At 47.9% G+C, this 103,149-nt stretch overlaps 1 protein-coding gene across 7 annotated transcripts; it reads right to left on the bottom strand.

Annotated features, from left to right (window-relative positions):
* Positions 1–25,859: 25,859 nt before the first annotated feature.
* On the bottom strand, positions 25,860–95,855 carry LPIN1 (lipin 1). Of its 7 annotated transcripts, XM_012648904.1 has the most exons (23): positions 87,761–87,785; positions 87,535–87,604; positions 82,243–82,338; positions 76,695–76,895; positions 75,361–75,456; positions 71,950–72,257; positions 70,381–70,506; positions 68,314–68,421; positions 64,901–65,030; positions 62,316–62,649; positions 61,132–61,225; positions 60,345–60,535; positions 58,798–58,891; positions 57,956–58,025; positions 54,479–54,571; positions 51,451–51,530; positions 45,158–45,284; positions 43,618–43,766; positions 43,116–43,202; positions 35,696–35,848; positions 30,235–30,349; positions 29,324–29,427; positions 25,860–26,289 (listed from the first exon to the last, which is right to left on the bottom strand). In XM_012648904.1, exons 4-23 carry the CDS (start codon positions 76,884–76,886, stop codon positions 26,130–26,132), a joined length of 2,811 nt encoding a protein of 936 aa, XP_012504358.1. In that variant the 5' UTR covers positions 76,887–76,895; positions 82,243–82,338; positions 87,535–87,604; positions 87,761–87,785; the 3' UTR covers positions 25,860–26,129. The 7 variants fall into 7 exon arrangements, with proteins under 7 accessions (XP_012504358.1, XP_012504363.1, XP_012504359.1 ...); XM_012648909.1 differs by lacking the exons at positions 82,243–82,338; positions 87,535–87,604; positions 87,761–87,785 and adding an exon at positions 95,796–95,855; XM_012648905.1 differs by lacking the exons at positions 82,243–82,338; positions 87,535–87,604; positions 87,761–87,785 and adding an exon at positions 94,449–94,469.
* Between the last annotated feature and the right edge of the window lie 7,294 nt (positions 95,856–103,149).

The raw sequence follows: 103,149 nt of genomic DNA, 5'->3' as shown, positions 1-103,149 counted from the left end.
TTACTGAAGAAAATCCGCACAGCGAAGCGCATCGCTTCACTCTCACGTCGTGACCAAAGCTCAGACGGGCATCGGCGCTGCCCCGCAGTCCCGCCGCATCGTCCCCCAGCACGCCTGCCCGATGCTTTTCTCATCGCCTCGAACTTCCCGAAACCGGCCACTGCCATCAGGGAAGCTGCGCAGAGAAACACTTGCATGGTCCCTGTCCTCCCTGCGCGCGGCCAAGAGTCCCTGCTCTTACCAAGGCGGCCCCTCACCGGTGTCCTGAAAGTTATCCCCATCCTTCTCCGGGACGCCCCCTTTCTCCTGGCCATTCCTGCCCCCAAACCACAAGCTCTCGCACCCCCGTCTGCAGCGGGAGGCAGCGACGGGGAATCTGGACACAGGTCGCGGGCTGTACCCGTGTGCTTCTGTCAGCTTTTCTATGACCTTCGATTTTTCAAAATAAAAAGGGGAAGCAAATAAAAATGGAAAGAATGTTACACAATGTTGTTGTGGGTTTCAGATTGGATCCTCTTTGACATGTGTGAGCAACTCCAGTAAAAGATGAAAATGTTTATTAAAAAATTCCTTTCATCTCCTCCGCGCACTTTACTCTTCCTCGTGGCAGAACTCCTCTCCGCGGCCCACGGCGTCCGCATCCTCCTCACCTGCATCCTGCTGAAACTGTTCCCCCACGACTCTAACGACTTCCAGACTCCAAGCCTAACAGGCTCGTCCTCTGTCACCTACCCAAAACGGGGTTCAACGGGCTCTTCTCTTGGTCTTCCCTAATTCTGCTTCTCTTCCGCCACCATCTGGCTAGTTCAACCCAAGAACGCAGGAGACATCCCTGATTTCTCCCTTTCCTTTTTTTTTTTTTTTTTTTGTTGATACAGAGTCTCACTGTGTTGCCCAGGCTAGAGTGAGTGCCGTGGCATCAGCCTAGCTCACAGCAACCTCAAACTCCTGGGCTCAAGCAATCCTTCTGCCTCAGCCTCCCGAGTAGCTGGGACTACAGGCATGCACCACCATGCCCGGCTAATTTTTTCTGTATATTTTTACTTGTCCAATTAATTTCTTTCTAATTTTAGTAGAGATGGGGTCTCGCTCTTGCTCAGGCTGGTTTCGAACTCCTGAGCTCAAACAATCCACCCGCCTTGGCCTCCCAGAGAGCTAGGATTACAAGCGTGAGCCACCGTGCCCCGCCTCTCCCTTTCCTTTAAGCCTCACATAGAAATTATCGAAAACTCTTCTCTTCCCCATTGTACCTCCACAATATTTTTTAAACCCACCCATCAATCTCGGTCTCCACAGAGGCACCTCTGGGGCAAGGAGTCACCCTCTTCCCTGGACTTTGCAACAGCCGTCCAGCCAGCCTGCCTGCTCCTGCCACTGCCCTCTGCCGTCCATCCTTCCACGTCTCCCCTCCTTAAAATACTTCCGTGGCTTCCCCGTGCTCTTAAAATAAAATCCACCTGTGCCGGTCACCATGGCTCAGCAGACCCCGGGGAAGTTGCCCCATGCCTCCTTCTTCACCTTGGAGCCACACACCCTCCCTCTGCTGCTGTCGCGCTAGCCGTCCTCCACCACTCCGGACACACCTGGCCCTGTCCAGCTCCCAGGGCTCATCCCCGATGCCCAGCTCACATGCAGACTGTCCCCATCACCTGCCTACAGCCGCCCTCCTCCCCCACCTAGGCCCTCAATAACTCTGCCTCACACCCCCGTTTGCTTCTTCCAGAGCAATCTCCTGCGGACCTTGTCACTGCCTGTACTTCCAGCCACAAGGGAAGCACCCAGATGACAGAGACAGGGAGACGGACGAATGAGCCCCAGCCGAGCAGAGGCCACGGAAGCAGGGCCTGAACACTTACCTGGTGGCGTCAGGGCCGACGCACAGGCCAGCCCTTGGAAGGCTTCGGCCCAGAACGGCTCGGGCCATTCGGAGCAGGGGAGCGGGTTTGGGAGAGGGGCTTCCGTCCCGACTGCCGCGACCTGAGGTTCCCCAACACCCAGCTCCAACCCTTGCCCTGGGAAGCACGTGCCTCTCAGCATTTAGGTCAGATGGTGAGATAAAGATCTCTGTCTCGAAGGTGTGCCGCCACCCCCACAAACAGGACAAGAGTTTTCTTCATTTTTTGGTTTTGTTTTCCTTAAAACTCTCTGATAAACCTGATCACTAACAGGGGCTCCAGGACCTGCATTTGACCCCCGTTGCCCGCTCTGGCTTCATCTCCCACCATCGCTGGCACCTGCCCTGCAGGCCCGCAAACCAGGGGCACCTGTGTGCCGCCCTGTCAGCCTTTCGCATAGACTCGTCTCCAACCAGGATCATCTCCCTTTGTCTCTCCCGCCTCCCTAGCACTAAGCCCTTCCTCCGCAGAGCCGAGGCTGCCCCTTCCTGTTTCCCCTCGAGCCTCTTAGAGGCCAGCTTACCCCACCAGGTGGTTTTGTAGGAGCCTAACACTGAAGCTGACGTGTGTTAGCCGTGTATCACTTGCTCTGTGTCACCGCATGGAAAGGCTATGGCCAGGGACAGGACAGCTGAGTCGAATGCCACAGTCGGGAGCACCCGGAACGGGGTGGGAAGGTGGTGTGCGGAAGTGGGGAGAGAATGGGGTTTGGAGTCAGGCAGACCCGTGTTCACACCTCTGCTCTGCTGCTTCCTAACAAGGCGGCCTCAGCAAGCCCCCTCCCTCACCCCAAAGCAAGATCAGGATCCTGTGTTACCGTTCATGTGACAGTTAAGTGAGATCGTGCGTAAAGTACTTGGCACACAGTCCAGGTTCCATAATGGTTCATTTCCTTTTCTGGAAATTTCCCCCTCCCTGGCCTCCCTAACACTGTGCTCTGAGATGGCCCTGCCCGGGTCTCTCCCCGAAATCGCTGTTCTCCTGTCCCCCCCTAAATACAGCTTCCAAAGCCGCACACTCGTTCCAGTTGAGAAGATCCTTTGTCAGCCTCTCTGCCTCCGTCTCCTGCTTTCGGCTCTGATCTGCAGCTCTCAACCTCTCGGGGGATGCGTTTTGGAATAAGACCACCCCAGCCTCCCCTGGACTATGCCTGCCCACCTGCCAGAAAATAATGACTGTCACTGTTCCTGCTCTCGCCTAGCTCTCCTAACTTGGTGTTGGAACCACCAGAGACACCTGGGTTCGAGTCCAGCTCTGCCAGGCACAAGCTTTGTGATCTCAGACACACCTGTGAAATGCGCCTTCACGGGTAGTGTTCATCCATTCGCTGAACTTGAACTCAAAGCACTGGCTGACGGCTGAATGTGCTTTACAACCTACAGACCAACCACATGGTAACTTTGTTATTCTGAAAACAGGAAGGTGTTTTCTCCACGGGTTTTCTTGTATCGATGAAAATTAGAGTTCTTGGCCCAAATCACAGTCCTCGTCCTGTTGTATTATGCCCTGTGGTTTATCTATATGCTGGTGTGTCTTTGCCACTCAACTGTGGGTTTCTTGAGGGCAGAGATGGATTCCATCTCCGTCTTCCCCGGTGTAAGCACGGTCCCTGGCACAGAGAAAATGCTCAGAATCCACCTGTCACTGGAGTCAGTGGCTGGCTGAATGGATGACTCCAGCGTAACCCAATCACTCGCCCACCCCCTCCGGGCCCCCTTGTCCATCTGCATGATGGAGACCATAGCATATGACCTCACGAGCCGAGTGGGGTGAGGGTTCCCTTCATCGGCCTCTACTACGCTTTCTTTCTGGAATCCTCCCCCAGTTAGCTGCCCCACCTCCTGCCCAAGGCCCAGTGGATTTCATACTCCGTACGGCACCTCTGCCCCAGGTGTAGTCTATGCGATGAACTCTAGTCTCGGGGCGTGCACCTGTCTTCGTATCAAAGCCTAACCAGATGTTTCATCATGTAAATTCACGTGATTTGCCCAGAGGCTCACCTGTCCAGGAATGGCCACATTCCAAGAAAACTCATCACTTGGGAGCGGAGGGCTGGGAGGGCAGGATGCTAAAAATTGGGGGTGGCGACAATTCAGACACTGTGACCCCTGGCAGGGTGCAGGTTCTTCCAGGCCACCCTCAAATCCTCCCGCAAAAGGAACGTGGTGGAGAACAGGCTTCGATGTCATTGATCCACCCAAACATCCACTGGGATGCAAGTCAAGCTCTTCCCCTGTCTCGCCACCAAGTGACAGCATGAAAGTTAATTTACCCCCTTGGGCCTCAGTTTCCTCATCTGTAAAATGGTGACAATAATTCCCATTTTAAGGCATTACTGCGAGGATTCCAATAATTATATATATTAGAATAATTAGGTAGAATAACTGGATAAATAGAATAATTAGAAATAGAAACCCATCATACCATGAAGATATTATTTAGCTGCATGGCTAAGTATCCAGTAAATGAAACTAAGCTCGGTAGCCTGATGCTACGGCTCCGGGTGTGATTGTGGTCAGGGGGTCTATTTTCTGGGCTCTGGACCTTTCATCTGGAATTAGAATCGGCTCCTCCTAGCAACCCTGCTGTGTGTGTAATTCAGAACCACAGATGTGAGGCCGTCTAGCTCGCCACCTGGCACTCCCCTGGCCCAAGGTCATTTCCTGCTGCCTTGCGCCCCTGAGTCAGGAGCTGGGTGAGCAGGAGCTTAGTCCAATAGGCTCCTCCTGACAGCACCCAGGAGCCAAGGAGCCGCCCAAAACTCATGCTGGGATTCCACTGGAGCCCCAAAGCGATTTTAAGAAATGACCCAACAAACCTCAAGTTGCCGTCTGCTGACGTTCACCACAACTACTGTGTGCTGGTCCCTGCGCCACGTGCTGGGCCTGAGATATGTGTTTCCTGGCTGAGCCGTAGGCCAGCCCCGGAAAGCAGACCTTCCCATGGGTGAGGTACAAACCTGTCAACAGGAGCCGGGCATGCCTCCCACGGAAACAGAGCGCCCCTTCTCGGCCGCAGGCACACTTCCAGGGAGAGCTGGGCACGCAGCCGCAGCTGGAGGCCCGCCGGGCCGCGCACACTGCCCGATTGTGTCCGGAACCGAGGGGAGAAACAGTGCCCGCTCTGAGACGCACAAAGCCGCCGTCAGCCTCCCTCTCCAGGTGCTGCGGGAGGGAGCCTTTCCAGGGGCCTTTCGGGGACAGCCAGGAACTGTTCCTAGCGCAGCCACCACAGGGGCGTCAGGACCTTCCCACGGGTCTCCTTTCACTTTCACTGAAATAAATTAGCAAATGGAATCTGGGTAACATGATAATAGGTGATGCTTGAAAGGAACTTCTATAGCCGTGTATCTGAGTTTCATTCTCCTTGTGGGAACCCCTCTCTCCCATTGTCGGCCCAGATGTCACCAGTAATAGGCACAATCTGTCCTCTTCATAGATCAGAGCAGAGAATCACAGATTTAAAATTCACTTTAACCGGTGGTTCTCAAACTTTAGATGCTATTGGGACACCCTCCCCTTCCTCCTCAGCTTGGTAAAACACGGAGGGCTGTTCCCACGTCCCGAATTTCCCACCCAATAGGTGCGAGCGGGGCCTGAGAAACGCGCGTCTGGGGAGTTCCCAGGTGATGGCCCAGAGACCGTCTGGGAGAACCACTGACCAGGCCAATCTTTCGCGTAATGGTGAGACACAGGAGCCCAGAGAGGGGAAAGGACTTCCCTCGGTGACTCTGGGCGTGAGAGGCAGGTCTCCTGACACTCAAGGCAGTCTCAGCCCGCGGCACGGACGGAGCCTGGCTGTCGGGGAGACCTCATGGCTCAGTGTGGCTGCCACAGAGGGACCCACAGGGCCTGGGGCAAGGCGCCCTTTGAGACCGTGCATTACCATGTGGAAAACAGGGAATGACCAAAGGGGAGGGAGAGCGTGAGGAAGGCCACCTCGAGGGCACTGGGGAGAAGACTGCAGGGCCGGGGACTGGAAGCCCAGAGCCAAGGAAGGGGCTGTTCTGGTGACCCAGCACGAGAGACCCCGAGCCAGAGCAGGGGGACAGGGCAGACTGCGGACATGGGCCGGAAACACGAGCGCCTGTCACATGACAGCGCCCAACACGTGTGTTATAGTTGCTCTGCAAACCCGAAATCAGGACTTGCCAAAGACCTCACACCGCCCTCATCACACACGGTCTGGAAGCCACTTCCGTGCTGTCTGCAGAGTGCTTCAGGCTGTGAGAGGGAGGCCACCCTGCTCACACGTGGCTCTTCCCAGCGAATTCACGTTGTCATCTCAGAAACATGGGCACCTGCTCCAGCGGCTGCAGCACTTGCGGCGGCATCACTACCGCCCTGGTCAGTTACACCCATGGCCTTTTAAGTCATAATAAATAACACAGCATAAAGCACCTATCACCACGCCTGACACAGAATAGACGCTCCATAAACCATATCACAACAGCGGTCACTCCCTCAGCCTGGCCCAAGGATGGCACCTCTCCCCCACGGTTCTTATCCTGGGCCAGATGCTGCCTTGGCATTTATTAATTATATATTGCAGAGCATGGCACAAACAGAAAGCCAGCAGCAACTTCTCTAATCAGATGAAGACTCCTGAAAATGCTTTCTGAGCTTTTTCCATACATCTGACAGGGGCAGACGCGTTCAGATAGAGGACAGGTTATAGTTGGCACCTTAACTCTTTCTCCACGCAGTTGAGTGTTTGCAGGAGCCTTTTAAATGAAGTCAGCTTTAAACCTAGAGGTTTGTGTGTCTGCTGCATTCAGACCTGGCCACCACTGAGCCACCGAGGCTCGGTCTGCCCTCACAGTTACGGTCAGGATGAAGGAAGCTGTATAGGTGTTGGAGTTTAAAATGTCTAAAATGAGACTAAAGGAGCTGTCTCTCTGAGAATTCAGGGGTTAATGAATGGGATGCAACCTTTGTCTTGAGGGACATTTCCTAACAGTGAGAAGGTGGTGAACAGGTAAGACCAGGAGCACTGAACTTGGTAGACAAGACAGGTAGACAGTCAGCTCCCCAAATGTCTCCAGGTGGGCTAGCCTGGGGAAGAGACATCGCTGAGCTGAAAATGTGCCCACATAACCCGTTGGAGAGGACACAAGAACACAGTAAAATCAAGTTCATGCATAAGCATAGTCTGTAGTAGAAACTATTCCTCATTCAATTTATGCACATTATATTCATTAAATAATAATAGCAAATACTTGGATGATACTTAGTAGGTGCCAGGTACTGTTCCAAGTGTTCATAAATATTAACTCATTTAATCTGCACCACAGTCCACGGGTATCCTCTCCATTCTAAAGATGAAGGAACTGAGGCACAAGGAGGTTAAGTCACTTGCCCAAGGACACAGGTAATTGGCCCAGGCAGTCCGGCTCCCGAGTCTTCTTGCTCTGAACCCTCCTTACACTCCCTGGGGCTTCCCTCCTGGGACTCATGCCATGGCAGCCACACTAAATCATCAACACTGACCATTACTCTGCCTCCTCCACCACCCCCACTACCAGTTTACAAGCTCCTTGAAGTCTGTGACTTGCTCACTCTGTAGTCATTGGCTGTGCATTAGCTTAGCACATGTCTGGTATAACAGGCTTTCAGCAAATATTGAATACACAAACGCATGAATGAAGAGACTTGTTGGGAACAAGTCATATCAGTTTAAAAAAATATGAAGGAAGGAGATCTACTATTGATCGAACATGTACTCTGTGTCAGGAAGTGTATATATACAGTCATGCATCACTTAACAACAGGGATAGGTTCTAAGAAATGCATCATTATGCCATTTTGTCATTGTGCAAACATCATAGAGTGCACTTACATAGACCTAGATGGGGTAGCCTACTACACACTGGGCTACATGGTGTAGCCTATTGCTCCTGGGCTACAAACCTGTGCAGTAGGTAACTGTACTCAATACTGTAGGCAACTGTACCACAATGGTATTTGTGTATCTAAACACACCTAAACATAGAAAAGATATTGTAAAAATAGAGTATTATAATCTTATGAGAACACCACCATACGTGTCGTTGATCAAGATGTCGTTATGTGGAGCATGACTGCATTATCATTTTTAATCTGCAAAACAGCCAGTGAAAAATATCAGCTTTATTTTACAGATAAGGAAACTAAGACTCAGGTTGAATAATATGACTAAAGCCATTATCGAGTATTCACCAATGTCAGAAAAAAATAGTGAAAGACTTTGAAATGGGGAAAATAGATTAGTGGGTGTTTTTCTAGAGCATCTTTCCAGGCTATCTGCACTTTCTGAACATCTTTGTGCTATTTTACTACTATATAAGTTGTAGAAAACCGATAGTAATGCAAATAATTCTCGTCTATGGAAATGCAAATGAATTTTGGTCCTAGGAGATACAATTGATTATTGTCTTGTGGACATCAACTTGTTTTGCAGTTATTTGTCAATTCATTTCTAATTCCTGATTGCCTGCATTTGTGTGTTCTTTGAATTCTCCATTGAATTTGTTTTTACATTTTACTCATTTCCTCATTAATTAATGAGTTAAACAAAATCCTTGGCATATATTCATTATATATTTTCATGAAGTCATTATTTTACCTTTATTTTAATTTTAACACCAATTAGGATTCAAACCAAAGTTTGTTCCTTCTTTCCAATTAATTAAACACACACACACATCCCACTGCTGATCCTAAGTTCTCTTATCATTAAGCTCTCTGTCAAAAGCAAACTAACCTTGGTTAAAACTTAAAAGCTACCCAAAGTTAAATAGGTTATTTAAAAATTGTATTTTTCAATATTGTCTAATAAGGACTGAATTAGTAAGGTTCAACTTGAGGAACATGTCGGGTCAGCCACTAGTGACAGCCCTGGATTCTATGACAGCATGTATCCCAGACTGCTTTGCTCCCAATACTCTCTGTTCTTGCCTCCCTCCATCAACGGGCATGAGCCACGTATTTCCGTCTGTTTCTCCAAAACTGCACTCTGGCCCGGAGCAAACTGACACATGGTCAGGGCTACATAATGTAGGCTGGACTGAATGAGATGAACTGAACTGAACCTGTGCTCAGCCTCCTGCATCTCTCCAGGAACACTTGCCTTCCCACAATGCCAGGCCCCCGTAAATGGTCTTCCAGAGATACTACACTGAGAAATCTGGAGAAATCCCAGAGTTTTTTCCCTCAAAGGTGACCAGAAGCTGTTCAAGGCAGGAAGAACAGCGTACACATAAACTAAGTGCGATCCTGTGGCTTAATGGGACCAGTTCTAGAGTCAGACAGCTCCCAACTTAAGTCCTAGCTACATCATTCAATACAGTTCTGAGCTTCAGCTTTACCATCTGTGATGATTAATTTGATGCATCAACTTGGCAAGACTGTGGTGCTCAGAGGTTTGGTTGAAAGTCTAGATGTTGCTGCAAAGGTATTTTTTAGATGTGATTAACATTTAAATTGGTAGATTTTGAGACTAGCAGTCCCCTCCACAATGTCACTCAATCAGTTGAAGACCTTAAGAGGACCCTTGAAGAAGAAGGAATTCTGCCTCCAGACCACCGTTGGGGTTGGGCTACAACAACAGCTCCTCCCTGGGGCTCCAGCCTGCCTCTTGCCCTGCACGTCTCAGGCTTGCCCCCGACAACTGCATGTACCAATTCCTTCAAATCTCTCTCCCTCTCCAGATAAAAGAGTATTAAATGAGAGTCAGGGGTGGTGGGCTGTACAGAATTGGGCTTTCTGGAATGTTGTGAAGCAAAAAGAAATTTATTTTCTTAGACCCAGTGAGAACTACCTTGCCTGACTAGCGCCCTGTGGATAAATGAAGGGCCAGAAGACACTATAATGAAACACGAGATGTCTTTACCCGCTCTCTGCTCCGTGTAACCATCTCACTTCCAAAAGGTGTCTACGTCTTCGGCTAAATAAATAGGAAACTTAAACCTCAGAGTGGATATTTGTCTGGGATACAGCGAGTACATCTATAATTCATCTGGAATGTTGTTCAATTAAAAAAAATTAAAGATGACTTACTAAATTTCATATATTTTGAGGACTACTTTACCAACCCAGAAAGATCAGTTAGTGAGTAGGTTGTTGGAATAGCATGTGGATGTTTAACTTCACCCATAGACACGCCCCCAGGCTATGCTATTGGATCAAATGCAGACCCAAATCAACAGGGTGGCTGCTAGCCCCAGAGTCTAGGATGCACTGCCTGGACTTTACTTTATTTAACTGTGGAAGTGTGTCTGTGAATTTAGCTGTTCCCTGAGGGTAGGATACCAGCTGTGAAACCACTCCCTCAACTTCTACTGCTATTTCATGTGTATCCCCAAAGGCTCTGAATTGAGCAAGAATGGGAAATTTAATTAAATTAACTCCAAGGTCACAGTGCCCCTGTTCTGAAAATTCACCCCTATTCTATTTCACACTGCAATAAGTTCAGCCACATGATTTAATATAGCCCCAGAGAGATCGTACAGTGCACCCAAATATGTTAATATAATACATTGAAGAAAGATCCCAAATATGGACGCTGTAAATTCTTTCCCATTTCTTAATTTCCACATAGGAATTAAACTTCAAATAAATTGGAGTCCAAAATAATTCTCTTTCCAAGTTTCTCATTCTGCTTGGTGTTAGAGAGAGGGGTCCCTGGTGGAAGTAGATTTCAGGCGGATTTCTTCTGAAGCTCTGCTTCCCAAGCTACTTTCCAATAGAAGGGATATAAGTCTTTTAGCACCCGCGAAGGATCAGAAATCTAATGCCAAGTCTCTCATGGGATCCCTTTTTCCAAAAAACCAATAAGAACCACAAGGTATCTCACTACCACCCCGTCGCCCACAAAAGTGAGAAAACCTAAGCAAATCCCGAGCCCCTAGAAAAGTTACCACAAAGCAAAATTATGGTGGCAGGACCAATAGTACAGTTCAGATACAGTAACAGACATTTTGGGACTTTGGGGGAAAAGGAAAATAAGTGGAAAATATATGAAAAAGTGAAATGTTTATGATTTCAGGCTCACCAAAATACCAGCACATCTGGCCAGGTGCTTGGTGTATTTTTTCTATAAATAGAAATTTAACGGAAAGACTTCATCTTTGAGGTTTATGGTGATAGCTGCAAACTGACGGCCCTCTGGACACTGGCTGCAAACTTGAGAAATTTGAAGTCTCTGCATCTTATTAGAGGCTTCCTTCTGCCTCTTAAAATCTCTTCATTTCTGGTTTCCCAGGTGTTCCTGGCAGCCCAGTCCTGAATCAAGTCACGGATCTGTCTCCACTCTCTGCTGCCAGTGGAGCACGCCACATTTATTTTTAGCTTTTTGTTTCCTGATAATTCCATTTTGGTTTTTCCTCTCCATGACTCAAGAAGATGGAATATCCCTTGTAAAACAACCTCTTCCCTCCGGCCCACAAAGGTCTTTATCTTTTTATAGATAAAATCCACCATTATGCTGCTGTGGTTGAAGCCACAATGACAACCAGCGTCATTGTAAACACTTCCGAGCCAAGGTGACCCCACATGAAGGGTGTAGATTTAGGCTCAGATTCAATTGGTCTGGGTTGGCACTCAGACACCAGTAATTTTTAAAATCCACCCTCCTCCCCCAATTAATCTAATATACCGAGGTGGAGAATCCCCGCTGTGAGACCCGGAAGGTTCTCTGTTCTTAACGTCTCCCTCCCAGGTCAGCCGCAGCTGTTGTTCCGATGGGGTACACAAGTGCTGCATCCCACACAGGGTGAGTGAGACTCGTCGTCCCCCAGAGAGGGGTCTGTTAAGGCTCTGCCCCCACCCCAAGAATCTCCTTCCCTTCATGTAAAACTCATAAGGTGTATTCCCAAAGATTCCCAGCCAGAATGTGCCAGAAATAACAATTACTCCTCCATTCCTCAGTTGTAACTCTTATAAACATAAAGAACCAACAGCCATGGATATACGTATATACTGCAGAATGATCAAATCGAGTTCATTAACACACCCTTCACCATACATACCAATTTTTGTGATGAGAACATTTAAAAGCTACTCTCGGCCGGGCTCAGTGGCTCACGCCTGTAATCCTAGCTCTCTGGGAGGCCGAGGCGGGCGGATTGTTTGAGCTCAGGAGTTCAAGACCAGCCTGAGCAAGAGCGAGACCCCGCCTCTACTAAAATTAGAAAGAAATTAATCGGCCAACTAAAAATATATAGAAAAAATTAGCTGGGCATGGTGGCGCATGTCTGTAGTCCCAGCTACTCGGGAGGCTGAGGCAGGAGGATCGCTTGAGCCCAGGAGTTTGAGGTTGCTGTGAGCTAGGCTGATGCCACGGCACTCACTCTAGCCAGGGCAACAGAGTTGAGACTGTGTCTCAAAAAAAATAAAAAAATAAAAAATAAATAAAAACTACTCTCTTGGCAATTTGGAAGTATACATTATGACATTCCACAAAGTGTACGAATATCAAAGCATCACGTGGTATATACAATTTTTCACGTGTTAACTAAAAATAAACAAATTTTTAAAAAGAACTAGCAGGCATATAAGAACCATTTATCAGTTTTATTCATCTGGACAAGTCGTCAACAACCTCTGCCCTCCCTGGAAAAACACAAGAAGAGCCGGGGTGGAGATCACGCTTGGCGCTGAGGCTGATCCAGGCTCTGCGCCTACCTCTCTGCGGGTGTGAAGATGACCAGGCGGTCCCTCAGCACTCAGCCGGGCGTGGGCTGGGACGTCAAGAGAGGGTAGGATCGGAGACCCGCCGGGCCCACAGGTGTGTTGAGAGCTGCGCTTCAGGGACCCCAGGGGTCCGAGACTTGCTCCTCAGCAGCCCGGCACAGGTGGGGCCGTGGTGAGCCGAGAGCATCTCAGCAAGCAGATGAGCCCCTCCTCTCCCAGTGGCCTCATGCCACCATGCAAAGGCAGCAAAGGCAGCAAAGGCCAGGCCGCCATGGAAGGGGGGAGGGCAGGAAGCAGCCTGGAGGGACTGCTGCCATTCTGGAACTCTCCCTAGCGGGGCTTCGGAGAGTCTGCACCTCGCCAGTCCACCTTGTTTGTTTGTAACGATAAAGCACGTCCAGACTGGACACATACCTGCTGCTCGCTGGCCATCGGCAGGTGTTCCTCGGGGCCAGCTGCTCCACCCGTCTCAGGCTGACTCCTGGTCTTCCCGCCACGCCCCTGGCTGGCGCTGTTTCTGGGCTCCGCAGTACGTCCTCTGTGCACATGACTGTCTGTGTCGGAGACGTGGACGTGACCCTGGACTCCTCCTCCAGCCTCCTCAGTTCCCCTCCTTCACGCCCACGTTGCTGCCTCAGTTTAGACCCTCAGCCTCTCCGGTCTCAGCCGCCGGCCCGCCCCCTGCGACCCACCCCACTGCTGCCGGAGTGATCCCTCCAACACGCCACCCAGTGCTCAGCTCCCCTCCTCCATCCTTTTGAGGCCACCAAGTGTGAGGAGATGGCTAGACCATGTGGCTGACCTCGCTGCGGTGCGGCCCCGCCCCTCTCAGTGGGGTCTCTGCTCACTTCACAGCCCATCCTGTGCCCACGTCACTGCTCCTCTGTCACTCCCTCTGCCCACGCCCCCCAGGAGGCCTTCCCCACCCTGACAACACCCACCACTTAACCCCCAACCCCTGCTGCACCTGCCCCACCTCTGTGCACAACCGCACGTCTGCCTCCTGCAGGACACTGGCGCCCGGGCCACGCAGGAGCCTTCGGTGTATTTTTCCTCCAAATGCTTTCCTTATTGTCAAGTGTAACTCCAGAGCCCAAAACACCCTCAGACAGACACATGGCGATTGTGTCTTCTACACTCACTCCAGGCGCTCTGCAAATGGGCCACCAGATGGAATAAAAGGGACTGTCCTTGGAGAACTCGATGAGTGAGGAACACAAGCCCGTCCGAAAACGTTAGAGCGGAACAGAGAACAGGCAGGACCGTGTTCATTCCTCTTCCTCCTTTCCCACTTCTCCTCCCTATCCTCCTTTTTTTTCTCCTTTCCTCCCTTTTCCCTTGATTTTGGGGGCTTGCTTTGTACACTTTTTAATCTATTGGATTTTGGAAACCAAAATAATACATTCGCACAGTTCTAAAAGCTCATTGCCAGGAGACACGGAATAAAATCCACACGGTCCAGCCCCGCCTCGCCCTCCACACACAGCCCCTGCTCCCCGGAGACAGCCCTCTTCCAGGCTTTTGTCTGTTTATTCTGATATTTACTTTTAGATTTCTAAATAATATGAACAGACTGTAGTATTTTGATTAATCAAATTTAGACATTACTTATTGACTTCTTATGCAGATGAAATTTTATCTTTCATATATGCTCTTTTCCCATCCCCAACCCCCCGGTAGAGAAATATAATATTTTTTCTTTCCATAATTTTTGGCTTTTCCTAGAGTTAAAATGCTCCATGTTTTTGTGTCTCATTATTTTTCTCAAATTACTTCTGACTCCTCCCCTATCCCCCCAACAAAAAAATGCCATCAGAGAAAAAAATCTTCTCCACAGCCTTTTCCACATTGTTACTTAGTATGTCTCTCCTGTTCTTCCCTCCCTCCTCATGTCCCCGTCTGCATGGGGCCTGCTCTGACCCCTGACGAGCCGTCATTCTGGAAGTTTTCTCCTTAATTGGAGGCTCCGTGTCCCAGACCCCAATGGGTGCAGTATTCTGCCCCTCTGAAGATGATAGTTACAGTGTTCGTAAAAGTTTCTTCTGTTTTCTGAATTATCTCGATAATAATAATAATCCCCCCCTCCGCCCCTCGATTCTGCTTGTTTGCTTTGGTTTCTATTGGGGACTTCCCTCAAATGTCTGGTAATGCTTCCTGTTTATGTGTAAGAGAGAAGCCCTGAAAGCTTGTGTGGGGGCAGTGTCTGGGGGGCTGTGAGTGTACAGGTGTGTGTCTGCATCCCGGTGTGTATGGGTGTGGGGGAGGGTGGGGGGCAGGCGTGTGCACCAGTGGGCTTTGCTGCAGGCCGTCTACACGCTCTTCAAACACCAGCGCCTGCAGTCTCCTCTCTGGGTAGCTCCCTCGCCCCAGGGAAGGCTGCCCGGCCTCCGGGAAGGTGTGGGGCTGGTGGTGGGCCTGGCTGCTGCCATCCTGCAGGTGGACAAAGGAAGATGTCGAGGATCCTCCCTGTCCCTGCGCAGGTGTCCCCAACACCTAGCTTGAGTCTGGCACCTCACCCTGTCTCTCCTCTCCCGCTCAAGGACGATGTTCCTGTAATCAGCCACTCCACCTGTCTCTCAGCTTACAAACATGCTGAAATATGTCCCATCAGAGTAAAACGGGCCTCGACCCATAACCCTCTCCACCACCACCCATTTCTCTGCTTCCCTTTCTGGCCAAACTCCTTGCAGGAGGTGCCCATCCAGTCGCCCTCTGGATCTGCGAGTCCTGAATCCATGGATTCAACCAACCGCTGGTCAAAGGTATTGAAAAAAAATATATAATAATGTGTCTGTACTGAACATGTATAGACATTTTGTCTTGTCATTTTTCCCTGAACAATACATTATAATAACTGTTTACACAGCATTTACACTGTATTAGGTATTATAAGCAAACTAGAGGCGATTTAAAGTATACAAGAGGCTGTGCACACGTCATGTGCAAATACCGCACCACTTTGTACCAGGGACTTGAGCATGATGCATTTTGGTACCTCGGGAGGTCCAGGAACGAATCCCCGTCTGACACCAAGCGACAAATGGACTTGCCTTCCCTTCTGCTTCCCTTTCCTTCCCTCTTGCACCCACTCCACACAGACCTCAGCCCCCGCTCCCGTGCACCCCCTCAACTAGGCAATGCCTTCGGTGACCTCTGGATGACAGAGCCAAGGAGCTCAGTCTCCATCTTACTTGGTCCGACAGTCAGGGAGGGACTTGGGTGACCACCATTGGTCCCTCCCTCGCCTTCAGACATCTGCTTCGCTCTCCTTGGGGTCTCCCATCCCGCGGGCTCCCCAGACCCCGTCAGAGTCTCTCACGTCTCTGCTACCCAGAACGGCTTGAGAGCCTCTGGACTCGGTCCTCAGACCTCAGACCTCAGTTCTTCCCTCTTCCCTTCACTCTCTCCCTGGACTCACCCAGCCACCCAGCTTTAATGACCGTCTGCATACTGATGACTCCCAAATGTTACCTTCGGTCCTGACTTCTCCCTGAAATTCAGATTTGTATATCCAACTGTCCATTCGATGTCTCTTCTTGGATGTCTCATAGTTCTCCAAATGTAACATGTCCAAAGAAAACTCTTGATTTTCTCCCCAAATCCTGCTCCTCTCACAATTTCCCGTTGCACTGGTCTCTAAGGCCCTGCTGCCTCTGCCACACCCTGGCCACACCCACCCCTCCCCCACCCCCACTCCCAGCTCAAGTGTCACCTAGCAGAGAGGCCGACCCTGTCACTCTATGGAAGTGGCGCCCTTCCTTCTCCACTTTCCTCTTTCTTCTGTTTGCTTTGAATTTGTAGCCCCTATAACTACTTAACAGCCTAGATCCCTCATGTAGAATACAAGCACCTTGAGGACAGGGATTCTATTTGTTTCATTGACTGCTTCATTCACTAATCCCCAGCACCTCCAGAACTATTCTTAGCATGCAGAAAGTATCTGAAAATACTTATCGAATAGCGAATGAAAGTCATACAAGATGTTTGTTGGACTCATGACATTTCACACCTAAAGTTAGGCTCACCAGATATACGGCAAGGGAATTGTGCTTTGCACATATTTGTACACCCAGGTCCTAGCACAAACACACTCACACACATGCACAGTTAACTAGTCAGTATCTGTTACTGGCAGAAGGAAGAGTGATTACAGATGATTAAATATATTCCAAAGGAAGTCATAAGACCCCACCTCCCACAGCTTATGGCTGCGCCTCTCCTAAGGCACCGACTTCTGTCCATCTCAGACTGCAGTTGTGCTTGCCTGACCTCACCCCCCTTGGGCTATGAGCTCCAGGGCAACAGAAACACTCTTTGGTTTGTTCCATTGCCTCACAGTGCTTTGTATGGAGCTACTGCAGAGCGAATATTCCACAAGTACTATCAAGTGAAAACCTACACGCCAATTAACATAACTCCAACCAACTGAGAAACAGATTTGTACTGAGTGCCGTGATGAGACAGGTGTCTCAGACAGAAAACGCAGCTTGTGCCTGAGAGAGGAAGAGCGAGGAGGTGGGGGAGGGAGGGGCTGGGACCTGGCAGCTCCCTGCTCACACCCTGTGCTCCGTCAACCCTCTGCCAGGGCACCTGGAAGGGAAAGATTTGAAGTAAGTAATTAAAAATTCTTCAGAATCCAAACAACTAACAAACCCAATTAAGAGATGATTTCTGGAGCCCCACAGAATAAGTCAAAAATCAGTATAATTGAATCAAAGGAAATAAAAACTCTTAGTGTTCTTTTGTATGAATCCCAACCGTATAAAAAATAGCAATCTACATATAATCTTTGTGCTGCCATAAGTCTCCAACCTGCTGGGAACGCCCTTCCCTTGAATCCAAAACACCATTATCTACACCCTGTCACATGAAGTCAGGAATTTCAGTTTCCTCCCCATTATTTATAGTGTTCTCAGATGTGGTGGCATGTCCCAGTGAGTGTGTCCCCTCTAGATCTGGCCTGCTGCCCAGACCAATCCTGTTGGCCATGTCCAGCCGCCACATCACCACTCCCGAAGATGGCTGTCCTCTCCACATGCCACCCTCCTCACCCCAGGCTTCTCCCTTTGTGCCCCAAAACTCTAACACAACTCCAACTCCAACTGAATGTAGGACACGGTTGTTAATAAACTTTACTAAAGATTTTAGGATATCATAAAGAAACAGAAAAAGAAAATATAAAACTCAGAATGAATACTACCTCTCCTGAAGCACACTGGCTGTAGACATCACAGAAGGCCTGGATGGCTGCCTGCCTCGCGAACTCTCCAATCTCAATCTCCTTCCTCATCTGTCCTCTCACTCCCTGTATCAGTTAGGTAATGCTAGCTGTTGTCACAAATACACCTCTAGATCTCAGAGGTTCACCACCCTGAAGTTTATTTCTCACCCTCACCAAGTCCATTTTGGTATTTGGCAGGCTGTCTTCCACACAGTGATTTGGGGACCCAGGTTCCTTCCATCTTGTGGCTCTGCCCTTAGAGACCTTTGCTTCCAGTTGATGCAGGGATCCCCGACCTATGGTGAGTTGCATAATTATTTCATTATATATTACAATGCAATAATAATAGAAATAAAGTGCACAATAAATGTAAGGTGCTTGAATCATCCCAAAACCATCTCCCCCTTCCATGGTCCATGAAAAGTTATCTTCCATGATAATGGTCCCTGGTACCAAAAGGTTGGGGACCACTGAGTCAAGGGCTAGAGATAAGGAATGTGAAAAAGGGACACCTGCTTTTTAACTACTTTAGCCCAGAAGTGATACAGGTCACTGCTCCTCATACTCCCATTGGCAAGATGTAGTGGCACGGCCCCACCTAATGCGGGATGGGTTTGGGAAACATAGTCCCAGTGGGAAGCTGCTTTTGAGCAACTAATATACAATATGGAAGGAAAGCAGAACTCTTTAGAGGACAATCAGCCACCTCTGCCTCACACCCTGAGGCTCAGGGTCTCTGAATTCCTCCCTGTCCCCCACATACACAAAAATCCCCAAACGAACGAACACTTCCACCAGGATGTCATACATCAGGAATTCAGCAGCTGAAGGTGAGTGGCATTCCTTTGTGTTATTATTCTGTTGTGACAAAGGTGAGTTACTCAGTCTTGTGCCCCAATTGCTCACAGTCTGGTGTGGCCAGTTTCGTGGTACCCTGGCAAATCTTCCGGTTCAACCAGGAGATGGGGTACTCGGCAGGAACTTCAGTTACATGCGCTGCATCTCCCCACCCGAGCACAGCTGGCTCCTTGCAGATATTTCTGAATCACAAGGGCAAGCTCTGCATGGTGAGAGGAGCAGGGTCTGGTTTGCATTTGTTCCTGGTCAAAACAGGAAGTGCTTACTCCATTTTTCAAAATATGTTAGCTTTTTTAAAAAGCAAATGCACCGTGGCGCACACAGTGATTCAACTCTAAGGAACACATGGAAGCTGCTTCAAGTCTTTCCTGCAGCTTTTCCCTGCTCTGTGTCCTCTTCGCTGGGCTGGATGTGGGCGCCTCTCTGGTGAGCGTCGTCCTGCAGGCTGGCTTGTGCAGTGGGCACTCGAGGTGGCCATCGCTCCAGTACTTCCCCACGTAACCTCCATCATCCCCGCGGCCACCCACATGACTGCCACTCCTGGTGGGTGCAGGGCTCGACTGCAGGCAACGAGATAGAGCCTGGCATCCCCACATTAGGCTGGGTTTGGAAACCTGAGTCCTAACTCTGCCTTGTACTAGTTGGAGGACCTTAGACAAACCTCTCTGAATTTCAATTTGTTCCTCAATAAAATGAAGTTAATGACTGTAAAAAGTGATTTGAAAAACAACAATAATAAAACGTACATGCTAAGATCCCCTCTCCTGTCTTTTCCCCAGGCATTTAGTGACTTGGGACAGACATTAAGGATTTTGATGCTACTCAGCTGCCCTGCCCCATACCCCCATTCCTGGGAATGAGAGATACCCAGACCAGTGTCCCCCATCCCAAGAGAAAGCTGCCTGCCATCCCAGGGCGCCCCAAAACCAAACAAAGATTCTCACCTGAACATTGACCCGCCTGCTCCCAAGGCATACAAAACCACAAGAAGTTTTAAAACAGCTGTGGCTTTTTAGAAATAGAAATGCCCACCCACTTCCCTTAGACCCTTGGACCCTCCACATGGTGTTAAAGGGTGGCAGCAGCTCCCTGCTGGAGGTTTCTTCGGCTGTTTCTCCCGCCTCCCCACGGAAGGAGCAGCTTTCTCCTCGGTGGGACCGCCGAGCCTTTGCCCAAGTGCAGCGCCGCTACAGCGCCGGCTGCTTTTGTTCCAGTGTGATCTACTTGGGAAGCCACCACCTTCATGGAGTTGGAGAGGGGAGGAATTCTCTAGCTTTGGAAGTGAAAGGAGATACTAAGAAGCCCTAATCGGGCTTCGGGCCTAAAAAGCTACACCCTGTGCAATTTGCCAGGGAGCCCGCTCTTTGGGGTGCTAGGTCTGCGTGAGCTCTAAGGACCCATGAGTGCCCGTCTGACGCAGGTGACGCTCCGTCGGTCAGAGTCCTGGAGGAGGGGCAGGGCGACGGGCATCCCAACCCCAGTCCCAGAGTGTGTTGCAGCTCCAGGCAAGCTAAATGATCACGTAACGTCCAAACCCAGGTTTCTTGACACTTCAAAAAGAGAAAATCAGGACAATGAAGTGCCTGGGCCCTGGCTGAACTCAAAAGTCCCACTGTCCAAGTCAGTGCCACATTCGTCCTGTGGGACAATTGACTGAAGGGACCCCAACCTTGGTGTAAACTTTGTAACAGTTCATCAGCCGTCAATGTAGATGTAAATATGGAATAAGAGCTTTTTCACTACTGTATTTTGTAGAAGTCAGTGTTAATGATGATGATTTAAATGATGGTCCATTGTGCTCAAAAATCTAAAGAATCAAGTTGACAGGTGAAACATACAACATGAATACATCTACTGTAAACCCAAATCCAACATCATTCCACCAGCTTCAATACATCGTTTTTTTTTACCACGTATCATTAATGTTAATATGAACTCTGTTAGCCCTATAGTTTTATCTGCACTTAATTTTAAATGCATTTTGGTTTTATAACTGTACAAAAGCTATGGTTTAATGTTTGTACATATTTAAATAAATTATATAAAAATAATTTAGTTCACCACTGTAACGTTTTGAAGATGATGCCCTAGATTATTTAAATTTGAGAAAAAATATTGTATAGTATTTGCCCACTTTACACAAACTCACTAATCCTGAGAAATTCATCTGTTCGGGTACCATAAACTGCTTTCTGTGGAAGGTCCAGATGAAAAACATTTTATTGTATAAGAAATTATCCCTGTCATCATCAGCCTTTGTGTGCCAAATGAAAGCAAGGACACAAACTTTGGTCCAGAACCAAGTATCCTTCAATACATCAGAGGTTAACCCACCTCACTCGACCAACAAACACCGATTATTTTTTAGGATCTCCCTGAAATATGAATCAAGACAAAGAACAAAAGCAAAACCATCGAGCCACGCTGGAAGGAAAAATATGAGGTCCCCAAATGAACGTGTTACTTGGAAATATAAACCATTTCTTCTTAGCTTGGCTCTGTCAACCATCTCGGAAAAGGATGTTTTTACAATCAGAGCAGAAATATGACTGGCGGGCTCCTACATTTACATTTCTTTGTTGCAAAATGAATGCGACTTGTTCAGATTCCAGCAGAGGAGAAAGCAGCAGCAGTAGCGGTTACTTTCCAAAGTGAAACTTAAAACCACAATCTCCGGTGCACAAAAGGCAGAATGAGTCACAGGAAGAGGCCACTTGCTTGCAAAACTCATTAAAAGCAATGCAGGGCTGAATGGACTTCCTGCACCAATGAAAAGAGGGCTGGCACCAGGACAGGCACCTCGAGGCTCTGATGATTTGGGGGAGGAAGGGAGCCATTAGCAATCTGGGCACGGCCCAGGTCTGCTCCCTCACACGCACCCCACCCCCACACACACACCCCAGACTGCGGGGGCCCGGACCCTCTCACATCTGAGATCCCTGGGAAGGTGGCTTAGTCCGGCAGCTGTGTATTAAAGGATCACGACGACACCTTGTGACTCAAGTGAGCACCTGTATTGAGTTTCCAAGCTCCTTTTCAGGAGTGGCTGAGGCACCAGGATCTTTCCAGAGGCTTCCCTCCTGCGGCAGGTCTGTGTGAGCTCTAAGGCCAGATGAAAGTCAGAGGGGAGCTGCAGCCACACAAAAGAGGCTACCTGGGAGCAGGATCGGGGGCTCCCCTCTATCATCTAGAACGTGCTCCTCGGACTCAAGCGTGCATCAGAATCCAGATTGCTGGGCCCCACGCCCAGTGTGGCTCAGCAGGTCTGGGGGGAGGGCCCGGGAGCTGCAGGCTGGGAGGCTACACTTCGAGAACCACAGATTCAAATGGTTTTTAAATGCAGACGAACAGCCAAAGACTGCTCCCTCTTCCAAGCCAGTTAGTGGTGTTTGACCTCGGGCTGTGCTAACTGGAAGCACTTTGGTACCAAAACTGTCCCCCCTTGAGAAACGACCCCTTCTCCCCACAAGTCCAGTCCACAACCTGCCTGGTCTCCAGGCCCTGCACTACAGGGACAGTAGCCTTTGTCACAGCAGAGACTTTTTTAAAGGCTGTGCTGCCAAACCCAAACCAATTGTGCCCCCAGGTGGCCATTTGGGCCTGTTGACTTCCAGGGTCAGCTTCTGTCTGCTCAGAGGCTGGTTTCTTTCAGGTACCAAGCCCCCTGCCTGGCTTGCAATAGAAGTGACACTGATCGCCACCTTTGATGCAGCAGGAGCTGAAAAAGGGGTCAGAAACAGAAAGGCAGAAAACCCAGTGGCATTTTAACCACCTTCTCTTAGATTAAGGCAGGGGCGGAGCACAGTGTGGCTCCCCCGGGGTCTGAAGATGTGCAGAGGGAGGCGGAGATGAGAGGGGCGGGTCTGCTCTGGGAGCAGCGGGGTCGGCACCCACGCACTCCTGCTAGGATGAGGAAATGGAGATTCGGGCAGCTTGTTTTTAACTTTTTCAATGGGGCCGACTTAGCTTTCCTCCTCGGCAGTTCTCCTGTTTCTGGACTGTACTAGGGCCGCATGCGGTACCTTTCCCTGGAAAGGGCACTCGGAGGCCCAAAGCTGATGGCCCATGGCCCCGTCGTCAACGTTCCTCGGCCTCTGACACAACCGTTGGGGGTGTGTTTGAAAACCAAACTACAAAGCATTTTAAATATTCAGGTGATTACAGCCGTGATACTGGGGAAATCCAAGCTACCGAACTCACCTTCCCTGCACACGCGTGAGGGCTGCCCGCAGAGCCACGACAGCGTATGGGAGTCGACAGGCCACAGACGGTCCAGACAAATTTTTATTTTACAGATTTAAAAAGCCTACACAGTGAAGTCAGAGTTGGAACAAATCGACACAATGAGAGGGTTTGTGTTGTTTTGTTCGGATGCGCAAGCATTAATTCTACAGACGCCCAAAGATCAACTGTTTGGATTTGGGCTTCGTGAGGAACTCAGTCGAGTATCTTGAGCAGCTATGTGATAAGGATTTAGAGACCAATACTCTTTCATTTATTTCAGAAACACTTAGGCTGCGCCTGTCGACAGTGTGCAAAATCAACAGGAATTATGACAGTTTTCAGCTTAGATGATTGAGCTAGTCAAGGATTCTGATTGATTTGGTCAAAATAAAAAATAAATCTGGGGTACACCACAGAGAAGAAGTCGAGGGTACAAAAAATGAGGGCAGCAGATGTGAGGCAAGAATCATCCAACCCCGATTCCTTCCAGGCCAGGCCTGAGGGGCACTTCCTGGACACCCTCTGATTGAAACCTCCCCGCTCCACGATCATCCCCCGCCAGGGCAGGGGACCCTTCTCCTCTCTCCATCCTTCCCACCCCTTCCAAGTGCACAGAGAGGGCTGGTATTTTACCCACTTGAATCTAAAACATCAAAATAGTGAACAGTTTATAGCTGGAAGGATTTTTTTTTTCAGTAGAGAATAAATACGCTTGATAACACACACTAGAAAATCAACAACTTAATAACTTATCAAAAACTACTTAGAATTCACATGCCTGATTTTCACAGAAGTCTTTCATCAGTCTCATTTATTACAGTATTTTCTAGCTTTGCTTCCACTTCAATGTAATGAAGCAGTACAGTGATTTTTATCATTGCACCAGCATATACAAATACAGATCAAACGCTGTAAATAAAATATACTCAAAGTGGTGATCCAAACCTAAAATTGAAAGGGGAATTCTCTTTGAAGGTGTAATCATTTTTCTCCAATGTACCAGGTGTATTATTTTTCTCTATGCCAAGAATATATATTGTTCTTTATCACATATGATGAATGTCTGATGACTTGTCCCAATGGTGTGATTCATTTCCAAAGGGCGACTGTGAAATATGTGGTCCAAATATAGCATTCCAGCAGGTGACCTCAGCATCACTGGGTTATAGCTGTGTACACACAGGTAAACCAACTCACATATGCATGAGTGCAGCCCACATACGAATCTCATTTTCAGAAGCCAAAAGGCGGGTGTTAACATTACAGCCTTGCCGGGGCTCACTCGGAACCTTACACAGTTCTGAGAGTACGACTTTCTGGAAGGCATGCCTCTGTTTCAGGCTGCAGCGATGTGGAAGTTTAGGATGCATCAAAATTAGAGTCCAAAGCCGCATGCTCTCACACCTCCACCTGGAGAGCATACTGCAGAGGCTCGTCCCGACGACAGGCGAATTGCACGAAGGAGGCACCACCAGGTCTCGCAGCCAAGGTTCCTCCTGGGTGCGAGGAAGAAACTGGGCAAACCTTTGCAGGCCCAGGAGCTTATACTTAGTTCACGATAGCTGAAATTCACTCAAAAATACCCTCATGAAAGAAAGAATTAATGTAGCCTCTAATGATTCTAGTGAACAAGCCCAGAGGAGTTATTAATAGTTAAGGCAGGGCTATTTTTAAATTATTTTTAATACCTCTGAAAGGGAATCCGCACATGCACGTCTGTGATTCTAGGTAAATCTGTGATCCACGACACGTATGTCTGCCCTTCTCCGTGTGCCCACAGGAACCGTTCAGAAAGGCATTGCTGCCAACAGAGTCCACCAGCTACAACGAAGGCAACAGCTCTGTGGATTTTCTTTCACAGAAAGAGTAAAATTTCATTCAACTGTTCCATTTTTTGCCTCCTATGACTCTAACAATGAACTTTACATAGGAAAGTGCTTCAATCATCGGAGTAAAACATTCTTTAAAAAAATAAGACGTCAAAAATTAAAGCAAAATCTTTTACCAAAATAATTCTTTCACTTTTCAAATTGTTTTCTCCACAAACCAATCTAATAAGCAAGTAAAAGAATCGTCCTCTATTGGCTTAACGAGTGTCACTCAAATTACTGCTTTTTCACTTGCCCTTAATTTGAGTGGAAAAAGCTAAGGAAAATAAATTACTTATAAATGCCAAAGGAAGGTCAGTCTATGACATACACAGAATAAGGCTCGTTGGATAGTCTGACATATAATCCTTTTAATATATTAGTGACAGTTGTATAGAAAGAATATGAATAAAATGTTTGTGGCAGTAACTTACTCAGAGTAAAGCAATAAATAATGTCTACAAAGAATATAATTCAACTTCTCGAAACTATTTTCTTAAAACCAACGAGTTCTTTTGAGACCTCGCGATAAAAGTCGACATCATTGTCATTTGGCATAAGCTCGTTCAAGCTCCCATCGACTCATTCGAAATACTGCCTTAGTAATATTCACTATCAGTTTAATTTAAGGCATTGCCAAAGTTACCAAGAGCTAGATACAGCGCATTCTAAATAAAATGTCGGCCACAGATGCATTAAGGCATAAATATTCCAGCCTTGAGCCACAAAAAATGGGGAAAATATGCCACTTAAATAGGCTACCTTTAGCCAAAGGAGTTAAAGAAGAACTTATCACCTAAAAATGAGATTAGTCGGCAAATACTGCAAGGGAACATCACAAGGCCACGGCCAAGGCCCAAACCCAGGGAGGTCTGGATCCCCTTCTGAAACCCTGGATTCAGGTCACATGACCCTTCACAGCCCTCCCCACTGTGTGCGGAAGCAGGTAGGGCAAACATGGCTACGACGGAAATGTGCCCCCTCCTCTGCCAAGAACCGTGCGCTCCTCCATTGATGCTGTGACCAGTGGGGACAGCCCTTCGGACCCTCTGCCTGGTTTCGCAGGCCCGTATTGCACGTGAACCGATAACTAGTTGCTGGGGCAGGCCAGGATGCAGCATGGTGACTGGCGTCAAGCCACAGGCGAGGAACGCCTTCCACACCACGAACGCGCCCGACTCCTCGCCTAGGAAGTGCACTCTCCACAGTTCCCTTAGAAATGTCACTCCCTGGTCGGGGCAGGGTAGGGATGCGTCTCAATCCTTTCTGCCCTGAAACAAATGACCGCACGCCAGGCCCGAGCTGCAGCCGCACGGCGCCCAGAACCTATCCTTTAATGGTGACGCCGGCTTCGCCAGCTCCGCGCTGCTGTCGAGAGGCCGCTCGCGGCGCTTTATGTGGAGGCAGAATGAACGTCCGGGTTCTCAAAAGGCGGCAGTGGCTCTCTCCAAAAGGTGAAATTACTGAAAGTATCCGAACAGGGGAAGTCTGAAGAATGGCTTCTTTTCAGCAGTGGGAAAACGTGGTCAACCACTTCACAGAGCCTCACGTACCTGGCAGGGAAACAGGTGTGTCATTGCCACTGAACAGGGTGTGCCTAGGAGATGGGAGGAATCTACCACCCCAGGGGGCGGACCACCTGCCTAACACGACTGAGGCAATTCTAGATAATGTCTAACTGCTTGATCGGAAATCAGAGCCGAGAATGAAGAGTATGCAAAGGAGGGTCGGAGAGGGCCACGTGGAAGGGGAGGGCGGGACTGGACTTCCCTTGAAGGACAGAAGGGGGCAGAGGACGGCAGGAAGAAGTCAGCACGGCCAAGGGACAGCCGCCTGCTGTAGGCGGCACATGTGGGGCCTCGGGGAGGAGAGGAATGGTAGGCGAGGCTCGTTTCTGGGGCACCGGACAGAGATCACGTCATTGTACACTGACAGACAGTGGGCCCTGGGGGCAAGGAGACACAGATTTGACCTTCACCTCTGCCATTTAATAGCTGTGTGATCTTGGGCTAATGAATTAACCTCTCTAAGCCACAATTTCCTCCACTGTGAAGGGAGGAAAATGAAAACTGTGCCACAGTGTTAATATGAGAATTAAATAAAATAATGCACACAATAAAACAGTGTATACTGAATACTCAATAAATGTATTTGACAACAAATTATTAACATGTTTTAGGGAAAAACGCCCTAGTTGTAATGAGGGTCCAGAGATGTAGGATCTACTCCTGTCTTACTTGCTGTGCAAACTTGGGCAAGTCTTTTGCCCTCTCTGGGCTCAGGTCCTTCATCTTTATGGTATGTGGAGTTGGACTAGAGCAGGGTTTCTCAATGCTCCCTACAACATTCTCTCACTCCGTTATCTACATACTCCCGAGAATATGTTGCGTGTTAGTTTCTGGGGCCTATACTCCAAAAAGTAAGCTGCTATCCTGCATATGTATGTTCAGACCTCCAGGCACCTCCAAAGAGAGACCCCGACACGTGCAGCTTTCTCTAGATTCCTCCTGGACCATCACCAGGTCCCTCTCTAGTTCCAATCTGCAAGAGCTGAAAGAGGCTTTCAAAACCCAAACTCTAGGAATTAGCATGTTCTGAGGCATAAAATAACTTACTAAATAAGGATGAGTGTGTGTATTTAATACAGGACCTCCAAAGGATTTATGAGAAACAGCGTGCTTGCACAAAATGAGAAAAATGTCTTTCAATATAAAACCAAGAATTATGTCTTTCCTGGGGATTAAAACAAACAAACCAATTTTTAAAATACCTCCCGGCTTTAAGGCCTATTTATCTGTGGTTTGTGGCTGCGGCGGGAGGCAGCAAGCAGTTCCCTGCCAGGCCGCGGTGGGTGCGAGAACCAAACCCGCTCTCACGTGCCATGAGCGGTGGGTAAAGCCCCATCTGCATGGCTCCCTCGGAGTGGGCAGAGCTCAGGCACTGACGCACACAAACTCCAGGGACAAAGCTCTGAGCTTCTGCCCCTGGGCAGTCCCTCCGTCTCAAGACGCTTCAGACAACTGTCCTGGGTTCCGAGTGACAAGCACCTACTGGGCTTAGAAATAGTTGTACCCAGTTCAGTGTCAGAGAAATGTGTGCTTCCCAAGGGAGGAGAGTTACTCTCACGGGAACAAACCCATCCCTAGTCCAGGTGTCAGGTGACAATGTTCTTTGGCAATATGTAAATGAGCTCCCAGGCAGAGGTCTGCCCTGTAACCCCAGGGTCTCAGCAAACACAGTGACCTCAGAGGCCTCTCAGGAAAACCCTCTTAGGTGCTGGAATGCCTCTTTCCACAGAAGTCATGACAAGACCTGCCACTTTGCCACTTCTGGGCAGCGTCCCATTGGTTGAAAGTCCTTTTTGTTCCTAAAAAGAAATCCACTAGATGCTCTTCAGACTAAGGACAGCCTTCCACGTGAGAACGCAATGCATGGAAACGAGGGAGGGGCGGCCGTTGAGAACAAGGGAGGAGGCAGAAACTGCAAGGGAAGGGCCAAGGAAGGAATCGAGTCCTGCTGCTTTCCTGCCGGTCGGGACGCGGCCTGACCCTGACTCACCTCCCGCAGGATGGTGGGATGCTCACCGTCTCTCCCCACACAGCTTGAGGACTCCTTGGCCACTGGCAGGGCTGTGGGGTGAGGAGGTTTATGGGGCAGCCCCGGCGCTCCCATTAGCCCACAGCCGCCCTCTTGATGCTGGCTTAGAATCTCACTGGTATAAGCCTCATCTCGAAAGTGAAAATCTGCCCTGGAGGAACTTAGGTCTCTCATCTGTCTAAAACCACAGGAGGTGCCTGGAGGAGACCAATCCTTAGGCACCCACTAGATCCAAACTCCCCCAGTCTAACTCCTCCAGCTAAATAGGATCCCAGCAGGCTCCCTGGGGTCACTCAGGCCAAAGACTCGTTCCAGGTCTTCATAGACCAGACCAGAAGAATTGCAGCCTCTGAAATGGACGAGGCAAAGAGACAATGGTCCACCTGGGCTGACGTCGTCACGCAGTGCCAACCCCCCAGCACGCAGAACGAGGAAGTGCTCTCCATGCTGGGAAGTCGGGAACCCAAAGTAGGACGTGAGTCTACAGCAACCCAGGGAGCCTCATTAAAAAGCAGTAATCCAGTGTAGCCCACTGATTCAGGATCACTGGGCTCTGACCAAAAAAAATGAGGGGGATTCTTAACAACTACACAGCAACGTTTCTGGTAAGAAATATTTGGTGTGTGAAGAGATGTATATTCCTCATCTTTAAATACAGCTTCACATGTTTCAATTTGGTTACATTTCTAATTCACATTCTAGCTTTCAAACCTAACTTGGCAAATCTAAACTACTAGTTTTCGAATTCATTCCATTCCATTCTGTAGCAGAATCTAACCACTTGTTGAAATTTTAAACCCAGAGGGGATCTGATTTAATTCCAATTCTCTAAAAATTAAGTTTTAAACAAAATACAAGGAGCTAAAATACATTTTTCCTCATAGGAATTAAAGATTAAAATATAAACAGCAAAGGACAAAAAAAAATGGTATATTGTAAACTGTAAAGCACCATTTCAAGGCAAGCACATAAAATGTGCACAATACTCACGACGAGATGTTGGTCTTAGCATGTTCCTGTACTAGTTCTCCTTTAGGATTGACGGTAAATATTCTATTCAAAGACACTCCTACTTGCTTGTATGAATACACATCCTGTATTTGGTAAAGATAATTTAAAGTTTTAATTAGAAAAAAGAATTGATTGTAAAAACAAGTACATGATATTTCTGATTTGATGTAATATTATCAAATTTTCACGAACCAGAGCTACACCTCAAAGTGGTCTAGCAAAGGAGTACCCTTGGCTGGGAAACTATTCAATTAGGTTTCCTCTCTGGGCCTCAACTCCCTCATCTGTTCAGGGACTGAGTTAAGGAGTAGACAACCTATCCTGTCCCCTGCAATTCTAACATTCCTTAAGGTTATTCTCTGACCCACTTTCCCATATAATGAAAATCTGTCATGACTTTCAAAAGTAGCAGGATTTTCTGAGTAAGCATTTAGTACCCAACTATATTCTCCGGGATACTGAACTTTCCAGTAAATTTGGGCAGTGCCTGCAAAATCTCAAAGCATTTCTTCTACCATATGAGACAATATTGTACTCTTAAAACTTGAGAGGCTAAATTCGCTGCTATGGTTAGGACTGGCTTTGTGGTTCCCTTCTGGGAGACTGGATCCAATCATATGAAGTGTTCTTGTTTTACTCATTTAACAAGTCATTTGGAATATGGAGCTTCAACTCCCACATTTCAAGCTTCCACCCACTGGTCAACCCTCAAAGGACGGCAGAGGCTACAAAATAATTTTCCATCTCCTTGTCTTCAGCTGTGTGCAAGTGGCTATTTACCAGACTACTCCTCACAGGACAAGAGTCTGGCTTTCCATGCAGTTCTAGGCCAGGGTTTTCAGAAAAGGCAGCGATTTCACCAGTTCTTATGTTCCCAACCTACTACTCACAGCCGGTCGGTTTCCAAAAGCAGCATAAAAGGGCTCTGTATTTGGGAAAAACAGGTTCTTGATGTCTGTCAAACACTGGACTTTAAACTTTTCCGGTTTCTTTTCAATCACTTCTCTGTTAAAACAAACAAATTATAGATTAGCACGATAAGCTTCGTTAGCATCAGACTATTTTTAACTGTCAAAGCTGCAGTGACACCAAGAACACTTCCATATCTTCAAAAGTTAAATACGTTGAAGTCAGTTGAGCCCTCCCAGAAAAGCACTAGACACAAAGAAAATCTGTGCTTTCAGGTTTCCCCACAAAGAAAGCTCTAAGGACGAATCATTTCACCAGAGTTCTGCCAGTCCTCCACGGAGCAAAGAGAGAACATCTCCAAACTCATTTTATGAGGCTAGCATAACCTCAAAAATAGAACCTAAAGAAGAAAAGTAGGAGCCAAGTGTAGGCCAATCTCATTTGTGAATATAAGTGCAAAAATTCTAAATATGTACACATATGCAAACTGCAGCAATGTGTAAAAGCTGGGTTCATTCCAGGAATGCAAGAGTAACTTCATATTTTAAATCAATTAATGTAATATAACACATTATCAATTTAAAAGAGAAAAAACATGATCATCTCAATAAATACAAAAAGGGCATTTGATACAATTCAACATCTAATCAGGATGAAAACTCTTAACTCAGGAATAGAAGTGAATACTCAAAAACCTAGAATGAACATCCTAGTAACAGTGAAACAACGGTGGTTTCTCTCATTGTTCCAATTCAACACTGCACTTGCTGGTCCAAGCCAATGCAATAATGTAAGAAAAATATATAAAAGTTATAAGGATTAGAAAAAAAGGATTAGGGGGGAAATGGTCATTATTCACAAAAAACAACTCTCCACATAAAAAAAAAAGAACCTGCAGATAAGTTATCAGAATTAATTAAGAATTTAATAAGGTTAATAAGTCAATGTACTAAAAAAAATCAATGTATAAGAATCAATTACATTTTCATGTATCAAAAACAGACAGAAAAGGTAATTGTGTAAATATTATTTTAAATAGAATTTTATAATATCAAATGTCTAGGAATAAACCCAACAGAAGATGTGCCAGACCTTTATGGCTAAAATCATAAAACTTCATTGAAATATATTAGGAAAGACCTAGATAAATGAAGAAATAGAATATTCTTGAATTGGAAGACTTGATATTATCTTGAGATGTCAATTCTCCCTAAAGGGATTTGCAAATTTACTCAAACTCACAACAGATTTTTGTATGTTTTTGTGGAACCGGATTCTAGCCAGGACACTTCCGATGGGAAGGCAAGGAGTCCCCGAAGCTCTGGTAGCTGAGCCACCACGGTGCTGGTCAATTTGTCTAGCCCTTTGCCCGGGGAACAAAACAGACAGCCCAGAACAGAACCACACACTTGATTTACAACCATCATGATGTCTCAAAGCAGCAAGGAAAGGTCAGTCTTTTCAGTAAATGATGCTGAGACAAATCAATGTCCATATAGGAAACAAACAGAATTAATTTGGTGCCCGACTTCTCTCTACCCGAATACATCAATTCCTGGAAGATTATAAAATAGACCTACGTGTGAATGGCAACACCTTTAGATAAATACAGGAGACTGTCTTTATGCCCACAGGTCAGGGAAGACTTTGCTAATGCACAAGAAGCACGAACTACAGAAGAAATGATACGTTCAACTACGTGAAACTAAATGTATGGTCATCGAAAGCTGTAAACTTGGAAAAGACATTTACAGCACTCATAACAAAGGCTAAGTATATAGAATATACAACACACTCTTCCAAATCAAAAAGAAGCCCAAATGGCCAATAAACATATGAAAAGAGACGTTTCACACCCACCAGACTAGCAAAAATGTAAAAGTCTGACAACATGTTGGCAAAAGAGTAGAGCGAATGAAACACTCATAAACTGCAGCTGGGTGCAAACTGGTTCGACGACTGGAGAACAGTGTGGAGTGGCCTGTTAATAATGAAGCTGAGTGTGTGAATACCCTGCCGGCCCAGCAACTCCCCTCCTAAGGATGTACCTTAGAGCAACTGCCGCACATGTGCCCCAGACAACACACGCAGGAAGTGCTGCTTTTAATAGCAAAACGCCGTAAACGACTCAAGTATTCATTAACAGTAGAATGGATAAATAAACTGTGGTAGAGTCATACAACCAGATACTACGCAGAAGCAAAGTGAGGGAATTACAGCCACACCCAACGAGGGCAACGTTAAGAGTGAGCGGAAAAAGCAAGCCCCGGAAGAAAACAAGATCCCATCTACACAAAGTTCACAACTGTGCACAATTAAACATACGGGTTAAGACCGTAAACATGTGTGATGAAACTATTAAGAAAAGCAAGGAATGATTAACATGGAATTCAGGGACAGTGTTTACTCCTGGGTGTGGGGAGTGAGCACAGCAGGGACTTCACGTGTGATGGTGATTCTGTCTGCTCTAACGGGGTGGCAGGAACCCTGGTGGTCACTACTGCGTTATCCTTTATACCCTGCTTAGACTTCACAAATATTCTTTTGTACCCACTCTAAAGTGTCATTTAGATGATGATGATGATGATGATGATGATGATGATGGAGCACCAAACTGAGTGTCAGACCCAAGGGTTGGTCCTGGCTCTACACTGCTTCTGTGGGTTCCAGGGTCCTCGTTAACACTAATTGAGGGTCTTTCATTCTATGTTTCAGTATCTTATAGATACATGAATGACCGCACGAGATGTCTCACACTTCAATCCACTGGGGGAAATCACCCAAATTCAACTTCTGGTTTCAATCTTTCAATCTCTCTCTCTCTCTCTCCCTCTCTCTCTCTCACACACACACACACACACACACACACACACACACTCTCTCTCTCTCTCTCTCTCTCTCTCTCTCTCTTTGGAGGATGTCCACGTGCGTACTTATGGGGGTAACCGGTGCACAGTAAGGAAGCACCTTCTTGCCTGATGCCGCCCAATGCTCTGACGGTGCCCGACTACTCACTGGGTAGTGTGGGTACCTAGGGAGTAAGTAGCGAGGGCTGCTGAGAATTGCTGTGCTGACCTGTATATACTGTGCCTTGGCAAATCCTACCTCTTTGATGATCTGAATTTGCAAACAGTTACTAGTTACTCACCTCACCCTAGAGGTAATTTTACTCTGGCGAACAAGTGTCATTTGTCCAATTTTCACAGCAGCTCAGAAACCCCAAAGAAAATGACATAGTTACTTGTAGAATAATTTCTTCTTTCCCAGAGCTAGAGGCCAGCCTCTGTTGTTGCCTAACTCACTCCAGAAGTCCAACTCTGCCCAGTCACCCAAAGGGAAGGGAATTAGCAAAGGCTCTGTGTCCAACCTCACCCACCAGCCCAACTCACCAGCAAGACACCCCGCAGCAGACTGGAGCCAGACTTATTAAGAACGCACATTGTACTAAGAGAGGGCTTATGAAAACGAGCTGAGTAGCTCTGTCTCCACAGCCAAACAGGGTACGTATAAAAGAATCACACGACTCAACACCAATTTCTACCTTAATAGGAGCAGCTAGCTCCTGAACTGAGAGCAGGTGTGTGAAACAGATCCTCTCAACTCCTTCTTTCAGACGTACTTCCTAGAATCACAGCACCGTGGGGCTGAAAAGGACCCCTGAGATCATCTGATCCAACCTCCTCGTTCGGCACTTGGGGACAGAGCCTCAGAGGAGGGGCACCGACTCCCCAGTCACGAGCAGCCTCGTTAGCCGCCAAGCAGCGCCAAGGCTCACGGCGCCTGCTCCCACTGCAGGGCGCTCCCTGCCCTCCCCTGCTGAGAGCTTATTTTTGCCGACTGTGCGACATGCACACCCACCCACTACATGCCTTTTCCTTCGTTTTAATTTAAATCTAGGCAGCAGAGCCAGACCTGCACCCAGCTAAAGAGTCTTGCTAAGGAAGGTCATCTGTGCTCACGGCACGCTTAGCCATTAATTCTAGAAAGTCTGCAGGGCCGCCCACACATGCAATGGCTTTGCCTTGGCGGTGGCTGTGGCAAGGGCCAGGCTGGTGGCTCCATGCCACAGAAGCACCTCCATCTCCCAAGAGGATGTACAAATTATGAGGATTCGTTTTTTTAAAAAAATTCATCGTAGGGAAAAAGCAATATATTTTGGACAATTATCTTTAAATAAGAAAATGAAAGGGATCACTTTAAACTTATTTTTAGTGGTAGGATATCAGAGTAATAATGTCAACTTTTTACTTAGCCTAGCAAGGCCTTAGTACCTAACATGCTACTGAGCAGCCTACTGCAAATTGTCAGCATGGCTCACAGACACAGTTTCACTAAACTATCAGGATTTCTACTGTGATCTATGGTGCCATGAGAGCTCTTGGGACTTGAAATATATTAGGTTTTGCCTGAATTTTCTCCCTAGAATGTGCAAGTTTCAATTCAAGATCTTTTACTTGAAAAAGGAAAAAAAGTACTGCTCACATGAAACAGAGCTGTGATGGAAAAGGTATCTATAGAGCTAAAGAGAAACACTCAAGAATCAACATGGCATCTGGGGTTCCTCTAGGTTTTTCTACTGTTTGCACAGTTAGCAGCAGCAAGCAGCTAATCTGGTCCCCAAATGCAGGCAAAATGATGCCACAGCCTCTCTTCAGGTCTCAAAGACCAAGCATGGGATAGTTACCATCAGCATTTAGCAGGGGCCGGCGTCCTGTGTTTGACCACAAGAGATCACGCTTTGAGAGAAGTCTGGGAAACTGTCCTGGCTGCAAACTATAGGAGTCCAGAGTTTTCCTTCCCTGTCTCCATGGGGCCAGAGTCAGTATGGCTTAGCTGCCTTAAATACAGCCCAGAAAGTGAAGGGACGACGGTGATCAGAAACTGGCCAGTGGACTGTTAGAGGACCTTTAAAATACACAGTATTTCTAGAACCCTGAGAGAGAGGACCACAAGTGTGACAGAGCCCGAGTCCAGGTGGACGGTGGAGGTTGGTAGAGGGGCCACTTAGCCCAGACTAGGTTCCCCAATGAGGTGAGATACAAGCTGCTGCTCCAAAGGCCACTGAGACTCAGCCACGCCACTCAGGGAAAGGGGGAGCAGGAGAGCCACCCCAAAACAGGAACAGCATGTGCAAAGGCTCCAGGTAGAGAACACCAGCTCAGTGGCAGAGACTGAGTCATGGGGAGCGGGGAAAGACAGGACTGGAGACAGGGAGGGGCAGGGTTTGGGGAGCCCCTAAGCGCCGCTCGTGCCCCCAGTGAATCTGGACTTTATCCCCAGGGTGCAGGAGCCAGTGGAGCGTCCTGCCAGGGGTAACAGGCGAGGCCTGCACCTTGGAATGATTTTTCTGGTGCCTGCTACAGAGGGTGGGTGCTGGGTGGAGAAGGCCAGCGAGGTGGCCTGCGGCTAGGAGGACAGCGGCCTGAGCGGCTGGGGCGGTACCTGTGCAGGGCGGAGAACAGGCTGCTGGGGCTGAGCAGCAGTGGGCCCTGCGGCAGCACCGTGCCCCGCTCGTTGACCCAGTGCAGGTAGCCCCGCGTCATGTCCGCCATGCCGATGGCGCGGGCAGAGCAGTAGAGAAACTTGTAGCCGTTTCTGGAAAAGAGACAAAACATTCAGTCAGTGGCGTCACAAGAGACAGAAGCTTTCTGCATTCGCAAGCCCCGACCCCCATCTGTTTCGTGCAGAACGGCACGCTGCAAGTTCCTCCGCACGTGAAGGTCCACGGGCCACAAACTTCGGTTTGCAATTGAGAAACAAGCCCAAGTGCGTTTCACTGTGGTTCACGAGGCGTTTCCACATTCCCCACTTTAATCCTTAGGAGGACATGGTTGGGGGGATGGTGCTTTCCCCTGGTTTTGCTGCTAGAGAAACTGAGGTTGAGAAGCATCAAACCAGCCAACTCTGTCCCTGCTCCCGGCTAGGGCCACCGACCCGTGACAGGTCCACGGCTGCCTGCAATTCATACCCTTGCTCCAGTGCTGAGCCCAGCCTCCCCTCAAACTCCCTCACTCACCCCCACCAAATCCCCCCTGTATTCTGGATAATTCCCACCAGCACAAAAATATGCCATAACCTTGCTCATCTCACCCTATAAACAAACCAAACTACCACAAACACCCCCAGTCTCTCTCCAGCTAAGACCCCCTTCTCTGGTACCCTCTGCAGCAAAGTTCCTCCACAGAGCTGTGCACGGGCACTGGCCCCACCGCTTCACCCACTTCCTCCCAGCCCACTCCAAGCAGGCTCCCAGTCCCCTCCGTCCCCGTCCCCGTGAAGGTCACCTGGATGCCCATCTCGCCAAATCCTGGCGCCACCTCTCCATCCTCGCAGGAAAAGACTTCCCAGTGGCGTCGGCCTCAGGGCTCATTCCTCCCTCCAGAGCACCTTCGTCACTCGGCGCCCAGGACCCACAGTCTCCAGGCTGGCTCCTCCTCACGGCCATCCCCAGAAAGACGCATCATCGCTTTGGCCGCTTCTGTCTGCTCCACCCAGCTCAAAACGAACAAGCACCCCGGGGTCTCGGCCCTCATTTCTTCTCACCACCCGCACTCCCCAGGCCGCCCGCTCGGCGCCACCCCACACTACTGCCCTGCCCACACCGCCGCGGCCTCTTGGCCTCCATGACGGCAACAGCCTTGAATCCTCTCCCTGCTTCTATCCCATCACACGGCACCCTAAGAAAACAAAACTCAATCCGCTCACACTCAAACCGTCCCCGCAAGGTCTGCCATCTCTTGCAGACATAATCCACACCCTCCTTTGCCACGGCCTGCAAGGCCAAGAAGACCTGGCCCCTCCCTCCTTCTGCGACCCCCCTGCCAGGGCTGCCCAACGCCTCATTCCTGGCAGGCCGCAGAGCCGGCCTAGCATCCCTGCAACCCTCCACGCTCACTCCTGCGCAGGCACTTGCCTGTGCTGTTCCTCCTGCTGGAACACCGCTCCCCTCGTCTCCAGGGCCCGCTGGCTTGCCTCATTTAGGTCTCTGCTCAAATCCACCTCCCCGAGGGCCCTCCCTGTGACCACACCCATGTCATGAAACACACACCCTCACTCCTCACCCTGGCACCAGCCCCTGGCTCAGCCCTCTTTCTCCTCGAGGTACTTATCACTGACACTGTGTTACAGTCCTTGTGTCCGTGTTGCTCGTTTATCCATAAACCCCACGAGAACCACCCCCGCCCCCCTGCCAAAACAGTGCTGGGCATACAGTGGACACTTGGTGACTATCTGCTGAATGAGCAAATAAACTACCCACTTACTGTTCTGCCATGAATATTTTATGGTGGCCAAAGGACTTGTCTCTAGAATTGCTTAATAATATGGTCTTTAAAACCAAGAAACAGGAAAGTTTTAAGAAAAAAGGCATCTGGAAATATCAGCTTGTTTGGAATACAAGAATCCACCTTTGTATTTTAGCTGTCTAATTAATGCAATCTTTTAAAGAAACTCTATTTCTATGTATAGTTCTTCACATCGAAGTCCTAAATGCTACCACCTGCAGGGGTCTGAGATGCTAAATTTACTCGAAACTTGATTTTCAAACACATTTCGTAGCATGATCATGACACTGAGCTGCTGTCAGCGTGTGAGCATTCTGCTGCAAGGGCTGTTACTAAACTTAGCTGGAAACCCAGCTTGAGGATGTCGTAACGGGGGAAATGCTTGTTGGTGGCAGCAGGATTACCCTTCCAGAGCCTTCCTTCCCGCCTTCAATGAAAGCTGTCTGAAATGCCAACAAGTGTCCCACCAAATGCTCAGGCGGCAACCAAGTCTCGATGGTGCCCTTGCGGGTAACACCCCTCACTCAGACACGCCCTACAGGCCAGCCCTGCCCAAGTCCCTACTCAGTCTGTAGGTTCCCGCCATCATCCTTCCAGTGCATGCTCACTGAGCGCTCCTGTGCCAAGCCGCACGCGGGGCTGGGGGTGCCCATGGGCATGGCACGGCCCTGCCCTGCAGGGGCAGACAGTACTGTGGGAAAAGCCAAAATCACCAAGCAGGACAGGTGACAGAGCAGAGGCGGGACTCGGGTAGGAAGGGCAGGTGAACAGAGGCGCAATATACACACGAGGATGGCCCCGTTCCTCCGATATTCTCGGCAACTGCAGCAGGGCTCTGGGGACACCACAGAGCAAAACAGAAAGAACCACCGTGCCCAGGCTCGGTGCGCACAGTCCTCCTCCCCTCCGTCCCAGTCTCCACAACTCTCTCAAAATACTGACCTAAGGAAATTCAAATCGTTTGGAAAGATTGCCTTTGGGAGCATTTTGCAGAATAAGCTTCTAGATTAGAGTTTCTCAAATTTGACATCTTAGACCAGACAAAGGTTTGTTGGGGAAAGAGGTCCCTATGACGCTGCATCGTAGGACACTCAGCAGCGTCGCTGCCTCCATGCACTAAGCGCCAGCAGCATGCCCTGTCACGACAGAACTGTCCCCAGACTGCCATATGCTCCACGGGGGCAAAATCACTGTTATAGAGAAAAGGGACTCTGTGGTCCCACTTGCAAGTCCTAAGAGGAGGGATGATCACCAGCCACCTTAAGGAGGGAAGGTTCTGTGCCAAACCCAGGTCTCAGCCTGGCCTTCAAAGCCCTCTGCAACTGGCTCCTGTCGACTTTCCTCTTTCCCCAACCGACCCTCGGCACCAGCGCCTTCCCGCTCCATGAGCTCACCACACACTTACTTGCCCATCTCCCGCCTCTTCTCTCCTTCCAAACGCAGCTCACCCACTAAGACCTAGTTCAAGAGGCACCTTCTCACAGAAACCTCTGTTACCTCTGGCCAACCCAAATTAATTTCTCCTTCGCTCATGTCCTATAAAATCAGCATCTTGGTTCACGCCTGTAATCCCAGCACTTTCAGGGGCTGAGGCAGGAGGATCACTAGAGGCTAGGAGTTTCAAGACCAATCAGCACCTCTCTCACTGGACCTACCCTCCCCCCTCATTGGCTTCTGACAGGGAGCTCTGAACGTCTCCCCCGACAGGACCACAAGCTCCTGCTCCACACCCCCGACAGCACCTGGGATAGCTCCTGGAGTGGCAGGTGTGCAACCAGAGCGTGGCTCATCCCTCGGTGTCCTGACTGGGGTTGCCTTGGAAAGACAACGCTCCGCTGTCGTACGTGGACACTCGTGCAATGCAGCCACACAACCTACCAGCAGAGCACTTCCAGGCAGGCAATCACCTAAGGGATCATCTAGTCTAATTTCCTCATTTCGGAGAAAAGGAAACTAAAGCTCAGTGTGCGAACGTCCTTGGTCCAAGGGCCTAGGGTGGGAGAATGGCTGCCACTTCTGGAATCTCGGTCCCAACTCCCAATCAGACCTTCTGCTCACACGTCATCCTATCTCTTCCTGGAAGACAGTGATGCCTGCAATAAACTAAGAAGAGCTGACGTGAAAGAAAGAAAGAACTGCTGTGGGCAGAAGAGAAAAAGATGCTAACGGGTCTGCGAATGAACATTTCTCACCCCAGGACGCTGTCTCGAGATGACACAGAGGAACTAATTTATCTGTAAAAACACATTAAGTATACTCATTCTCGCTAAGTCATGAAGATGCTGATTTCTGGTTACATGAATACAAAAATTACATTAAATAAGGTAGAGAATTCGAGTAATTATTGTCCAAATTTAGGTTCCAAAGACCCATTAGCTCAATGATTTAGATATTTTAGGAAACAGTCCTTCCTTACTTTCCTTCTACTTACTGAATATATTTGAATATGAGGGAGTTTCATATATCTTCCACTTGTATTTACTATAGTTCTTTTTAATCAATTAACCAAGCAAGCTTTATACCTTCTCTATGAACAAGCTGCCAGTCGGCCTTACAGATAATTTCTCATGGGCTGACCATATTCAAACAGATAGTTAAATTCAGCAAAAAATAAATAGACGTGTCCTTATTTTCTGTTGTTTCCAGGCAAGTGGCTAACTGCAAGACTGATTTCTTCATTAGATAAATACTGCAGGGCACGAAAGGAAGTGGTTCCCAAATTCAAGAGAAACAGCGTCAGGAAAGAGTAACAAGTCCAAAATCCTGAATTCAATGGTATCTTTTTCCTGGCACTCCAGAGTGCTAAACACGTCTCCCAGTATTTATCTGGGTAATAACAACACAGCTTCAAAAGAATGAGCTAGACTTGTTAGAATAGGGGGTCACAGGCCCCTGCTAATTCGCAGCCCACCGCTTCCCCAGCTGTGGTTGCTGAAGAGCAAGGTGGCTTGTGAGAGGTTCCAGGACAGGAATTTACCTGAACCAATAGGCAGCCACAAAAAGGCTGCCATCATGTTCAGCCTGGTCCTCCACAATGGGGACCGAGGCCAGTAGGGCAGGCCCGGGCCTTGGGTGTCCACACAGAGTCCGGCAAGCCCAGGGATGGGGAGGAGCTGAAAGCTGACCGGCTCACGGATCCAGCCTGGGGAGGCTTCCTGAGCCAGGCAACAAAGGCTGAATACACGCTGAGGCATAAATCAGAGCTTGTAAAGGCTGGTTGAGCAGAGGCCGTCACGCGAGCAAAGGCAGAAACAAGGGAACAAGCGCGGAGCGGACACGTGGTCGGCTCGATTAGAGCAAGAAGGCCTGGGAAGCAGCAGCGGAAAATAAGGAGCCGGCAGAGGCTGGAATGGAAACTGCCGGGCTTTGAATGCCACACAACTGGCACTTCGTGCTGTAAGTGCCGAGTGGGGAGGCCCCGGGGCTGTGGCCAAGCTGTGCTGGAGACAGCGCTTCAGCAGCCCTGGCCGTCCTGACCGGGTGCCGCCGCCGACACGTGTCAATGAGCACACAAATGTCATGTCTCCAGATCACGCCCTGTCCCTACCTCCCAACCACAATAATATAAAAACAATCCTATCATAGTCTCAGATCCTAACTGACAGGTTTCACTCATTCTAGACCAATCCATCAAAGAAAAGAATCATCAGGCGCTCTTGGGTAAGCTACGCAACTTTATATTTCAAGAAAATCTCTCTTCTGAGAAAATCCAATAGAGACACAAATCAAGACCAAAAAAATATCAAAAGTGACTGTGCTTTCTAAATGTTACAGTAAGGACAGGAATAGATTTATGTTCCAAAAACCAAATGAACCAGGCTGTGCACTGCTCAATATCCTGACCCATGAGGGTTCCTTTCCTTCAACTAAAAATAGATGCAATTTTCAGTGTCATGCAAAGTCAGGACAGCTCCTGAGTAGATTAATCCTGCTAAATGCAAGGTCTGCCCGTGGCGCGGCTGCGGGGAAGGGTCCTGCAAGAACACTGCCTATGGGAGCGCAGACTGGGAGAACCCTTTTAGAGGGCAACTCGGTAATATTGATCAAACCTTTAATGTGTTCATCCTTTGACTCGGCAATTCTTCTTCTGGGAATCTACTTTACGGCAGCACTTCCCTAAATGTGTGTGTTTCGTTATTTATTTATGTATGGTTACATATTATAAATGTTCTGTGTCAATGCTTATTGCACCACTGCTGGAAGCAGTGAAAAAACTGGAAACTACCTACAGGTGCATCAATAGAGGGCTAGTTAAATAAAGTATGGTACATCCATAGAACAGAATTCCGTGCAGGAGCTGAAAAGAATAAGCTAATCCTGCATGTAATAAAACAGACATGATATCAAATTAAATAATCTGCGTACATGTCAGAGGGAAGGGTATGTACACAAATTTTTTAAGTGCTGCAAGACAGACCCAAACTGTTCGTGGAATTTGCGCTTCAAGGGATGGATCAGCGTTCAGGCTGGGCACTGAGAGGTGCCCGGCGAATGCGGGATGGATGGATCAATGCATGAGGATAGATAAGTGTATTTCATTCATCTCTGTTCACAGAGTTCCAGAAACAGCGCTCGCTGGTTGCCCATTTCCCATCAGCACCATGGCGGCCAGAGGGGAGCACATCAATCAGCTGGGAATCGCAGGCCTCAGTTTCCACCCTGATGTTCACCCAGCGTGTGACTTCCTCGCCGCCCTCGCCCATGGGAAGATGGGGCTGTCCTGATTCAGACAGAGCCACCTTCCAGCTCCCACTGGCTGGAGAACACTGAGGGAGCAGTTTCACACGTACGGGAGACTCCAGCCCACGGAAAGCTGGACAAAGTGACTAAGTGGGTCAGAGACTTGGACCCGGCAACTAGGACGGGGGTGTTTGATGCGGAGGCTGGGTGTGGAGAATCCCGGCATTCGGAACGCCGGAGGCAGACTAGGACTATGGGAATTTGGAGAAATAACTCTAACCCTCTGAGTTAATTTCACTTGTCTAAACACAGAAATGATGTTACATGCCTTTCAGAATTACTGCACGATTTAAGTGAAGGAATACCGGTGCCTGACACAGGACAGCAGTTTGAGAACCCTTCTCCCACCCGATGTCGCTGCGGCGGCCCCACAGGGACGCATTCCGTTTTGGCCACTCACGGGAAGTGCTCCAGAGACCAGGTGGAGAGGACGTGTGCTGCCGGCTTGGCTGGCGAGACCTGAACCGCAGCCAAAGCTTGCTCGGAATCTGCAAGTTTTTAGCCTACAGGAAATGGTTTGGCATATATGAGCCTGCCGCTTCTTCATCTGGTTACTTCTGACATTCCTCGGTATGAACTGAACCTCAATCTCGCCCCTAACACTGCCACCTTCTGCTTTCTCTGAGCAATTTCTGATTCATCTGTATTTCCATCCTCGTTTCTTGGTACCGAATTCAATCTGAAGTTGCCGGGATTCACGGCGCACGCTGGACTCCCCGCCGCACCCCCACGGCCCCTTCCTGCTCCACGTGCAGCCCACTCCGCTCTGCAAGTCACCGAGCGCCCTGGCAGGAAAGCCTCTGCGTGCACAGAGACGGAAACACACACTCTGTACTTACTGGCTCACTTTATGGTACAGTTTAGCAATGCCCTGGTGGGTCCAATCCTTCCCAAGGGTGGGCAAAATGTGGCCAAGTGTATCTGATCTAATCAAAGATAAAAAACAAAAAAAGAAAATAAAAATCTCGTTCAGGTTCATTGCACCATTCGAGCCTCGTGAAAAATGCGAACGAGCCCCATGACTTGCTTTCCGGATAGAAACTCAAGGTCCACATGATCACATGAGGGCGCTGAGGGAAGGCCGTGCTAATCCACCTCCAATCTGACCACGCGCCAAGGCCGTGGCTTGTGAAATCAAAGTGAGAAGGCCATTCAGAAGAGGCAGAATGGAAGCACCCATTGGAGCAAGAGTTGGGGAGATGGTACCCAGGAAACAACTATACCCTGAATACAGCTCTCGAATTCAAGGAACTGAAACTACAGAGGCAGCTCCAACTGCACTACAAGTTGAACCGCACCAGTCCCATGATGTTCCCACGGCCCCCGATCAGCTGCACCTACCTGGTGATGGTTCCGTCGATGTCAGAAATGATGACCTTATCGTCCCAGTTCCACAAATAGATGGTGCCTTCGCAGCGGCAGGTGCCTTGGTACTGTGTGGTGACACTGAACACCACGTCGTTGGGGCCATTCTTCAACTTCAAGCTTTTCTGAAAAACATGAACCACTTGTCTGCACCACTTGGGGGAAGGCCCAGATTGAGGGGTGTTTGGCTTCAGTTCCTTAAAAAGTAGGATTCAGCTTTTAAAAACGAACCATGACCCTGGGCAATTGTACCATCTTTCTTTCCCCTTCCTTGTTCTAGCTCTTCCCGGGGCTGGACAGGCAACTTTGCGCCTTGGTCCTCAGGCCCACGGTACTGCCGTCTGCCCACCTCCTACAGAGGGCTCCCCTGCCAAGCGCAGTGCCAACTCCAGCCAGCACTTGTGGATGAGAATCATTAGACGGGGTTAAACGAGAGGCCGTCAGGCCCGGCAGAGGAACTCGCCATTTCAGAACAGGACGGGCTTACCACTTCATGATTCAACAGGAAGGGCCGTGATTTGGGGAGACAAATTTAGGCCAAGTGTGAAAATATGTTTCCCTAAATAACCATGTTTCGATGGTTATTAGACTGACCCAAATTGGAAAAAAAGAAGTCTCAGGTATCAGTCATGCCTCAAATCCAGAAGAATATAGTCTAGGCCCAAGGAAATTGCACCAAATTCAGAAAGCAAATTTACCTTTTGGCAGTTCTGGGCCTCTCTGCCAAGCCCCTCTGATGCGGGCCAGCTCGCTGCACAGACCACATGCTACTGACTCCGGAGTCCCCCTGCGTCGCTGGCAGGAGCCGTGTGTCACACAGACTCCCAGAGTGCAGGGTCCCACATGTGGCCTAAGTGGGTGCTGGGCCTGTTCCTTACCTTTTCCCATTACACACCATCACAACCAAGTCAGGCTCCTCGCTGACTCTTAGAACACACGCAAAAGACTTTACTCACAAAAAACAAGGATATTTGCTCACTGACTGGTCACGGAAACTGCGGAAAATAGTCTAACGGGAAGGAAGGGGCTTTTGATTCAAACTGGTCTTACACATACACACAAGGACACTGTAACCAGATGATGCCCCCTGCTACCTGAAATTCCCTAAATTCCATCACAGCTGCTTGATTTCCACCAATTCAAAGAGATGCATTTGAGTTAACAAACGTTCCTCTTGAAGCGAAACCCCCCTTGAGAGACTTTAAAGTCTATCGGTCATAGATAGCTCAGATCAATGAGCTCATCAGGCTCCCTCGCTCCCCGCACTAGAGAACAAGAGCCTCCCGGGCTGCGTTAGAAAAAGGGGAGGGCAGAAGAGGAAATGATGCTGAGGTGCCCGCCAGGCGGGGTGCTGGAGTCAGCTGGAGACATGCGGCAGGCGGCGGGGTAGCGGGCAGGCTGGGAGGAAAGCGCCGGGAACACCCAGGCCACGACGCACACCCCCGCAGCTCTGCAGGACCCCCGAATGCCGAGGACTGACACGCTCAGCCACGCGATATAAGAACGAGAGGCTCACCAGCTGCTCCGAAGTGAGCCGCAGAGTCTTTTTGTAGCTGACGTTAGACAAAAGGGGGAGGTGGCTTGCGCTGGATGGCTTGGCAGCTGCGTGCTCCTCGTCGCTGGAGGATGACTCATGCTTTATTCTGGAACACAGTGATGTCACCACCAATTAGAAAATGCATCTGCGTGGCCATTAAAAATGCATTAGCCCTGAATCAATGACTAAGTCAATCAGGTCTCTCCTGAGCACTGTCTCTTGGGTGGTCATTTACCATATGGCATTAGATTTATCAATGAACTCGCCTACAACCCCCTCCACATATCTCGTGCATTATTCATGTGGGGGCTGCCTCTCCTCATTCACTTGCCCAGTTACCAGCCACCGTGGCTCTGCTTTAAGCCTGTAGGTTCATGACAATTAGGGTTAAACTCCCTCCTGGCCTAGGAAGACGCTAACACTCTCTTCTCTGCTTCTCTTCTCTTCCCATCTGAGACTGCAGGCCACACTGGTCAGCCAGTTCCCTGCACACACATCTCCAGATACACAACTCGCACCAATGAGGGCACCTGGAGGACTGAAACAGGTACCAGTGAAAACAGGGCAGACTCACCAATTCTCCGCTCCACAGTCCCTACCCAGGTTATCACACCAGCAACGAAAACACCTTATTTGCCTGTGCAGAATCCACAGGCCAGTGCCCCTAACTCTTCTAGATTTTTCTGTTTGGTGAGGGGAGGCGGGAGGTACAGGGTGGGAACCAGGCTCATTTTCTTTAAATAGCTCATAGAAAGCATCCCAGTAATTAGCAGTTCCCTGGAGGAAAATCCTGCTGTGACTTAATCCCTGACCTGGTAGTATTAGCTCTGCGTTCCACGATCATTACCTTTGAAAATGCCTTAATACTATAGGAAGTGCTTAATACATGTCTCGGGCTGAGCGGAAAAGGCCAAGTGGCCCCGAAAGCAGGTGCACCCCAAGCCCTCAGGCGCTTCACCTTCCTGCTAAGCCTCAGGCTCAGCACATCTCACTCAGCAAGATCAGCGCATGACAAAGCTCATCTCATCTTTTTCTAACTCTTTTTAAAAATGTTTATTGCTACAGCCTCTGGTAACCGCAATTCTATTCTCTGCCTCCATCAGATCAACTTCTTTAGGTCCCACGTAAGAGTGAGAACATGCGGTATTTGTCTTTCTGTGCCTGGCTTGTTTCACTAAACACAATGGCCTCCAGCTCCATCCACGTTGCTATAAATGACAGGATTTCGTTTGTTTTTACGGCTGAACAAAACTCCGTTGTGTATATGTGCCACATTTGCTTTATCCATTCACCCACTGATGGACGCTGAGGTTGGTTACACGTCTTGGCAACTGTGAATTGTGCTGCGATAAACATGGGAGTGGCAGGTATCCCCTTCATATACTGATTTCCTTTCCTTTGGATAAATACCCAGTAGTGGGATTGCTGGACTGTATGGTAGTTCTGTATTTAGCTTTTTGAGAAATGACCATACTGATTTCCTCTGTGGCTGTATTATTCCCACCAACAGTGTGTAAGAGTTCCCTTTTCTCTGCATCCTTGCCAGCATTTGTTACTTTTTGTCTTTTTGATAGTAGCCATTCTAACTGGGGTGAGACGATAATGTCACTGTAGTTTTTGATTTGCATTTTCCTGATGATCAGTGATATTGAGCAAAAGAAACCACAGCAAACTAAAAAGCTTCTGCACAGCAAAGGAAACAATCGACAGAGTGAAGAGACCACCTGTTGAATGGGAGAAAATATTTGCAAAGTATTCATCTGACAAGGGACTCATATCCAGAACACACAAAGAACTCAACTGAACAGGAGAAAAACAAGCAATCCCATTAAAAAGGGGGCAAAGGATCTGAACAGACATTTCTCCAGAGAAGCCACACCAATGTGCGTCTCATCTCAGTGAGCTCTCACCTCTCAGTGCTAATGTCCTCTCCTCCTCCAGCCTCCTGCCACCCCTGCTTCCGTCCCATAAAATCTCCTGCGCAACCTGCTGCCTTTGACCCCACAAGTGTTCATTCCAGAAGTGATGCCTATAACGCACTACTGTCCAGTACTCGGGAGGACACTGTCACATGCACCCCCACTTCTGTGTGGTTTCTACTACGTCTTGTGTGGAGACCTGGCCCCTTCCAGTCCAGAGGGTCAGCCCTTCCCTAAGCACCTGCCCCCCCGCGGGCCCCAGGAGAAGGGCTCCGGGCCGGGTGCCTGGGGCTCATTCAACCAACACTGACACACCCGGTGCCAGGTGCTGATGACATAGCAAACAACCTGGTCCCTACCCACATGCGGCTTTGGTCTAAACCATCACAACACAGCAACTTGGACTGGAGACACAGATTTGGGGACACTGGGACACAGCTCTGGTGAACAAGCCACGGGAACAGGAGACTCTGTAGAAGGAGAGGGCAGAGCACGGGCTAGAGTTCTGGTCGGTCGGTGGCAGGGCTTAGCTACGCACGGATGGAACAAAAGCATAACATGAGGGGCTCTTTCTACCTAGAGTGGAGATGGCACAGCACGTACAATCTGAAAAATCAGGTTTCAAGCCGTAGTGACTTTATGCTGTATTACCTTGGACAAATCACTTTTTTGTCTTTCAACCCTGGTGTCCTCGTTGGAAAATGCAAAGGAACAAATTGCTTCCTGCCCACCAAAAAACCGAAGCTGCAGGCAGGTAACCGCCTGGAAACACCTGGACTGGGAGGCATGAATCCCAGGAAAGGCCTCAAACCAGGTAATTCCTCTCTGGGCCTCTGGCAGCTCGTCTGTAAAATGACACGTTCCAACAGAGGTCCCTTCCAGTTCCAACACCTGTGGATTCCATGAACAACACTGGTTCCTCTGAACCAACGACACAGAGGTTTTCAGACGGAGCAGACGTGGTCCTGGAGCTGCCAGAGCTGGGGTCGGGGTGGGCGGGGGGAGTTCTCCTTGTCGGTCAGAAGGAGAATGAGGCTAAGAGGCTACAGGCCCCCCATTGAATAGGAAAATGTTTACGTTCCAACCAGTTTGGAGCGAAACGAGAACCAAATGCGAACCAAAGCCCTTGGTGACAACAGATTGATGTGTACCTCTGTCGGCAGGATAAGGACGCAAGGCAGAATAGCTGTTATTTCCATCTGGTGCTTTAAGGAAGAAAACAAAACTAAATTTGTGCAGCATGCCATATTTGAAGGAACACAGAAAGGAAAACACAGATACCAAGGCTAAAACGGGAGTTGTGCAGTTGGCTGTTGGTCGTCTCACTTAGGGCAAGTAAATGGTCACCTGCGGCAGCCACCTCCCAGATCTTGCCGCCCTGCGTGGAATACAGTGCCTCCCATTCTCAGGCCCCCGCCTCCCCCCTACGATGGCTCATTAAATGCGCTCGCTTTACAGTGTCTGCAAGAAGCAGCAAAACAAAGGGCTCGTGTCATTTGAAAATCTGTGTTCAGACGGGTAGCTGTGAACAACACTGAAGTCAGCACTTGTCACAGTGTGCATTTTTCAAAGGGTATTTTAATTATTTGTATGGTGACAAGCTGTTTGCTCAATTATGGGACTTCGGGGACTGTGCTGTCAATCACGTCTGTCAATTAGGAAAAACATTCTGACACCTTTTTGTCAAGTCAACTGCATGACTCTAATAAAGAGACTAAAAGTCTAAGATGCCAGTATAAATTAAAAGATTTACATTTCTCAAGAGAACTTCATATAAATTCTTTTCAAAATCTCAATTCCTTTTCACAAGGAATGGTGCCTTTTCATAAGTCTTAATTTTTCAAGTTTGATAAGGAAGCGTGGTATGACTAATTCGGAATGGCCAATGGTCCGACTGTTTCTATTTGACAGGGAAAAGCATTTTTTGTAAATATAGAATATGACTGTATCAGACAGTAAGAAGGTCCAGAACGCTTCAGGTAAATGGCAGGGGCTGATGCTCCAACTCGGGAAGAGCTTACAAAACTTCTCCCTCCACTCTCCCGGGCCCTCGCTGCTACAGCTCGAAGGGGTAAGAATAAAGTCACGGAACACCAGTGACGGCACCACGCCTCTACGTGCAGCCCCCTCCCTGCACGTAGGGATACAGTGTTGTCGTCCTGTATCCCTTGTGAACCTGGCTCTCTGGCCCTCAGGCCCATCTGCGCCTGGGTCAAAGATGGCATATGGCAGGATGGACTTGGCAGACACCCAGCCACCAGCCCATGGAGCCTATTTTATAAAACTGCATGGCTTAGGACTAAACGTTTCCTCCAGGTGGCTACAGGCACGCTCCTGACTGTTCCCCTACAGCCGCCTGCGGGCACTGATCTCCAGCGTGGCCGAGTTGGTTTTCTCATTCTGAATCACCTTGCTCATGAAGCTGCCCTGAGGATTAAATGAGATGGAGTCTATGGTGTTGGGGTTATTCTTATCCCCATTTCACAGACGGAGACACTGACGGCTGGATTAATTTGCCAAAGATCACAGAGAGGGCTGTCTGACAGAGTCCCTGCTCTTAAGCTTGCACTGTGCTACCTCTTGTGTTTAGAAATTATTGCTAAGACAGAGAAGGTTCTTAAAATGCATTCAGGAAATCAGGGCATTGCTAGTGCAGCTTAAATTGGTTTAAATTGCTTAGGGCATAGGGTTTTGCATCTTTGCTCTCGTGTCCTGCCTTGGGGTCGAGCATCCCCCGCAGGAGCAGCAGCCCCCCCACCCCCAGCCTGCCTGGGCATTCACCTCGTGCTGGTTCTTTGCTCAGATGTGTCAGGCAGTTTGCCTGAGGTCGAATGATTACTAAGTGGCAAAGCAGGGATTCCAAACGAGATCTGCCTGACTCCAGAGTCTGCTGTTTCCGCTACAGCTTGCTGCCTCCCGCTAACGGGAGCAAAGAACCACTTATTTAGAAACTACCGGCTTCTGTGCTGGCTGCTTTATATATCCCTTCACAGGACAGCCCGTTCCCAGCCCGTGCTCCACTCGGAACACACCTGCCTCCTCCCCTCCAAGCTCACTCGCAGCCAAACTCAGAGTCCCCCACTGGGAAAGTACCCAAGTAATCGTGCCCGAGCGCCCGTCCCTGGAGAATGAAGCAGAGACGGGGCGAGGAGTGGAACGGGAACACCACGCCTGCAGCCCTTGCGCGGCTGTGAGCACAGGAGCGCGCACGGCGGCACCGGGGAAGCGAGCGGCACCGCCTGCAGTATCACCGAGGACAACAGCAAGGTTTCCCTCCAGAACCTCCCAGCCCAGAACGACCTAGGCCACTTAGAGTCACACTCAAAGACGATCACAGCAGGTCCCGCACCTCGTCCCCCCTCATCCTCTTCACAGAGAACAGAGAAATCAGACTGTTTCCTGCTTGCCACCTACGTGAGTGTCTATTTCCAACAAAGAATTCTAGAAACAAAATAATTTAGGATACAGAGCCATGGCCAGCAGTCAGAGGACTAGAAGTCTACGCCTGCCCCTCCTTTAAATCAACAACATATGAGGAACATCTCAGCAGCTCCGTAATAGTTCAGCAACGTTCATGAGACGCCTACTCTGTGTTGGGCACTGGCTCAGCCACCAAGGTACAAAAATGACTAAGATGTGGGTCTGGCCCTCATCTGTGAATCTGTTGGCGTTTTCTGTCTACTAAATAAGAAACGCAATCCTGGGCTTCTCAAGCACAGGAATACTGTAAAAGCGGGGTTACATGTGAAAGACGTTATCAGCACACAGATCGTTCGGTGTCGGTGTGTAGTACGGTAATCAGTGGGGACTGGTTCTGTCCTCAGAGCAGAGTCACCACTAATCCCGCACAGAGAGATTAACCTGAAGACAAAACACCACGAATACTGACCAGTATCATCAAATCTAACCTCTCCTGGGCCAAGTTCCATGAATCCATATCCGTATTTAGAAAAGTCTCAACGTAAGCCCTGCCAAGAATTTAAACTGTAGAGAAAGGAATTTTCTTGACAAGGAAAACTTATTTTCATGTTACTGTTAATGCTGTTGTTTATTATTACGATCTTCATCCTCATCGTCCTCATCTGTGCATGGAGGGCTGGCATAGGCCAGGCCCAGGGGAACTGCTCTAGTTACAGCACCTTATTTAAGGCTCACGTTTACCTTGTACATTAGCTATTGAAGGGAGTGACTCCCTCCATTTTGCTAATGGGAAAACCAAGCTACACAAATTGCTCCAGGTCACTGAGCGAATCCCAGGGCCAGAGCTGGAACCCTGCCAACATCCAACCGGCAGGTGCCATGATCCTGGACACGGAGAGGGGCTGCAGCATCCCGGGAAGACTCCTGCCGTACCTGGTGGCCATGCCCAGCTGGGACGGCTGTTCTCCAGTGCTGAGGCCCTTGCCCGCCAAGCACTGCTCCGGCTTACTTTCCTGGAGAGGGAGAAAAGAAGAGAGTCGTGAATGCACCACAGAGAAGGGGCTCCCACCACGGCTCGCATGCTCCTGTGGACTCCCCTAAGGCCCAGGGCAGGCGCTCTGAAGGTGGACGCTTCCCCAGGGACACACACCCCGAGAGGGCCCTGGGAGGCCCTGGGTGTGTCTGTTTCATCAGGTCCTGGTTATTCCTTCACTTAAGAGTACACAGTCGAGCCAGGAAATATTTTTGACAGCAACAAGTCTGTTATCCACAAGTGTTTGTGGCACCAAACCAAACGTCATCACCAGTGTAGCTTATGCAAATGCTTTATCAAGGGCTGCCTGGATTCCTGAGGGCTTTCAAAATATTTTCTAGTAATTGCTGATAGAAAGGCTTGAAAATATTTTCACACCGTATTTTGCTTGGGAAAAATGTGGACGCATTTTTCTCTTTTTCAATACCGCATACTCTTAATCAAAGATGCATCTTTGATGTATTGAAGAGAGTCTTGCATTTCTAAGAGAACACCTGGGCCAGGTCCTGCTCCACTCGCTTACGAACTTCAGGCGAGTCATTTACATGTTCGGAATTTCACTTCCTCATCCGTGAGACAGGGGGATGTTCTCCATCTCCTGACACTGCTGTGGGGATTAAAGGCCATCCTGTGTCTGGAACACAGAGCCCGGCACACAGCAGGCGGGGGGAGGAGATGGGCACTGACCCCACAGACTCCGGGAGGACACAAGAGGACAGACAAATGCCAAGGGCACAGGGTAGACAACAAAATCTCGTATCTGTGGTCACCTGGTCATTTCCTTAATCAAGAAAATGAACAACATACAAGACATAACAGGGTGACTGTCTTAACGTATGAGTAGTACAAACTGGTTTCAAATCGTCTTTTCATAAATACATAAATATTTGATATAACACACTCAGTTATTTTTAATCTATTTATTGAGTCACATGACTTAGCCACCACTGCTAGCAAATTTTAATTTGGCTAGTTCAAAAATATGCACCTACCCGAAATAAATATATTTCAGATTTTTTGAGAAATATTTAACTTCATAAATGTTCCTTACTTTATACTGGCATCCCCTTTAATTTGAACTGATGAGAATTTGGAGACTCTACAAAGAGGTCTTTGAAGTATATTTCTACCTTAAATTCTACAACATTCTACAACATTCTCCTCTTTATTAAGAACACTAGAAAGGTTCTTTATGCTTTAAGCCCCTTAAAATAGAGCATATACATTTGCTTTAACTTATTTATACCCCTTAAAGATCAATAAAACAGATTAATAAAACTCAGATATGCTAACAGAAAATGTCAAAGAACAGTTATACCTTGATTAAAATCTTCCAGCAAACCTGTCCCCCAACTGGAGTTTCTTTTACTATTAAAATAACCGACTTGACTTTTTTCCTTGTGGTTTCTTCATACTATATTACAGAAGTAATCACTGTTCCTTCAACAAATACTTGCCGAACCCCTACTCTGGGTCCGATATGGGCACCGGGAACACCAAAACAATCAAAGCCATATAAGGTCTCTGCCTTCATAGAGTTTAGGGTCTGGAGGGGTAGAGAGCTGTTAATCAAATAGTCACACTAGTAAGTATATAATCATAAACTCTGACGAAATTTATGAAGGAGAAGCTCACAGGCAGAGAACGGTAGAGCAGGCTAATGTGCGGTGAAAGGGCTGAGGTGCTACTTAACTAAGTGAAGGCAGGGAGAGGAGTCCTAAGCACACCAAGCAAAGAAATATCATGTGCAAGGGCCCTGGGGTAGAATGTACTTTCAGCCAGCCAAGCAAAAGCACAGAGGGCAGAGGGAGGGTGACAAAGATGAGGTTAAAGAGGCAGGCAGGGGCGAGAGCACACGAGTGCTGTAGACCGTGGTAAGGACACTCGGTGGTCTTCACTGTAAGAGCTGGTACCTTAAAGAGACCAATCCAACGACACTGCAGCGAATGCAGAAGAGAAGGCAGGGATGGGTACAAACAGACCACGTGGAAGCAATTCTGGGATGACTGTAGCGTAGAGTTGTGGAGCGGAGCCGGAGAGAAGTGGATAAATGTGAGAAACATTAGGTGGGAAACAGTTGGACTCGGAGTGAGCAGTGAGGAGGAAGGAAGTATGTACACTATGGACGGACAGTGAGGCCACTTTCTGACTATGGTTCCAAAGATGGAAGAGCTTGAGAGAACACCATGAGTCCCGTTTTAGAAACGAGGGGTCTGAAATGCTTGAAGCAGCCACGTGGAGACGTCTACTGAGCTGGCTATTTGATAAATGGGTGTGGAGCAGAAAACAGTGTCTGGTTTGGAAATAAAAATGGACTCATCCACATGGGCGGAAGGGAAGAGCCAGGAGTAAAAGCACAAGAGAAGCCGACCCTTGAGGACGCCCTGACGGGGGCTAAGCCGGGGGCAGCTAGCGGGGAGCAGGGAGGAGGAGAGCCGGGCAAACGCAGCGGCCCGAAGGGGAGCGAAGACAGGTGGAGAGGTCAGCAAAGACCTGAAAAACACTCCAGGCACTTGCAGAGCTGGAAGCCACAGCCACGCACAGTGAGACTCGCCGTTTCAGTGAAATGGTAGTGAGGACCCGTCTGCCGCTCTAAGTACACCTCCTTAGAACTGTCCTCACAAGCAGGAGGAAGAGATTTCATTTTTAAATGACTAGGTCGAATCCCCTCTTTTTACAGATGAAGAAATGCTACGGAGGGGGGTGACCTGACCGACAGGTAGCAGAGCCCGGAGGTGCATCCACTCTGCACACGCCTCTCCTTTCCTCTCTGCCCGCCCGCGTCCCGGGAGGGCGCACCCCGCGCTGTGGCAGAGCTGGCTCACAGGAACTCACGCTTACTTCTCAGATGCGGGCACACGAAATCGACTTCACTGCCCGATACCACGCCTGCTGAGCCGAGTGCAGGCGTCTGTTCTCTGTGCTTACCTCTTTGATCGTGGTGTTTCTTCCCCTCCACGAAAACCACCATCTTCCTCCCTTTTTGGGCATCTTATCCCTCATGATAGATTCCACAGTGGCCTGTTTTAAACGGATGGTAACATAAATAATGGAACCAAAAAAAGATCAACTTAGCACATTCAAACCAAAAGAAACATACATGCAAATTAAAGTAAGATTAAAAAAAAAAAAATCAGAGGAAACAGAACATACTATTTGTGGACTAAAAATTTTAGAGAAGCAAAACCTAATGGCATCCAAAATTACATTAAGGTAACTTAAGCATGAAGACTTGAGAAGGTGTTAAAGGAATAAACAAACAACAAATAAAATACAACACAACAACAACAACAAAAAAAGAAAGCATTAAAAATCATTAGTGATTAGTAAGACCAGAAGATTTGCAAATTAAAGTGGCTAACGGGTTAAGATACTGTTACCCTCAATATGATGATTATAAAATAAAACATGGAATGATTAATATGAGGCATAGCATAAAACAGTTTTAAACAAAAGGTAAAATACACAGAATTTTTCGGTAAGTGTAAATTCTAAATTTTGACATTAATAGATGCATCTCACTTAAAATCTCAAGTATTCAAAGGAAAATTCATACTTTTATCCTAGATGAATGAAAGTTTGATGGGGGAAATTAAATATGAATTAATTTACTAAGTATTTCCAAAAGAACAAAATATCTACCTTGAGGCTAATGCTAGGACCAAGGTTGTCAGTTTACAGAACTTTCAAGTAGCTGACACCTCAGCTACTAATGAAAGAAAGAGTTCAGTCCTTTAACTCAACAGGGTACAGGTAAGTGGACAGATAAATAATTCACTATTTAGCTTAAAAGACCCCTATCTGACACAAAAGAACCTGAGTATACTAAAATGCAAACACTTGTGTCCTGTTCATGAATACGACAATTCACAAAGATATCAATTACTCTATTTCCCCTAAATCCACTCCTAAATGCAACCAAACACTGATTTAAAAGAGAGAGAGAGAGAGAGAAGGAAGAAAAAAGAAAAAAACTAACAGGATTATTTTCAGACCTGAACAAACTCTTTCTAAAGTTCATTTGAGTAACAAACAAACAAAAATAGCCAAGAAAATTCTCAGGCAGAATAGTAATAAGTCCACACAAGCTCTGCCAGATATTAAAATAGATTTAAAAGCTACGGTAACTAAAAGAATGTGGTCTTGGTACGTGAGTAAACGTGTCGCAGGAACAGAAGACAAAAGTCCAGAAATAAATCTAAATCCACAGAGAAATTTAAGAGGATCAAGTTGTAATTACCCACCAGTGGGGAAAGCGTTCTTTAATGAATGGTGCTGGGATATTAAGCAGCGAAGCCAATCCTGTTAGTTGCCCACCTGCCCCCTGTCTTTCTTGCCGGCAGATCCCAAACTCTGTTCGAGAATCAGGCCGCAGTGCGTTCGGGGAAGGCAGGCGCGGCTCCAGAGGGTGAACCTCGATTGGTCTAAGCCATTCATAGTCATCCCACTGTTTTGCCAATGAGTTTACAGGTGATCACGAGACCAAGTTTCCACCAACGACATGTGAGAAATCTGCCCCCACCCCTCCTGTGTTGGATGTGGTCGTACGAGGAAATGATGGGCAGTCATCTTGTGACCATACAGAAAAAGCCACGAAATTCACAGAGAAGCTAACTCAAATTAATCACCAACCTCTACAATTATTAGCAGGTGAGATCATACACCCCTTATTATTTAAGCCACTTTTAGTCATTCTGTTTCCTAAAACCAAAAGCATCCTAACAAACTCAATAACTAGCTGGGAAAAAATGCTCTGGTTCCTGACATCTCCCTTATAACTCTCAAAAGAAAATCTAAATAGACCAAAGGTTTAAAATTAAAGAAAGCACGAGAAGAAAATGCAGGACATGTTTTCACGAGTTTTGAAAACAGAGAAGCAGGGCCACCCTAAGTATGACATAAAACCCAACAGTCATAAAAGATAAGAGTGACAAATTCTACATATAAAAACAATTTCTTTATTAGAGAAATGTCATAGAGTCAAAAATTACTGATTAAACCTGTAAAAAGACTTGGCATGCATATCACAAGAACTAATTTCTTCTAAGTTTCACAGCCATGTGTATTTCTTTTTCTGTGACTAAAACCTTTAACTATATTGCTATTGCATTGGTCTTTTTTTTTACTGATTTGTAAAAGTTGAAAAATGTAACATAAAAATTTGTCCTGAGCCATGGCTACCAGGGCAGGGACAGAATAAAAACCACTCAGGAGAACATGCCCTCAGCCTAGTCCACAAAGAATACCAGCAGAGATGAGGTCACAACCCCCAAATCACAACACACACACACAACCAAGAAGGAGCAAATGGAGACTCAACAAAGTCAGATTAGACCTTCAAGAATCTCAGACATTAGGATGAGCGAGGTGGCTCCTGCCTGTAATCCCAGCACTCCGGGAAGCCAAGGCGGGAGGATTGCTTGAGTTCAGGAGTTCAAGACCAGCCTGAGCAAGAGTGAGATCCCATCTCTACTAAAAATAGAAAAATCAGCTGTGCACAGTGGTGCGTGCCTGTAGTCCCAGCCACTTGGGAAGCTGAGGCAGGAGGCAGAAGGATCACTTGAGCCTAGGAGTTAGAGGTTGCAGTGAGCTACGATGATGCCACTGCACTCTAACCGGGGTGACAGAGCGAGACTCTGCCTCCAAAAAAAAAAAAGAATCTCAGACATTAGAACTGTCTGATGGACTACAACATCCTAAGCAGTACAAAGCACTTGCTAAGTGTGCAAAGGATACAAACAAGTCTAAGACAGGGTCTCGGCAGCAAAAGGAATGTATAATCCAGTAGGAAGATACGACATTAAAAAAATTAACAATTCCTGGCCGACTGTCCAATGAACTGTTCGGGAAAAGATGACACACTGTGGGCTCGCAGGTTGCCCACCTGCCCTCCTAACTCTTCCCTGCAGCCACTCACCTACTCTCCCCTGCAGACCACACACTGCCCAGGCCCTGTAGTGGCTCCTGCGTCAGAGGATCAGGCACAGGGCTGGCTTCTTGGCTGAGCAATGCCCGAGGCTGGCGCTGGCACCTGCTGTGTGTCGCGTCCCCCAGTGCGTGCTCCAACCCTTCAATGGCAATGCTCTCCACCCTTCATCCTCGCTGGGCTCTGACACCCTGGCACCCTGCCCCCACCTGTGTCCCTAGCCCGGCAGGTGTTGGCAAAGGGATCCTTGGTCTGCACTGCCATGATTAGGGGATTTTGCCTTGATACGGAGGAGGGGGAAGGATGTTCAAGGTGTGAGAGAGAAAGATCTCAAACTCCTAACATGCTGCCCATGAACTACCAAAGAGTATGATGTAATTGACTTTGTGGTTTCTAAAATAAAAGTTAAATTCCAACCACCCAGCTTAACCTACCCATCATGCCTAGTGCCCCCTTTTCTTCCTCATGTTAAAGCTCACCTTTGGCAGAGGTTTCTGGAAGGCCTGCATTGCCAGGAGCAGAGGTGCTGCCGTTGTCCAATTATAATATCTAATAAGAAACAATGAAACAGATATCAAAAGACCAAATCTCAGACCAAAAACCTTTCTAATATCATGCAAAACAGTCATGGAAAGCTCTGGAACCCCAGCAAGGTCCTTAAAGAGCTTGATACTGTTGCTACATCCCCCACGCACCTCCACCTAACCCCAGTGGCCACAGTGAGGGGCCCAGCAGCAGTCATGCCAGCAGGATGGACAGCTGGACATGCCGGGACACTCTGGCCGCTAGCTTTGCAACAGCCCAAACTCCACTGTGTGGTCGCGGCGCCAAACCACAACATGCTTGTGGCATGTCCGGCCACATTTCGAGGACAAGGCAACCCAAGTTAATACGGAAAGCATCCACAACTTCCACTTAGGAAGAAAAGTTTGTTAACAGTCTTCAAAGACACCTCACACATCTCTTGACCTCAGATGATAAATTTTTAAAGGGGCGGAAACGTAGGTTACGCTGTCATGTCTGTGTGCTGTGCAGGGTCTGAGTCTCACAGACCGAGCACCGCGACCTCACACGATCAATGATAAAATCTAGTGCAGACGAACATGAAAACCCCACAGGACTGACAGTTACCCAGCCTATCAGCTGCGGTGCCCATTCTACTGGCATAGACTTCGCCAGTGTGAAGACAAAATAATGAAGTTTTGCAAAGATTTTACGTTATATATTTCTAAGGCCTAGTGTCTAGATCTCTCTGTATTTAAAAAAATGAAACTGAAACAGTACCATGCTATTGCCAAAGAGACTTTCGAGACGTACTTACTTACTCCCAATCTTCACCACGAGATTGGGGTCGTCGATGATAGCAGGGTTGTCCACAAACTGTTGATAGGACACGGCCTGTTCCAAAAATGCATCTGTGACAGCAATCGTAGGGAATAAGGGAAAAAGAAAAAGAAAATTCAGTTCGCAGTGAGGCCTATTTTTCTTTTCTTTTTTTTTTCATTTATTTTACTTTTTTATTTCAATAGATTTAGGGGGTGCGAGTGGTTTTTGTTACACGGGTGTATTGTACAGGCCTATTTTTCATTCGGTCATTCACGAGTGTTTTTTGAGAGTTTATGCATTCCAGCTGTGTGGATGATCCCACGAAACGCACGAAATGCATTTGTAAAGGGAGACTCGTTTCGCTCAGGGGGCAGCGTCTGTGCAGAAATGAAGGGAGGCTGCGGCCGGGACTGAGGCCCTGGGGAGAAGTGCACCCTCCGTGAGGGCGGACACGTTCGCTGGGGGCCGGTGTGGAAAAGACAGTGCGCACGCCCATCTGCGGAGGCAGAGCAACGGTGACGTGGGGCTCAGAAGCCAGGCTACCTCGGGTTCAGTCACAGTTATCAACGTGACCTTGGGCAAGTGATTCATCTCCCCAGGCCTCAGCCCCTCCTCTGTAGCACGGGGACAATAACTGCATCCACCTCCCAGGGTGGCCGTGAGGACCAGGTCGTGAAATGAAATGAACGGAGTCAGCTGGACCCAGTGAGCACCTGTCCCAGCCCACGATGGAGGGAGGGCCCGGCTGGTGCAGGCGACAGAACACAGAGGCCCCAGCCTTGTGTGAGAAGAACTTCACAAAGCCCTGAAGGGACTTCAGGACGGAGACAGGAGTCTAGGGTGGCAACCCTGGGTAGGAAGGGGACATGGAGGAGGCCCCTGAGAGGCAGAGGGGAGAAGCACGCGGCCTCAGCCCCGCTCCCTGCCAGACACACAGGCCGTGGGGGGATGGAAAAGACAAAGCGGTGAGAGATGGTGGGAAAGGCGGGGCCGCGCCTAGGTCCGTCCCCAATTCAGCTGACAACGTCTGACTGTATCAGCTGGGGGTCCTGGGCACAACTCACCACGGAACTGTGCTGAGACACTGGAAAAGCTCTGAATCGATCACCTACGCCCACCCTGACAGCAGCCTTCAAATCCAGGGGGGAGCCTTCCCGGACTTCCACAGACAAACTCGGCCCTCGCTCCCTCCTCCCAGACCCGGAGCATTCCCCCCACACCTCCGCACACTCTGCTTTAACAAGACTGACATTCCCGCTCGACCACAGGCTCCTGGAGGTCATGTCCGCGGGCTGGCCTGGGGCACAGGAGACACACAGAGTGCTCCGCAAACACGCCTGATGAATGGCCACGTGCAACCCACGGAACCCTGAGCTCAGCTAAGCGCAAGCCAGAAACATCTGGACTGGGAGCACAATGAGTCATCTGTGCTACCAGGAACCACACCCAGGGAAAAGCCACCAATGACGGGACCTCATCTCAGAGCCTGGGCCCTGCAACTTCCGACCGGCGGCCACCAGGGGGCGCGCGCGGCCGCGGTACCTTTCGTGATCTCCCGGTTGTCGCTGAGGCCCCCGCACAGCGAGATGGCGATGGACGGCAGGTCCCTCAGGCCGTCCGACGTGCTCTCCACACCGCTGTCAACGCCCGAGCTGCCCACGGACTGCGGGGACTGGTTGGCCGACCGGGCCCCATTGTCGCTGGCGTGTTTTGTGAGCCCGGGAGGGTCTCCGCTGCCGAGAGGGAAAGCGGGAGATGTTCCCACACTGACAGCAGAGAGCCGCTACCCCGCAGAGCAGCAGAGGGTTTCATCTCAGCACAGATTTGTCAGGAAGGCACCATGACAAAGGAAGAGAAGTGCACTGAATTACCTTAGGAGAGGAAACCATTATGCTTTGGCCCGTTCCATCTCCTTGTCTCCCTTCCCAGCTCCCCCCCTCCTTAAATAAACTCAAGATGCAACTGTCCCCCAGGCCACGCCCCCGGCCACTGCCCCCACCGTGCTGGCCCCAGTCGCATCCCAGGGGAACCCAGCGTGGGAGCCTCCCCTGGGGTGGGGGGAGGGCTGCGCAGCTGCCACTCATTTGGGCTGTTGGGCCACTGAGGCTCGTGCCTATGTCCCTGCCTGGAAGGGGAGCGCGGGCCACCGGTCTACACACGGGGCTACAGAGAGAGCCTGGAGTGCTTGGCTGCTTTTCACAGTAGAACGGGAGCCTCCCACTGCCTTTTTCCCCACATACTTCCTAGTCAAACATAGGTGAAAACAGGGCTCACGCAGATTAATATGCAGATTACAGAAAATGACACGAGGAATTAAAAGAAATTTTACTTTTTGGGAAAATACAGGGCTGCCACTTCAGGGTCCATATCCGTGAGGTCGTCCAAGTAGACGCCGTCGGCACCAAGATGCCTACTTCGTTTATCTAAAAATGTAAACGGCTCGAGTCAGAAAACCACTGTTCCAGGAACGACCTCACGGGCTCGTATCTATAGAAACAGCATTTAAGCACAATGTGCACGTTTGCTCGCAAGCACCCAACTGGCCCCAGAAGCACCAATGAGGGGCGGGCGGCGCGGCATCACTGTGGGGTCAGACTGCCCTGGTCTGCGGACGGGCTCTGCCGTCCACCATGTGGCCCGGATCAAGTGCCGTAGCTTTGCAGAGCCTCCGTTCCTTGTCTGTGAAGTGCCTGAAGTGTCCTAAGCACTCAAAATATTGACAGTATTACCGTTATTATTATTACTGTTCAATGATATTAATAAAAGCTTTCATCAAGCACTTCCCCATCGATACTCCAAGGCACAACACCCTCAATTGTGCACTCTCGGACACTGCACACCACGATTTCAAACTTCCTCTTTACTTCAGGCAAGGAATGATGGAATTGGTTTTCACAGCTCTAGAAAACTGTACAAGGCTGCCCGGCTAACGGAGCTTGGCGCTGACATCAGCACTACTGACGTGCAGCCGGGCGTGCGTTCAGCTAACACTCACGGAGCACCTATGTGCCAACCACTACTTTAGGCACTGAGGACAAAAAGGTAAACCAGACAAAAAACATTCTTCATCTCAGAAAGCATATATTCCAGTAGGGGGAGCTGGACAAAAAAAAACTAATGATAATTTGAAATAGTGATAAATGGTATTTAAATGGGGTAATGGGCTAGAGAGAAACTTGGGCCAAGGGGAGAAGCAGCCAGGATTAGCCTAATAATCAACTTTACAGAAGTCACACTCGTGGGGTGCCACGGTATCCCCTGGATCTGGCATCCCCGATCTGTGAGATGAGGAGGTTTAGTACACGATCCCCAGAGGCCTCCTTCACGTCTGATTTTCTGACTAAATTCTGGTAACGAATGTATTCAGTGAAGGAGCACAGGTCGAACATGACAGTTCTCACAGTTCTGTCGCTACCTTGATTTTCTTGGATGTTTTGAAAGAAGGACCTATCATTTGCAGAGTGAGGGCAAAGTCTGAAAAGAACGAGAGCCCGGAAGCGCCAGCCTTCGTACCTTTCTTCCTAGGAGAATCCATCTTGCCCACTGCCTGGACTACGCCAGCAGAGGGGGGTTTTAGCTCCTCGACCGCAGGGCACAGTGGCGCAGGGCACAGTGGCGCAGGGCACAGTGGCGCTGCTGCCCCCAAGGCCCCGATGTCTTCCTCATTCACAAACTGCATCTCTGTCTGAGGCTGGCTCTGGTCCGGAAGTGGCTCCCTGGCCAATGTTGGCGATTGGTCACTAAAAGTGTCTGAGGATTCGCTGTGAATGGCCTGAAAGTGACTTTTATCACAAATTTTTCTACTGCTCAACGGGCTGGATTCTTTCATCTTGTGTGGAGAGGATGACTAGACCAAAGGCAGGGGGTAGAGAAAGAGAGAGAGAGAAGGTCAGAGCACAGGCAACAGGAAACCTGAGTTAACAGAAGAGAACAAGCAGGCAGTTAACAGTCTGTGACAGAGACTTTCAAACCTCAAGAATCATCCGGTGATTTCCATACCTACCGAAGGGTCCAGAAACCAAGAATATTAGTTCCAAAGCAAATGAACTCTCATATGAGACATCAACTGCCAAGCAGACGTGAGTGACACTAGCAATGACTAGCAATGCCACAGTGGGAGGGACCCACGTGTGCATCAGCAGAATGGGAAGTACGCTCCACAATGAGGTATTCTACGGTAACGAGTGAATTACAACTACATGCAACAGCATCGATAAATTTTGCAAAACTCATCTCTGCTGTCAGAAGTCAAGGTCATTTTTATCAGTGACTGCCAAGCATGGGAGCTTCCAAGTTGCCGGTCGTGTTCTGCTTCTCGATCTGGGTGCAAGGTGCATGGTTCAAGGTGTGGAAATGTATTGAGCTACGCACTTACAATCTGTGTATTTCTCTGTATATGTGTATATTTCAATAAAGTTTATTCCCGAATCGAGAGTGTGTAAGTGAAGATTTGATGGTGGTTGGTTCACATGAGTGGGAAATTAACATTTCTGATTTCTACCCCCAGGGATTTCCAGTTATGGAACGGATGTATTCAAACAAAAACCTAAATACAATCTATGGGCTAAAAAGGGGGCAGAAAATATTCTCTTTTCCATCTGATCTCACAGGTTCTATCACAAATGAAAATAATGCTACAGTAGATCTGTGGTTAGAACTGTTTTGCCAGAAGAAGTGATGGATTTGCACTTTCACACTGTTTCTCCAGCAACGAATGATGTGAATTTGTAAAGATAGTTGGCTGGGTCAGCACTACAGCTGTGGGCAGAGAAATCAACATTTTCCGTGAAAGCGAACTACAACCTAGAGAGGAAATGGATCCACAAACTTCAGCCTCAATAGACCAACTCTCCAAAAAGTTGCCCATTTTGACACTTAATAGGAATGCTTTCAATCTTCATTCACTCACTCACTCATTTATTCATTCATATTACAAACATTTATTGGGGATGTAAAAGGCTGTAGTATCTTCTTAGAGGCTATAGCATCTTCTTAGGACCTTACAACGTTAAAAAAAGAAAGTCTGCAATGTAATAATTCAAGATACTTGTAGTACATTGCAATATGAAATAAAATTTCTTGAAAGAAAAGATTTCACGTTTTCAGAAAGCTATGTGCTGTAGCGATTATGTACCTGCATGTGAACTTGTTGCATTTTGGAGATGGACAAACCGAGGCTCAGTGTGTACGTCGTGTAGCCAAGGATAAAGAACGCAAATATTTAGAGGGCTAAATGTGCCACACATTTCACACACATTATCTCTTTTAACCTCCCAACCACTCTGAGCAGTATCAGTTGTTTTCTCACATTTTAGAGATGAAGATACTGAGGTTCAAGGAGGTCCACTGACTTGCCCAAGGTCACCCTGCTAGCAAGTGGTAGAACAGGGATTCAACCCCAGGACAGTCTGCCTCCCAGCCCCTCATTCTCTTCACTATACTCAGCTGCTTCTCTATCTCTTCCGGCGATCCCACAGGGTCAAATTTAGGATGGTCCAAAGATATTAATACTTACTACTTGATGAATCAAAGCCTTAAAATTTCCTGACTTTACTTATCTGTTAGGCTCACCATTCCATTCCTGCTCTACCAGCCTTTCCCTCTGCCAGTGCTCTCCCAGAAGTTTCTCTCTGTGAGGGACACGAACGGGGACTCCAGCTGTCACAACTCCCTCGGCCTCTCATTCCACAGACCCAGCTTCCAAGGCTCTGTCCCCGTGACTTCTCTGCAGTCACCTCTGACCTCAAAGAGGTAAGAACTGGGAGGTACTTTTGTTTACAGCTTGAAGACAGCAGGATTTACGTATAAGTTGTACTTTTTAAAATTTATTTTGCATTTAGTTGTGATAGAAAATTAGATCCTGAGAGTCGTCCTGTATGTTTAAAATACATAAATGCAGTGAGATCTCTTTATAACGTTGGTAACGTGGAAGAACGCAATTCTGGTGTTCAGGTTAATCTTTAACACCATTTACCTGTTTCATTTACCTCCAGCTCCTGGTAGCTGTGCTTCTTGGCTACGACAGAACACTAATTCCACGTAATTTAAGCTAAGTTAGAAATCTTCAGTATGTGGCAGAACTGAGAAAAAGGACCCACCTTTGCAGCTTGCGGCAATTCCCCCCAAAGCCAGAGCATTTCTAGGTTACTCTTCTGCGCCGTCCTGTCCACAGACTTACTGACCAACTCGGAATCACTTTTAGGTGTTGAAGGCCGGGACGCTGAAGGGCTGAAGGAAACACAAAGCCACGCTTAAAGTGGGAAAAGAAGCTTTTTCAAATGTTTCTGACCCAGATCCAAGCTCAAATAACCCAGAAAATGCACCAAGCTGTCACTGCCTTATGAGCAGGGCTTCAGGACACATCCCTCCTCTGGCCACCAGGGGTCCAGGCAACCTGCGTCCAGATAGAAGGTGCCCCCACTCTGGGTAACCTGCCCCAGCCTGAGGCCAAACCCCAAGTAAAGAAGAAGAGAAAAACAAGTAGCCCAGAAAAGGAATATCGACAAGAAAAAGAGAGAGATGAAAAGAGAAAGGAAAAAGAAAGTTTGTTCTTACCTCAAAATCACCATCCTTCCACCCCACCATGAGACCCTGAGCTCACCTCTCCCGCACTCACGATTTCCAATCAAGTGTCTCAACTCTCAGACGCCTGCGGAAGGGTCCTGGCCAGCCCTGACATACACCTGTTACATTCTACATTTAAGACATTTATAAATCTGCACTAGCTTTGAAAACAGGGAGATCGTATCACATGCAGGATGCCACAAATAAACTCCAAATCTACATTTTATAAGGAATACTTCAAAGGATCCGCCAATTTGCTCAGGCTCATTCCCTAACAACGCATCACGGCGTTCAATCCTCAGGCCGGCTCCCAGATGGCTGCCACATGCTCTCTCACCCCCACGCTTTCTCTGGTTTAACTCTTAAGACCTAAGCCAAGCCTTACTTCTGGCCAAAGTAACCATCCAAAAGTCATCAACTTATCCACAAGATTCTCGGTATTCTAAGTATTAATATTTACAGCAGTAATCATTGTACTCATTTATTACAATATACTAACATTTAATTCCTGTTTGTCTTCATTCTCCTGCACCATTTCCTCTAGAGGAAGACAGCGGAGTTTTCAAACACAGCAGGAAATAGAGCTACCACGATTTCCCTTGACGTCCTCTTTCACAGACCCTATCTATGCTCTTCGGCGACCTCTCACGGATGTGCTTGGTGTCTCTTTTATCTGTTAGAGTTAGATTCTTACTCCAGCTGAATACACCTCTCCTGTCAGTACAAGGTGAGCTCACGATGACACACAACTTGTGTGCAACAGACAGGTGTCCTTACCGGACAGACCGATCCCGACTCTCTCTGGGCAAGCACTGTCCCTCCCCCGTTTCACACTGAGGTGCACACAGTGGTCCCTTCTCCCTTGGCACCCGCCGAACGCCAATCCATCCAACGGCAGCCCTCACGCTCTAGTTCGCCTGTCTGAGGAGAGGAGGCTCCCCAGGGCCCACGCTGTGAGAGCTTATACACTAGGACACCCCGCAACCAACACACACACACTTATCTGCAGTCCCTTGACAGGGGATACTGGCCCCACACACGGCTGCATGGGAAAGCACTCACTGCCTGTCAACATCCCTTCCTTCCGCTAGTTCTACGATCACACTGTTCTCCAAAGGAGCAATGCTTTTCTGGCACTGAAGCCTCCACAATCATGTGTTCGATGTAGGAGTAATGGGTGACCGCAGTGCTGTGACCTCCGGTGAGGGGCCCTTGTGCATAAGCTGTGACCTGAACCCTCTCTTTCTCCAGAGGCATCACAGAAGCCCACCCTAACCGGCTAACTACCCTCGATGGTACCGCACCTGAACCTCAAAGCGTCTGTTTAAAAAGTTCTTGTCATTATATTTTATCAGATAAAATATAACTGACATTTTGTTATAAGTTCTTTGGAACAACAAATTATCTTACCCACTGACAATAAATTAAATAAAGCCCTTTAGACTGAGCAGGGGTCTGCAAACTTTTTCTGTAAAGGGCCCAGTAGCACGATTGTTGGGCTTTGTGGCTTATACGATCTCTGTTGCAACTACTCAACTCTGCTTGGTGGCACGAAAACCGCCATGGCCAATACATAAACCGACTGGCTGGCTCCAGCAAAGCTTGACAAAAGCAGGAGGTAGGCGGGACGTGGCCCACGGGCTGTGGTTTGCCAGCCTCTGCTCTGAGAGAATGGAAGTTCTCCCGACTCCAGGATTCCTAACATTCTGGTCTTTTCATAAAAGCCACAAGCCATGGGGGCTCCGTAGAGGCATTCAGGTTTGTAAGCTCACGTTATTAAAGAAGCAAGCCCCGCCTGAAAGCCGTAAGCTACAAGTCCCACCTCTCACGTTAACTGTGCCACCACCATAAATGCTGCCCACATGTGCCACAGCAGCCGTTCCCAAAAGGCTTCCGCACACAGATACACGTGTACTTTCCGCTACTGGTCACTGAGGGAACTCAGACAGACTGAAGATGACCCGAGAAAAGGGAGTCCCAATGCTGACTGTCACTTATCAGAACGTTGGTTCCAAAATGCCCTATTATCAAATACGACACTTTTAAAATCGAGGGTTGTTCAGAAAGTAAGCTTACAAGACCACTGACTGATTTTCATAAATGAGGTATTTACTAGCCTCATGATGGTTTTCAGTATTTTCGCCAGTCCCAACAAGGTAAGTTAGCTATAACTGTTTATCACTTTGTTTTCCTCACTTTAAAATGAACTTTCTTCTGCTTATATAACATCTGAATGAAGGAAAAGCTGAGGTTTGGTTCTCTAAACAAAAAGAAAACAATTAATCACAGCTTCATTTGCTGAGGTTTTATAAACTAAGCCTTTTAAGTCTACAATGTAGGTAGGTCAAAATCTAAGGCAGAAACCTCAGACGACTGCACCAGATGAAAACACAAACCAGTAATCCTAAACCTGAGATCCGACCTACTGTTCTCCAAAATTCTGTTCTATAAATTCTGTGGAAAATGTCTGACTCCATTATTCAGACAGCCTAATAAGCTATTTAAATATTTATAATAAATGACTTATACTGAAGTGGCATCCCAAAAATATCTTGTAAACTAATTTGTCAAACAACCCTAGACACAAAAGATCGTATTCCCAATCTAATTTCATTATTCTATTTTTCAAAGCACTCCACAAAGTTAGGTAGAATGATATATACTTAACCATAATTTCCAGAGAGTCAAATTCAGGACTTGAAAAAAAACCTAATAATCTACAAATGCTTAAAATGAAAGGAAAATAATACTCTGTAGGTATTGTCTCCATAAGTAATTTGGTTAGTTGGTGAAGCAGACTGTAAGAGTTAGATCGAAATTTTCACTTTATAAAATCTATAGGTATTTTCTCCATAAGTAATTTGGTTAATGATAAAATAGGATTAGAAGAGCTAGATCAAAACTTTCGTTACTGAATATGTTCAAGTGCGAAAAATAACTGCTCTACCTTTCCGAAGGACGGAAGTGGGAAGAGTGTGGAGGGCAAGAGCTAGATAGACCTCCCTCGGCCGCAACTGCAAGATGAGGGGGCGTCCTTTTGCAATCTACCGGGTTACTGGATACCACCACGTGATACATTAAAAGAAAGAAAAAAATCATAGGTCAATTAAACTAAATGGAATTTCATATAAATGATTTGACGGCTCTCAACAATGACATTTGTAAGAAAATGAAAATACTTAGGCATCTGACAACAGCAGAGAACTGTACGTTGAAATCACTAAGAAATCGATATGAATTTTCTGAACCACAAAAATAGGAAACTGCCAGAAGACCTATTTCACTTTCTGTTTCACCCATGTGCCCATAAACGATTGTCTGTCTTTGGTCACACTTTAGTGCTTATTCAAACTACATAATCTGAGGATTTGATGATCTGTGCTATCAACTCTCTTTAAAGAAAATAAATACATAATCCCAAGTATGGAAATGTGTCTATTTATCCTAATTTGTAATTCCATTTGACTCTGGTCAGATCTACATAATCAGTTATTGTTCTGGATTCATAAAGAAAAACATTAAAGACAGACAAACATGCTCAGGGCTGTGTTTAAAATGTTTCTTTTAAATTCTTAAAATTAATACATAGCATCTGTACAGATTTTTCAACCTATTCGTGGTTTCTAAATATTCTACATTATTTTCTTCCTAAATTACTGTTTTTCCCCCCCCTAGGATTTTATCTCCACAGACCTAGGGAAAGAATGTATGAGATTCTAGAAAGGTATTTTATCTTCGCTGTCCAATATAATAAGCCACTAGCTACATGTGGCTATTGAACACTCGAAATGTGGCAAGTCCAAATTGAGATGCTCTATACACGTAAAATATGCAACAGATTTTAAAGACTTGCTATGAAAACAGGAATGTGAATTATCTCATTGACAATTTTTTAAAATTACTTGTTGAAATGATAGTATTTTAGATATACTGAGTCAAATGAAATATATTTTTAAAATTAATTTCATCTGCTTTTTACCTTTTAAATAGGGCTACTAGAAAACTTAAAATTACATACGTAGCTAATCATTATGTTTCTACCAGACAGAGCTGGTTCCTGACCCAGACAGACTTCGACGAGGGGGCTTTGTAACAGGCCCAGGCTTGCCCTGCGGACTCACATTCAAAGTCAGTCTTGGCTGGAAACCAGGCATGGGACAGAGCTACTTTTTCTGCAGCCTCAACTTCAGCCCACACTGCGGACTGCTGTCCCATGCACAAGAGCGCTCTGATCAAACTGGACCCAGCAGTGGCGTTTGGATGAGACTGGCTTTAGGCAGGAACCCACCGCAGCACATGCCAGAGCTTCTAGCGACACACACACTTCCGTTTTGAATGGGAAGTAAATCTAAGGCATTAGGTGTAAGAATAATCCAAGGATGTCACTGTCATTTAGATAAGTGTTTCCTCTTCCTTATTAGAACCACACTCCCACGCACTTTGAGATATTAATAGCCCACGCCCCACCACCTTGAGTCTTGAGGCCAGCCATGTGCACGCTGAGCAGCGCTAGGTCCTCAAGTTTATATGGGACCTCTAGGGCAACCTGCAAGTGCATTTCAGGGAACTAAATTCAGAAGAACAAAGGAAGCATAGGGGAGGCAGCATTCTAACAGCCCTGAATGACCCCAGTGGCCCCTAAAGCAACGCATTTCTGTTTCTGAATCTCACTACAAGGCTAAGTATCAAGAAGAGCTCTGCCCTCGTTTTCTCCTATTAACAATTAGCACTGTGGAATTTAAGTGCTTTTCCTTTGGGTTTCACGTCGGGGCAGCTGAGAGCCACGTGTGCAGATGGATTCTGGCATTAGATAGAAGTGTGTGATCTGCACGTGTTCTATTTTTAATCCTAATCTGTACATCCTGCTCCATATTGCATTTTTATCTGGTCCTAATTACTTTCATTTTTTACTTCTATTTCACTATTTTCTTAGACATGCTTCCTATAAGTGACTTCGGATCCTCTGGACCAGGAAAAGTGAACACACTTAGACACACATACACACATAACTCACCTGGGGTTGGGCGTCCACTCTCTGTCTGAATTAGGGTATGAAGCTGACTGAGGGTAAGTCGACACCGGGGAAAGGTTCTCCTTAGAAATATCATCTTGGAATGGAGGTATGTCATTAGCCAGAGTTCTGGAGGAAAAAAAATTAAAGTCAAAGAATTATCAGTGATAGATTCATAATACAGTCGACTTCCGATTTTTTCTTGATTATCTCTAAGTGCTTTGTGTATTAACATGACCTCTTTTGAAACACCCAGGCATATTCCAGGCAATGAAGAGGGGAAAACTGAGACACAGGCACATATAAATGAGTTCGTGTGTTTACGCTTGGGCTGAATCATAATTTGAAATGGTCTGGTTTCAGCAGCGGACTTAGACGTGCACACAATGCTCACACTGCTGGCTATGCCCCTGGTAGCACCTTACCACTGCCCTGAGGATGTCACATTCCAAAAGTCTGGGAGGGGAGGTAGATCCGCCCAGAACTGGACCCAGGTTGGTATAAAACGCTTGCCAGGGACAGGCAGAGCTGCCAAATAACTCAGGGACCACCACACACACATCGTCCAGCAAAAGCAATAAATGACATCAACCAAAAGTACCTTATGACCACAAAATGATCACAAAACTACCTCGCTTCAGCTTTAAGCAGACTCACTGCTAAATAGCGTTCACTCTTTCACTCGTGCAGAGGTCACCAGTCTGTCTGTATTTTTGATGTTACCTGAAGTACCTATCACTAAATTCTGGAATTAAAAGACATGCAGGGAAGGCAATTATGAGAAGCCCAAATGCCCCGTTTCAGAGCCTACAGCAGATCAGAGGCTGCAGTGAGGGAGAGCAACGTTGCCAAATGACCTTTATTTTTAGCCAGAAAAAGTACGTATATATTCTATTCTGAAAAATGAAGCAAGGGGATACTCCTGATACCTTATGTTAAAAAGATTTAAAACAATTATCAAAAATTACAGTGAGTTACATGAAAATCTGAAACATCAAATATCCTTTAAAAATGAGTTTTATTTTTTAAAACCGGCATTTCTCCACCGAAATAGTCATACATAACAGAATTTCACTATACTGTTAAAAGTAAAGGAGAACAGAACAAAATGTCCATTAAACTTTGGGCTGAATCAAAATTAAAAAGGAAAAAGTTGGCTTGCAGAGAAAACTGAGCATGTTCTACATTCCTTTTTAACCGTAAGTCTATCACGTGTCAGCCCCTCTGTCTAAATAAGCCCAATTTCTACGTACAGTTGGTATTTGAATAAGAATAAAGAGGTTCTAAGAAAATGGTTTCGGTCATGAACAATTAATTTGCTCCATTCCTGTTTCCTGACTCTATCCCAGACTTCCGGAGTGACCAGCCAGGGAGGTCTGGCCTCACCACCTGTCCGTTAGCAGTAAGCTGCACCAAATCTTTACACCACTACAGGATTGGGTCCATGTGATTCCAAAATTCAGTCTAAAAATGCATAACTGAAGAATAAGAAATTCGGAAAAAAATAAGAGTTTATAAACATCATCTTGGAAAATGCATTCGTCCAGGCGGCCTCCTGTCCTAGACAGTTACCTACTGCTGTCCGGCAGCTCCGTGTCCTCGTCGGAGCTCATCTCAATGGGGAACATGTCTTCATCTTCGGATGTGTTGACGCTGTCATCTCTTTTCAGGCTGTCCAGCTGGGACTTCCTCCTCCTCTTTCTTCTCTTCTTTACTAAGGAGCCACTCGACGGGCTCTCGCCGGGAGGTGTAGCCTGGGCTGGCGTGCTGGGGTCCAGGCCTCGTACTCTGTCCACAGAGTTCCTTTTCAGCTGGCATTCCATCCTCGAAGCTCCTTCTGACAGGATGGGGGAGGTGGCCAGGTACATGGGGATCACTTCCTGATGGAGAGAACACATTTTCAAAACAGAGCCTCTTTGGTTTTCATGTAAGGAGCGGGACTGTGCCAAAGGCCCTCCAGGGTTAATTTCGGAGGCCAAATGCTCCCTGGAGACAGCCACAGCAGGGCAGCCTGACCGGATGTCACAGCCACAGTGATCTGGAGACGTGGCTGCCCAGTGTAATGCCATTTTGTACTCAATCCTGCATTTAGATAATTATAACAAAGTGAGGTAATTATCAGTGATTTCAGTCACCCAAATTCAACTTTGTCTGAAACATCCAGAGCGAAGAAGGAAAAAAATGGGCTTTGAGTCATCGGATTATACTGGGAACTGGACTCAGTTTTGCACTTCAGGGTGGGTGTGGGAGGGTGAGAAAGAGAGAGAGAATGGGTATGTGTGTATTTTTTTTCTTTTTTGGTCTCAAACTGTATAGTTTTTTTAATATGCACTGAATGAGGATGGTAACCTAAAACACAAACAAACAAACAAAAACCAGCTGACAGCCCTGCCCAAGTGCCTGCCTGTACCAGGGCACGTCAAGGTACGTGCACATCAAGGAATTAGATACTGACCTTCTTCTTAGAGACAGAAAGAAAAACATGCACAACCTGCCAAGGTACTAGTTGTTTGATAGCGATCCCACAGTTTTCTGAAAACTTTAGCAATCGTTTTATTAATGAATGACTCGTTCTGAGAAACTTGGTAACAAGAAGTAAACAATATACACACAAGAGAGGAGATACACACAAACACACCGCTGGTAGTTCAAATAGGTTTAGAGAGCATCCCACGTGCTAAAAGTATACCATCTATATCACCCCCTCAACACGGCCTTAGGCGGGAAGTCACCCGGCTGCTCGGCCGGACCAAATGAGTGAGAAACACAGCCTTGGGTCAAGAACAGAGAAGGGCCCGGCCACCTGCCGGCTGGAAGGGGAAGGGGCAGGTGCATGTGTGAGACGGGCAGACCCGCCAAGGCAGAGTGCAGCTGCAGTGTGACAAGTGGTGCTGAAGGACACAGGCTCACGGGGAGACTGCGAGGCACCTACACGGGCAGGAACATACTCCGGCCTGCGAGGCCCTGCCTTGCAGCATGCTGGCCCCAAATGCTTCCTCAGCTCTGCTGGCCTAACGTCTGTCTAAAGCAGTGCAAATAAAGTCAAAAATGCAGGTGTCCATTTGAGGCAGGAAGAGTTCTCTCTACAGACCATCAGGAACCAATTAATAATTCTCAGAGCCTCTGCATTTAAAAGAGAGAGAAAGAGCAGACAGACAGGGATGCCTGATGCCAGGGGGTCATTCGGAAAACGGAAGGTGCAGCATGGGGAGCTGGGTCCTCCCCAGACACCACGGCTCTGGGCAGAGGGAGGCGGTGCCTGGGGCCATCTTGCCCTGAAGCTGGAATTACGGACGTTAGTTGGAGAGCTTGGAGCTATACAGAGCTGCTCCTTTTTAGTCACGCTCTCCCAGAAAGCAACCAGTTCAAGTGGATTTCATGAGGAATCACTACATCAGACCCCTCCAAAGAGGCCTCACCAGTGAATAAATGATTTTAAAAAATGGTCTGTCTTGGAAGAAAACATAATGGCAAATCCTCATGACCTTGGTTATGGCAAAGAATTCTTACACGTATATGGCACCAAAAGCACGTGCAACAAATGAAAAAACAGAATAAAAGTTAAACACAAACTTTTTAAAAAGAAAGAAAAAAACAGATAAATTAGACGTCATTAAAACTAAAAACTTTTGTGCCGCAAAAGACATCATCAACAAAGTAAAGACAACCCACACAATGGGAGAAAATATTTACAAAGTATGTATCTAACAAGGGACATGTGCCTGTAATATATAATGAATGCGTAAAACTCAGTAATAAAAAAGATAAATAACCCGAAAAAAATGAGCAAAGGATCTGAACAGACAATCTTCCAAAGATATCCAAATAGTCAATAAGCACACAAAAAGATGCTCGAAACCACTAGTTATGAGGAAAATGCAAATCAAAACCACAAAGAGACACCACTTCACACCTAGGGGAATGACTAGAATCGCAACATCAGATAATGAGTCCTGGCGAGGACGTGGGCCAATCAGAACGCTCACGTACCCTGGTGGGAACATGAAATGGTGCAGCCACTTTATACAACAGTCTGAAAGTTCCTCAAGTTAATCATAAAGTTACAAGTTAGCACATGATCCAGGAATTCCCCTCCTAGGTACATACCCAAGAAAAATCAAAATGTATCTCCACACAAAAGTTTGTACGTGAATGTTCACGTTATTTATAATAGCTAAATGCTGGAAACAACCCAAGCATCCATCAATAGATGAGGGGAAAACAAAACGTGGAATGCGGATACAACGGAATACTATATAGCCATAAAAAGGAAGAAAGTGTTGATACATACTACAACCTGGGTGAACCTTGAAACAAGAGTGAAAGAAGCCAGGCACAAAAGAACACACACTGTATGATTCCATTTAAAAGCTCCGAACAGGGAAACCTACAGAGACAGAAAGTACATTAGTGGTTGTTTAGGGCTTGGGGGTTGGGCAGGTTGCGGATAGGGAAGGGGACAGCTAAAGGGTATGCTGTTTCTTTTCAGGGTGATGAAAGCACTCTGAAATTGACTATGGTGATGGCTGCGCACATCTGTGCAGAAACCACTGAGCGCACACGTGAAATGGGTAAATTGTATGGCATGCGAAGTATATCCCAATAAAGCTGTAAAATAATAAAAAATAAAAGTGACTTGGCCACTCACTAAATAAAAATCAGAACATTCGGCCATTTGAGATTTGACACACCCCTGTAATTTGTTTGCTTTGGACGACGGTTCAAGCCGATGTGTAAAGTCCCTGCCTCTGTCTTCCCGGAAACAGGGAGCAAAAGGAAGCAAGCTGTGTAGACTCAGCACACTCAGCCTGTCTGGCTCAAATCCCCAGGACAAGTAAACAGCCACTCTTCTTTGCCGCCATAGTCCACACAGCAAGGCACCAGTGTTAGTTACTTCTTCACACAGACTTCTGCTGTGTCCCCAAATAAGCACGGCTCAGAGCTCAAAACCAGGAAGTCACCCTGACCACCCAGCCTCCTTACCTGATCATTATCAGTTTCTTGAACAAAAAATGCTTCTCCGTTATCTCCCAATTTCATGTGCAAATCCACAGACTCCCCATTGATTTCTATGTCGACCTGAAGGGAAAACGTGGTTAAGAATGAGCCGGCTTCCCCAGAGCAGGAAACTTCCTGGGGAACGGCCTGTCTCTGCAGATGTACTTGAATCGCATACACCCCGAGAGCGTCTCACAGCTCCAACCCACTGAGGGTGCACCTGAGCCCTGGGGAGCTCTGGGCTCAGGAGAGCAGGTCCCTGAGCGTGGAGGACAAAACCCAGAACGGGAAGGCCGTGCAAGACCACCTGGCCCAGCTCCTGCTTTTCCAACTGAGGGGCTGAGAACAGACAAGGGGAGTGACTGGCCCAGGGTCAAAAAACTGGTTAATGGTAGAGTTCAAACTGCAATCAACCTCTCTCCAGCCCCAGTCTTTAGAAATTACACCTTGGAACATTCATCAGAGATTGGCTTGGATCTGTGAAATACTCTCAACAAAGAGCTTCCACTTGAACTAAACTCAAAGGACCAGTCATGAGACAGCATTCCAAATTCCGTATTAGTAGAGACATGAGATATACAAACTACTTTTAAGAATTTTTTCTTTGTGTGGCAGATTGTCTTTTCTAAAAATGGCCACATCAAGATTTCTTTTCCTACATGTTCTCCCAAAACCTGGTCACTCTCCATCAAGAAATGCTTATTTTCCCCTCCCCTTGAACCCAGGCAGGCTTGTGATTGCCCAACTAGTAAAGCATAGCAGAAGTGATGTCATGTGGTTTACAAGGCCGGGCCACAAAAAGATGCAGCGTCCACCTGGCTCCCACTCCCCAGAGATGCTCGCCCTCAACCTTGCCCTCAAAACCACCGCCATGTTGTGGGGGAGCCCAGGCCGCATGGAGAGGCCACGTGTGGGTGGTGCAGCAAACAGCCTTGGCAAAGGGCCCAGCCAAGGGCCAGAATCAACCACCAGGCATGGGAGAAGGCGGTGACCCAATGACTCCAGCCCCCCGCCTTTGGGTCCTCCCGCTGAAGCCAGCAGAGAGCAGAGACAAGCCATCCCAGCTGTGCTCTGTCTGAATCGCTGACCCTCAGAACACAGGAGCTTGATAAACAGTTGGTGTGTGCCGCATTTTAGAGAAATTTATACTGCTACCTAGAACAATTGGAATTAGTAACTGTCACTTCATTGAACAGCCATTTCCAACAAAGATCTAAAACTCTGGGTCTGAGAGAGTAGACAGGTGACAACACAGGAATTTTATGATTTTCTCTAAGGAGACAGCCAGCGCGCCAGGTCACTGGGTCCTGTGCTCTTACCACTTTCTCCCGGGAGCGCAGGACCCCCATCTTCCCAAAGCGGACGTGGAAGGGGGAGCACTGGAGATGCCCATTGGGCTGGCGAACAACGATGATGTCGATGCATCCCGACAGCGTGGCGGGATTCAAGCCCTTGTAGAGCTCCTTCACGGTCACAAACACCTGGCCGGCCAACTGCCCCACGTAATTCATGGTCTGAGCCTAGAACACGGAGACAAACAAAACACACACGTACACACACACAGTTAATTCCCGGAAAGCCATCAAGAGCCAATCGAAATGAACTCCTCACCATTGCAAAAATGTAGATTGCACACTCGACTTTCACACTTTACTCAGACCATTTTGCTTCTGGAACGCGCTCCACAATACCCAACCCCCAGCCCACCACCCCCCCCACCCCAATCAACAAGCCCACCAATCTCTGCCCTCCCACGGTCCAGCAGGCGGCTCTGACCCCACAATGTCTAATCTCAGCTGTCACTGGGCTGTCTTCTGTCCAGTCCCACTAATCTTGTTTATAGTGTCCTTAGGACTGCTGCCGCCTGCGCCTTGCTCTGTCTTCATGCGCAAGTTTTGCACACTAACTCTTACGACTCTTGAGAAGAGACTATTTCATTCGACTTAGTATCCCTCACCATGCCAAATAAAGTAGCTACTTAATATTGGGAGAAAATGAATTTTTACATGAGAAGGGAGAAGATGATCTTTATTGGTAACAACGTCCATCCTGGCCTTTGCCTGCCCTCTGACTGCTCTCCCCCAGAACGCACGTCAGCATCGCTGTGTTTGTATTAAGTGAACGCTGAGGGAGTTCCGACCAAGGAGAGGGAAGGACGCAGCATGTGGGAGCCGGCCCTAGGCAGGCCTGGAGGACGACTGGATGCTTTCAGGTAAGAAAGTGGCCAGGGCACTGCAGGGCAGTGAAAGGGACATGAAAGGCAGGAAAGCTTGAAACCACCAGGCTGGAAGCTGAGCCAGGAACAGAATACGCAGGCCCGAGTGACAGAGAGTGGGAGACCACGCCGGGAGACTCGGGCTCTGCCCTGTGAAACCACCAGATTCCGGAACAACAAAACGACACTTCAATCCATGGTATAGAAAAAGCATCACAGTAAAACGTAGAGAGGACTGGCAGGAAACGCAGCTGACGGCAGGAAGGCTACGGGGCACTGCTGTGACAGTGCAGACGAGAAATGATGCCCCCCAAAAGGAGGTGGTGACAGAAGAAGCGGAGGAGGGGAGAAGCCAAGAGACACTCCGGGTTCGAAGCAGCAGGAGTCCTGAGTCGTCACTGTGCTCTGGCCTCTGCACAGCTCTGGCTCCCTGGCCAGCACCAGGGGGCTGCTGCTGGCCCATCCCCACGCCTGTCACGTGCTGTCACCGTGCCCTGACGTGCCAGCCCACATCCTGACTCAGACACCTTCACACTCTGGCCTTCCTCTCCCCAGTCCTCCCTCTGCTTCAGTGGGCCCTGCCACCAACCGTCCTCTGGCCTCCTGCAGGGACGCGGTACCTCTCGGTGGTCTTTCTCCTCTCCAGGCCTCTTCTTTCACCTAAGGCTTCAGCGGCCTCAGTGAAGCCACGTGGTTGCAAATCCCACGTGAACATGAAGGATTTGCACAGTGTAACTTCCAATTGCTCCAACACCTCACCCTGTCTCCTGGTCCACACTGCTCTGATGCTTCAAGGCAACTACCCCAAGGGGTCACTGCAGCGATTCCAGGAACCGCCTCAGCCCCTGTGTACCTGTGGCTGACGAACCTGCTGTGTAGACAGGGAACTTTCCTGCTCTGCTACTGTTCTCATACGGTTTTCCTATCATTCCGTGAAGCTGCGACATTATGACATAGTAAGAAATATATATTTTGGTCTTCATCCCTGGGACCCAGCCAGAGCTCCTAAATTCCTTGTAATTCCCTAAGAGATAAGAATACCTTTTGTTATAATATTTGGTTTTTGTCTCCTGCACCTGAAACATTTCAGCTCCTTAACAACTCCAGAGAAATAAAGGTGAAAGAAGCATCTTTTGTCATTCATAATAGGCCCCTTTCAACCATACCTTTATGCTAATGACTTGATGATAATGAGGTAACTCTTGGAGGATGGGGACTGACTGTGGCCAGAGGAACAAACCTGTGATTAAAGAGTTGGCACTTTCAGCTGATCCCACCTCCCCCCACTTCCAGGGAAGGGAGAGGGGAGGGAGAGTAAGCCTAACCACCAGTGGACAAGGAGTCAATCCATCTTGCCATGTAATGGCACCTCCATAACCTAAAGGAAGGGGCTCCAGAGCCTGCAGGAGGTGCTGGGAGGGTGACCGCCTGGAGAGGGCTGCCCCTGCCCGTGCCCCCCACATCCAGCCCCCCTTCCCCATGACCTTGCCCTAGGCATCCTTCCATTTGGCTGTTCCTAAGTTGTACCCTTTACAACAAACCAGTAATAGTAAGTAAACCATTTCCTGAGTTCTGTGAGCCATTCTACCAAACGATCCAACCCAAGAAGGGGATCATGGGAACCCCCAGGTTACAGCTGGTCTGTCGGAAGTACAGCATCTGAAATGGGGGACAGTCTTGTGGGACTGAGCCCTTGACCTGTGGGACCTGACACTAACTCCAGGCAGATGGTGTCAGAATTGGATTGAATTGTACGTCACCCAGTTGGTGTCCACAAAGAACTGGAGAATTGCTTGGTATAGAAGAGGCTCACACACTTGGTGTCAAAAGAATTGTATGAGAGTAGAGGAAATTGTATGTTTGCTTTTTCTTTTATAAGCTACGTTTTCCTTCAGGCCAAGGATCAAGCCCTGTCCTTTCAAGTTAAAAAAACAAAATACATCTTTTGTAAACCTCACCTCAAGCCCTGTGAAATGAGCACAAGTGAGATTCGCATTGCTGTTTGCAAGTGAGGAAGGCAAGGCTCCCGAGAGGCCTGCACGCAGGGGCAAGTAAGAGCTGATGTCACTCTAATTGAGAACACGTCTGAGAGCTAAAAGTAATGCATGACACTCATCAAGAAAAGAGTATAGAAACCCTAAGTGGCTCATTTTGCAATTTTAAATGAAGCTCTCTGGATTGATACATTTCCTCTCCCAACTGAGGAAGGAGCTGAGCCTTCAGTAAACACATCCAGAAGTGAGCATAGACCTGCCCTCCTTTTCGAATGGAACAAATGCCAGAGTTGTCCAGCTCCGCCTTCATCTGCCCGGCAAACACAAGGCACATATATATAAAAATATCAAAACACACATTTTCCTAAGTTTGCTAGTGGTGCAGACTGAACTAACTTCATGCCAAAAAGGTGGAGTGGGATGGTTCTTGAAAAGATGTACAATATAAAAAATGATTCTCTGTAACCCTGATACTTCTCACAGTGAACCACTTTATATAAGACATCATCACCCTCAATGATAAATTTAGATGTTTTAGCATACATGTTTGTCTAGAGAGGTAAACCCCTAACCCTACTGCTCCGTGCAAGCAGTATTAATAGCACCTTTGTTCAATTTCCTTCACATATATCATCATCTCACGTTGACTCTCCAACAGCCGTGGAGGTACGCAGCCTTTCAGACCAGAAAACTGTAGTGAAGCAAATGCCCAGATCACAGGGCTGGTGAGTCACACCAGCAGACCAGACACCAGGTCTTTAGATTTTGAAGTGACCTCTATTTTGGTTTTGTCAAGCTGCCTCTCCCATCCCCCATGGCTTCCTGTAACTTAACCACTCTCCTTCACGAGCTGTGCTTGTCACTGAATGATGAGACCGTCCTGAACCCAGGCCAGTGTGGCAGAGAACTGGTGTTGATATTTTTCACTCACATGAAAGAGAAAGCTCCTAACCGGACGGTATTACCACATCCCTGCCTCCTAGCCTCTCCTCTGCAAAACGAGCAAGGCAGCCTAGATGACCCGCAAGGACCAATTCCAGCTCTAACTGCTCTGACACAAAGGCGGCACCGTTCTTAGTCCTTAGCGACATCTTCATTAATTGAAACTAGTTGTTGTGCTGCTCTCTTGTCCTCAAGAACAAAGTATCCCTCCCCCTTTTTAGTGAGCAAAGTCAAGGTCATTGCACAGAATCCAAGAATTTTTAAGCTGGAAGGATCCTGAGTGAGTTGTTGTTTCAACAACCTCATTTTAAAGAAGCCCAGATATGGGACGTGACTTTGGCAAAGACAGAGCCAAGACTCAGATGTCCCGTGTGATCTTCCCAGTGTGGTGCGTTCCTACCACACATGATCAGAAGGTGCCCTGATACCTCCAGCTGTGTCTTTAGCTTAGGTGAGTGGTGCGCTTTGATATCGTGAGCTATCCCCTTTAACAACTTCTTTGCAAATCTGAAAATACCACTATTTGAAAGCAGGAAATCTTCTCAATAATTCTTAACAAATGATAAGGTCCTGGGCCCCACAAGCAACGTGCTCCCAGGAACTGTCCTCAACATCTGTATCCTGGGGCCACCTTGACAACTGAGCACTGAAAATTTTTAAAAAGGGAGAATACTACCACCTCACACCCATTAGGACGGCTACTATCGAAAACACAGAAAATAGCAAGTGTTGGCGAGGACGTAGGCAAACTGGAACGCTTGTGCACTGTTGGTGGGAACATAAAACAGTGCAACCACTTCGGAAAAAAAAAATTAAAAATAGCATTACTACATGATCTAGCAATTCCGCTCTTGAGCATATATCCAAAAGAAGAGAAAGCTGGGTCTCGAAAAAATATTTGCACACCCATGTTCATGGCAGCATTATTCACAACAGCCAAGAGGAGGAAGGAGCCCAATTCAAGTGTCCACAGACAGATGAATGGAAAAGCACCATGTGGTCTACCCACAGCCAAATACTACCGAGTCTCAGAAAGGAAGGAAATTCTGGCACGTGCTACTACGTGGATGAAATGCTGTACCACTCTACTTACACGAGCTACCTAGCGTAGACAAACTCATAGAAACAGAGAAGATAATGACCAGGAGCTGAGAGAAGTGAGAAATGGGGAGTCGGTGTTTATTGTGTACAGGGTTTCGGTTTTGCAAGACGAAAAGAGTTCTTTCCAGAGGCAGATGGTGGTGATAGCTGCACAGCAATGTGAATTACTTGATGACACTTAAAAATGGTTAAAGTGGTAAATTTTATGTTGTGTGTATTTTACCGTAATTAAAATTTTTATAGTAAGTGGGGAGGGGGAATACTGTATTAACCAGAACTAATTTCAGAAAGATGGATATTATCTGGTTAAAAAATTCCTTTGCAAAGCAGCCTGGGGTGGAGAGGACAATGTCTCCCCCAGGAGGAATGTGAGAAACAGTGTCCTTTAAGGCACCAGGGTGGGCCTGGTCACCCCAGGCACCTGCTGGCCAAGGGGCACAGGCAAATTGGGGGGCAGGGCGGGCTCTTCTTTCTCTCCAAGCTCTCTTCGTAATAAATGCTGGGCAAATACTCAAAGAATACAAGAATAAACCAGCTGGCTGTAAACTCCCAAATTTCACTTCCTTCAGTTACCTGTGAAGTAAAAGGCTCAAGGAAGAAGCTAATTTGATTTACCTGAAGATAAGACACCAGACAAAACCAGCCGCTCAACTCGCCTCCCCGTACACGTTGATCTCATTACTGTCTTTGTCTTCGGTTTCCTGGTGCATGCTAAGACATGTGATCAGGCAGTGAGCGGAATATCGATTTTAAAAGAAAAAAGTATCTTAATTACCTCAAGAACATAAAAGATAAGTAAAACCTACAGAGAACAAAACAGGATGCTCAAATTTCCAGTTGAGCAGCTTTAAGCCACCTGCAATTTGCTCACCCCATACCAAATTACTGTTAAACCTATTGATTTCAATCTCAAAATCTGGCAAGAAATAGCTGCTTCACCTGACAGGGTTTTATGGACCACCTGAAACAGGATTCCACAACCCCTACTTCAAAAGGTTTTGAAGGAGAACTCAGCCAAATCTCACAAAACCCCGTGGCCAGACTTAAATTATGCTGCGGATTTTCAGAAAAGCTCTGAGGTTAAGAAACATGAGGAAAAAAAAAAATTTAATGTGGCATTTTCCAGCTTGACCTTATAAAATAATACAGATTTTCTCAGGTTATTACATTCCACTGGAATAGCATCTTTCCAAATATTCTTTCCTAGGTGAGAAACTATTAGACCCAAATTGGTGGAGAAACACAAAAATCCAAAAGTATATTCCACTTGGAATTCTAATAACATTAACAATAAATAGCTTCAACTTGACTAGCATCAATTATTAAATATACACATGTGGATGTGAATTATTTTAGGCTAAAGTCCTTAGTGGACAATTCAGGAATCCGTTCTGCTCATTTATTATGCGAGTGAATAAAACTGATTTTTTCTTTCTAGTTCTCTCAACTAGCAGATTAGCTAAGACACATTAAGAAATATTAATAACAATTTCTCCGTTTTAACACTGTGGGTTTGCTCCTTGCAAATGAAATGATACATGGTAGGCAACATCTAACTACACGCAAGACTGGCAGAGCAAACGAATGCAAAAAACTGTCCCAGAAAACACTCTTCCAATCCCTGTTTTTGTGAAATCTTTCTCAACTGTACTTGTCTTCCTATTAGCCTTTCTTCTCTTTAAGAATTAAGTGTCCCACAAGAGTTCCTCAATTACTCCTCAATCTGTTAGTTCCACCTGCCTCCTCAATTTCCTCCCCTAGATGTCCAGGGTGTGCCTCATTCACAGACAAGCTCATCATCTTTCAAACTAAACTCAGCCCTCCAGCCCGGTCAACAGCATTGCCTCCCATCCGGAGCAGTTGCTCGATAGATATTGGCTGTCATTCGTCAAGTGGCTGAACAGACACCTGTCCACCAAGCTATGCTGGCTCTCCTTGAGGACAGGGACAAGGGTTTGCTCATTTCTGACGTGGTGCCTGGCCCATCACGGGGGCCCGGGAAATGTCCGCAGTCCTCTATGGCCACGTTTTCTTTAACAACTTCCCATGTCTTCCTTGACTACCTTCTGCAACATTTGCCAGGAATCTAATCTTACACATTTATCTATTATGCCAGGTACTTCAGGAATGATTTAATTGCATTAGATCTATATAGTGACTGATTTCCAAAAGCAAAAGTGCTTTCTTGGTTTAGAACCTTTTCCATTGGTGCAATGGAAACAGAAGATACAGAATCAAAGCTGTTTCTTGATGGATGCCCTGGAGCGAAGGACTAGGGCTCGAGTGAGGTTTATTTCCTTCTGCTGACCATTCTGGCAAAACAAGGACAGGAGCAGGGGTAGGCAGGAGGATGGGTAAGTCTCCCTTTGTCTAGTTTAGTTTCTTTTTGATTTCCCTTTTATTTCATCTCTCTTTCCGACTCTGCTCTCAAGACTTACTTTCTGAATTAAAGGATGTAAACTCACTCCACCTGTCTAACTACAGCTCCCTCGGGAATGGGTGGCAGGAGTTTAATCTCCACGTCACGTCGTGCAGACTCAAGTAGTTGACGGGCGCTGGGTGACTCCAGCCTTGGGAGCTGGTGGGGACTTGTTCCCACACCAAGCAGGAGTCCAACTGTCTCCTTTTGCCTTTCTTCTTCGATCTCTTCTACATCTACATTTCTATTTTTTACTTTAGCAATTTGGGCAACTGTTTCCATTCTTTATAAAGCAGGTCATTTCCCTGTTTATTTTGAAATTCTTTCTTCTGTTATTATACAGAAGTCCCTGATTCTGGTGACTCTGGAGACACCAGAGCCAGGTTGTTTCAGTGACCCCAAGTTAAAGGGCTGAAATAGGCCCCTTGGGGACACACTTTGGCTGAAATAGGTCTCATGCTTCCCCCCAGGTGCCCTGGGGTTTTTAGCAATTGGGAAAGGATTCTCTTTTTGCTGACCCCAAGTTAAAGGACTGAAATAGGCTCCTTGGGAACAACTGGCTATTTCCCCATGTTAAAGGGCTAAAATAGACCCCTTGGGGACAATCAGATATCCCCAAATTAAAGGGCTGAAATAGGGCCCTTGAGGACATGTAGGAATTCCTGGATTTGCTTTCTTTTTCTGTAAACCCAATCATCTTGCACCCTCTGCCAGTGTTCTTTCTCATCACCTTATTTACACTTGTTAGTTCTCACGACCCGTCTTTGCTTGCCCTAATACTGAGACCCATTCATTGTCCCAGCAGTTGGCTGGCTGTCGCTCCTGAGGCTGTTTGCTTCCCAGACTCAAACCCCAGCCTTATCTTTGGCATTTTAAGTGAGCTGGATTTATAGTGAGTCTAGGCTGCTTGGGAACACAAAAATCTACTCTGCCTGAGGTCTCTTCTTGCTGGCCTTCAGGCTGCTACTCTTGCTTTTTTTCTCTTTGCCCAAACCCTCAGCAGTTTCTTCAAGTCAGATTATAGTATTACGTTTATTCTCAGACTGAAGCCTTCTGTACTTTGTGTGTTGCAACATTTGTTTTGCTGTGTTCTCTTCCTCCTCTAGCCTTTGTGCTTTCGCAGCTGCGCCAACCTGGACTTTGCGAGGTTTGGCCACTATTGCCTTGTTGACTGGGAAGCTGAGAAACGGGACATCTTCCATGAGCGTCGGTGTCAAATACTGTTAACTGACCCTTGTGCTATTAAGTTACAGGACCTTGACTCACGGGTATCTTAACACCAAACTCAGGTGAACTGAAGTCCTGTTTTCAGACCCAGGAAAAGACAACAATCAAAATAAACCGCTTTCATGAAACCAAGGCCTGTATTCAGAGACATTAAGACTCATTTAATAACTTCGCTTCTATCTAAATTAATATAAATTTACGATTAGATAACTTAAATGTTTAGCTATCTATAAACTTCTTTTTCCTGTCATTATCACAACTACCTAGTTGGGAACATTTGTCTAGGATTAAACCTGTTCCTCATGGGCCCCCACAGTTGGCACAGAGGAGCCGGCACACTCCTGCCGGGGTCCTCTACTCCATAGAGGACCTCAGGTACCTTTCACAAGGCTGCCTCCCAAAGATAGCAAGAAAGCTAAAGTAACACCCCCATTCAAATGGCTGATAAGAATGTGCTGGCTCTTCTTTTCTTAATCATTGTTAGCATTTTCCTAATAACCTACTGGTTATCGTGACTTTGCTTGCTTGCTAGTGACTTCAATCAAGTTACTTGCACAGTTATTAACCAAACTTGCATTTTGCCTTAGTTGTTCACCATGTTTACATTATACTCCCTCCTCCCCCTGGAAAAGACCTTTTCTGTCCATCTTGGATATAGGAGAATAACCATGTTGCATTTTGGCCGAACAGGCAATGGTAAGTGCTGTTGCAAACACCGCTTGTCGTATTTACATTAATAATTCAGGGGAGGTAGAACAAAGGACATTTTCCTTCAACAAGCTATATGGCTACATAAGGTCAATAACCCCACTGCCCAGACCATCTGGGATTCTATTAAGGCAGCGGTCCTCAACCTTTTTGGCACCAGGGACCGGTTTCATGGAAGACAATTTTTCCAGAGACGGGCAGGGCAGAGCTCAGACGGTGATGCCAGTGATGGAGAGAGGCTGTAACTAAATACAGATGAAGCTTTGCTTGCTTGCCCGCTGCTCACCTCCTGCTATACAGCCCTGGTTCCTCAGTTTTATGAAAGACAATTTTTCCATGGGGGGATGGGGGAGTTCAGGTGGTGATGCGCAGCCAGTTCCTAACGGGACAAGGCCCAGGGGTTGGGGACCACAGTATTAAGGGACATTTGCCCAGTATCATTTGGTTTCTTCCCTTCTTGAGGCCCTTATTAGCTATCCTTCTTCTTTCAATCTTTGGACCACGTTTGTTTAACCCTCCGGTAAAATTTGTATCTTACGGGTTACATTCATTGCACTTCAAGATGATGCTAATACAAGGCTTCCAACCCATCCTACCAGCTGATCCAGGACATGGAAGCATCCTGCCACTGGGCCCCTTAGACCAGGTTTCCGGAGATTCTTACTCCTCCTGTGCTAGGCAGGGCCTATGCCCAAAAGACCAGCAGAAAGAAGAAACAGAAGACAAGCTTTCGTCCTACGATCCCTTAAGACTAAGGGGGAGTGTTATCTCTGAGGGGGGACCAAGACAGGGAACTGGCAGGTACTGCTTTAGGGACTGCCTTGGGCATTGCGGCAGCATTGCCTGAGTCAGGAAGTCTCAAGACAAAGTTTCAACTTAGGCTGATAAAAACAGGATGGAGGCAGAGCAAGTTCCAACCGGTTAGAACCAAGATGCTGAAACATCCATGAATATTCTATGAATCCCCTTCCATGAATGTCCCTCCCCTTATTTAGCCTATAATTAAGCCACTACTTAAACAGAAAGGCAATTAAACAGAAAGGCAACAGGAACCAGGGAGACCTTGCCTCTGCTGTCTGTGGGGTAGACTTTCTATAGTTTCTATATAAATCTCGCTTTCACTTCATACCTGTGACTCGCTCCTGAATTCTTTCTTGCGGGAAGCCAAGGACCCACTTGGACTTCAAGTGGCTCCCAGCCCTGGGAGTCACTTTCCTGTGTCAGGTTTAAGGCATATCCGGGGAGCTTGTTGATTCAAAGCCAACCCAACATCAGGCTGGGATGGGCCTGCACATTTGTGTTGCTGTTAGCAGCAGGAGGATAACAGCACTGCACACAGAGCCGGCTCCTGTTCGTGGGGCCACCAACACATGAGGACGGCCACCCAGTGGCCCTTGGCGCCCTTCCTGTAGGGAAGGTGCAGTCAGCTCCCCTATCGGGCCATACAGGGACTGTCTCGGGGCCTCCCACTCACCACCCCAGCCGCCTTCCTCTGAGCCCACTCCAGTGCATGTCTCTGGCGTGCTACGGGTGCTCACTGAGCTCACACTTACCTCGGCAGTTTACAGGAAAAATGCAGGTTTTCATCCAAAGTATTTAAAAAAAGGCAACTTCTAAGAAATCCTGAAAATGGTATAATGACCAATAAGACTTGCATGAAAATGAAATTTATAAAAAGTGTAACTTCCTCCTGTAATTTATATTAATGGCAAAAAAGAGGTCTTTTTTCAGAGCACTGTGGATTGATATTTATCACAGTTGCTAAGGGTGATAAATTACCTAAAAATGACAAAAGAGGACATCTGGCTCAGACGGAGCTTGATGCAGGGAAAAGTGTGCAGACTGCTAGTCGGGCCACGTGGGCGGCAGCCCTCACTGTGCTGTACGGGTCACCACCGGTGGGCAGCCCCTGCGGTTAGACTGTCCTCAACAGAGCGCCGTGAGGAGCCTCTTAAACAGAAGACTGTCGACGCCCTTGGGAATTCAGGGACTATGGCCATGTCAGCGTTCTTTAGGAGACATTATCCAAAATATGAAAATTTACTAGAAACACTAAGAGGTGCTTTAAAAAGCCCGCACATCAGAACAATTCCTGACAAAAGTGACGAAGCACCAAAGCCACCAAAGCCACCAAAGCCCTGGCTGCGTTAAGCAGGTGAGACAAACAGGGAGCTCCTGTAGGGAGCTTGTGGGTGGCGTGGGGAGATTTGTCCTCCTCCAAGGCCTCCCTCCCAGGAGGGAGCACCCAGAATTAAGCTCATCCATACAACTGCAGCACACGGCAGATGCTCACGAGCATTTGTTACTCCGTCCTCGTGCGGTTCCAGCAAGGGCAGCGCAGTTAATGCCCTGTCAAGATGAAGTGATGGCAGTCTCATGATTTTGTGCCTACCTGTGACATTAGAAACTTCTGCATTTAGTCCAAAACTTTCACAAATTGCCAAGAAATACTGCTTTCTTGGAACTGCCAAAATTCAAAACCCCCGTCACAGCTTTCATAACTTCGTATGTTTTGCCAATATCATCCACCTCTAGAAGATAAAGGTCAAGTTTCAAATGGCCTCAGACCGACCCAACAGAAAAAAACGGGCAAAACGTATAAAGAGAGAGTTCACAAAGAAAGAAATACATTTGGCCAATGATACAAGAGAAGATATTCAACCCCATTCACAATTAATGATATTCAAGTCAAAGGAGGCCTTTCGGAGGGTCCAAAATCAAAGCATTTGGTAAAAACCCCAGGGTTGGTGACAGTGGGAAAAACAGGCACTCATTCCTCTCCGCTGGTGGCATCACAAGCTGGGGTAAGGACCATGGCAGTGTCTACCCTCTGGGCACATGTTAGCAAACTCCAGCAACTCTATTGCTGGGAACTGATCCTATGAATACAGTAGGATCCATGTACAAAGACAGTAATTGAAGCATTGATAGTAATGGACAAAATTAGAAACAACTTGAATATCTACACAACTCTGGTTTAATAAATTATGGACTATCCACATCATGTAATGGAATATTATGAGGCTGTTAATAAAATGGAGAGGAGAGGTACTTATAAAAATATTAACATAAAAATGAATATATTGAATGAAAAAGGCACAAAAATATAATTTGAACTATTTTTATTTTTATTATTTTTTTTAATTTTTTATTTCTATTTCTATTTTTGACAAGATCCCACTCTGTCTATCCAGGCTGGAGTACAGTGGCATTATCATAGCTCACTGTAACCTCAGTAGCTCACTGAACTCCTGGGCTCAAACCATGCTCCTGCCTCAGCTTCCCAACTAGCTGGGACTACAGGTGTGCACCACACCACATCCACCTAATTTTTTTTTTTTTAAGAGACAGGGTCTCACTATGTTGCCCAGGTTAGTCTCAAATTCCTGGCCTCGAGTGATCCTCCTGCCTCAGCTTCCCGAGTAGCTGGGACTACAGGTGTGCACCACACCACATCCACCTAATTTTTTTTTTTTTAAGAGACAGGGTCTCACTATGTTGCCCAGGTTAGTCTCAAATTCCTGGCCTCGAGTGATCCTCCTGCCTCAGCCTCCCAAAGTGCTGCAATTGAAGGCATGAGCTACCACCCCCAGCCTATGAATCCATTTTGTAATAATTACATTTATATATTTTTTGATATGCACAAAAAAATTCTAGAATGAGCTACACACCAAACAAGGTTCACAGGGCTCAGCCCTGAGGACCAGGCCTTGCAAAAGGGAGGAAGAGACTTTTACTTTTCATCATCAATACTTCCCATAGTGTTGGTTTCTACCTTTTGTTTATCACATGTGCATGTATTACTTTAACATCAATTTGTAATAACCTCAGAGAACTAGGAGTGAGGGACAGAAAACTCTGATCCACTCAATCTCAGGTCTCCCCATGACTAAGACAAAAGAGGGTGCTGGGGGAGACTCCTGCTTTGGCTGGAAGGTCAGACGGGTGACCGCAGCTCCTCGAGCGTTGGGATTTTGCAATGCTGGGATATTATAATCCTAGGTGATGAGTGTTCTCAGGTTCCTGCCAAGAAAACACAAACGGCCTGGACAGCAGTGGGTGCAGACGTCTAAGATACAGAGAGACCACTGTGCTCAGCAAAATAGCCCAAGGCTTAGGCTCCAATCCTGTGGCTCTTAATTACTTAGCTCGTTAATTGAGGACTGCACTTTTTCCCTTAGAAGACCCAATGGCATGCGCTCTCTGCACACCTGCAAGAGCCCTCTGTCCACACCTGTGTCTTAGTCAAAAAGAATGCTCTGCTCTGGTGATTTTTACTTCCATGTGACCCCCCACCCCCACCCCAGCAATTAGTAGACAGCCACACACAAGCTGAATGCTCGAGAGTGCTGCCTGCTAGGAGACCGTACAGCTCAGCAGGTAAGAGCGCAGGCTCTGGGGACAGTCAAATCCCAGCCCTACCTCTCACTAACCCCGTGACCATCGGCAGGTTACTAATCTCTCTGTATTTCAGTTTCGCATCCATAAAATGGGATGACATCAGCGGAACCCACCCGCAGGGCTGCTGTGAGGTAGTATGTGTAAAGTGCTTTCCAATGTGCACGCACCAATGAAACAAGTGCTAGTCCTGCGGCTCCAGACAAAACCGGATTTGAATGCAGTCTCTTGAGAGTGTTTTGTATGTTACCCCCCGTTTAAACTGTACAGAGGCAAAGAATATTATTGGTTAAAATTAATACAGAAATACCAGAAGGCCATGTTTACATTCCACTAGGGAGGTAATACATTTTCATTTGCCCAAAATCTGAGCCACCCAGAGACTGGATATCATTCCCAGATGGCGGAGTCCACTGGAAGGACATTCTTTTGCCAAAACAGTCGTCTGGGCGTGTGCCTTGTTGGGCTGTGGTGCCCTGTCACCCTATAGTCCTCGTTGCTCATCTCCTGTCTTTTGTAAGCCAAAGACCTACAGCCCAGTAAGATCCGTGATGCGGAGGAAGACTTCGCCAAGAAGACAGCGCGCACGAGTACAGGGAGACAAGAGGAGAAGGACTGGCAAAGGCTCCCAGGCAATAAGGCCCAGGGGCACAAGCGCTGTCGGTGGCAAACAGGTGTGTGGGTGTGTGTCGGGTCTGTGGTCAGCTTTGTGAACCAGTGCAAACTACCTCACACTCAGGAGCAAACGGGCAGCCCACACACAGCAAAGCGTCTGTTCTAATGGCCTGTAGCTTTTTTTCTGGAAAGCCCCAGCATTCGGCAATAGCCAAAAATTCTGAGTAGCTGCAAGAATCACAAACTTTGGTTGGTGGGCTGAGAGATCCATCAGGAAGTATAGCCACAACCACTGGTGTGTAAAAGCTGTCGGCACCTCCCAGCTGGGAGTGGACACAGCACAACCTGCCCTGACACACCCCTCAGCAAGCAGGACTGTGTGTGGCCGGGCACCCCGCGGTGACTTTAAGTCTCATGGGTCACAGCCCCATTGTGAAAAACGCTGGCATAGACCTGGCCCCAGAGCTCTCTGTGGGCAGAAATTCGACCCATTCCTCAAAATATTCCAGTCTGCACATACCGCGCTCCAACCCTAGCCCCAGCTGCTGCTCAGACCTTGTCTGTTGACTACAAGGTGGGGAAGCAGAGGGGGAAGCAGGAAAGAGGAAGAGGAAGGGAGGCCACAGGAAGGAGGAGCACGTGCTCCCAACCTCAGCAACCCCTGGGCCAAGTGTGGCCTCCTGGGGGCAGAGACTCCCTGCAGGGCCCGGTGCATCCTGAGGAAGGAACGGGCACTGCTCCGGCCACAAAAGCAGGCATGGACCCTCACTCTCCAGACCCAGCTCAGGAAGCGAACATTTCAGGCACAGCCAACCAGTGGGCACCCGAGGCCCTTCATAAACTCAGAACCTGTAAAATCATCGAAGGGCTTGTTTGGGATTTGTCTGACTTCTGTTTTTCCCACAAACTCTACTCTGATTTTAAGTGAATAGGCTTACTCCATAATCCACTGGACCAGGGTTCAATAGGTGTAAATCAACATCGTGACCTCACCCTTCCCAGAACCGCTCCAACGCCGGCAGCGGGCGGTTCCAGGGTCTTCCTGTCAGTATCTCTCAACACCTCCAAGTTCCCACACCCAGGTTACCACTGAGGAAGTCCAACTGCAAGCAGGGCGAACCACCATCCTCAGTGTCCTGGCTGGATCACCGTCTGCTGGGTGTCTCTCAAAATGCTCCAAAAGCTGCCACCATTGGTGCAAACCCACCCCACAGGCCTTCCTGAACAAGTCGCCTGTACCCCTCCACCATCCCCATCTGCACGCTTGCCAGATCAATTAATCTCACTTAGTTACCCTGTAGACCTCGAACCCCGAAGGCAGAGGGTCCAGGAAAGGCCACTCACAGTCGGAGAGGGGTGGCAGGAAGGCGATCGGGCGCCCACAGTGATGACTTCCGGACCAGAGGCCAGTGTCCGCCAGGACTGTCCCAACCCCACACGCAGCCCCCCTCCCTGGCACTCTGTGGTTATCCGTTAAAATAATAACCACCATGATCATTCACTGACCCCATATGATGTTCCAGGTGCTCTTGTATATCTCGGTTAATTTTTATTAACAATCCTGTGAATGGGTATAATTATCTCTTCATTTTACAGATGAGGAAAAGTGAAACTAGTTGCAGTCTCTGGCCTAAGTTACACAGCGGCAAGTGGTCAGTGTAACCACAGAGCCCACGTGCTCTGCGCTGGCCTCAGCGCCTCTCAGGGGACTTTCTGAAGTATCTTTCCATCTCGCTGCCCTCCCCTTCCCTCTGGCCAGGCCGGCCGTCCCCACCCCATCCAGGGCAGACTCCTCCTCGGCCACTGCCAGGGTCTCCCTCACAACCAGGAATCCCCAGGTGCTCCCCTGTGCCTTGACGCCCTGATCCTTTCTCAAGAGATGGGACCGCGACAAGGAGGGAGAAAGAACCTGCACAGGGCCCCAGAGCAGCTCAGGAAGCACCAGCTGAAAGCCCAGCCTCCCCACCCCGTGAGTCCAGGCCTGGCTCCCTAACACCACGAGGTCCCACATATATGTATTAGGGATAAAAGTCTAAAACACACACCCACACACAAAAACGTGTGACAACACAAACGTCAGCAAACATGAAGGACCGTCAGAAAACAGAACCATAAATCAAACTCTTAGATCTTTCAACATTTCTAGGGGGGGAAAGTGCTCCTGGTGGATGTACCTGTTTCTCAATTACTATACATTCTTCAACTGCTTACTTTCATTCATCGAACTCAAATTATGGACCAAAGCATACATAGTTAAATTCACAATCACCACCACTACACCACCGTACCAACCGTCCCCATTAAAAAATTATTACAAGCTCATCTTTCCCAAAACACTTCTATTAATACTATCATTCGGGAAACTACTGGGTTTGAAAAACTCTCCAAATTAACTGCCTCCAGTTGTTTTAGTTTAAGTTTCCTGCTTGCTGGCCAAAAACAAGGTTGGCATCTGCTTTCTCCAGCAACTGCTGTCCACACAAGTTACCTATTGTAGCTCCATGGGACTTAAAGTTACTTCCAAAACATGACTTTTCAGCTGTATTTTCCCGGCCTTCCCCATAATAAGATTATTTTCAGGAGCAGCTGATGGAACTGACTAGGCCTAGCACCCACTGGGCTGCAGGAGAGGTGCAGAGGCCCAGCCGAGATGGTCTGTAATGTGAGAACCGGATTCCAACCTGGGCTCGGCCAGCCCTGCCGCCCAGCAGCTGTGTGACCTTGGGCAGGTGGGTCGACCTCCCTGAGCCTCAGTTTCCTCAACTGCAAAGCTGGAATCCTAACCCTCCCCACCCCCGCCCCGGGGAAAGATTTTCGGCCAGGTCCTCGGCGCACAGCAGAAGCGGACGGCCGCCCGGCTAGAACCCACGGCTGGAGCTCGTCCCCGCCATCCTGGGGGCTCCGAAGCCGGACCCCAGCCTCCGGACCCCGGACGCAGCGCAAGGCCGGCCTGGCCGGGCCCACACCGAGCCTGCGGGCGCGCAACGCTGGCCAGGCCCCAGGGATGCTAGTGCGGCCCGCCCGGCGCCCCGGCCCGTTTCTCCGCCTGCCTCCCCCAACCACCTCCCGCAAAGGGCGGCGGGGCCCGAGCTCGGCCGTCGGTCTGAGGCCCCGGCCAAGCCCGGCCTCGCCACGCGCCCCAGCGCCCCGCTCGCTCGCCGCAGGCTGCGGCCCGCGCTCGGCGGCGACTCAGGCTCGGCGCGCCGGGGACGGGCGACGGCTACTCACCGTGCGGCGCCGCGCGTGGCCGCCGTTGTATGCAAACACCCAGCCGGCCGCCCTCGGGCCGCGCCGGGCCGCCGGGGGCGGGGCCGGGGCGGAGCCTCCGGGTGGGGCGGGGCCGGAGCGAGGCGGGGCGAGCGGGGTGGCGCGAGGGAGCCTCGCGGGGTGCGGGCGACCCGGCCGCTTTCAGGACCCGCCGGCCGGGTGGGCCAGCTCATCCCTAAGCGCCTACCTTCGCTTTGCTGTGGGTGGGGACCCTCGGGCCATGCTTCTCATTTTCCTTCCCAGAGCCAGAGTCATGTATGTCCTTCAACAAAACAGACCGACGTACACCCATGCCTCGGAGCGGGGTGGGCCACAGGACGGCGGGCAGGGCAGCGGGCGGAGGGCCGGGAGAGCTCGCGGGCCGCGGTCCCCTGCGCCCTGCCCTTCACCGGCAGTTGGGGCCTGGGCCCGCCCTTGACTTTCTGACCCTGCTGCTTCGTTTCCTCAACCCTAAGTGGCAGCCGTGTTGACCACAGCTTCTCAAGGCTGGGCCGCCACTGTCCTTATTCTGACATCAGGGCGCGAACTCCTGCTTTCTCCAGGCGCGTTCCAGACGCGGGAAACGGGGCTCTGAGCAGGAGGGACAGCTCCCCCTCCCTCGGAGCCCAGTGGAGAGGCAAGGGACAAAGAAATACAACATCTGATGGCTCAATGATTTAGATCAGAGGATGTCACATGTGAACTGAAACCCTAAGAGACAAGAAACACCCGAGTCATACAAAGATGGGGGGGGTAGAGCTTTGCGGAGAGCAGAAACATCCAGTGCTGTTTCTTGCAAAGGTCCTGAGGCAGGCTGCTGCGGGTAGCTGGAGGGGTGGCAGAGGCCAAATATTTAGGGTCTTGTAGGCCAAGGCAAAGAGTTTAGAGATTATTCCAAAATTATGCCAACCTAAGAATTTTATGATCTAGTTTCCTTTTTTAAAAAATCACTTCTTTGCTATATGGTAGATGGACTATAGGAGTGGAAGCAAGCCAACAGGCCAGGCCAGACCACACGAAACCCAGGGAGACAATAAAGGGGGTGCTCAGAAATGGAAAGACTTTGAGCAGATTCTGGAGTTATATGATCACCACTGCACTCCAGCCTGGGCGACAGACAGCAATATTACCCCATCTCTAAAATAAAAGATTTCGGAGGTGAAACCCACAGTCTTGCTGACAAGTGGAGCAGGTGGAGGCACGCAATGAGAGAAGGAATCAAAGGAGAGTGTCCATTTGGAGCGTGAACCTCTGAGGACAGCCTTCCCAGGGAGCCAAGTCCTACTTCAAGCTCCTTGAGTTTAGTCTTTATTTAAAATAAGTCAAATTATTCAAATTTGGAGATGAGGAAAGTCCAGCTCAAAGCCCTCATCTAAACATGGTGAAACTGGGGGCAGAGCAGGGCTGGGCTTGGCTCTGATGAGCAGGGTCCGGCTGGATTCACAGCAAGTCAGGTACTGCGGCTGTCCGGCTTTTCCTGCCTCCTTGGGGGGACAGGCAGATACACAGAGAGAATTTTTTTTCCCCAAACATTCAGTAAGAAGAAAACACTCACTAGATCACATTTTACTCCCAGGAGGTAAAATGAATGAGATTCTTCAAAGCCCTGGTGCTTTTGATCTGGCGCTGTCTGGAGTCCCCCTGGGAGGGCTCTGGGCTGTGTTGTCAGCAACCTGGCTGTGACTGAGCTCTCAGCCGGGTGACTGAGCAGTGACTCAGCCAGGAGAGCTGAGGTGATCCCCTTGGCCAATCCCAGGACTTGCTGTGTTCAGCCCAACTCGAAAGAGAAGGAACCCCAGGGATGAGTAAGCTTGCTCAGAGGGCGGGAGGAGGAAGCAGAGGCTGCGCGATGCCCAGGCAAAGTAACGTATCAGCCTCCATCCAAAGACTGTTTCGCAGTCTGGGGAACAGGGTGCAGACGCTCCCACTTTGAGGATGAAAAGGGTCATCCTATGAAACACTTGGCACCGTTGTCGAGTTGGAAGATTTTGGAATTCTAAAATCCCAGACGTTGAGGAGTGACCATTCCCAGAGGAATCTGTTCACTGTTTAGCCCAGCGGTGGTTAGAGGGAGTGCCCAGACAGCACCTGCTCCCAGGCTGTCCATCCAGCAATGACAAAGCCTCTGTCTTGCTGAGAACCATTCTCTGTAGGGCTAAACAATGAAAACTCCACTGTTGCTCTACAACTCCAGAAACTTTTCTCTGCATATGAAAGTGATGAGAATGATATCAACCACCCTCTTCTAACTGAAACCTCCCCCCTTTCAGCTGACGACAGATAACTGTAGTATCCTGGCAATTCTGAGGTTTCCCAGGTCAACCACCTGCACAATTACTGGGCTCTGCTGCCTGGCCCCAAACTCCTGAGGCAAGGTGGGCAGGAGTGAATGTCCCTCTTCCCAGGTCCTTCTTCCCGGGAGCCCCATGAACCACTGTAGGCAGGAGAACAATTGACTGATCTCCCCACAGCACTGAGGAGTGGCATCAGTGGTTAGCTCCGTAAGTGCCTTGGCAGAAAGGATCCCAAAGAAAGGACAATGCATTCTTGCCCTTTGCCCCTGGCAGCAGTGCTGGGGCTTCCGGGAAGGGAGGGGCCCTAATGAGGTGATGACGTCACGGGCACTCCCTTGCTGGGCACCTCGAGAACCAGGTGGGGCACCAGGGCCCATCTGGGGCCACTTCGCCACCTTGGGGGCAAGGAACAGAGTAGCCTGGAAACCTACCTGAAGGCACCACTGATGCTCAGGTCCTTCCCAGGCCACCCCAGTGCAGAGCTCACCGAAACCTGAACCGCAAAGCCAAGGCCTCAGTCAGCTGAGTGAGCCAGCCTCTGGCCTCAGCGAAGGAAGCTGACTTTTGAATAAATCAAGTTTCTGCACAGAAAACACTAAGTAACCTGTTACAGTGCTAGGACATCCGAGCCAGCCCAGGGGTAATGGCTCAGCTGCTAGATGTTTCAGCAGATAGACCTTTGCACCGAGTCAAGATAAAACCTGCCATGCTGAGTAACATACTCACTTGTCAGCTCAATTAGGAAGCACAGAGGCACTGGATTTGCCAACAAATAACATCTTTTAAGAGAAGAATTTAAATGCTGTTTGCCTGCAGCCATTCACTTGGGCATCTGCTTGTTGCCTGGAGAGGTCACCCTCTCTATTTTTGACTTAGAACCTGGGGCTGCTGAGGGGAGTAACTACACCCCGAGGACTTCACTTCATTGATCTCACGTGTCCCCTATTCCATAGTGTCCAGTGTGCTGGGCCCACAGGAGGGTCCCAGAAGACTTGTTGCATGACTGATGAATTGACTGGCTAAGCTAAGTTAGTGCAGGAAAGGGACCAGCCACCTAAGAGATTTTGTGGATTTCCTGGATTCAAACACAAGTTCCTGTGTACTTAGGAAAACTAATTTGAATTTTCTTTTAACCCTAAGCGTAACATTAATATCGTATATAAGTAAAAACACACATACATCTAAAAGGAGCATCAAAGATGTTAGAGGAACATTATCCACCTCCTTGGGTACCATGGAAACACTCTGTCAATAACCTTCTGGACTTAGTCAAGACACTTAACCACACTGAATTTCAGTTTGATTGTGTCCTTTAAAAGGAGATCTCTGGGATCCCTTCCATCGTTACTTTTCCTAAAGTGGAACTTGGAGTGCTCACACCTCTCTGCAGGGAGTGCCAGATGCGCTGTGGACCTCCACTCCTCGGAAAGAAAGCACAGCTATAGAGTCATGCAAGTGGACAATTATGAAGTGTATACAGGAGAATGCTAATGCGTGATTGTGTAGGCCCACCAGTGTGTGGGGGGGGTCTCTGTGTCCATAAACTCACAACGTTAAAACCAGATGCATCTGCCCAGGCTCTAATCTATATGAGATGCTCTAACATCCCTGGAAACACAGCAAGATAGAGAAAATCTATTTACCATAATTCTGTTCAGAAATACTATTCTATATATCTAAAAGGAATGCTTTGATAAGCTGTAGGGGGAAGGGAGTAGGAACCGTAGGGAGTGTGACTGAATAACACCAAGTGGTTGCTGAACTGAAAGAAGGTGAGCTGAATGGTGCAGAACGGAGGATGCACGTTTAGGGGGAGGGGAGTGAAATTGTTAAGGATGAAGTAGAAGAGCTGAGCTTTGCCCCAGCCACACGCTTCCCCAGTCCTCCCCATGAACTTCCTCCCAAATGTGTGCTGAACATTGGTCCGAAGAGGCCCACAGTTTTGGTTTGGCCGCTTTACACACACACATACACAAACATACATACACACGCTTATTCACTGACTCAAATGGACAGTCGTATTAATAATTCCGATTATTGTCTTTGGAACAGTCCATTAGGAAATCCAAGTTCTACACAAGGAGAAAAATGACGCACTCTTTTGTACTTTTTGAACCAGAAGTATATAATTACATATAGGTGATAAGACATTTCACCACAGAGTGTAATTGGGCCCCAGACACATCCACCCTGGACCTCAACCAGAAGGATTTTATTGTGACATTGCCATTTGTCAGGGGGTTCCTTGGCCTGACATCAGCTTATAAAGAGAGCTTACATTTATTAATTGAAAGCTGCTGTGGAATAGGATTTTCAAACCCTTTGCAGACATTACCTATTTGATCCTCATTACTCCATTAGGTAAGGACTATTCTTATTTCTACTTGTTAATACTAATGAGAAAACACATGTCACACAGGACAACCAGGAATAAGTCCTGGATCTGTCTGTCTGTTCCTGACTTCAAGGATATTGTCGTCTAGACTAGATAGCTCTTCGTTAGGAGTCCAGAGGGTCAGTAGAGACAGCAGCAGTCCATGAACTTGAATATGGAAAAATTGCATCTTAATTTCACTAACTCCTAACTGAAATTTTGTAGAATTTCTTTCAATTACGACTATAGGCAGCAAACAGCAGTAGTATTGATGGTATCTGTGATCACCAACAACAAGAACAGAAATCACAGATATTTTCGTGCCACATCCGAGTTGTTGCAGGTATTGCAAAATATTGCATACACTCATCACTATTTAAAAACAGCGGTTGTCATTAAACCTGCTGGTAAGGGACAGAAGAACTGAGGAAGTCAGAAGTCTGAGAACCAAGGACAGGTGCCTGCCTGCCACTGAGGCTTAATCAGAGCACGAGAGAATTTCTGCCCCTCATCACCCTACACTGTCAGGCTTACCAGAACAAGAACAAGAACAGCAGAACAGATAAGGGAAAGAGACATGCAGGAAGACACCCTCCAAGGAAGAAGGCAGAGGGTAGGTCTACCACTGAGTGTCAAGCAGGTATTTCTCCAGCAGACAAACCCCTGTCCTAAAGCACAAGGTATTTCCACAAGAATCTGAAGGCTGAGGTGCACTAAGGGTAACCATAGCAACAATGAACCTCAAACCCAGCCCAGCTCCTACCTAGATGAACTCAAACCGCCCACGCTGAAGGCCCACCAGAAGAAAAAGCAGGGCCATTTCCAGAGGGGAAAAAATGATCTAAGTTTCTACAGTTCTACACAAGATGTCCAGCTTTCAAGAAAAAATTATGGAGCAAACGAAAAGGCAGGAAGAGCACACTTCCAAAAGACAGCAATAATAAGAACCAAACTCAGGTATGACACAGATGTTGGACCTGTCTGACATGGATTTGTATACCTAAATGCACAAGGTATACAATGTAGCAGATCAGATGAGGTATACAATATGCGAGATCAGATGAATACTTCCATCAGAGACACAGGAGCTATAAGAATCCAATTGAACTTCCTATAGACAGTTCTTGCTGGTGTCTGGTGGCTGTCCACACTGCACAGACCCCAGCCCTGCGGGATGCGGGCAGGGAATGAAGACAGAGTCAGGAAGGGACAGGAGCAGCCCGGGGCAAACGTCGCCTACTTCACACAGGTGCGCAGGGTTCTCCTGGGTCCTGGTTGGGGAAACGAAGCTCCTGTCCCTACTGCCTCTTGTCCTTCTAACAGGAGTTAGACTGGAGGTTCCTGTTAGGCTCCAACTTGGGGAGCTCCCTGAAAATACACTCAATAACACAGGCTGGTTCGCACGTCTAAATGGCATTTCCTTTGCATTCCCCGTGTTAATAAGATACCAGAAAAAATGTTCTATAAACTAGAATTTTATAAATATGGACCATAGTTTATCATTCTTAAAAGAATTCCTTGAGAAGGCATCCAGGGACGCTTAAAAGTACGAGACACTTGTCTGAACGCCCAGAGCAAACCAACGAACAGAGAACAGAAGTGAAACTCCGAGCCTTGCTACAGGCCCTCGTTTCCCCAAGCCTCAGTGAGTCAGGGCCCGAGAAGCCAGCACGGGAGATGCTGTCACAGCCCGCGGAGAAGCTCCCCTTTACCTTAGCTGCCCGAAAAAAGTCTCGCCTCCCCCATTTATAGGGTGCACCGTCAGGGGCCCATTTGGCTTCCATTAACTTCCTAGGGAGGTCTCTGCTCGTGGGAACGTTGGCCTCCCAGTCGGGTCTCCTCTTTCTCCTGTTGGTCTAGTTCTCAGCAGGCTGGGCCACCACTTGGTGGCTGCTGGTAGGACCGGCATGGCTGACTGCCCTTGGTCTGCCCTTCATTCTCCCCTTCCTCCTGCTCCTTCCCCTAGGGCATCTTCTCCCCTTCTGCCGCCCTGCTCTCTGCTCACTTTCCTCCGTGCCTCCCACCGGCTCCAGGAAACGCACATTGTTGGGTGGCAGGATTATGACATCACCTGGGCTATGACATCAGCATTTGGTGGTGCTCGGAGGAGAGAAAGATCAGAAGAGGTGAACGGGGACCAAGCAAGACTGCGCAGAGAGCTGCTTTGGGACCTTCCCTGGGTTCAGAATAGAGCCTGGGCCACACCAGAGGCCGACAGAAAGCTTGGGGTCCAGCGTGACCAGACCATTGCACCCTGAACTGTGCATTCACAACAAGCTAACTGGAAGGGACTTTCCATTGAGCAAGCTGCGCTCCAATAAACTGAAAAAATGTGGAGGGAGGAAATTACCTTACCCATTTTTTACAAAGCATCAAAATTTGGTGTTACTTGCTAAGTCTAATATCGAGATTTCTGCACTAGATGTTGAATAGAAAAGGCATCAAGTCCAAGAAATTTAAGCTATGTATGAGCTCTTTGAAATGCCTAAATCAGAGGGGGGAAATGATACATAATTACAGGATACATTGTTGAATTATTGTCCAACCAGCTAAAAATAGAAGGTTTTAATTGGTGCCAAAATGGAAAGTTATTAAACAGTCAGAATGGAATCCTTTAAAACACGACAGTGCTGTGTTGTATGAAAGGAGAGAAGGTTAGCACTCCCCTTGACAAGGATGGAAGAGGCTCTCGGGCTGCATGACACGCATAAGGCATTGCCACCTACTTCGTGGCATCTAACCATCATTTTTAATATGGAGATATCTCAAAGAACTAGAAATAGAAATACCATTCGATCCAGCAATCCCACTACTAGGCATCTACCCAGAGGAAAAAAAGACATTCTATAAAAAAGACATCTGCCCTCGAATGTTTATGGCAGCACCATTCACAATTGCAAAGATATGTAAACAACCCAAGTGCCCAACAATACAAGAGTGGATTAACAAAATGTGGTATATGTATACCATGGAGTACTACTCAACTACAAAAAACAATGGTGAACTAGCACCTCTTGTATTATCCTGGACAGAGCTTGAGCCCATCCTTCGAAATGAGGTATCAGAAGGATGGAAAAACACGCACCACATGTACTCGCCATCAAACTGGTACTAACCGGTCAACACTAAGGTGCTCGCGTGGAAGTAATGTTCATCGGGTGCCGGTCAAGTGGGAGAGGGGTGGTGGCAGTGGGTAAACTCACGACTAATGGGTGCGGAGCTCACAGTATGGGGAAGGGCACGCTTGTAGCCCTGGCTTGGGTGAGGCAAAGGCATTATATGTAAGTGAAATTTTTGTATCCCCATAATATTCTGAAATTTAAAAAAAACTGAGGGAATTCATCACCAGCAGATCTACCTTGTACATAATGTTAAAAGAAGTTTTTCAGGCAGAAGGAAACTAATACAGCTTAGAAACTTGAATTTCCATGAAGAAAGGAAGAGCACGGAAAAATGAATAAATGGAGATAAATTAAAAAAAAAAAAAGTAAAAAAAACACGACAGTCCCACCACGCAAGCGTGGGAAGTCTGCTCACGCGTGACCCTGGGAGCCCAGACTTTTCACGGAGTATTGTGTCCTGCTCCATACGCAAGAAAACATTTTTCATAGTCTTTTTTTTATAATTCTCTTATGTTTCAAGTTCCCAGGCCAGAAAGATCTGCTGACCAGAACTTTGTGACTTCGCGCCGCACTGATGCATTTGTTCCCTTTTGAGTTTCTTACCCAGGAACACGAAGCTTCCTCGCAGTCACGAGGCAACGGCAAAGCCTCGCACCACGTGTTTGTCCAGAGAAGACAGGACAAGCGATACCCCACCACAGATGGTGCCCAAGGACCCACTGAGCCTGCGCACAGGATGAATAAATGACCACTATTAACCCCTAGCTCCTCGTAATACTGAAATCCCTGCCCCGGGAGGGACTTATCCGCCACTTTTGATCATGGATGTTTGCACTAGCACGATTCCTCACTGCGCTCACGTGCCCTGCGCTCCACCCAGACACTTAACGATGCTCACTCCCTCCTGCCTTATTCATTTCACCTCCAGGAAAACCCTTGACCTTGTTGACCAGGGAGGCGGCTTTGAGGCAGTCCATACCTCCCCCTCCCAGTAGACTCGCCCCTGTAATATTAACAAATACTTTCTTCCTTGACAGTCCTCGTCTCAGTACTTGGCTTTCTGTGAGGCGAGCGACAGTGAACCCTCGCTGAGGGTTCCTTAACAGTACCAAGGAGCTT

The sequence above is a fragment of the Propithecus coquereli genome, unplaced genomic scaffold, assembly GCF_000956105.1.
Source record: "Propithecus coquereli isolate 6110/MARCELLA unplaced genomic scaffold, Pcoq_1.0 Scaffold298, whole genome shotgun sequence".
NCBI lineage: Eukaryota > Metazoa > Chordata > Mammalia > Primates > Indriidae > Propithecus > Propithecus coquereli.
The sequence above is the reverse complement of the archived record's forward strand: the minus strand, read 5'-3'. Positions and strand labels throughout refer to the sequence as shown.

What these genes read in the sequence shown, in the direction of transcription:
- LPIN1 (XM_012648909.1), bottom strand. Translation starts at nt 76,886, where the DNA reads ATGAATTACGTGGGGCAGTTGGCCGGCCAGGTGTTTGTGACCGTGAAG. An exon ending in TGCGCTCCCGGGAGAAAGTG is followed by an intron (nt 75,457 to 76,694) that starts GTAAGAGCACAG and finishes TTTTCCCTTCAG; the next exon opens with GTCGACATAGAAATCAATGG. An exon ending in GCCCTGTATTTTCCCAAAAA is followed by an intron (nt 60,536 to 61,131) that starts GTAAAATTTCTT and finishes CCCTCTCGGCAG; the next exon opens with CGGAGACCCTCCCGGGCTCA.